Source organism: Crotalus tigris, unplaced genomic scaffold (assembly GCF_016545835.1).
Source record: "Crotalus tigris isolate CLP2741 ecotype Arizona unplaced genomic scaffold, ASM1654583v1 scf7180000018371.15429387391:27106975, whole genome shotgun sequence".
Taxonomy (NCBI): Eukaryota; Metazoa; Chordata; class Lepidosauria; order Squamata; family Viperidae; genus Crotalus; species Crotalus tigris.
Window position 1 is genome coordinate 12,508,983 of NW_024096970.1, and position 144,179 is coordinate 12,653,161.

The 144,179-nt window shown below is 38.2% G+C and overlaps 1 long non-coding RNA gene across 1 annotated transcript; it reads left to right on the plus strand.

Annotated features, from left to right (window-relative positions):
* Positions 1-21,508: 21,508 nt before the first annotated feature.
* LOC120311865 lies at positions 21,509-107,879 on the plus strand. The gene is made up of 3 exons (XR_005557750.1): positions 21,509-21,640; positions 106,437-106,505; positions 107,841-107,879. It is a non-coding gene; the product is annotated as an uncharacterized LOC120311865 (long non-coding RNA).
* The last annotated feature ends 36,300 nt before the right edge of the window (positions 107,880-144,179 follow it).

A 144,179-nucleotide genomic window follows, 5' to 3' on the forward strand; every position in this document is an offset into this window, starting at 1 on the left:
AATATCTGTGTAATGCCCACAAGAATAGTCTTTTCCCCACCCAATAAATAGTACTGGCAGGCCTTCTGTCTCTGAAACTGAAAGTAACATCTGAATGTCATTGGGAGCAGTAGTTGCACCTTAGCCTTCTCCAGTAGAAGAGAAATATCAGTGTATTAAAGTTAGCAGATTCTAGGATCCTTAAACCCTGGAAGAACAAGTACAAAAATCTCTGGGGAGCATTTGCAACCTCCAGGATGCCAAGCTTGTTCAAGATTAAACAAACCTTGGAGAGATCCTCCCTTTTTATGACTCTGTAGTCCCTTTTTAGGGTAAAGTCAGGGCAACTGGATGGAGCTGAGTGTTTACTGACCGGGTTCCCTTCTTGACACCATGTGGAGTTCCCAGCAGATATTTTTCCTTTGTGTCCTAGGAGAGAAACATCTGCCACTACCTAGGATTGAACTCTCAACCTTCTGAGGGGAGGGCGAGTGTCTTCACCACTAAGCTAATATTTTTGAACAACTAAGAGCAGCCTCAACCAGTGTGACTTTTTTTTTCTACAGATTTTTTAAAGTCTTTAGGAAATCATGCTGAATTAGAAAACTAGCCTGCAAAGAAGACAGCAGAGTGAGACAGGATTTACATAATTCCTTTTCTAGAAGACTTAACTTTCTGTGATTGATCATAGGACTGGAAGGTAATGCTTCTTCTCATGCTTCAAAAGAGGGGTAAAAAACATAGAACCAGCTCAGCCGTATAGCTCTTCTCAGTTGCCTTTTCATATCTCTAACATTAAAAGTCACCAGCTTTGCTAACCCAAGTTGTCTGTCATTGCTGCAATCCATCTCTGGGAAATAGCGAGACCTAAATAAGTTTGAAAATGGAGTCCTTCCCTTCCTATTCCACAAGATGAAGGCATGGGGGTATAATGCAAATATGAACTTTGATGATTGCTAAGATCCTCATTTTAATCCTTCCAATACTCATGGCCATGAAGTTTGTACAGCATATAAGAGCAAATGTACAGAGATCCAGATGCTGTGGGGTCTTATTTGCTGATTACACCTATTCGTGCCATGGATACTATATAAATCTCAGCATTTGCATTAGGTCATAGTAACAAATTTAATGCTAGATAGAAACAATGATTGGATGCATACATTATATTAAGCATCATCATAGTTTATAAACCACAGGTGATAATTGGACTACATACTGAGGCAAACCAAACAAACTAGTGTGATATATGAATTCAACGTTAAAAATAACTGGAAAGAAAAAAACTCTTATTCCATATTATAGTCAGAAGTTGCTCTAAAATAATATAATTTATGGTTAGTTTCCTACATCAAACGATAATAGTTTGGGTAAAGTCAGATGAAAATTTCAGTGGGACCCACTCAATCTTCCACAAGGTGCAATTTAATCTTGTACCACACAAATTTAATTACAAACCATTGTCAAAGATGTAATATGAATAAAATATGATTGTCATATCACCCAGAACTCTGGTGGGCTACCATTCCCCTTTATGCATTTTTCCCCAGTGTCTCTCTTAGCAGAAAAACAACTCATGCATCAGAAAATGAAGCTGATATCCTAGAAGGAAAGGATTTTGAAAGAAAAGCCATATTTGCAATGCAATTGAAACAGATGAGATAGGAAGCGATTACGGGTATTTATGAATAGGGTATTCATGAAAGACAGAGATGAAGTAAAGACAAATTCCAGGCATTTCACTGGAGTGGTGACAGGTGGATTTACAGAGTAGGGATATGAATGAAAAGAGAATGGGGGAGGGAAGAAAGTCTCAAATCAAAGATGACTCTTCAGTTTATGGGTTTAGGAACATGTTGAAGTGTTAGCTTCCCAAGGTTAGACAGTCAGGCTCAACTATATTGACATATTTATCTAGCTCCTATTTAAGCTGTAATTTTAGTCATCAGCTGGAAATATTAAATAGATTAACAGTAAATCTGGGCTACTAAATCCAGATGATGCTTCAACAGCAGCAGGGAGTTTCTTGCTGATATCATTTAATGGTCATTCAGAGTTTTGCAGCCCAGATACAGCAGTCTTAGTTAACTGGGTAAGCAATATGCAGTACAGTATTTGATAAACACAATAACCAAGCCGTAGTTTGGGTGGTGAACTGTAGTTGTAGCAGCATAACATCCAGTGGTGGGATTCAAATATGTGAACAACCGGTTCTCTGTGTGGAATGCCGCTTCTGGAAGTCCGTTCTGGGCCTGGGCAATCAAAAATTAGTTACCGGTCCTGCCGATCTGGTGTGAACTGGCTGAATCCCATCACTGATAACATCCTTCTTTTATGTGTAAAGAAGTCCATCTATATAGAAATTCCAAGAAGATCCACAAGTTAATCTCCAATGTTGAGCTTTCCGGGTCATGCTGCAGAATCTTTGAGAGGAAGTAGCAATTTCTTGCTGTACTTTTGACCTAAACCACAAATATTTAGAAACAGGGAGGAGACAAAGAAAAAGAGGCTGAAGCAGAGTATGTAGCAAATTGTGATTAGGTAGAAAAATATTACTTTGAAACACAACTGAAGTTACACCCTATATGATCTCTATATTTTATCTGTTGACAATATAAAGGGGAGCCAGCAGCTTTATCCTACTTAATGAATGTTATCATGAGGTAAAGGTAAATCAGTAACCATTAAGATCAAACATAACTTGTTTCTTTTGAACATACAATGCTCTCATTTATATAAATCTTCACAATCTCCCAGTCTTTTTCAAATGAACACAAGTCAACCCAGAAGGCCAGAGAAGAGGGCTTCTCATTTCTGAAAATTCAATAACACCTTTGAAAACTAAGCCCCATTGAATAGCTGAAAGAATTAGCCCCTGGATCTCCAATTATCTAAGACTGTCCCTTCCAGCTTTGGAAAGTTGCAAAAATAAAATGCATCACATCTTCTTTTGTCCAGAAAAGAGGAAGCTGTTTTGAGCAAAACTTTTTTTGAGCAGAACCTTTGATACATCAGAAAGATCTTTGAATGGAGAAACCCTTAGGTTCTCGTGAAACATTTGTGCACACCTGTAGAGTTTCAACACTACATTCAAATGTTTTTAGATTAGATCTTGTTGGCATTTTATTCGTGTGATAACATTATCATATTAACTTTGCCAAGTTAATTAGATGGGGGATAGAAACACTTTGCTTAGCTTCTTCAATTAGAAATAACTATCTTGGGAAGTTTGTCCAACAGAGGACAATGCAGGGGATGTGGATGGTAAGTGATATTGCTACCACAAGGCCCCTTTGTTCATTTGATCTTGAATCCCATTTACAGAGAAATGTCAATATTTGTTCATGAATTCACCAACTATTGTTTTCTTGCAGCTAATGTGAATACAGCCTTTGAGGTAACAATTCTTGTTTTGATAGTATTTAAATTTTTATTTTACTGTATGCTGTTGACGCACGGCCATGATACATATGTTTTACCACATGTTGACTGTGAATTGGAGTCACAATAAATAAACAGTGAGGTCAGAAAGCTTGAGTAAGAGCAAGTTACCTTGCAAAAACAAAAACTCCTACCTTTTTTTGGACATAATAATATGTTTTGCTGATGAAAAAAAAAAGAAAAATATTACTTTTTTTTGTAATTCAAACCTTCACAAACTGGGAGAAGAATATAACCCACAAAGATACACAGAATAAAATTCTGCTTAGAACTGACTTGATCTCTTTGTTTATGTGTTCTCTGAGAACATATCTTTTTTTAACAGAATATATAAGGGTTTTCTTTAATGGCTTTGAGATGCACAATGACAATGGCAAATTTTATGAGGTGACGTGTGTAACTGCATAAGCTGTACACCATCAGGGAGACAAGACAGAGATGAATTCCTGTATATTTGGATACCTGGAAGCTTACTGCTTCTCTGATTGTAGTTTACTATTTCCCTTTTAAACACAGGGAAATCTCAACTCTCAGGAGCAGAACACTGAATGTGTGGCTGATACAGAAAAGATTAAATAGGTTGGGGGATCTTCTCCCATCTCCTTCTTTACATGATTGGTTTTCTACTACATTATTTGACATAGCTTTTCTTTGTTTTCTGTCATAGCAGGACAGGAATATTAGTTGAAAAATGAAAAGCCTTCTGAATCCTGCTGAAGGCTACCTTGTGGTTTAAGTATTCTTACAAAGACTAATAAGAAACTCGGAGCTTCCGGTATGGGGCGGCAGCGATGGCGGCTACTTCGTAGCCGTCCAGCTGGGAAGGTGTTAGATCCGCGGAGCACAGCGCGCATCAGCTGGCCTGCGGTTCGGAATCCCCTTCCCAGGCAAAGGGAAGGGGTAGAGAACGCAGGAGTAGAGGTAGAACCCCTGAACCCCCTCTGGATTTTTTCCTAGAGGGGGTGGAAGGAGCGTTCCCTCGGAGCTCCTGCTGATCTCCGCCTCCCAGCTGTTTTTGCTTCCTCGGAAGCAAAAGAAACCGCCGCTTCTATCTCCGCGGCTACAGAGTTTCGGTGAGTAACTTTAAAAGCGGTCAGAGCGGTTTAAAGGATTTTCTTTTAAATAGCTTAGTGTTTTATTTTCTTTTTCTAGTTAGTTTTGATTACTCCTCCTTTGTCTTTTTTCTTTGCTGGCACGGAGAGAGAAAATAAGATGGCGTTTTGACAGTGTTCGGCTTTTTTTTTCCTTTGTCTCCTTGTTTTTATTTTTTCTTGGAAAGTATTGGACTTAAATGAATGCTCTTGATTTCTTTGTTTTTGGCTTTGGATTTCTCTTTTGATTTTTTCCTTTTTTTCTTTCTTGGAACTCTAAGGACTACAGTATTTTGGTTTTTTTTTACTTTTATTTCCCTCCTCCTTTTTTTTGGAGAGAAGGGAAGAGAGAACTGTGTTTTTAAAAAAAATGGCTTCAAAGAGACAGCCGCCTTCCATACTACCTAAGGTGGTTTCCTCTCCCACAACTTTAACTGCACAACAACAACAACAACAACCCAAACATGTACCACCGACCCAGCCACCACCTTCTCCTCCTCCACCAGGCCTGCACAAGAGATTAAAAATATAATGGGAGATGCTGTATTCCAAATCAGAGATGAAATGATTGCAGTTGATTTATCACTATGGTTTGGTTTCGGGTTTCAAGATTAATGTTAATAAGACTAAAATCTTACCTAAAAATATGACTATTCGGGAGAAGCAGATTCTGGCTAACCTGACGGGTTTTGAAATTGTTAATAAGGTAAAATATTTGGGGTGTTGTTATCTGTTTCTAATGCAAAATTGTTTAAAAATAACTATGAAAGGTTGTGGGTCAGTGTACAGAAAGACCTGAGAATTTCCCAGCCAGTCTCACAATCCTTGACTATCGCCCCACCACGAGTAATCTTAGACGAGGGAATCGAAAGGGAACTCATCAAATTTGCAGATTACACCAAACTGTCAGGAGTAGCCAACACCTCAGAAGACAAACTCAGGATCCAAAAAAATCTTGACAAACTTGAACAATGGGCCCGATCCAACAAAATGAGTTTCAATGTGGAGAAAAGCAAAGTCTTACACTTAGGCAGGAAAAACCAAAGGAACAAATACAGATTGGGTGAGAAGAAGGGATTTTTTCCTTCGATCTGTGGTCATTCTGTTTCTCTGTTTAGTTAAAGAAATATCTCTGAAGCAATAAGGCAATAGGCATGGGTTATCTAGTTACATTTAAAAATATTTTTAAAAGATTATTCCACCATTCAAAAAGCATCTTGTTTATGAAAACACTGTCATGAGAAAGGATTTCTTCTGACATGGAAATATTTTCAAGCATAGAGGCCCTTTTCCCCCTGGGATAAGCAAGTGGCAGACACAACTACAGCTAACATTTGAAGACTTTATCATTTGGGAGCACCCATGTATTTGCAGCTTGAAGCTCTGACTTCCTAGAGAAAGGGCAGAGGAAAGGATGAGCTAGATTTTTTTCAATTCAGATCTCACTTGAAGGTGCCCCAAATATTGCATAGGAATACTGCAAATGATATTTTCCATGTGCCCCATCTTTGACCCTCTCTATCATTTCTTCTTAATATGGGGTGGGGGCTCCATAAACAGCAGACAAGACTCTCTTATCTTGATTTCTGTTACTGATTAAATGAAAATCTTTTCTTAACAGCTTATGCCAAACAAAATATGGATTAATTCGTGGATTAATATAATTCATTATTTCAATTGATATCCTATTTTCTGTTTGTTGACTGGATTCATATAACATGGTTAACTACCTCTGTTAGTATAATGTATTGTATAGTATACAGAATCATAAAATAAATGGGCTGGCTTTTCACGACAGATCAAGACTCAGAAAAATAATCAAGATTGCAACTGATCAAAATTAGCATAATCTGTGAATGTAGTTTCTAATTTCTAACATAATTGATGAAATGAATCATGTGAACCAAATAAAGAAATCAAGATAGACAACAGCCTCAAAGTAAAATATGAATAGAAATAATATAAAAAGTCCAAGCTCGATCTCTTCCACCCAAATATGAGTGATTGTGGGGAGGCTGGGAAAGAATTAGAAGTTTGAGTAAATATAAACTAACGAGAGATGGAGGACGAATGTGTTGGTTTGTTATAAGAAGTGTTTCAAATGTTTCTCTACACATGCATAGATTATCAGAATCAAATAAGGAAAACTTGAAATCCTAACATGAGAGACAAAATGATATCACAAACATTAGTGAAACTTGGTTGGATGACACACTTGACTGTAACAATTCTAGAAGGCTACAACTTATTCATAAGGAAAAGGAAGGAGATGTTATATTGTATAGAAAGAAAACCCTTTGCTGCACCAAAATTTACTAATTGCAGCATGGAAATCCTGCTGAAACTGTTCAAAGAAAAATAAGGAAAGAAAAATGTTACATTATCAAGGGAATTTATTATAAATTACCTATATTTCAGAAATTTATTTCTATTGCTGTGGAAGGCAGAACCAGTATGAATGGATTGAAACTACAAAGAAGTAGATTTAGCTTGAGTATTAAGAAGAATTTTCTGGTGTTAAGATCTATCAAGCAGTACAAGAAGTTTGCCTTATGAAGACTATTTTTTTAACCAGCACTCTTCAAATCAAAGCTAGATAATCATCTGTCCAAAATGGTTTAGCAGATCCTTCACTGAGAAAAGGGTTGAAATAGGGTCCTCTGTAATCATTTCTAACATGATCTCATTGTGCAATGTTCTTACCATTCTTAATCATTTAACATCTTCTCCCTGAAAAGTTGGAAGCATCGGTAGCCAAATGGAGCTCCCAAATAAGTAAATTCCGTAATGTGTGAAATAGACTTATTCTTACAGTATTATATTTAGTGAATTCAGTCCTACGGTATCTATAATGTATACTCTCACCAATATTTCTATGAGGATTTACTTTCAGAAATAAAGAATTTTTGGAAGTAAAATTCAAACAGTGATATTTGCTTGAATTTTTTTAAAAAAAGAGGTCATTATAGAAACATTAGCACTGACTATATTGCTATGAAATGAACGGAAAAGTCTTATTTAGTTTAAAAAGAAGGACTAGTCCAGTAATGCAATCTTGCACTTAAGCTCTTCCAACAGTGAGAACAGTTAGGTGAAAGCCATTATAGAAAGAATTTCAAAGATCCTTTTTTCTGAGCTTTTCATCAACAATGCATCCCATTGTTTACATTTTAATTAACTTCTGTGTCACTGATTTATAAGAAAGATGGATTAGTCTTATGCTTTCAGATGAATTATTGCAATTTGAACCTATTTGTACCTTCAGTTAAACTCTTCAAAGCCTACGGAAGGTTGTTTATGTACAGGAAATCGAATTAGTAATGCTGTTAGTGTGATTTAATAATGTTTTGGTGGCTCAGTTGCCACAATGAGGAACAGAAATTGGAGAATGTCTGCATTTATATACTGGCTCGGCCAGGGCTTTTCCTGTACTTTTACAACAGATACAACAATCATGCTACCGGTATTAGCTAGCCTGTTAATATCAGAAAATTAAATGGCCACCAAGATCCTTAAAGCATCACAGCCTTTAGAACTGTCTGAAAAGAAGATTCAACTGAACTTCTAATTAACTGAAAATCAGGATGTTTATACCAAAGAATTAATAAACAAGCTAGAGAACAGCCACTGATGCATTAACTAAAATAAATGGGGATAGTCTGTTTACAAAGCTGTCATAAATCTGTTTTTTCCTGTTTCACACTACTCTTTCTTTATTAAAAAATAAATAAAATTAACACCTATTTTCATCCGCGGTTTTCCATAAGATGTGGGGTTTTGTACACTATTTCTCTCTATCAATAAATTTTAAAAAGTGCACAGTCCACAAGATGATACAGAAATATAGAAATAGAGATAAATATAGAAATAAAGTTAGAGACAGAGATAGAACAAATTCAGATGATTCAGTTAAAAATGCAGAATGAAGAAAATTTTCCTTTTTTCACTTTTCTTGATAGTAAATCATTGGTGAATCAATATACAATTACCAGATAATTGGAAAAGAGAAGTTTCAAAATGAATGCTTAAAAGCCGTTGTATTCTTTCTGATACTCATATTTAAAAAATCCTTGTTTTATGTTTCTTATTAAAGGAAGATTCATTAGAGCCTCCCCATTGGGGAATTAAGCCTGATAAGCAATAAACTGAGGTTAATGCTACTCTTCTTTTGGATCAAGTGACAGAAACGTGGGTGATGCCCAGTTATTGTAACAAGATGGTTCTGGTAGCTAGCTCAATCAACTTAGTGCAACATTGGGAAGAAAGAGCAGTGTTTGTTGAAGTGTTGTCCCAACTCACCATGGTCAACTTGCTGTAGGACAACTCACTGTGGGAACTTGCAACAAGACAACTCATCATGGAACAATTCAACTCTGTATTAATTGTTTCATTGATGTGCTTTTATTATTGGTGACCACATTTTCACCAAAATTATTGTAACTCTTGTATTTCTGGATTGAGTTTCTTTATTTTATTGTTATTGGCCACAGTTCCATCAAAATTAATTTAACTTTTGTATTTATTGAATTGTCCCATGGCAAGCTGCCCATGGCAAATTGACCGTGGCGAGTTGTCCCATTCCACATTTCTGCAATTCAGGGAGCTTTGTATTCAGGAAGGAGATTGGTTTATCCATTCTTTAGATATTCATAAAAACAGCTAGTAAACTGAAGTGTTGGAAAAGCCATTCCTGCAAATAATTTGTAAGACATATATAATTTCCTATAGAAGCTGATTTTTTAAACTAAATTGTCTTCATCTTAAATTTTTATGAATACATCTGAAAGTATTTGACTATATAGAGTTACATTTCTTGTCACTGTGCCTGGTTGTGTAGCACACTGCACAATAACAGCTGGGATACCTGTTAAACTATACAGGTAAAGATCCAGGATTTATCAATGCATTAAACACGCATCCCTTATGAGTAGTTCACCAGTATTTTTAGTTTATTGCTTAAGGAGTAAGATTTTAAAATTAAGACCCATTATCAGGGACATACTGATCAGTTTAAATTTGGTTACGAACACTATCAAATCTTAGACCCTCTACTTCCAGTTGATCTGCAAATGGAGATTTAAGAAAGGAAAAGAAAAAATACATGCATATGCCACTTTCCAGAGCAAATTGATTTACATACATCTTGTACAAATCTTTCCCATATATATTATAAATGCAACTTCTCCCAAATATGCCCAATTTTATATATAACATCCTCATATTTAACAGTTATGAATATAAGAAATATTGAAGGATAGACACCCTCGGTCTTGATGAATTACCTGCCTGTTCATGTCACAACAGATTTTGTTTTGATGGATCACACCATTTCACTTGAAAGAAACCCATGATGGATTTCTTTGATATTTCTGCTTAGCATGAAACATCAAAGTAGATCCTTGCCTTCATTATTCATCTTTGTCCACTTATTTGCGGGATTTTGTCTTAAACTATAATCATATAATTTCCTTTTGGTTAGACACATATAGGCTTGTTCTGTTCCATAGCAGACATAACTCCCAGCCCACCCCAGCCCAGCCCACAATGAGTTTAGTGGGAATTACTTTCAAAAAGATTGGTATAAAATTGCAGCTTCTCATAAAGTTCTGTTGTTAGATATCCTGGATTTCTCAGGGAGCAAATGGCTTAAATTTCCAAGCATTTTGTGCTCTAACATAAATAACTGCAGTATTTTGAATTACTGTATTGTTGAAAGTCAGCCTCGTACAACGGATTATTAACCTTAGAAATTTGCTTGGTGACTTTGGGCTAGTTACAACCTATCTCACAGAAGTGCTGTGGGAACTCTGAGCTGCTTCAGGAAAGACTGACTATAAATATAAATAATATAAATATAAGTCAGCAACAGCAGTACTATGATTTCCAAACATATATTATCAGCAGAAAGAATATGATTTGCATTTTTATATACCATATTCCTTAAATGCATATTTGATAAAATAATAATTTCTAACACAGGTAGGCAGCCCTGCAACTAAGTCCATGAAAAATAGTATCAAATTCAGAAGCCCAAAATGCTTTAATTCAAAGATTTACTATTTGCGTCTGGACTGGAGCCCAGAGAATCAATAGGATAATGATCTATGGATTTAATGATTAAGAAAATGAGAATTAAATAAGGGCTGAAGGGATTTATATGCATGTAAGAAACAGGTGGAGCTTCAATTGTATTATCACAGAAACCATCTTGTGATAATATACGGTGAATAGTCTTGGGTGCATATGAAATTCTCACTGTTTTCGACTACGGTAAGTTGATTTGGAAGATCTGCCAGAAAACTCACTTTAGCATAGATGGAAACATTTAAAAGAATCTGCTGATGTCTCTTAATTAAAAAAATTCACAAGTATTTTTCTTTTAAAAACATATATCAGGAATATTTATACAGCAAAGAAAAGCAATAAGAAAAATGTCTTAAATAAGCTTTATTAGCAAATGTATTAGAGAAACTAGATATTTTAGGTGGAATTGAATATTAAAACTGCATGTTAAGAAAAATTGCAGATCAAGAATTCTGACGCTTTTAAAGGAAAGTGTGCTGAATCTGGTGATACAAAAATATAAGGATATAATTATTACCTTTGGCTTCCTCTAAGCAATTCTATAAACATTTACTAAAAATGGCAGTTGCACAAAAGAGCAAGAGAAACTTCTTCAATAAGTTTTTACTCTTGTCCATCGAGTCTCACCATCTCATTCTTTGAAACAACAGTTTGCATTCAGCACAAAAGATATATGATAGTTTTGGTAACCTGAAACCTCCCTTTTTTCACTAAGAAGAATTATTCCTTCATATAGTATCTTTGGCCTTTCTTACTAATCCTCCTAGGAATTCCACACACATTTTGTTTATTATTCTAAAGATTTATTTAAGAATATGCATTGGCAGCCAGTTAAGTAGACCTGAATGCCAGAAAAATGCATATGTAGATATGTAACTTTAAACAGAATATTCACCTTTTCCAGATCTCCCTGGGTATAATAAAGCTTGTAGATGAATATGTCTAAGATTACTATGACTTTCTTCCATAATCAATATCTCATTTAGAAAAACAAATGACATCTTAGGTATCCACGGAGGCTCTATGGTAGGAATGACATCACCATTGAAGCTCCACCCCTTTTATATGCACATGTTGCCAAATATACAAAGGGGGAGGGTGCTTTGATCATGATGCCCTGCCTACCATCTTGCAGATTATGGCATTCCCCCACCAATGGATGCTATGTAATGGTACAAATCTGCACTTGTCCTATTTTGAAATAATAATAATAAGTCAAGATCCTGTGGAATTTTCAGATCCAAACAGACAGATATCTGGCCCATAACACGTCTGACATCATTATTGTGGAAAAGAAAAAAGTCTGGTTCATTGATATTGCAATACCAGGTGATGCATGAATTGAAGAGAAACAGCTACAAAATATCATGATTTTCAAATTGAAGTTGAGCGATTGTGGAGGAAGAAATCAATGGTTGTACCAATAGTAATAGGAGCCTTTGGAGAAGTACCCAAAGGGCTGCCTAGACACATAGAAATTTTGAACTTATTAGACCTGAATATCCTGACTTTGCAAAAAAAAACACCACCCCACTCAGAACTGCCTATATAGTCAGACGCTATCTTAACAGGTCTTAGGTCCTTGGTTAGGACTTGAACATTTTTTACCGGTTCCAGATGGTGAATTAAATTAAAATTAAATTAATAAAAATAATAATGAAAATTGCAAAAGGCAGCTTTATTTGGAACAGCTTACATCTTGCAGCGATATCTGTAACACCATCAAACATCCACCTCTGCCAGGTTCTTGGAAAGGACTTGATAGACAAAAATGTCAGTCTAAACATCTGGTAGACTGTGCGATGAACCATAAACAACAGCAACAACAACAATAATAATATACTGAAAGTCATTACCTAGTCTGAGCCAGCCTACAATACTGTTAGGTAAAGTGAGATACTATGTTGCCGAAGGCAGATGATGCTATAGTACACATTCCCAAAAATCTAACTATAACACTTTTAGCATATGATGGAACTGTCTATTTGTATTTGAAAGTAGCTGATTTCCTGTTGAATTATTTTCATTGTATCTAATTTTTTATGTATTGTCGTATTTTATAGTTATTGACTCCTTGTAGTATATGTGCGGTGTGTATGTATATATATTTAGAGGAATAGGTCATAACTTCAAATTGTGTTGATATTAACATTGTACTTAATATTTGTACAAGTATTGAGCAATGGCAATTGAATTGTTCAGAAATATTGAATACATTCATATAGTGTGCTACACTTTGGTTTGTTTTTCTATGGTTGACTGAATGAACCACAATTAGCTGAGTTAGTACAACACACTAAGTCATAGTTCAAGGTACATAAATCACAAAAGTAGTTTCACATAAGCTGCCATGTCAAAATGAAATAAATCACTTTCTAGCTTTGTAATATGCCAGAACTGATTTGTTTCACTTTTATGTGTATTCAGTTACAAATATTTGGCATCTATTTCTGCTTCACTCTGCAATATTGACAAAAGAGATTTGCATTTATTTTTCTATGCAAATTTCCTCAGATATGTATTTTGTGTACTTGTTTCCCTAATACATATGCTTTAAGTGGAGTTCTAAAATACTTCATCAAATACTGCATCAAAAATTATATACAAAATTATATGTTATATAACATACAATTTTGTATATAATTTTTGATGCAAAAGTATACATTGCAAAATTTGGAAATGTGTATGGTCCAAAGTTTTAACTTGCTGACTTAACAGTCTGGCACTGATGTGATGGTCACCTAACCAATGTACAGCAATCAGATTATTGTAATTACTAAGAAAAGTAGTAGCTCAGTCGTCATACTACTTGTAAACATCCACAGGTGATTCTTTACAGACAAAAAAAAGTTGGTAGGAATAAACATTCAGTCTGGAATTAGTTTTAACTGTGTTCCAATACACCTATTTATCCAAAAAACCTGAAATAGCCCATATGCTTTAAAATGTGCATAAAGCAAATATTCTATTAACCTCCATCAGTAAGATATGTTTGCTCATAAATGCTCTAAGAGTTGGTGCTATCACATTGTTTATTTGGTGAGTTTAAGGAACCCCATTTTTTCATGTTTCCCTTATTTTGAAATGGTTGGATGGGTTACCTACACACAGAGTTGTTTCCTTAAAAGTTTTCTTTTAATTAATAGACTTGTTAATAACCACAATTACCTTGTAGGACACCCAAAACGCTAAGCAGATGACTAAACTTTCACTGAAACAATCCATTTGGTACAGTTTGGCTTAATTTAATCCATATGGGATACAAGAGACAGATGGAAAGAGGCGGAGATACATGACAATTATTTTGCTTAACATCTAGTTTTGGCCCTGGTTTAAATTAAAGGAGTCCCGGGTGTACAAAAAGTAACATTTTTAAAAAATTGAAAGCAAAGAGACTTTTCTTATGTATTGTCATCTGTTCACACGATATTGATTTCAAGGGAGAAAAGCATTAAGTTACCATTCTCAACATCTTTTTTAAGCATTGGGTTGTAGGAACAACATCAATAATAATATGTTGCTATATTTCTGCAGCTAATTTGTTTTACCTATATTACTCCTGTAACATATTTTTTTTATTGAAAATTTTTAAAATTTTTACAAATAGGGAAAAGAAAAAAAAAAGAAAAAACAAAAAACAACCCTACCCAACCACCCCAACCCTCCCACTCCATCCCCCCCCAACCTTCCCAGAGCTGAATATAGGCTTAATTAAAATTTCTAAAAATCTTAAAAAGAAATATATCTAAATACATTACATAAACTTATAAGATAATTAACAATAATATATATGTAAAAAAGAAAAGCATAAATATTAAAAAAGAAAAATGCTTAAAAAGAAAAAGAATAAAAGAGAAAAGAAAGAAGAAAAGATGTATATATATAAAAAAGAAGTAAAATAAGATAAAATAAAAATAAGAAATATAAGAAAAGAGAAGAAAAAAAATACAATCTATAAAATATTGAGATTTATATATAAGTTATTGAAAAACTAAGTAATATTTTTTTATATCCAACTTATGTTGTATAAAATCTATCCATTTTTCCCATACCGCAAAAAACTTCTCTTGCTATTGATCCTTTAAAAAAGCCGAAATCTTTGCCATTTCCGCCAAATAAGAAACTTTAAAAAACCATTCTTGCAAGGTAGGCAAAGATTCCTTCTTCCAGTATTGCCCTACTAACAACCTTGCGGCTGTAATTAAATTTAACATCAGTATAACCTCCTTAACATCACAATCAGTAACGATACCCAACAAAAACAATTGTGGGGTAAATTTTACCCTCCTTCTAAGAATTCTTTGAATATTCCACCATATCTTAATCCAAAAAGCTTTTATATTTTTACACGACCACCAAATATGATAATAAGTAGCATCCAAACAACCACATCTCCAACATTTAGGCTGTAAGTCAGGATACATACGAGACATTTTTTGTAGATCAAGGTGCCATCTATAAAACATTTTGTAAAAATTCTCCCTTAAGTTCTGGGCTTGTGTAAATTTAACATTCCTCACCCAGATGGTTTCCCAGGTATCTAGTAGAACTGGTTCACCAAAATTTTGTGCCCATTTAATCATACATTCTTTAATTAGTTCTGGTTCTGAATCCAGTTCTACTAGCACCCCATAGATTCTCTTAATATGAGTTCGCCTTTGATCTTTTACTTGTTTAAAAAGATTTTCATCTTCTCTAAGCAAACCCATATTACGATCTATCTTCCATCTATCTACTATTTGTCTATACTGAAACCATGAATAATTAATATTTTCATGTGCTAAATCATCCAAAGATTTTAACTGCCAATTTTTACCATCCCATCTGAGTAATTGTGCATAAGAAACACTATCCATCTTAACTCCTCTCCTTATCTCCTCTATCGCATGCCAAGGTATAGCCCATAATGGTATTTTAAAATCACTTTTATAATATTTCCTCCAAACCCGAAGTAAAGAAATCCTTATAATATGAGATTTAAAAACCCGGTCAACTTTTTTATTAAAAATTAAATAGGCATGCCATCCAAAAAGTAAATCCCAACCCTCCAAGTGGAGTATTTCTACATTTGTTAAATTAACCCAGTCACTAAGTAATGTTAAAGCCACAGCATCATAATACAATTTCAAATTCGGTACCTTGAGTCCACCTCTCTCACGAATATCTTGCATAATTTTAAGCTTTACTCTTTGTTTTTTCCCTGCCCAAATAAATTTATTGATACCTTTCTGCCATTCATTTAAATTAACCTCATTCTTTAAGATAGGTATCATTTGAAATAAAAAGAGAAACTTTGACAGGACATTCATTTTAATCAACCTCCTGTAACATATTTTGATTTATTGGAATAGATGCAACAAGAGTTTATGTCACTGAACTCTATTAGTTTCTTGGTATTAATAAATTTTGCTTCAGCAAGGATAATTTCCAGATAAGTTTCTCAGGATGGTGGAAGAGTAAGAGAAAAGATAACAGATCTGCAATAGGAGGGAGAAAGATGGAGAAGGAGACCATTTAAATTTTACAGGGTATCTGCAGGAAAACCACAAATGTGCCATTACTTTTCCTGCCTACAGAAGGCTGAATGCTAATTGGACTTCATTCGAGATAATATTCATTCTTCCATGATCACCAATAAAATACCTGAAGTCACTCCCGTGACATAAACCAGAGAGGGCTCACACATATTTTTTTTCCCTAGTGGGAGAAAAGTAAAATCTGATGCCATTCATTAGCACAGAATTGCATCTGACTGTTGAAACAATGACTTGCCATTAGAGCAGTGTTTCCCAAACTTGACAATTTTAAGGCATGTGGACTTCAACTCCCAGAATTCCACAGCCAGCAACGCTGGCTGTGGAATTCTGGGAGTTGAAGTCCTCATGCCTTAAAATTGTCAGGTTTGGGAAACACTGCATTAGAGTCACCATGTTCCTGTCCTACCAGTGAGCAGGGAATTCGTTCATTAGAAACTTAGCTGGAGGGCAGTCCAGTTCCATAAGCTCCTGTCCCCTAATTGCTTCTGCTGATGGGTACTGTCTTTGCTTTTATTATGGAGGCAAACTACACAGCCCTTCTAATTAGATTGTAAAACGTAATAGCAGCACAGCCATAAAGGAATGCCCATTTACCCTTTGTTAAATGTAGAGCAGTGCTCAGCAAAGATCCAGGTTTGTTTTTTCCAGCCCATTTCCCCTCATCATCAGATCAGATAGTAATGAGACTATTTGTTTGTTTTTTCTTCTTCAATTACTGCAGTGCAAAAGAACATAGCCTTGATGAAGACCAAAATAAATGTCCAAACACAATTCCAGTAGTGGACACATATTTTCCTTTATTCTGTTGTCCTGTCATTTGTTTGGAATACTCAGTAATGCACTAATTAGAGCCCTTGTTCACTGTTTCCATACAAAGAACAAATAAAGGAGGTCTTTAGAAACCGAACTATTATCTCATTCTTGGGGGTGGTCGCTCAAAAAGTGTGGTGTGATGAATATTCCCAAGATGTCATGCATGCTGTACTGAATTTCACAATAAAATATTAAGAAGGGCAGAAGAGGGGATTCAGTCAAGTCAAAAGATCAAGAGCTGGTAAATAAAGAATGCTATGTCTACGGTTCTGACATAAAGCCACACAATAAAGTTTTTCTACTATGTTGGTGCTTGGTGCCTTTTTTACCTGTTTGGCCCAAGGCAGAAGCATCTGCAGAAGGGGGTCAAAAATATAAAGTTGGCAGCCGTGACTGCATGATCAAAGCCCTACTACATTTTTACATGCAACATGAGCATTATTTTGACTTTTTGGGACCCCTCATCTGCAGATGACCTGGCCTGAGATCTCTTAATGACAAAGCACAGTTGAAGTACTGAACTTCAACTGAAGTCTGTGACATATTGTGGATGTTCCAATTAAAAAATAATCTTTACATTATCAAGAAATAGGATGCACAACCTAATTTAAGAATGGCCTAATCTATAGAATAGTGGAGATTTCTAACAAATTTGCCTACATTATGTCCCAAAGGTGCTTGTTTTCCCTTGAAGATGTTTTGCTTCTTATCCAAGAAACTTTTTCAGTTCTTCAGAAGCTTCTTGGATGAGAAGTGAAATGTCTTCAAGGGAAAAAAAAGTCCAGTTGCCTTTTGAAAAAGTATATTTGCGACAACCATGACCTGGATGACTGAGAATCTCCATAGATATTTGCCTACATTATGTTTTCAAATTTATATATTTGTTGCACTTCCGTAACTCATACAATAATTTGCATTCCCTGATCCAAAAAATAATGAAAGAATGTTCTCAATATTTTAATTTTGATAAGATTTTTAGAAGGGATATAAATCACAGCTATTGAAAAATTGAAACTGAGAGGCACAAAATGGGGCAAATGAATGTATAGCTTTAAGAATGCCTTTGCCTCCAAGGATTACTTGTTACACTCAATTTCTTTCTAAAGCTTTTCCAAATTCATGTGTCATTTATGTAACTTGTTGAACAGAAGGTTTTTGGTACAGAGTCTTCTGAACAGGTTAGCATATATAAACTAGGCCTTGGGCAAGTGCTCTATATTTAAGGTATGTGCTGAACCATGTTATTATGTTGTTAAAGATTAAATAATTAGCAGAACATGGTCAAGATCAAAGTGATCTCCTGTGTCAATGGTAATTAGGAAGCAACCCAAAATATGGTACCTAAGGACTCCTGTCCGTAACAGTAACCTGCTCCAGTTGAACTGTGTGGTTTCAGCATGAAATCTTATCCACCAACATTGTGTTTTTAATTCAAAATCCTTGTCTGATGTTAATTTAAGAAACGAAAGCATTTAAGCAGCCTGAGCCACCCAAGGTAGTCACTGGAAAAAAAGAATATAATTCATATCCATGCTAAATGAAAACAGCAAGCGAGACAGCTGGCTTGTGACCTCCAATGCAAAGATTGTTTACCAGGCTGGGAGGCTGGAGGGGACACACCACCCAAAATCATCTTCTCCCTTTTCTTAAAGACCTAATGTCAAAATACTCCCACGAACAGCCTTGCTCCAGTTCAAGTTTTTACCTATCCTTCAGACTCAATCAATCAATCTGTCCAATGATTAGTCAACCAGTCAACCTAATATCCCGTATCTTTTTTTTTTCTTTTATTCTTGTTGAAAAAAAGGACCTCAAAGGCAATAATGTACTTTATGTTGCATTATTCATATGGGTTTCAAAATCTTTTAAGAATGCCTTGGACAACTTGTCCAATAACTTAAACAATTTTCCAAATATATATGAGTCTTTTTTTTCTATGCTCTAATATAGAGAAGGGGGGGGGAACCCTTTGGCCCTTACATTTTTTTAGGGCCAACCAAAATAATGACAAAAAGTGTGCCAAATATTTCATTAGAATTCTCACTGGCAGGATCAGAAAGAGAATCTTCTCTGCTATTGGAACATTCTACACACAGGTCATTATTTTGGTTGGCCCGAAAAAAATGTGAGGGCCACAGGGTCCCCCCTGTCCTCTGTATCACAGCATACAAAAAAGACTCATAGGAAAAGGATTGCTTTAGCAATCACGAGGGACTATGCATTTTTTTGGTCAAGGAACAGAATATAAAATTATACTTATTCTGCTTAAAATCAGTTGTGATCGTTTGTAAAATCATATTAAATGGGATATTAAATAAAGGGGGAGAAGCAAGGACATTTTAATTAGTTTATCCATTCTTGGCAAACTTAGGTTTAGGATAATTATTTATTATTAAGAATAATAACAATACATTTTATTTTGCTGGTTCTTTTGGGGGGGGCAAAGAAGATTTTAGGCTGAATATCCTTTAACAGTAAGAACACATTGAAATACTGGTTAGAAATTGTGGGAGTTGAATCTAGCACATCTACAAGGTACCAGATTGGTAAGAAAATGCATTATCCCTTGTCTTTACTTAACTAGACTGAATGTTTAGTAAATATATTGCTAGCATAGTTGATATATCACAGATAGTAAAAAAAAAAACCTATTTGTAAAAAAGGGAGATGCTGAAGATAGAATACATGCAGTTAGCAAAATCATTTCCTACCCAACTCACATCTGAATAGCACTTCAAAGTGACTTTCAAGCCATTTCTGCTACAATGCCACCAGCATCGCTGTAACCCAAATCTCCTGAACAGATGTTTTTCTGAACTCCGATACTAGTGCTCTGAAGCTGGTGACACCCGGGTACACTCGGAAAAGCAAAACTCCCCCTTGAGTTGATCAGGAGGCTGCTGAAATTGAAGATAGAAAGGCAGAGAGTGTCTTTGTTATCCTGCAACCATTTGCTATTGTTTATCTTTCTCTCTCTGTAATCTAAACTGGCTGATGACAGCAGGTAGACACTAGGAGGGCAAAGGACAAAAACTATATATCAGCATAAGAGAATACAAGGTTCAGCAATAACTCCTGATGATAACTCCTTTTTCATTGATCGTGGATGAGGTAGAAAGGGTTTTCCAACAACCTACACAATCTTGACTCTCAAAGCTGAACAGGCAGCCCATCTCAAATGACCGATAGCTTGAAAACCACAACAGGAAAGGATTGCTTTCTTTGTTGTGAGATTTATCTACTGCTTGAAAACAGGATTCTATAAGACATTAATTGAACCAGTATTCCAATTCAATCTTAACTTTATTACTTTTAACCTCAATTGAAATGTTTAATGTTACTTTATTGAATAAAGTATAATTCATCCCTGGCATAATTCATCCCTGAAGGAATTCTGAAGAGCCATACTGTCACCTGCTTCTAGAATGCCATGAAGATGGGGGCCACAATTTACTAGGAGGAAAACTGTTTCAAAGGAAAGCAGATATTCCAGAGAAGACCGTCACTGGGGTCCATCCTATCATACCATCAGGTAACTGGGGACTCTTAGAAAGTTCTCCCTAGTTCTTCAGATAGAGTGAGCAAAAGCTGTTAGGAAAAGGCAGTCCTTCAGATACCCAGAGTGTTAGGCATGATCAGATCTTAAGAGGTACTCAGAAATCAACAAGTGGAGCTCCTGAAGCAGAAGTGTATCACATCAATATCATGACTGACCATTGAGCACATATATTTCTGTATTTTGGATCAGTTGAAATTTCCATCTTCAAAGACCCTGTACAGCAAGACATATAAACTGATCTACTATCAATAATGTGTCCTGTTCTAGACTATTTGTTCACTAGCGGAAGCTATGCAAAAACTATTCTGCCACTATCTCTACCAGGTGTTCCAGAGTCTGATCCTGATCTAAGAAGACCAACCCCCTCCCATCCAAGTGGTATAATTCTGGAGTCAGACAGACTTCAGATCAACAACCAATCCATCATGCTTGGGTTCAGTCTGAGCCTCTTTGTTCCTGTGCAATTTGACCTTCTCCAAATACTGGATTATGATTTTCACCACATCTCCTAACAGGCTCAGGGTAGAGATCTACAACTGGTAATTAATACTACCTCACCCTAAACTGCAGAAGTAATTATATCAGTGATGTAGGTATGGAATGGGAAGAGGTAAAGGACTGAATCTTGAGGTACCTCATGACAAAGTCCCTATAGGTCTGATCTCTCTCCTCCACCCTTAATTTGGATTCATCCATTGCAGACTGTACTTCCAATTCCCTTCTCTCAGAAAAACAACATGGCTGACATGTTGAGAATTAAGAAGAGATACACCAACAGAAAAATAACTGCACTGTACCACTTTTCTTGTTTAGATAAAGCTGGAATCTGGGCTTTTATTCATATCTAAGCAATTTTGCTTCTTTTTTTACCAGCATTGTTCTAATCACTTCTTCATTTCTGCTTCATTTCCTAGAGATTCCATAGAGATAAGTGGGATTGGTGAGCAGGGAAAGGCCACTTATGTATGATCCTTTTATTAACCTATTTGTTTCCATATTCCAAAGGTCAAAACAAAGTGCCCAACAGAATCTTCTTCCAGATTGCTGGGAAATTCTCCAGGTGCTGTCAAGAAGCCTACTGGATCCCACAAACATCTGAGACAAGCCATCTTACTGACCCCTTCTTACCAACAGAGGTTAGTAGTTACAATTAACCCTCCTTGATGACAGACTGATGGGAAAAAACCCACCCAGAACCAGATTACAACACAATTGCTCCATGGTCTATAGAGATTCTCAATTATCCAGGTCATAGTTGTGCTTTTTCAAGGTGCTTTTTCAAAAGGCAATTGGACTGGGTTTTTTTTTTCTTGAGGAAGAAGAAGATATTTCATTTCTCATCCAAGAAGTTTCATTAGTTCTTGGAAGAGAAGCAAAACTTCTTCTTCTTCAATCAAAAAACAATCCAGTTGCCTTTTGAAAAAGCACCTTTGAGACAACTGCTCCAGGATTAAAGATAGATCTAAAGCACAGCTAGGCATGGAAGTTTATTTATTTATTTATTTATGAGACTTATATACCGCTTTAAGTGCAAACATTCTCTAAGCGTTGTACACCAGTAAGCAATGTATATATATATATATACATTGCCCCCAACAATCTGGGTCCTCATTTTACCTACCTTGGAAGGATGGAAGGCTGAGTCAACCTTGAGCCGGTGAGATTTGAACCACTGACCTGCTGAACACAGTCAGCTAAAGTGGCCTGCAGTACTGCACTCTAACTGCTGCGCCACCTCAGCTTGGACCATGGAACAAGCCTATAGCTGCATGGTGACCATGAACTTCCAGGATACTTATAAGACTCTATCGTCTTGCCACATCACCTTTCCTACCCAAGGGTTGGGACTGATATAGCTGAACAGATCTCCACAAGAGGAATTCTCTACTTTTCATCCAGATAGCTCTCAGGGATACACATCAGATCTATTATTTCATCCACAGTTAAATCATGGATCATTTTAGTTTTATTGCAGCCAGATCTAGTATTCAGTAACCTGTTATGTCCTGTTTCAGAATTCTTAGGAATCCCTGATTAGCTCCTGTGGGAGACAGATGCTAGATCAGATAAAACTTATTTTGATCTATCTTTTCTCTTCATATATCCTTCTAGGCAGCACAACTGTAACCATGGCTGGCTTCTCAATTGAATTTGTCTCAAAGATTAGCAAGTTGTGAAGATCCTTGCTACCTAGCCAGCTATCACCAATTTTCACGCCCATCCTATGCAATCTCCCACCTAACACAGGTGCTGTTTCTCTGAAAGGAGTTAGAATTCCACAGATGATTTTCCTTCTGTGGCTATATTATCACAGGGCATTTACCCTTTGTAACACTATCAACAGGTAATCAAATTCTTTCCTCCCAGCACACATCAATGTTCATCACTAGTGAAGAAATTATAGGATGGGTTCTAAAATGTCAATTTTTTTATTAAACCAATGTTTACAAACTAGTAACTGCATTATTAGGCAGATAAGCTTATTATAGTTAAAATAAATCACTGAGATTTGGGAAAACATATTATACAAGATGTTTTAAAAGGGGGAGGAGGAGGAGGAGGAGAAGAAGAAGAAAGGGTAAAGAATCATTCACAATTTATTTAGGCCTAAATAGCCAATTGACACAAAGGGTCCTTGAAAATCCCATGGTATTCCTTTGTCAAATGAGTTTCTGAGACAATATTAAAACTTGGAGTTCAAGTTTCAAATCTAACATGGAGTATTGAAATATATTGACGAGGCATTATTGTCTGTGAGGCATATTCAGTGAAAGATATATAGTAAATGCACACTATTTTTGCTAGTTTTGTTGTCATTATGTCATGTGGTGGTCATAATCAATGCTGTTGTGACCAAGGAGCATTTCCCAGGCCCTTCATCACAGTGCAGCTTTACATTCACTCAAAAGCTTATCTTAGCACCAGGGAACCTTTCACAAAGAGCCAGCAAGATGTGAAAGGAAAGGAAAGTGAGGTTAAGTGAGATCAGATAGTCTGGTCATTATTAAGAGGCCATGCATTGATAGGGATCTGTATCCAGGCTTTCCAGAGTCTTATTATCCAAAGAATATGTGCAATGGTAAATACTTCCTAAATAGAATAAATCTGAGAGTTGTTTAAAAGGTTAGTTCAGAGATAGGTAACTTTTTAAGCCAGTGGGCCTGACACACAATAGAATACCATATATGGAGGGAAAGTAGAGTAAATCCCAAAAATGAGTTCCCTCAAGCTTCATCCTCTTCAAATCCCTCAAAAAACACAGAAAAAACTGCCTCAGGCTTTTTTTTTTTTACTTTGCCCCTGCCCATGCTGCAGACCAATAGGTTGACCACCATCCACCATTAACCAGGATGCTGCACTTATGTAGATAACTATAATTGCATACCCACCCCCTCCTCTGTGACAAATAAACCTGAAGCATTAGAGCATGATTCATCATCCCTTGCCTAATTACTAAAGTAATAATTAATTAAAATGACTCATCAAGCAGACAATGACTGTCTGTTTTTCACAAACAATTAATAGTTTAGGATTTGTCATTTTGCATGCATGAACTCTTATAAGGTACTTATTATTTCTGTGCACATATCTGCCCTAAAAAAAAAGGCTCATAGCAATTTAATGCAACGAGAATTTAAAAACAAAACAATGATACAGCTAGTGTGCCCAACAGTATCCTCAACTCTGTTCCTAAAACTTTTATGCAGCTTAATATACAGAAATTAAATTATTTTTCTTGCTTCTTTTAGGAAAGTTGTATCTTTGTTGTTCACATTTATGTTTCACTAAAGTCACAGGCAAAAGGCTAAAATGTGTATTTAAATTAGTATTTACTAAGTTATTAAGTTCTACTTAACCTTCCCCAGATTGATGCCTTTCAGATAGATTGGACTACAAGTTTTGAAATTTCCACAAACTTTTAGGAATAAAGTAAAACATAATTAAAGACCAACAGATTAGGGAAAAGAGTAAGAAAGATGACTTTGATGAAGATATATAAGAATCATTGTCAGGTGATAAGGGATAAAACATATTTTAGATCCACAACAGACAACTAATATTTGGAAGAAACTCAGTCAAACACCATTTTAATTCACTATATTGTAAGTAATAAGATGAAGTACAACATAGTTAGACTTGGAAGATTCTGTTAATATAGCCAATAAAAGTACTTTTAGTCTTCCAATGGAGTTGATTTATTGGTGAAGTCTACCTAGTGTAGCTGATATCAAGAAAGCTGACAAGAATCATTATCTTGATTCTTGTTCATTAAAAATGGAAGCTAAACAGTAGAGTCTTTAGTCTCTGGAGAATACCAAGTTGAAGAAGACATGTTTGTATGGTAACATATTTCTTACTGTACATATCTCTAATGATGAATCCTGAGAAGTACATGTTGCTCATGCCATGCTAGCATCTGTCTTTATGTATTTTTGAACCTCTCCACAGACATATCCCTAAAATTGTCAAGAGTCAGTATCAACCTGAAGACTTTGCCCATTATTGTTAGAGCTGATGGAAGATATTAGTTCTATTATTCTGAAGTTTCAGACTGGAAACTGCTGCAATTTTTAGTCTGTAAAGGACCAACAGAATTTGTCCTTCATTATACCTTCCTTTGAGATTTAATTGAAATATGGGAAGTCAGGAAAACTGTACATCACTGGACAAATGACAGTGTAATAAAACAGAAAGCATGTGCATAGACTCCTGGGCCATCTTGTAGCTATGTGCATTCTTGAAAATGTCTTTTTCTCCCTTGAAATGGACATCTTCAAATGAAATGAGAATTAGCAAGAGAAAATGCAGGAAAAATCTTTCTGCAACTTTTTCTTGTCTTCATTTAGTTTGCCTTAGATATTTGTAGAATTAAACCAGCCATGTAAATGTATCATTCAAAATCAGCGGATAGAACTGTCTTATAGCCTTTGCCCTCAGCATTTATACAAATGTACAAAACAAGTTGTGGAAAGGAAGAAAAGTAGAAACAGAAAAGCTCTAGTGTGGGCTGCTACCAGCTTTTAAAGCCAAAACTTTTTCTTCAAAACATCCATAGTGGCAACTTTGTGGTTAGTTTGGAACCACAAGGCTAGTTAGCATCTGGAAAAAGAATCGTATGAGAGTCCAGAGAAAGCATGTAAAATAGCTGAGAGCAGAGGACATCTAAGACAATATGAGCTTGTAATATTATTAGCTTGTTCTGGTTAGGTTAGGAGGCATATATCTATTTCTATCTCTATGTCTATTATCTCTATCAACTCTCTCTCTCTCGCTCTATCATCTCTATTGTCTCTATCATCTCTATCATCTGTTTTAATTGTACATTGCCCAGAACTGCTCTGTGAGATAAGCAGTTTCCAAATTTGATCAATCAATCAATAAATATTTCTATCTCTACAAATGTTATGCCATCCTATACACACACTTCATGACCTTTAGGATTCTAAGCTCTGGTGCTGTTGGGCTTATTTTAAATCAAAAGCCAATGTTCCAGCAGCTGTGCAAGTGAGGAACGCCTAAGAAAATAAATACTAGTTAGGGTGCTATTTAATGCTGTTAACTCCAGAGAGTGGAGGCTGGAGGGCAGAAGCTTTTCACAACTTTTATTTGCAAGACTAACTCCATGTGGTTGTCACGACAGTTGTCTTTGTGGCCAGAGCTGTATTGCTAACAGATGGAGACCTGGCAGCTTTTTCTAATTTATGCAGGCACTTAGGAGGACCTGAGAGAAATGGAGAGAAAATTTGTATTAACCTTAAACAAACCTTTCTGTGCTCTGCTAATATGGGGGCTGTTTTGTAAGGCAAAGCAGATGCACTCTCCCATTTCTATCTTGTCTCACAATGATGTGAAGAAACTACAATAAGAAAAGAGGGCATCTGAGCTCTGAAAGTGACTGTTCCTGAAACATCTCTAGAAGCCATGATTAAAGAGCTGCAATGCAGATGTACAGGTTTTGACTCACGTTCAAAGATTTGCACATGAAAGGACATCCCCAGCTATTTCGGCATCAAGGCTAACCCACTCACTAAACAATCTCCCCCTATCTGATACTGTCAAGACCTCTTTGGATTTCATCTCCCACAATTGCAGCAGTATGCTCACAGTCCCAAACATATCTGAAAGGCATCAGCTTGGCAAAGGATTACATGAAACACACACCAAATGAAGAAGTATATTTAAATATCCCAGAAAAAAAAACAGCAAAGTTAGATAATTCTTTCTTGTCCTCTTCCTTCCTCCTGCCACCCAGAAAGTTTTATATACTGATAATACTTGGCCCAGTGCCTGGTTTCTTTGCAGAATTTGCTGGTCAATCAGAGCGGGGGGGGGGGGGTGGAGAAATCGCTGTGTGACAAAATTGCTATCTAGTTCTATATATAGTACATCAATTTCTTCTTCATCATTCCCCCAACCCCCCCCCCATCTCCAAAGTCATTTTGTATACTCTTCAGGTACACATCTGCTGGGAGAACAGGAAAAGAAGCAAAGCTCTTTGTCACCTCCAGCCGCCCCCACATGATTGTCCTTGGAGTCCTGTAAAGTCATTGTGCTGATAGATCCTGCTATACAAAGCAGCACCTATTGCTGCCCCTGACTGCTAGCAGAATTTGTTGCTAAATTTAGCCCAACACTGAGCAAAGCTCGTTGTATTTGTCCTGATTAGCCTGACTGTGTCTTCTGTAGCTGACTCCAATAATCAAGTAAAAACCACTCATATACAGTAGGAGGGCATCTAAAAGGCCATTTTCAGCCTCTTTCAATTAATGTGCTCTGGAATAATAATGACCTCTTCCAATCCAATTCAGAAATCCGCTATTCTTCCTAATGTGCAATTTACTTTCTTCAAAAGAAGTTCATAGGGCAGCAATCCATTTACTTAATTGGTTTGACTATTATGGCAGGGGGCTTTCATTACAGAGTGGTTTGTTCCTTTATAGTGATACAGTTAATCAAAAGTAAAAGGTTAAATGCCCAAGAGAATGGAGTATCATGTTCCATCACAAAGTAATAGCAAACACTAAATGTTGATGCTTCCTTGCATTTTGCTTCATGGTTTATTGGAGAGACATACCTCTCTGGAGATGAGAAGGCTACTAACCTGAAAAATGACCATTCAGTTTGCAATTTATCAGACCTGTTATTGACATATTTGCAATTCGGTTCTCTGAAGAGAGTAAAGATAGGAAGGTGCTAACTGTAAATTGCTAAACTCTCTAAGGAAAGAGGAACTTGTCAGCACATATTTTGACACATATCTAGACATCTATGTAGGCCAATCTCTGGTGTGACCGAGAAAAAGAACTCAGCTGAAACATGGCTTTACTATCAGTGCAGATATAAGATGATTGGCATCTTCTATCATCAGGAAAAGGTTTAACATTGCCCAAATGATTGTTCCCAAGTGAACCGTACTTCTCTTTTTGTACTCCAATGCTTCACATATTCACTGTTTCTGTTGTAGGGGATGTACTGCGTTTCTTCCCATAAATCCAGCTTTCTGCTCAATGATGGTTGTTCTGCATTGCATAAGAAATAACAAAACAGGCATCTAAAACTGGAGTTAAAGAATTAAAGGAATTGGAGAAAAGCTTGCCAAGTCATTAGTGGATATGGAACACAGAGGAATTAATCATATTTAATTACAAAATTAAAGTGCTCCCATCTAACAATATGCTTGTCTGTACCAAAAATGAAACAATATCAGGTAAAGCATGCCAGTTCTCTTTAAGACCAGAAGAACAGGGGTGTGAATGAGCAATGTATGGATAGAGAAGTAATTACAATGAGAGGATGTGAGACAATGGTTCATTATATTCATTAGACTAATAGTAATTAAGTAGGATAATATGATTCTGAACATAATTAAGTATTACAATTTATCTGGCTTCAAAACTTCAGCATTCTGTTTTAAAGTCCATGTCAATGATGGTTCCCAGCTTAGTTTAAGAATATGGCTTTATTCCTAGAATGACAAATTATCCAACTGCACCAAAAACTATGCAGGAAAAGATGTTTCCTTGGAGAAATCTGTTACCTATGTGGAGAGTTGGTTGATGTTGCAGAGTTTGATCAATTCACCTTGTCTCGTCTTGCCTTGAGTTTCCTTGGCTTGTCTCACTAAGCTGCCCTGAGGAATCTTGTTTAGGCATCCATCCTCCTGAGAGGCTGGTGCTTAGGAGCATTCCAATAAGGTTCTCGTAGCCAGATTTGACATGTGTTAACACACATAATGTTATTTACAACAACATAGTGAGATGTTCTCACATGATGTTACCCTATTCATTATATGATCCTTTCTTGGATGAGATAACTGAAACAGTTACTTCAGAAGCATGAAGAAAATAGAGGTGTAACATATACTTAAATATTTTTTTCAAAAAACAATTAACATTAGTACCAGCTAAGAATTTTTCAGGCAAAAATATATTGTTAAAATTATAATGCTGATCCCAAAGAAGAAAATAACAAAATATTAGTAGACACAAACAACCTAATATGCCTTTTCATCATAGTTCCATAGTAAAGATGTCTCAGCTGATTATGTAATCCATGGACAGTGTCTGAGAGCTACCATCTATTCATTCCAGGAGGTATATTTTATTTAAACACTTTCTTTTGTGGTCTGATATGCATCAATCATCTTTTCTAGTCACTCATCCTTTTGTCAAGAATAAATCTCTGGCTCCAAAGAAAGATCATAATTTTTTTTATGTATCAGTACAGGCTCAATTAGAAAAATACTGGGTAATTGCATGAGCTTCACAAAACCCCATTTCAGACTCTGCAGAGAAAAAAGCACAAGAGAAAAATGCAGGGTTTTTTTTAAATTAAAAAAACTATTTCCTGAGAAAGCTTGATTGATTATACACTATTGAGTTAGTGTCAACTCTTACCAAACCGAAGAGATTTTCTCCATAAAAATCTTTCCCTAACTTGGGAGACTTTTGGCATTTCCAACAGCATACCCATCACCTCTATATCCGAGTACTCCTTGCTGCTGGTTGTCCTCTTCTCCTTCTTTCCACCTTTCTAATGACAGCACAACAGCCTTCTCTAGAGAGTTGGGTCTTTGCATCATGTGTCCAAAGTAGGAATACTCTGATTCTGAACATTTGTCCCTTGAGTGAGGACTCTGAGGTAATTTGTTTGATGAGTCTTTTTTCTTTTCTTTTCTTGACTTTCCATAGCATTCTCAGGAGTCTTCTTCAACACTGATGTCCAAAAGTGTCAATATTCTTCCTATCCTGCCTCTTCAAGTCCACCTTTTAGTGCCTCACAGAGATTACCATGGTTTGTACGATTCTAATCTTTGTAGATACAGAGCCCTGACAGCAGATCTCATGGTTGCTCTACTCTATACTGTAGTACATTTCTTGACTCCTTATTTCTTTACTACAGGTAGTCCTCGACTTACAACAGTTCATTTAGTGATTGTTCAAAGTTACAACAGCACTGAAAAAGTGACTTATGACTATTTTTCGCAGGTATGACCATTTCAGCATTCCCATGGTCATGTGATCAAAATTCAGATACTTGGCAACTGACTTATATTTATCACAATTGCAATGTCCTGGGGTTATTGATCACCTTTTGTAACCTTCTGACAAGCAAAGTCAATGGGGAAAACCAGATTCACTTAACAACTGTGTTACTAACTTAACAACAGCAGTGATTCACTTAACAACTGTGGGGTAAAACTCATTTAACAAATGTCTCATTTAGCAACAGAAATTTTGGGCTCAATCATGGTCATACGTTGAGGATTATCTGTAATAGTTTTGTAGTGTTTTAATGTTGTTTTTGTGCAGGGGGGTTAGTTTGTGTGTGTGTGTCATATACAAAGGTATGTATTTGGATTGGAATCTATTGTGATCGTAAGTCAAGGATTACCTGAATTGATAGTTGATCCTAAAAAGCAGAAGCTATTGACTACTTTGATCTTTCATTGTCAATTCTAAGGCTGGTTGTTCTACCTGTTGCCATTAGTTTGGTTTTCTTTATTTTTAATTTTTTAACTGGGCTCATTGACTTTCATTACTGGACCTTGCAAATCCTGTGCATTTTCAGCTTTCAAGATAGCATAATCAGTATAACAAGTTATTCATAGTTCTTCCTCCAGCTTTAAATCCATGCCCATCTTCTTCCAGTTCAGGTTCCCCTTATATATATCCAGCATATAAATTCAGCAAATAATGGGATCCAGTTTCTTTCACCATGTTCTACCTGAACTGTGGCTTCTTCACCTATATATAGGTTTCATAGGTATTCTCATTTTTATACCACATTAGCTTGATGTAATCAATGCAATTGAAGGCCTTTCTAAAATCAATGAAACACATACTGACTTCTTTTTGTTATTCTTGAGCAAGCTCACAGTCCTGCAAATAGTTTGACCATTAATGCAAGTTGGCCCCATAAATTATGTCAATCCTACCTGGGAATATTTAAGAGTATGCATTAATCAGATTCATGCAATCTAGCAACTTTAGAGTACAACATGTAGCAAAAATCTCCCCAAATCTCCCAGGGTCTTAGAAGTTTTTTTGGTTTTCTAAACAAAAAAGGGCTCTATGCAAATAGTATTCTGGCACCACAACTGCTTGCAGCACAGCTACAATAATCAGCACATTTTGCCGAGTAATTGGCAGCCTGATGGTTATGAGAGCTGACACTGCCAATACTTCATAAAGGCTGAAAGAAACATTTCTCAATTCCACATTGCATAAACAAAGCATGCAGGAAAACCCCAGGAATGCTAATGATCGCCAATACTTAACAATATTTAATTATAGTCTCTCATCAGCTTGGCAGAGACTGTTAAAAAAAATGTTCAGAAAGTTCTTACACACTCAGAGGTGGGGGAAAGGTTTTAAAGGGCTTTATGTACTTATGCAAAGCAACAGCAGCAATGGCATTCACTCCATATCACAGCCAACATCAGAGCATTTCCCCTTTATATGATTTACCAAGAACATTTTTTATAAATACTCAAGTGATTAGCATTTTGTTGCCTTCTCCAAAGAGATTATTCCATAATTCAAGTAGGTTTTAAATGTTTTCAGTCTGATGATCAACCTCAATTACCCTTGATTTTATCCCATTATATAATGAAAATATAGGTCACACTTACAAGTAAGGCTTCTGTATCTTACAAAGCAAGAACAAAAACTGTAAGGCAAAATTCATTGTATGTTTCTTTATAAGTAAATTTAACAAAACTCAGCAGTAGTTCAAAGTGAACATGCTGTCAGGCATGAAAGATGAGGATGAGTGAAATTCTAATTAATTGGAATTTTGGTATTGGAATTAATTTATTACTAGTCATGCCTGTGCACAAGAATTTATTTAATTAGAGGTTAGCACTATCTTGATGTTATATCAGGATCAATAGAATTCAAGAAGGGTTAGATTTAGTCTGTTTGTGATTCTGTAGATTCCCAAGGCTGATACCTCTTTTGACTCCACCTCCAGGCTCTGCTATTCCTCCTATATATGCCTTTGATAGGAGGTGATTTCAATGCATAGTTGCCATGTCCATTTGAATCACTATTTTAGTGATTTTTTTAATGGGCTATGTGGAGCCTTGTGTCCAATTTAGGAGGAGGAGATTGCAAGACAGTGGTTTTCCACAGATTTAAATATCAGGAGACAAGGGGATTAACCATTTGGCTCACAATTGCCGCAGAACCTTTTATAGGTTACTATGTTCACAAATCTTGTTTTCTAATCATGTTCAGAAATTGAACTTAAAGAAGCTAAAATGATTAATAAAAAGCCAGATAAGATTTTGAACTCAAAAAGTTATAAACAAACTAAGGGTCCAGATAAATGTGGAATATTAAAACTTTTAGAATAAAACTTTGGAATTAATTATAAAAATAAACAGGGTCTTATCAGAAATAAATATGTTTTGCTGTTTGGGATATATAACAGAGATAAATAATTTCATGACTTAAAAATCGGAAAGTAGAAGTTACTAAAGATTTTGTTAGAGGGGAAAAATACAAGCCTATAAAATGCAATGCATTTTAACAATGGAAATACTATTCAAGGAGACTTTTAAAGAATGCAGTCTGTAGGAGAAGAGCAGACTGAGCTGGAAGGAGGAGTTAAATGTGTCAGTTTGGAGTTACTGCATGGCCACAAGAGACCCAAGCTCAGCCCCCTGTGAATTCCATTGAGCCTTATTTAGAGTCAATTTAGCATTGGCTATTAGTTAATTAGATACTTGTGTATAGGTAGAAATAATGAACTCTTCTCTATTTTGAAATCAACAAATGTTCCTGGTTATTTGCACCTGACAGAGTCAGAAATCATTACACACAATATCAGCAATATTAATAATGATGTCTGCTTCTATGGAGAGACTATGTCCACAAGATGTTGTTGAAGAAATGACAGATTTAGGACACATTGTATTGTCCAAGACAGAGATGATATTGAAAGTAGTTTTACAACAGACAGGCCAAGAAAAATGACTTGGAAAGAGATGTTTCACTGCATCTACCAAAGAAATTGGCTGATGCTTTAAAATTCAAAAGGGATATACAAATAATAAATCAAGAGAGTGACCTGGATATTGTTTTCCTTATTGGATTTACAAAAAGAAGTTTGTTAAACCCTTGAAGAATTCTGTGTGATGGGACAAAGAAGAAATGAATAGAAATCAAATCTGGCAAAACATATTTAAACAAACTGAAGATTAAGACAATTAGAAATAAAAGGAAGGAATATAATGTTGGTTTATTTAACCAAGATATGATGTTACTTCTGGTAACCCTTTATGGACTCTTTGCTGACATAAGGACTGAAAAGATAATATTTTATGGATTTGTCTATAGATAAGCAATAAGGGTAGATAAGGGTAGAAATCCTGTTGACATTTTGGCCAAACAAATATTAGTCATACTGTTTAAGAGAAAATACTTATAATCTTCTAGGACTGGTATAATCAGGAAGCTATGCAGGAAGGGAATGTACTAGCTCTTGTCTTCTACAGCTGGGTTTTTCCAAGGAATGAGACACAGAAAAAAGCTTTCTTGTTTTAGGATAGTCTACCAAGTATCCTAGACTAAGGGTTTTTAAACTTTTTCAGACCACTAGGGTTTTTTTTTAAGTCCCAGAACTCCTGATTAAGAGGTAAAGCTCTAATGACAGAAAACAAGCTAAAGTGAACTTGGTTTTTTTACATGCTTTAATATTGCCTTAAGTCTCCCACAAAATTCGATCAGGTTTTCATGGATTACTACATTCCAAAGCACATGGATTTTCTGAAAATGTTTCAAAAGTAGCAATCTTGAGAGACTAACAATGCAGTACATGAAAAAAGTATCTAGCAAAGCCCTGATAGCCACTGATAGCCCCTTTTCAAGGCGAGATGGCTGGCAATGTTGAGATTGAAGTCCAAATGCAGGAACCACTAAGAAGAAAACTAGACTGGTCATCCAGATATTTCTTAGTTCCCTTCAACTCCCAACATTAGCCATACTAGCAGGTGCTGCTGATAGACACTCAATACGCAATTCTGCTATACAGAATGAACTTCTCAAATGAGATATTACTCTTCAGTATGGAAAACTGTATGTCAAAGGTACTGGAAGACACCTCTGAGTTATTGGCACTCATATTCTGTGTATTGCCAACTATGTAGAAAAAGAAAAAAGAGAGGTTTGCTCACACCTGTTCTAGTTCAACCAAAAAACTGCTCACACAAATCTAACGTTCCACAAGCTGGAGATACATTTCAAGGTTGTATTAAAGCTGGATAGTGCACGAGACATACAAATTATTAAAGAATGTGCTTTCCCCCCCTCTGTCAGCTCCAATATACTTCTCTTATGAAGCAAAACAGATGCTTGTGCTAAAAGCTTTCCAAATATTTGTGTCTGGCTTATAAATCATACTGTGTGTTGGTGTTCCCCCCACATACACACCAAATTTTTTCAATCTAACATATGACAATATAAAACCTCAGTTCTAGTTAATGTGGTGATGGAAAGAGTACCATCCAAGGTTACTTTGGGGTTAGGAGAGGCCAAGTCCTTTCCCTCAAGTTCACACATTCAGATCAGCAGCTTGCTCAAATCTTAGGAATGAGGGTCATATTTCACTACCAATAATGGGTTAGATTGAATGCTCACTACAGACTTTTGCGGGAGATAGAAGAAAGCCAGGGCTGGTCAGAGCTTGAGGGTACCAACTTGGAGAAACCTAGATTTGTATCTGAGCACTCTCTTGTGACAACATTCCAAAGCAATCATCATTTAAAAAAAACCCCACAGTTTCCTGATCAGATGTAAAAGAGGACCTGTCTCCCCACCAGGAACTGCTGTATAAAAGGCAAATGCCTCCACATCTCTACTTTGAAAATCCTTTCTTCTGCACCAGAAATGAACAATCTGTAGCTCTGGAATCAACAGGTTTCTGGCGTCCTCTTCAACAGGACCCAGCTTCCTTGAGCTTCTCCATTAAATTTGTGGGCAGTGAAGTTGGGTGGCCATGTTCTCTGAAGAGGAAATTCTCCAACAACATTTAGAAAGGTTTTAGAGACAGGAGGAACACTATTGAAAATATCAACTCAAATAATGAGATTTTTTTTCATGATGCCTTTCCCTGGGATTGAACTGAAGTGTGGGAAGTCAAGGCAAGATTGAATAAAGAAATATAGAGCATAACATTCTGTCAAGTTAATTTTCCATTTGAAGAAATGAGACAAGTTCTTCTTCCTCAGAATGAATAATAACAGGAAAAAAAAAAGTATAGAAAATTTTTGCCTACCTCTTGTACAGATCCCTAGTAAAACAATCTCCAATTATATCACGGGCTCCTAATGGTAACTTTTAGTAGAAAAGGTACTTCTTTGTCTTGTTTATACTGCATTATCTCCATTAAGGGAGGATGTCTGCTGCATAAGAATCACAGGTCAAGGATTTACGGGACACTTTTCAAAGTTCAAAAACATTCTGGTGATGTAGCTCATTCTTATATTTTCAACCTATTGAATGGATTTGTTTGGTAGGGCTTTGGATTCTCTTTCAGTTCTCAATAGTGTTGTCTGAATGCTCGGGTTTGTTGGCTAGAACTCAAAGACAATCCAAAGCCATATGGTGTCCAAACTTAGGGTCAATCACGTCCGAGAGACGATGTCTGCTGAATCTTTGTGAGCCTTGAAAAGTGTCTTGCAAATCCCTGTACTGTGTCCAACTTTAGGTCAATCTCATGAGAGTATAGATTTACTGCCTTCAATAACTGGCAGTTCTGGGGAGATCAGGCAGGTATAAAAAGGGAAAGAATGTCTTAGAAGGAATGAAATGGAAATACAACGGCATTTGAAACAGGCAGACAGAGAAAGGAATTTAACTTCAATGTAATCACAGCACATGTGTGGTCCCAATATTTCTGGGATAAATTCTTTTGGGGCTGCATCAGAGCTGTGTCAGGGTGCATTACTTTTCTTCCAGGGAACCCTACCAGCTGCCATCTGTCGTCACCACAATGCTATTAACTTAGCTTTTCTTTTTCTTTTCTTTTTTCTTTTTTTAACAAATCTCAGCCTTATTACATTTCTCCAAAAAAATGAAAGAAAAGAACTATTCATGTCTGGTGCCATAGGTTTTATTGAAGGCAGTCACATTCTTTGTCCTTCTTGGCCCACTGCGATACTAAACATGTTATAAAGTTACCTTTGCATCTTTATATTGCCATAAATTCTTTATTATATAAAGGAGAAGAGAAAGCCTCTACACGCAGGATCCTGTTCAGTGCTGAGGATAATTACAAACTTGTACTGCAGTTTTCCTAGTGTTTACTTTACTTCTTTATCAGCTTTACTGGATCAAAGCCAAAGTGCGAAAAGGAATCTATTTCTGATAGGAATGACACGGCATCATTACATCACTTTAGCATTCTGGTTGCATCCTTTGTGCAGATTTGACTGACCTAGTGCAGAAGAAATAGCCGTGTGAGTTCTCCTACGTCAAGGAGAAGATTTGATTAAATAATCCATAAAATGTTATCATCTTTGTGAATTGAGGTGACTGATTCATCAGCAGCTAAGAATTCATTATTTAATGTCACTATGACTAGTATTTCCAAAGAAAGACGATTACAGAATTTTCTGACTTATTGTCAAACCTTAGATACTATGAGCCTTAATTTGAACAACACAGCACAATTTGCTTCTTGCAACAAAGTGCCTTGGAAGAAACTTGGGTATTAAGATTCTGGATGCTGCCCTGTTGAGGTGAATGGTGTTGTAAGAATATAGCTAGAATTCTCTTTGAAGTTCTCAGAATATCCAGTTTTGGAGGTTCTCTCAAAGCAAATGCTCAGAGAACTTCAGGGGTCACATTCTCATTGGATGAAAGCAGCTGGTGTAACTCTCCAAAGGGACACTTCTGGTAAAGTGAAGACTTAAAACTTATGGTATATGGTCACTTTCTTGCTGAAGGAAAGCAGACATTAGAGCTTTCCAGAGTACACACCAGGGCCAAATCTCCAAACTGGAAGGTCCTTTTCCAGAGCAAGGCCCTATGAGGCAAATACCCCTGAGATCTGGCTATATCACAATAACAAATGTTTTCTCCTTATGCATTTAGGAGGGATGATTCAGATTTAGCTTACGAAAGAGAAAGCCAAAGGGTCTTGATAGTAGTCTTCCAATACCTTAAGAGCTACCACAAGGCAGAGAGTGTAGATTTATTCTCCAGAGTACCTGAAGGTAAGATAAAAACCAATGGGTAGAAATTTTACAAAGAGAGGTCCATACTTGAAATAAGGAGGAATTTCTGATAATACTTAACAATGGAAAAGCTTGCCTCTTGGGAGCTCCATTATTGGAGGTTCTCAAACAAAAGTGCCATGGGCATCAAGTTGGACCGGAAGGCTTTTAATGTCTCTTCCAACCATTTGAGTCTGTAATTTGTTTCGTTTTGAGATTTGATAAGAATGAGAAGTAAACGGTTAGAAGTCATGGACAGATAGGCAGAAAACAAAACAAGAGAAAGTAGAACCTGATTCAGGGCCTGACAGCTGCTTTCTCTGGACAGCATCTGCTTAGCTACTAAGACCAGGAAGGTGGGACTTGCTGAGGTCCCTACTTTAAGATGATGCCTTCTACAGGAATCCCAGGAGTAAATCCTCTCAGGAAATGTTAACTCACCTTCCTGGACTTCCTTAAAGGACTTAAAATGTGACCCTTTATTTGGAGAAGGAGAGTTTGACCTATCCTTGTTTGTGCTGTTGTTGTATATGGTTAGCTATATTTTATGTAACCCAGGTTTTTAACACCGTGTTTTGCCATTTTGTGAGCCATTTAGAAATAATGGAATTGAGCAGCATAGAAGCCTGAATCAGCTCGATTCAGTTAAAATATCTTATTCTCTTCACATAGAAGCAGTCAAGTCTTTAAGAAGTCAAATGAAGGACATGGCTGCTGTAATGCTTTCAGGAGAGATTGCTTGCTTGCATTAACTTTGTGCTTTTAGCATACTAGCTTTTCACTAGCCTGCTGTGCAATATTACTTGCAGTAGTAATATTATAATTATTTATATACTGTTAAAGGTGAATAATAATTCTATCCTGCAGGTACCAAGGTACATGCCCGAAGTTGGGAAAGGCATTTCCAGCTGAATCATTGTTTTCCCTGCCTCCTCTTTTTTCTCTTGTAAATTCTTACATAAAGATTGGGGGGGGGAGGGTGAGGAGAAAGGAAGATTACCTTATCAATTGGAGGAATCTATTTTTAAAGCCTACTCCATGGATGCATATCTTTTCTTCTTCAGGTTGTTTCTTGTCACACCAAGCACCTGACTATGCAGGTTTAAAGCTTATTTCAAATGAGGAAGATCAAAAAGAAATATCCTTGTGATGCTGCCAGCAGGTGCAGGAGCATTTTAAAAAGGAAATAAAGTTTAAAAAGAAACCCCTTCTCTTAGGATAAGTAACACCCACATCCCAATCTCAAAAGAATTCTTCATTGCATCCTTTACATTTTAACCTTGTGCCCCTCCCCCATTTCACTGATGGGGATAATCCAAACAGGGCAAATCAAAAAGAAAACCACAACAGTGAAAACCTTGTTAGTTTTTGATACTTGAGTTTTTGGCACTTTTTTCTGATTGAGGAGGCATTTTATCTTTGCCTTAAAAAAGTAGCCAGCTCTTGATGTAGATCAAAAATCTTTGCTGTGCTGATAAAGGTTTCCTTCTCCCAAATAATTTTTACTCCCACTTAGCAAGGAGAAAAAGATGATTATTTGATAGTAGGGGTATAATGGATACTTGTATTCTATTTCATTTTCAGAACTTCTGCAGTCCACAATATAAATCCAAAATCACCCTTGTTTGAATTTCATCATGCATTTTCCCATCTGTTTTTTATTTTTATTTTTTTCGTTGTCAAGACTTTCCATCTGCTTTTCTGCTATCCTTTTGAATGCAGTGCCTTGCAAGACTGTATGGCTTTCCCAGGTCAACGTTTCCTGCAAATTTTATAGTGCATAAGAAACAATAAATATTCATACTTTATACATCTTATCCTTGTTAATTAATTCCATAGCACATGCTGCTTCTAAATTGATATTGTCCAGAAAGTCCACATGGCAGCATTTTACAGCTTTTGAAAGCCAGGTGGATTGTATGAATCCTGACATTAGCACTAATGTATTTTGCATCTACGTGCAGTCCTTGAGAAAGATATATTCTAGAGAAAGGGGATTAAAAGGCTGCATTCCTATAGTCTAGAGACTGCTTTTTTATTGGAATTTACAAGAAGCTTAACAGTTGTGTTTGTATGACAAACCTCAACCATTTAACAATCTTTGTGATTTCTGGGTGGCAAGAGGCACAGTCAAGTGAAAATATTGCCCATGAATTTAACACTGAGTGATATGAGTTTTCATTTACTGAACCATTAACAGCCAGACGCTTTCTGGACCATATGGCTGGTACTAAGCAAGGAAGATGTCTCTCTGAAGACAAGAAAATCTTTACCTCCTTAACTAGTAAAGAAGGTGTTTCAGAATAATGGAAGGGACATTGGAGGTCTTCTAATCCAATCCCCTGCTCAAGCAGTAAACTCTATACCCTTCCAGACAAATGGTTTCTTTACCATTCTGCACATTTTAAAAAAGTGTATGGAATCCTTCCATGGGAAATGTGAATGCTAAATAATTGTTTCATGACTCCTCTGGGTTGAAATTTTCAAAGGGAAGGAGAAGAGGACCCCTTCTGAAGATCAGCTTGTTTTTGATGATTCCAGAACCATCATTCCCATGCAGGCAGTACTCAGTTAACATGCACACATGAAGACAGTCTACATTAGTTGCTCTGGGGTGATGCCAGGACTGACAGTAATTAAGAAGTGTTAATGTTCTATTATATTCTAGTGATATGTTTTTGAAGACCAGGCAAAGGTGAAAAGGGACAAATATATCACTTGTCTTGCCATACTATCTATCAATCAATCCTGTGTTATTAAGAAAATCAGCCTGATTAAAAATATTCATTGAAGAAACTGTGTGTCTGCAGTTTTTAAACTTGCATTCTAAAGCCCAGAATGAGTTGTCTGGAATTCATTATCTAAATTACTTGATGAAGTGCTTACTGATGATCTTTGCTTTTTTAGAGATATTGGTATATCACTAAAAGTTCACAATCCTGAAGGACTACAGTTAGTGAATAGAATAATTGCATATAGGGTTGGCTTGTTGACATCTGTATTTCTCAGGTTAAACTAGAGTTTTGAGCCCCTTCAAGCTGCTCATTCTGTCAGCAAAGAAGAACTTATTCTTGCCTATTTTTTCTTCTGACATACAAGCTTCTTTCAAGCAATTGTTAAGACAACAGATCAATGCCGTTTCAAGAGAATGAGAGACTTGCAGCAAAATGAAAATGCTGACAAATTAAATGACATGACCAGACATACAAATTAAAATGAGCTAACTATCCATATAGGGGGCATGGTGGTCTAACAATTAAGATTCTGGGCTGTCATCTGGAAGGCTGGCACTTTGAGACCCAATACTACATGATGGGGTGAGCTCTTATTTTTGCCCCAACTCCTGCCAACCTAGCAGCTCAAAAGCATGCAGATGTAAGTAGATAAATAGGTGCCACTTCGAAGGGAAGATAACATCATTCTGTGTACCTGGTCATATATGCACATGACCCCAGAAGTGTCTTTGGACAATGCTAATTCCCTCGGCTAGGAAACAGAGATGAGTACTGCCTCTTAGAGTCAGACAAGATTGTACAGGGGGAACATTTACCCTTTTAAAAAAATATATCCATGTGAATTTCCTCTAAATTTCTGCAAGCAAATATGTCCATGACAGTCAGTTTGGTCTAGTGGTTATACACAACAGGCTAGAAATCAGGAAACAGTGAGTTCTAGTCCTGCCTTAGGCACAAAGCCGGCTGAATGTTTTCCTTACAGTCCTAGGAAGAAGGCAATGGCAAAGCACTTATGAAAATGCTGCCAAAAAAACAGCAGGGACTTGTGTAGGCTGTTACCAAGAGTTAAGGTTAAGTCAAAGGCACGTTGTACATGCAATAATGGTGTATATGAGTAGCTCTGAGGTAATGCTTGAAATTAGTGTTAAAGGCCTATTATATTCTAGTGATGTGTCTTTGGATACCAGTCAATGGTGACAAGGGTAAAATTTATCTGGCTTTCCTCACTTCTAAAAAACTAGGTATCTCTGTATAAAATTAAACTAGAATATGGTTTGAAAGAAGGATTAGGCAAGGCACAAAAGCAAGAAAATTTGAATTTGGGCTCTATGAGCCAACAGTAGAAGAAATTTATTTATTCTGAGTAGAACTTAACATTGGCAGCTCTGAAATGAAAATCTTTAATGAGGCTTCAGACAACTTTCAGGAACCTGTTACCTGAGATTTTTTTTTCCTGATTTAAAGGTCAAATGAGTTTTTAAAACCCTAACGATTTATTTTTGCAGCCTCCCCCACAGATGGAAGATATTTACAGATCCTAACAGTTTCTCAGATTACATCAATATTCTTGCTCAGGAGAGAAAAAAATAGCATAACTGAACAGTAATTGAAGCGGTTTTGTGTTTGAACGTGTATTTATTTTGCAAAAAGATGGTTCCAGGATGATATTGTTAATTTAAAGGATATCAGGTAACAAGGGAATTTTCATAGCACCTTTGAACTGTACCCTATTCCTTTCTGACCATGAAGACTTTATCAATTATGTGTACAGTAAGCTATCCAAAACTGCTACCTTTAATTTCCTGTCAAAAGTTCTTCAAATTGTGCTCTCCGATCCTATAGATGATACCAGATTAAGGAAGGATTAAGAATTAATTAATTAAGAATTTTCTTAACATCAGGGAAACATTTTTCCGTAATTTTTTGCTACAATCCAATAGTAATGTAGCATTAACCAATCCAAACAAGAGAATCTTTAGATATACATGATCTAGCTACAATGATCAACGCAGCATACTCTAAATTGCAAATGAGACTTTGACTTTTAATAAACATTCAGCTCAACCTTTAGTTCTCATTTCTAGATTAGGAATAGGATTTAAAAGTGGTCCATCTATTTTAATTTATGTAATTAATTGCAATTACAATTTATCTCCAGTCACTGAAAATCTGTCTATCTACAAAGCCTAATTTATCATATATATCAAATATTGTTTCACAAATTGTTTTGATATAATTTTAAATACTGGTATCAGAACAAGAACTAGAAATAACACAGCTGTATCAAAGCACATCTAAATCCCACAGTGTAATCCAATGGCATTTGAGTTATATAACAAAATTTTTAAATATAAAATTCTTGACTATTTAATGTCATGAATAAATCAGAAATGTTATGATCAAAATAAAGAGAATTGTGCTTCAGATCCAGAAGTGTTACTTCTTTGCCATAAAAGTAACAAATACCTTAAAGAGACTAACAGATTTATTGTTGCATAAACATCCTTCTATTTTAGTTCATGAATGTCTGCATCACAAGAAATCTCTTAATTCTTTCAAGTTTTCCAAAGCTCTTTGTTGGGAATGTTACCAAGATTCTATTACTTTTGAACGTTTCTTGCATAAGATTACTCTCTAATTATGCTAAGTCCAATCCAAATCATGCTTGCCCACCAAATTCTGCTACACAGAGCTCACACTAGGGTGAGTAGAAGTTCTCACTCCATTCTTTGTCATCTCTAGACAAGGGCTTGCTCCATCATAACTTGGTCCCTTCCAGATGTGCTAAACCTCAGTTCTCAGCATTCCTGTGCTGGCTGGGAACACTGAGAATTACTCCAACATGTCAAGAGATCCAGTAGTCATAGATTTCTTAGTTCTGTGGCCTGCCTGTATATAAGGAAGCTCCTTCAACCCTCTTTTTTTTTTCTTCCAGTCACCTTTTTCTAAGCACCCTCTCCAGCATTCACACCCTGTCTGGGTCTTTTTTTTTCTCTTCTCCCACAACATATATACCTAAAACAAATATACGCAAAACCTGAAAAGAGTTCTGAACTGAATATGTAGGAAGGAGACTGGTATTTATATGCATGCCACACCATCTCAAATATCATGAACGAAATAGGGATCTTGGAAAGCATACACCTAGCACCAAGAAAGCCCCCAAATAGTAGGTCTGTAACCTACGGTTCAGTTTGGACCTAGTGTTTAAAGCCGCACGTGGGAGGCTAAGATGGCATAAGAAAACCAAGTCCAGATGTTTACAGCAAATGAAAATGAGATGCTGAATTTGGATAGCAAACCAGCAAAAAAAGAGTAGCAACAGCTGATGTGAAAAGTCAACAGATGATTTTTCTAACCTGTTTTCTTTATTAAATCTATCATGCTTAATCAGAAATTGCCAATAAAGGCAATCATATCAGGTTCCTTCTTTTTCAAATTAGATGGAGATTTAACACAGTAAGCAGAAATTGAAGAGAAACAAATCTTTTTGTTACTGTAATGGCAGTTAAAGAACAACTTTATGAATACTGCTATTATGATAAAGGCACGACATTAATCAAAGAAAGAAAGCTGTTGTATAATTACCAAGTAGCACAATACAAGCACTATTGTGATGCTTAACTCACCATATGGAAATATGGCAAGCCATATTGATTAGCATTTCTCTCTCCATCTCAAGATTTTCACTTCCTTCATTGATCTATTTAAAGAATCCAGGAATTAAACTTAGGATGGTCTGGATAGAAAACATATACCTCTGTCTGGAAATGTTAATGCTTCTCAGGGAATCTGTGTCCTGAAGGTTAAGCTAAATGAGAGGAAGTATTTCATTATTTGACTTAAATATTACCTAATATATATTTTATGTTGAGGCTGATTTATATTTTAATCATTTTTATATTTGAATCATTTTATTATTTTATTTATTCACATTATTTTAAGAGAATGTATGCATTATTAAAAAAAAACTTTCTCTGACAGGAATATCCTTGAAGACTTTCAATACATAAATTATAACTACCTCTTGATAAAGGTGGAAATAGCGTTCCACATTTTCAGATTTATTCTTGGGCATTTATTTTAACTTTGCTCATTGATTGGAATAGGTATTTTCAGAATTTGCCTTCTCTGGTATTCCAGCTGAAAAATGTTATTTGAGTCTGTAAAAATCTTTGGAAATACTGCAATTTCTATTGGCTCAGGGATGAATATCTGTACAATGACACTAAGTACTAATATAAAATATAAATATACTGGGCCTAAGACAGAACCTTGTGGTACCCCCATGCTTAGTTCACTCCATATAGATATAGTACCATTCAGGACTACTCACTGAATACTGTTTGTTAGCCAGTTACAAATCCATCTAGTGGTGATGCTGTCTATCCCACATTTTTCTAGCTTACTAAGAAGTAGGTTGTGGTCTACTTCATCAAATACCTTGTTGAAGTCTAAATATACTATGTCCACAGCATTTTACCCGTCTACTAATTTAGCCACTTTGTCAAAGAATGAAATAAGATTGGTTTGGCATGATCTGTTTTTAACAAACTCATGCTGCCTACTAGTTATAATTTTGTTTCTAGATGTACACAGATCTGTTTTGTGATTATTTTTTCCAATATCTTCCCAGGTATTGATGTTTAGCTGATTGTCTGTAGTTTCCTGTGTCTGTTGTCGTTAGTTTTTGTTTTGGGTTTTGTTATGTCCCGAGCCTTTGCAAACGGCTCGGGCGTTTGCAGGCAGTCCCGGGCAGGTGCAAAGCTGCCCGGGACCAGACAGGCTGTCGCCAGCGCCGTGCGCATGCGCGGGTGCTGGCGCGGGAAAAGTAACCCATTTACCCGGGAGTTGCCTATATAAGAGGCTGCGAGGCGTTTGGGCGAGGCTGAAGCCATCTTCCTGTAAGCTGAACGCTGAATAAAAGAAACTGAGAACTCCAGCTGCTTCTCGTGTCTGTTTCCCGCCAAGGACGCAACACTGGCGACGAGGATGGGATGCCTTGCACTACCTGGAAAGGAAGAAGTGTAAGCTTACCCGAGGAGTCCTGAGCGGCGGAAGAGGACCGGCGTCGACTCGGCAGCTACCCGCCAATCCGGTGCGCATTCGGGGGTAGGCTGGCTGATAGACCCGTCTCCTGAAGATCCGAAGATGGCGAAAATCGGAAGGCTTTCGGAATTCGACGTCTCACATCCAGAGCGGTGGGAGTCCTACGTATCCAGAATGGAGAACTACTTCAAGGCAAATCAAGTGAGGGAAGATAGCTTGAAGGCGGCCACCCTGCTTTGCGGTTGCGGCCAAGACGCCTTCGAAATCGCAGAAAATCTTGTAGCACCTGTTCCAGTAGAGTCTGTAAGCTACGCAGACCTGAAGAAGCTGCTGAAAGAGCACTTCCACCCCCAGGTGTCCGTTATCTCATGGCGCCACACCTTCGAGCAGAGAGATCAACGGTCCGGTGAAACAGCCAAGGAATACATCGCCGCGCTACGGAAGGCCGCCAAGCCCTGCGAGTTCAAGGACCTCGAGGAACGACTGAGGGACCGATTCGTGTGCGGGCTAAGGCATCGAGAGCTACAACAGAGACTTTTTGCCAAGGAAGAATTATCCTTCCAAGACGCCTTAAGGGAAGTCACCGCAGAAGAAGCAGCAGGCAGCGCCATCAAAAACATGCGGCCGATCAGAAACAGTGCAGAGGGTGCGTCCGTGCACCAGGAAGACGTCCGACGAAACTCCGAGGAGGATCCGGACGAGGAAGTCGACCGTCTACACCACGCGAAGGAAGAGAACCAGAAGGGAAGCTCTTCGGCTCTGCTCAAGTGCATCGGCTGTGGAGGTCGCCACAGGAGAACCGACTGCAAGTTCCGCTCCGCTACCTGCCGGGCATGCGGCAAACAAGGGCACATTGCAGCTGTGTGTCTGAGCCGACGAACGGCACAACCCCAAGAAGAACGCCTGAAAGGTACCAGATTCCCCAGCCAGAATAGGGTAGGTTTTTGCGCTTCGCGAAGAAGCATCTGTAGAACAGGCACACACAAGACCATGAAGAAAAAGCTGTCACTCAACGTGAAGCTACAAGGGGTTCCATTATCTATGGAACTAGACACAGGGTCTGCCCTGTCCATCATTTCATTGCATACATTTAGGAAGATTTGTTCCAGTAGTGGGTCTAAGGCCAAGTTAAGGCCTTCTGATATTGTATTAACAGATTTTCAGAACGCAAGAGTGTGTGTTAAGGGGGAGGCCACCCTTGGCTTAACTTGGGAAACTATCAATATTGTGCTGAGGGAGGTGTGAGGCAAACTGCCACTTGAAAAGCCCTCCTTAGATCTGATTAATTTTGACTACAACTATAAGGCCTCCAAATTTTCCTTTGAAAAGGTGCAGCCACAATTAAGAGTACACTTCTTGAAATGAATTATCCTTTCCTCTTTCCATTCAAGTTGAGACCTGGCCATGAGATGGAAACAATATTGAATACTCTGATTTATTTTCTTCATTCATTCCTGGACAGGAAGTGCTTGCCTAAATTAGTCCTTCTGCACCTTTCTCTGACCTTTATTACTATTGACTATGGTAACAATATGGACTGCCTGCGCAAATTGCAGGCATCAATCTTCAATTATTCTTTTTCTTCCTGATTGCTTTCAGTTGTGTATGAAAAAAGTTTCACCCAATAAGGTTTATTTCTCTCATTTCTGCTTTTTAACACCAATGTGAAACCACTAATAGAAGTTATGAAAAAGTTGAGATTGAGATTTTATTACTATGCTGATAATACTCAGATATACATTGCCATCCTGGACCTGGCTGTAGAATCTTGATCTAGTGCCTGGAGAGACAGAGTGGAAGGAGCAGGCAATTTTTCCACTCAACCTACCTTGTGGAGGTGTTGTTGTGGAGAAAAGTTTGTAACTCTTTGCTGCCATTTAGTGGTGAGAAAATATCAACATCAGTACTGTGGATGAGAATCTGGTGGTAGATCACAAGGGTGATAAAGGAGGAACTGAACAACGACAGAGTAGATATAGCTAAAGTCTAGAGCAAGTTAGCAGGAACAAGAAGGATGTCCTGACAGCTTTGCAGGGGATTTCAGTGCAAGAGCTTTGCAAATACAAGCTATTTTGGTGATGGGTATATCAGCTGCTCCGTGGTGGAAGGAAGGAAGGAAGGAGGGAGGGAGGGAGGGAGAAAGAGAGAGAGAGAGAAAGAGAAAGAAAGAAAGAAAGAAAGAAAGAAAGAAAGAAAGAAAGAAAGAAAGAAAGAAAGAAAGAAAATGTTCAGTGGAGTGGCTGATAGAGCACAAGAAGGACACAGATGAAAGGCCTTGTGCACTGCAACCTTGTCCTTTAGGACAACCCATCAATTGCTATCATAGACTACCTCAATATGTTTATACTGACCAACCTCATTGTGCTAGTGTGGTAAAGGTAGGCAAAGGATTAGGTTGTTTTTTTAAAAACAGTCACCCAAGTCAAGAATGGCCAGAGACCACTTGGGTGTATTTTTTCAGTGCCCCAGCTATTTTGAAAGTCATCAAAGGTGTGGGAAAAGTCTTGAAGAATGGTTTCTTTGAAAAGTGATGTCTCAACTGGAATTCCATATGTTTCCTCCTGGCCTGTTTCCACCAGTTCCATCTTCATACTAGAAACCTTGCCTAAACAAGAGCCACATCCAGCTGGTAAAGTGCCATTCTGCCTCTCAGATTCTACTTACTAAGTATTGAGAAAATGAAATTAAGCCGCTTAAAAGACTGGCTCATAATGTACAGCTTTAACGTTGAGTAACACTAACTGCATACTAATAAAAGGCTTGCACACCCTTAAGATGATTATCATTGTTTTTTAAAATGTATGTCTTGTTCCCCTCAGCTAAATATTTCTGATGACTGCTTTGGGAGCCAACTTCCCAAAGAAAATCCTTGGTGATCTTAGGTTAGACCAGTGTTTCCCAAACTTGACAATTTTAAGGCATGTGGACTTCAACTCCCAGAATGCTGGCTGTGGAATTCTGGGAATTGAAGTCCTCATGCCTTAAAATTGTCAAGTTTGGGAAACACTGGGTTAGACCATACCTAGCATTTAGCAAGAAAGAGTTTTCTAGAGAAAAGAACTCTACGTGTCTGCCCAGTCCTGATAACCATGTAAGGATTGTTAATATGGATGAAACCTGATATTAAAATGACAAATGTCTAAGAAATGACAAAGGGCATACTCATATAGCTCAGTGATGATAACTTCTTTAGATAATTTAAGAGATAATACATGTTGCACTTATATAGATAAAACAGTTGCTATTTGTAATGATCTTGAGGAAGAGGGGAAGAGATGCTAGGAAACAATCAGATAAGGGAGGGAGGAGCCTCCAGTGGCTTAACAGTCAGAGGAAGAAATTTAGAAAGAACTCACCCCGTTAAAAGTAGTGGCAAAATATTTGTACCTCCAGACTCGCAGGATTCTGTTAATGTAGCCTTACAATAAAATAGAATTAGCTCATCTAGTCATGTTTCCTGTTTAGTTTACCTGGAAGTGTTGACACAATGCAACCAAGCCCCAATTGTTTTAGTGGAAGAGATTGGATTGCATTTTTTTCGTAGAAAGAAGGGATTGCTATTGAATCTCACCTTAACACTCCTATGTGAACCTGAGCCTAGTTCAGTCTTTATGTTTTCCATGGCTTCAACCCACAGACTGTATAAAAGCAATTTTATTAGCTATTAGCTATTTCTCATACCCAGGTTGCTGGTATGAGAAATAGCTAATGGTAGGTTTGTCTTTGCTGGGTTCTACTTACAGGCCCATCTTTGAAGTGACTGGTTTTATTTCTCCTCCCATCTATCTCATCCTGTTCATTCAAAAAGTAGTTTCCAAAACCTTGTTTTTGACTTGAATAGCTCTCCATCAAATTGGGAAAGGAGATTAAGGTTCCAATATTGTTCATCACAATAGAGAACATTAAATTCCAACTTGGGCAAAGAATTAAGAAAAACTGTACCTCTCTAATTTGGTGCCTTACAATTATGTTACTATACAATTCTCATAATTCCTAGCTAGCAGAATCATTGGGCACTGGAAAGCTGGAAACCTGAAAAAACTGTGCAAGTAAAGAGACAAAATCATAAAGAAAGGAAGAGGGAAATAGCTCATACTTACAATAATCTGGAAGGTGGTGTCAACTGGCAAGGAGAAGTGCAATATACAGCTTGATTTAAAATAGCCTGAGCTGAGATAAATATTGTGTGTATTCAGGAGACATTATACAAATGATGACAAAGCAGCAAAATATGGTCACCCCCTGTTGACACTTCCTTCATGACCCTTTTCTCAAACACAAACTTTCCTAAGCCCATGGACTAATGTTTGGGGCCAAGAAACAATGTAGGGCTAAGGGAATGCTGTCAGTTGCAGCAGTGATGCCCAAGCCACCTCCAAAGCACTTTTGTCCATGTCAGATCCAGTCCTGCACAGTTGTGCAAAACAGAATGAAAGAATTACGTCCCCTGATTTGGAAAAAAAAATTCCATTCATTAAGCCTAAATGGCAGGTGGCCACACCACAGTGCTGGCCAATATTCAGCTTGTAATCCACTGAAATAATAATATCAATTTCTTTTATACCAAGCTGACTATTCTTTACCCTATACAGTATGCATTTTGTTGTCCCAAGTGAAAAACAGTGCATTGATCTAGATTAAATTTTATTTTGTTATTCTTAAACTGCTTTTCTAACCTACCACAATCATTTAGACTCTTTTTCCTGTCTTCTAAAATTAGTATGCCATCCAATTTATATAGTCTGCCCAAACTTATAATTTTAAACAGGATGAACAGCAGTATAAAACAGAGAGAGAAGAAAGAAAGAAAGAAAGAAAGAAAGAAAGAAAGAAAGAAAGAAAGAAAGAAAGAAAGAAAGAAAGAAGGAAGGAAGGAAGGAAGGAAGGAAGGAAGGAAGGAAGGAAGGAAGGAAGGAAGGAAGGAAGGAAGGAAAGAAAGAAAGAAAAGAGGGAGGGAGGGAAATCAGATTTAGTCTGATTTATTCATCCAAATGAAATAAATTGATCTAGTGCTTTATTACACTAGTTTTAAAGAATCTATATGTTACCAAAAACACTGCAAAAAGAATATTGCCAAACACTCTAACAGAAAATTGTGGCTGATAAGATGAAAACAGTAAGGATACTCAAGCTGGAGGTTGACAGTAGTCATTGAAATTTCTTTCAGTATGTTCATAAACCAGTCTCCCTATCCTGACAGAGAGGGGGAAACAGAGAATGAGAGAAAGAGAAAATAGGAACAAATAAACAACTGAAAAATGGGCCAACTCTTGAACATATTTCTGCAAAAGCAAATTTTCACCAATGGATAGTAAGCAACTTATCCATCATTGCAAATAAAAATGCAGTATATTAAAATTATTTTTTAACATTTTGAATGTGATATTATGTAAACTTAAGCTCCAATTAACTCCACTGAATCCAAGTTCTGCATCTAAAGCATTTTAGGAGACTAGATACTGTAGTTAAAGACATAAACACAGCAATGACATAAATAGGGGCTATTTTAATATGTCATGTATGGCAACTATAGACTCTCTTTGGGAAAAAACAATGACACAGAAATATAAATGAATAAACAAAATAAAAAGCCATAGGACAAGAAAGCATCAAAGTGTATTTTGAGAGGGGGGAACCTTTGCAGATGCCACTAAATATATATTTTTATCTCATTTGTATGTGTATATTAATTTTATTGAGATTATCATAATATAAAATACAAGTAGGGAAGTGTTCAAAGTACAAAGAAAGGGAATGGAAAAGTGTGGGATAATGGGGAAAAAAGAAAAGAAAGTATTGACTTCCATCTTTTTTCAGCACAGTAAATACAAAATTGAATTACAGCCTCAACTTTACATTCTTAGTAAATATTAGCCATTTCTATAATGTTTTCATGCTTCTGTTGCTCTGGGGAGAAGCCTTAGTCGATTCTGCTGTAATATAAATATCCAATTTTGATTAATCAAATACATGTCACCAAAGCTTCCCAAGGTAATCTGCTTACAGAATAAAGGACTGTCCAATGGGTGTTTAGAGAAGATCAGATGTCTCAGCTTACATTAAAGTGCCAGGCAAGGGGGGGGGGGGGAACCATGAAGAATTCAAAGGGAAGGGCCATGTGGCTTATGTGTAAAGCAACCCAGTCTGGAAAGAATCTGAAGGGGTGTGGTGGCCAAATGGAGGGGGGCAGGAAAATTCTATCTCCAGCATTTTTAAAATTTTGCTCCAAGGCAAATTGTTTGTGAAAACGTCCCTTTTGATTTCATTATCCAAATAATTCCAGCTTGAATTGGAACTCAGCTATTAATCTGATAATGACATGGCTGAGACGAAGGTATTCTTTCCCGATTGATCTCAAGTGACTTACAAAGCTTTACTCTACCTCTCTGTCTGCATTCCATTTGAGCCGGGAGTTTTGTCAGCATTTCACACATTCACTCGCACACAGCCCCCCTGAAATGTAAGTATTAAGATGATTACAATGTACCTGGAAATATCCTTTAATTTTAATTTTCTTCTATTTTATTTTTAGCTTCAAAGCTTTTTCAGGAATGAACACCTGCTTTTCGCAGCTTTAAAAGAAATTGTCAAGTACCAAAGATTCTTTGTTGCCCAAGTCCATTGGAAAAGGACATTAGGGGAACGTACAAATCATGTTTTCACTCCTGATCAAAGTAAAAAGATACAGTATCTGTACATTTGGGTCTGACTTTGTCACCCTTGCAATATTGAGATTATCCTAAGAAAAACATTCCTTTGATCAAACTCAGATCACTAGCATCATATAGTCCCTTTCTCCAGGGATTTAAATTTCCCCACCTACCAAACATACATATCTGAAGATAGTGAATAGATAGGACAGGGCTTTTTCAGTCATGGTGCCCCTTCTATATTGTGTGTCTTCTTGTCTTCCTCTATGTCAGTGGTTTTCAACCATGCCAACTTTATGAACTCCCAGAATGCCCCAGCCAACATGGCTGACTAGGGAATTCTGGGAACTGAATTTCCACATATCTTAAAGTTGCCAACGTTGGGAAACACTGCTCTATGTAGATGTTTTTATCTTTATTACTCTTATTGATATAACATTTTGGTTATTATTCACCACATAGGGCAAGAAGAAAGGTTATAAAATATTTATGTTACTATCCTGTAATCACTAATTTATTTTTGAGCAGCTATGCATAGTGTTCCACTTTTAAATACATAAAATAAAGCATTCCTTATTTAGCTTTTCAGCCAAGCTACATACCCAGCATATTTGTGCAACTAACTACTGTTGGACTGTTCCACTTCATTTAACTTTTGTTAAATTTCACTGCTTCCCATTTAGATTTGAAATAAAAAAAATATCCTTATTAAAATGGCGGATTGTATAAGACGTTCAATGATATTGAAGACCATTCAACTTTTTACCCAGTCATTTTTATCAATGATCTACCATTTGAATTATAAGTTACTATTAAAAATAGTTTAAAAAATTAAAAGAATGAAATGATTCATGTTAGAAAATAAAGCCAATATTCAGGTTCAGACCTTCTGAAAATTGTTAACAAAATAAAATTATTCTGCTTGTCAAATAAAGAATAAGAGATGAGTTGAGCCACAACTCTTTTTTTTAAAGCCTAAGTCTTCTTGAGCAATGAGTTGTTATTGATTGGCAGAGCAATGTATTTGTCTATTTACTCCATGGTTTGACACACAGGTCCTGCAATTGATAGTCACTCTATAAATTTAAAGAGAGAAAAGAATATTATTCTACTAGAGGAAAAGCATCAGGCTAAATGTTATTTTGTATGCATTAAGTAGACTTATATAAGACATCCCAAATTAGCAAAAGGAAGCATATTGGATGCAGTGATGATACATTATCTTATAATTTGGTATGCCAGCAGAATACAGGATGAAATTCTAATAGATTCAGTAGAACAGTTTTTCTTACCCTGGTACCACTTGGATGGATTCAATTCTCAAGTCCTTAGCCAGCATGGTTTATTAGTCTTAGGGGATAACAAAGAAATGAAAACCCCATAATTCAGCATTTTTTTTCAGTATTTAATGTTGATATCACCCATAGATTTAATGAGGCCACCCAGAGCAATAGTTTTCCATCACATCATTATGTTAATCATATTCTAGAATATTGTCATCCTTTCAGTAGCTCCACATTCATCCTGAAGTGTTCTCCCCAAATAATCTCAGGTCACAACAAAATTAATTTTAATTTCTCTGACTTCCATTATTGATCAGAATTAGCAACTCTGATCATTGCTCCAAAATGGATTAGGGTTTTTTGGGTTTTGAGTTGTTTGATAATTTCTCATAGTTTATTAATCATTAGGATAAAGCTGTAATTTAACTGACTATAACTATAAACATCTTTGAATTCTCTTAGCAAATAAATGGCCTAGGATTGAAATGTCATAAATTATAATCCCACGAGAATCAGTATTTTCAAAGAAGTTCTGTATTCTCATTTTAAGCTCACACTTTGCTGCAATAGGAGAAATCATGAGAAACTAAATGAATTGAAGAAAAATGGGGAAAAAAATATGAAAGAGACCAGGTAAAAGAACAATTTTGACAATAAAAAGGACAGCTGGCCCCAGGAAGTAAAATGAATACTATAAGGGGATATACATTTCTCTGGATATTAGAAAAAGTCTCTCTGGTGAATATGGATGGCAGTGAAGGATGGACCAACAAGGAAAATTGATCAATGAACCAAGGATAAGTTTTTGCTTTTATTATTTAGTTTCCTTCACCCCCTTCTCTTTCCCCATGTTCAGCAGCAGATGCATCAGGCCACTCTGCGTATCTCAGTCTCAGAACCAGGACATGGAGAGGACCCCACGGGACCATCATGCATCTTTCATCTGCCTGGTGGTGTCATACATAAATCATGACTCTCCTACACATCCACTATTTCACGTTACACAATCTCTGTCTCCAACACACTTATTTTTGAAATCATTTGCCCTCAGAGGGTTTAAGAACCAATAATTCCCTCCTTTACAATGTACTGTTAAATGTCTTAGATGAATAAATTCACCAGTTAGAAAATAACTAATTACCTCTATATATGCTTGATCCCAATGTCCATGAGTGTATAAGTATATTTATACATTAACATACATGGACACAATACTGCTTGTCTGAGGATGTTTAATATTCAAAATACATACAGGTGCAGAAGAGTGAAATATATTGTGACTAAAATATGTAAATAATTATCATATATCTATTTTAGGATTGGACTTTTATCAACCTGTCCTATAACTAGACAGCAATAGTACGTCATACACAAGTGATCTGTACCTTATCAACAATGTTCAGGGGAATTATATCTAACATCTAACACTCCAGATAAGTAACTCACAAGGGTGAAATATATGGAATAAATAAGCAACAAGTGAGCTAAAAAAATTGAAATAGATTTACATATTCTCATAGAACTGTAATTATATGAAATGAGAAAATCTGATATTAGAAGTAGTGTATATTGAGGTATCATACAATAGACCAATTGACCAAGGAGTAAATGTGGAAAAATATGTTTTTCACTGCCCTGTTTGGAAGCATAAAACAATTCTTTCAAGATGACTCCAGAAGGCAAAACATTCCACTGTATAGTTCAAGTAAAACTTTTCCAAAATGCCACAAAAAATCCTTTTTGTATTATGTTTTACTTTCATACTATATTATGGAAATATACTATGCTAGGTATATTTCCATAGTATAGTATAAAAATCTCATTGTATTAAAGTATATTTTCAATCCGACAATATAAAAAAGAAATAGCATTTGTTAGTCTGGAAAAATGCTACCAAACTCCTTGTGATTTCTGATTACCATAAACTAATATGGTTCTCTCCTACAATATTATAATTTTTTCTTATTTTGCGGTCACAGACCAAAATACAAGTGCAACAAAAGAAAACACAAGAAAAATATAATCACAAACAATTAACACCACCGAAGCCTTGGCTAAGGGGAATTACAACGTTCTCCTCTAATAGTTAACAGCTCTTAAAAGAAATTTAGAAACCTGAGAAGTAATAAAGGACGAGCCATCCCCTAGACAATATAAAACAATATTATAACATGAAGATTTGCAGACTTCACTATATTTATTTATTTATTTGCTATCCTAATATTTTCTTTCCAAGGAGTTAGCCTCAGAAAAGGCATCTCTTGATCTTTTAGGCAAGGGAAAAAGCAGTTGTAATGCCAATTTGACAATCATAGACTTGTTTGTACCTGGGAGAGGATGCAGGATTTGCAGATCCTTCTTAAGCAGAAAGATAGTTTTGAATCTTAAAATAAAGGACAAGAAAGTTTAACTGAAAGGAACAGTAAGGAGCATTAAATTTCAAATGGATTTAAATCAGGATTATATAGACAGTTTAGCGTAACACATACGCTAAAGATCGGGCAAAATTAGCACAACAATTACATTTATTGTGCTGAAGATACTATAAAAGCAAACCACATGGAAGAGTTGCCCAAATAAGCAAAATAAAACAGAATGAGACTTAGCAACACAAATGTAAGTCACCAGAGTTGAAATGGGGGTTGGTGGGTTTAGGTTTAGGTTTGGGTTTGGGTTTGGGTTTGGTCTTGTCCACAGGGAGGAGATGGGAACATTTGGATATGAAAACAGTTCTTCCTTTTTGAGTATTGTTTTCTAATTAGCTTCCACTCATCTCTTTGAAGCATCATAATTGTTATATCATCCACAAATATAAAGATTCCTTCTCAAAGCATAATTTGCTTGTGATCCTCTTGTCATCTCCCAAGAAAAAGTATTTTACAACCAGCCAGAAGCAATTAAATGACACACTGAAACTCCTTCCCTCCCCCCCCCCCTCTTAGATTTTGCACATAAAGGCTCTTGGGGAAGAAGACAATAGTTTCAATCTAGATTGGACTTTCAGTGTAGGTGTGTAATTTGTATGTGTGTGTCTTTGTGTTTGCATGCCTATATGTGTGTATGTACGTCTACAAGTCATTCAGTTGGCTTCATGCCTAAGGCTAGACTAGAATTTATTTTCTGCCTAAAATAAGGAAAGGTCAAGAGCAAATCTTTATTTATATTCCTTGGCTGTCAAACACACACACACACACACACACACACACACAGACACACACACACACTTTATATATCTGAGTAACCCAGTCAAAAATATGACATGAACTGAAGTTCAGTAACAAATTGCTTAATGAAAAGTGATTGATGTCATTTGACATACATTCAAGAATTCACGAAGAATTCATAAATGAAACTCTTGATTTTACGACAAAAATGTATTACTCATAAAAAATCCAGCTTCCAGTAAGGAAACTGGAAGTCAGTCAAAACAGCACCAGTTTTTAAAAAGAGATAAGGAGAGACTACAGTCTCCAACCAAATTTATGTACAATCCAAAGACAGAAATGTAGTCTTACTGCGTTGGGAAGGGTTCTCTAGGATGATGCAGCCAGCCCCTTTTTCAGCATAGGAAATAAAATTAAAATAAACCGGACAGTAGGCTTTCTAGCCTCTGCTAGAATGTATCTGGTAAAAAGGAAGATTGGTTCCAATATCAAATTGCTCTTTACTGTTAAGATATTTTTTTTCTATCATTAAATTGGAATTTACTTTTCTGTGATCTGTTTTGCTGAATCACTGGAGAACAGGTCATGTCTCAAAGGTGCTTTTTCAAAAGGCAACTAGACTGGTTTTTTTCTTGAGGAAGAATTAAAAACAAAGAATTGAAAAAGCACTTTTGGGACAACTATGAATCTCCACAGACAATCAGGTTGTGACATTCTTTTGTGTGATATTCTTATAAGCATTTGAAAAATGCTATTCCTACAGGCTTGTTAATCCTCCAAGGTAGACCAGACTTGGAAACCTGGTTCATAGACTAATATGAATTTTATTATAAATACTGTTATTTGTTATAATAAGTACTAAGTATTATAAGTTCTGTTACTATAACAGAATCTTACAACTCTGAATATGTTTCCTCCAATCCTCCCTTTATGTTTGTGGGATCTAGGAAGGGTCTTGTTTGAGATGCTTTCTTGGGTTACAGATCTTGCCTGGAATCAAATTTCTTTTATCTGTCCATTGTCTTGGTTGTTGTCTTTCCTCTTGTTCCACATTGTTATTCCTTTTGCCCATTACTGTACAAATTCTCAGTTCCTCCTCTTCCATTTTCATCTTCCAAAACTAAACATTCCCAGTCCTTCTTTATAGGAGGCAAGTATGATGAGTGGTATAGAAATTTGATAAATAAAGTAAAATGTCCTAATTCACTCATTATCTTCATTGACATACTCTGAATCTGTTCCTGTTCTTCAACTGTGAATCCAGTACTTGGGGTGGGATCTGACCAAAGCAGAAGAAAGTGGAATGATTATTTCTTGTCAATTTAAAAATTAGATTTTTGTTTATGCAGCTAAAAATTTATCTACCTTTTTTGCAGCCACATCACTGCATTGACTCATGCTGTTTGTAATCATCTGCTGTTCCAACCTCTTTATCGCAAGTACTTTTATCAAGCCAGGAGTCCTCCATCCTGCACCTGTGCATTTAATTGTGAAATAAAGAACATATTACACCTTTGGAACAAAGTAAATTAACCTATCATTAGTCAGAATAGTATTAACATCATTTCACATCAAAAAAAAAATACCCCCTCCCTCTCACCTTCTTTATCCCCTTCCTCTTGGAATTAAAGAAACTAATCACATCACCTAAAAACTTTCATTTCCTTGCTTTTTCTGTTTGAATAACATCTGAATCTTATCAGAACACATGTCAAGTGTTTGAGTTAGGATTGGAGAAAAAATATTTGTCTACTCTTCAATGTGAAATGAGGTTCTCTATGATTTTCTCCTGTGTGAATGGGAATCCCACATGGTACAGTTAAATTTTGGTTTGACCTCTTGACTCCTCTCAAGCCTGTTAAAGAACTGCTAAATGCTTCTTTTATTTAGTTAAACTCTCAGAAGCCCCGAAAAATATTGTAATCACTGGTGATGGGAGCTGCTGTTACACTTACTGTTGCAATCTTTCTACCATTTGATAAGAAGAAGATGAAATATTTTTCTTCTTGCTAGCTTACATATTGGCTTACTGGCTTATATGCTTTGTGGGTCACAATCAGGATCTTATAGAACCATGACAAGTATTTATTCAAGGAAATCCATACAATTTGTGGCTTATATGAATGCAAACTCCAAGCTTCATTTGAGATGTATAGATTTATTTAATTTTATTATTGTAACCATAGATCATGAAAGGCAATGAATTCTCAAAAAAACTTGGGCATTCCCTGAGCAAGCAATTCCAAAAGTAACTTAGTTATGGCAATCTTCTCTGAAAGCAAGGTTAGCTATCACTCTAGCTTCTCTTCTGTAATACGAAGCCCTGGGGAAGAAGTGACTCTGTTTTGGGATATTGTTTCTGCTCTGCTAAAAAAAGACGGTATGGCAGATTTGCACAAATTTTTGAATTTGTAAGAGGCTATACTTCTATATATGAGAATAAGACTACAGCCCAAATTCATTCTTGGAAATAAAGATGATACTGGAGAATTTAATGACTTGCTTGAAGCAAACCAGTTTTCATTTTGTGTAATAAAATCATGTGGGGCAGGAAGTGCCATGGTTACTAAGGGGAATGTCCAACATAGTTCTGGATGTCTGTGGTATCCTGACATGTATTATTAAAACTAATTTTCCATGCATACATGTTTGCTACTACATCTTATTTTTTTCTTTACAATCAGGAAAAAAAGTATATTTTTGTGTGATAAGGCACTGTATGGATCCAACTCAGTGGTATCTCAGCCAGAGTCTGATGAATTCATCTTCTCTAAAAACACTTATTCATTTCTTTATTTCAATATTAGTCCATTTTTTATTTAAGGTAATTCCAATATGTTCCTTTGCACATCCTGAAAGCTTTTCTCATGTGGAATCAAAATCTTCTTCCTCTATTATCGCTTTGATGTATGTATCTGGTGTTTTGTTTTGTTTTTCATTAAAAATTGTAACAATTGACTGAAGATGAGTTAGAAAATATAATAATAATAATAATAATAGTAGTAGTAAAGTTGGAAGGGACCTTGGAGGTCATCTAGTCCAACCCCCTGCTCGGGCAGGAAACCCTACACCATTTCGGACAAATGGCTGTCCAGTCTCTGCTTAAAAACTTCCAGTGTTGGAGCATTTACTGCTTCTGGAGGCAAGCTGTTCCACTGATTACTTGTTCTCACTGTCAGGAAGTTTCTCCTTAGTTCTAGTGCTTCTCTCCTTGATAGTTTCCACCCGTGCTCTTGTCCTGCCTTCAGGTGCTTTGCAGAATAGCTTGACTCCCTTTCTTTGTGGCAACTGATATTGGAACACTGTTATCATGTCACTTCTCTTCATTAAACTAGGCATACCCAAGTCCAGTAAACGTTCCTTTTATGTTTTAGCCTCCAGTCTCCTAATTATATTTGTTGCTCTTCTCCTGTATTCTTTCTAGAGTCTCAAAATCTTTTTTACATCATGTTAACCAAAACTGGATGCAGTATTCAAGTGTGGCCTTAACAAGGCATGGAAAGATACTTCACTGATCTTGGATTCTATCCCTACTGTTAATGCAGCTAGCACTGTGTTGGTTTTGGCAAGTGCAGCACACTGCTGGCTCATATTAACTGATTGTCTATAGACTCGAGGTCCCTTCACGTAATAATATGAGCATGGTGCCACCTATGCTGTACTTGTGCATTTGGTTTTTCTTGCCTAAATGTAGAACCTTGCTTTTTTCACCATTGAATTTCATTTTTGTAGTTAGTGCCCAGTGTTCAAGTCTGTCCAGATCCTTCTGTATCTGAAGCCTGTCTTCTGGAGTGTTGGCTATTCCTGCCAGCTTGGTGTCATCTGCAAATTTGATGAGTTCCCCATCTATCCCTTCATCCAAATCGTTGATGAAGATTTTGAAGAGTACTGGGCACCCCACTACACACTTCCCTCGATATAGATGCAGTTCCATTGAGAACCACTCGCTGAGTACGGCCGGTCAGCCAGCTACGGATCCATCTGGTGGTGGTTCTGTCTACCCCACATTTGTCTATCTTGTCAAGTAGTAGGTTGTGATCTACTTTATCAAATGCCTTACTGAAGTCCAAGTAAATTATGTCCACAGCAGTCCTCTGATCCACTAATTTTGTCACTTGGTCAAAGAGTGCAATAAGATTTGTCTGGCATGATCTATTTTTGACAAACCCATGTTTTAGTAATGACTTTGTTTGCCTCTAGGTGTTCGTTGATTCGTTGTTTGATTATCTTTTCCAGGATCTTCCCAGGTATTGAGGTCAGGCTGATAGGTCTGTAATTTCCTGGATCCATTTTTTTTCTTTTTTGGAGGATGGGAACTACATCAGCTCTTTCCAGTCCTCTGGTAGTTCCCCTGTGTTCCAGGATCTTTGAAAAATATGTCTGAGGTGCTCCGATATAACTCTGCCAGTTCCTTGAGAACTCTGGGGTGTAATCCGTCTGGTCCTGGCGATTTGAACTCATCGAGGCTGGACAGGTGCTCACTAACGATTTTCTTGCCTATCTTAACTTGTGTTTCTGTTTTGTTTTTTGTGGCACTATTTTTGATAGGTTGGTCTGTTTTTTCCCTTTGTGTAAAGACAGATGCAAAAAATGAGTTAAATAGTTCTGCTTTCTCCCTGTTGCTTGTCACCTTCTTGCCACTTCCACCCACTAATGGACCAATCATTTCCTTCACTTTTTTCTTGTTTTTTGATTTTTGATTTCACTTGAAATAAATTTAACTGAATATTAGAAATTCCACAGAAAATTATGATTACAATTATGCTATATTTGTCTTGGGGCGGCTTTCATTGTTGCTTTTCCATTGCAATACCTACAGGACAAAGATAGACCTGTGAGATTCCTAAGTATATATATTTAACCAACAGATGGCTTTAGCATACATTGCATATACAGAATAAATGTCATCTGAAACCCAGAATGCATTCTCTTTGCATGACAAGGCTCCCACGGATCGTTCTGCTAAAAGCAGCAGAGAACATAATACTGCATAAATATTTTATGATTACCATTGAAATGGTAAAATCAATGCAGATGTTCTTCTCATGTAATAAAATGTAATCCTCAATTATGCTTCATTGGATTCTGCTTGGTTTTAACTCATATTGTCAAAACATGGGCCATTGTGTCTCATAGGTAAAATTCTTACAGCAGGAAGCACTCGAATCCATTTTCATGAAAATTATTGCATAAATAACAACAGTCACTACAAAGGATCAGAATTATGATCAGCATTGCCCAGAGCAGGTCAGCCTGGACATTGAGAAAATCTAGTATAAGCACAAGTTTTGGCATTATCTGCTTCTTGGTTTTACTTGTTATCCTATTATTATGATTTGTGGCATAGTCAGCCAGATGTTCAGATTGTATTTGGCATTTTTGTCTGCCTATCAAGTCCTTCCCAGAGACCTGCAATACGCAGATGTGAATGTTTAATGGTGTTACAGATATTGTTACAAGATGTAAGCTGTTCCAAGTAAAGCTGCCTTTTGCAATTGACTGATGATGAATTTGTCAATGCCAATAGTTTTTAAGTGGTGCTCCAATTGTTTTGGGATTGCACCCAAGGTGCCTATTACTATTGGTACCAGCTCTGCCTGCCTTTGCCACATTTGTTTTATTTCTATTTGTAGGTCTTTGTATTTTGTCAAATATCCTCTTCTTGTTGGACCATTATTTTTTTGTTTTCAGATATTAATCTTTTACATTTAATTAACATTTGTTATAGAGACTTCCATGAAAGAAATGGTGAACTGAAGATGACTCCTATAGTATGAAGAGCTAGCAAATAGAGTGATTCTTTGTAATTCCTCTCTGGACAAGGACTTTAGATTGCCCACAAGTGCTCCAGACAGTTTGCTTCTTTTGAGAAGCCACAGGTTAATAGTGCCTGGCAGGTTTAGAAGGAATAGCCATCTTGCTCAAACCAAGGTCAACACCTTTAAAACAATAATAGGTTTTCATGCTTCCATTTCTAATCACTTTGAAAATTGCTTATTAACTGTTTTTCAGCTGTTGGGAACCTTTAGATTGACAAGTCTGAAAACACTGAATGAGTTTCTGTCAATCATTAGTGAAAGAAATTTTAAATACAAGTAGAAGGATCAAAAAAGGAATAAATAGTTCTGTGATTCTGGAAAATTACAGATGGATTTGAAATAAAATTTTTGAATTAATTATAAGAACGCTTTCCTGTAGGAAAATGTTTTTGTTTTGATTTCTTAAAAAGCATCATAGGATGGGATTTTGAAGATTGGACACTAGAGGGAACTAGAAGGAATTAAAGATTAATACAAAAGGGAACAAAATATATTAATATTGGACATATTGAAGGATACTTTTGACTGAGAAGTTAATTTTAAGAGTGTTTGCTTCTATAGATAGTGTTTAGAAAAAAATATGGAATAGGAATGCATTTTACTAGACAATACTGAGACTGATCTGAAATTGGTTTTAAAAATGACAGGCTACAAGCATGAAATGGAAAAATATCCTACACTGGACACACACACACACACACAAAATCTCAGGCTAATGTCTTAATAATTAAGAAGGATTTTTAAAGTAATCTGTATAATTTTCCTCTATTGGATTTACAAAAGAGGCATGTTAAAGCTTTGTAGAATTTTGTGACAAGGAGCAAAGAAAAAATAAAAGTTCTATGACATTATTTGAGGAATTAAAGATATTTTAAAGATTGTTAAAATAGTGTTAGTTTATTTGATCAAGGTTAAAATCAATATATTGTTATCTCTGGTAACCCTTAATGGACTTTTGTTGATCAGGACTAAAATGACAAGGTTTTGTTTATGGATAAGAGATAGTATATGGAAAAAAGAGATCATTTGTTGTATTTTAAGAGAAGATAACAAATTATTAAAACTGTTTATATTTGTTGGGGTAAAAAGGAAGATCATTTCTTTATATTATTTTCTTTTTCTTTACTATATTCTTATTTCTTTCTTTGCCAGTTTTTCTATTTTCTTTTTTCTAATCCTTCCATTTTTTTATTTTGTTTCTATTAGTCTCTTATCACTGTATGTGTAACTTTTAATAAAAAATTAAAAATAAATTTAATTTTAAAAATCATGTTATAGTACTTTTGAAGGCACCGAACAGCAAAATGCAAAAGGGAGATAAACAGGCTATTGCTCAGCTCTTGTCCATGATTGTTCACTGTACAGTCTATAGCAGTGTTTCTCAGCCTTGACAATTTTAAGGCATGTGGACTTCAACTCCCAGAATTCCACAGCCAGCATTGCTGGTTGTGGAATTCTGGGAGTTGAAGTCCACATGCCTTAAAATTGTCAAGGTTGAGAAACACTGGTCTATATCATCTAAAGTTAGTACCATTAAAATGCCTAAAAATACACAGGACTGCCTAAAATTACAAGGGGGAAAGAAAGAATGGTCCCAGAGCTGCTATTTTTCTAATAGCAGCTCCCCATCAAGCAGCATTTAACACAACTTTGAATATGAAGGAAGTCCTAAGGCAATGTCTAGACAGTTTGTTGGGTGAGTCTCAAGTTCCAGTATTATCTAGGAGAGGAAAAAGGTTTTTCTTGGCCATTCTTTCTCACCATTTACCATTTTATGATGTTAAACACTCACTAACTGGAACTGCCTACTATGCCTCCGTACACAGAAATCAGTGGCCCAACACTAAAAGAACCCTCCTCAATCTAGGTCAGTGTTTCTCAACCTTGACAATTTTAAGGCATGTGGACTTCAACTCCCAGAATTCCACAGCCAGCATTGCTGGCTGTGGAATTCTGGGAGTTGAAGTCCACATGCCTTAAAATTGTCAAGGTTGAGAAACACTGATCTACGTAGAGTAAGATGAAGAGAAGCCCATATTTCTAAGTGTATGTGGAACACATTTGCTAAAAAAGAGGGAAGGGGGGAGACAAGAATCCTTGACACTTTCCCAAATGAATCATTCCCTCACCACCACCACTCCCAGAAAGGATGAATGCAGCTGGGACTTCATTCTTGCTAATGGTTGCCTTGCCATGGATCTGCTGAGAGCTGACAGACTCTGATCTACTCTGAAGATATCTGTTATTGTGGCTGAAATGAGATGAGATGAGAATTTATTTCCAGACCACTTCTCCCTGACCTGGCAAATGACAGACACCACTTTGTATAACCTGTCAGACTGAAAATAACTATAGGTAGTCCTGGATTTTCAACAGTTCATTTAGTGACCGTTCAAAGTTACAACAGCACTGAAAAAAGTGACTTATGACTGTTTTTCACACTTACGACTGTTGCAGCATCCCCATGGGTCAGGTGATCAAAATTCAGACACTAGGCAACTGACTCATGTTTATGACCATTGCTGTGTCCCAAGGTCATGTGATCATCTTTTTAGGCCTTCAAGTTCAATTGGGACGCCAGATTCACTTAACAACTGTATCACTAATTTAACAACTGAAGTGATTCACTTAACAACCATGGCAAGAAAGGTCGTAAAATGGGACAAAAGTCCCTTAACAAATGTCTCACTTAACAACAGAAATTTTGGGCTCAATTGTGGTTGTAAATCAAGGACTATCTGTATTTCTGTCTATATACAAAGCCTCTAATCCTGTCCTTGCTAAAAAAAAAAAATTGTTCACCCTTAACAAAGTCAGGGTGAAATTGAGTGGAAGCAACCAAGAGCCAGGTCTACGTAATTGACAAAGGCAGACCTAATAGGGAAATTGCAGTAAGTAATTGGATGATAAGTGCCTAGTCCTACCAATGTTTCTTCTCTTGCTAACAAGAAGAATGGTTACTTCCAACTGGATATGTGTTTCTTAACAAGAAAATGGTTCTCTACACAACTGAGCTGAACCAATTTTCCCTATACAGGTAGTCTTCTACTTACAATCACAACTGAGTGCAAAATTTCTGTTGCTAATTAAGACAGTTCTTAAATGAATTTTGCTCCATTTTATGACTTTTCTTGCCACAGTTGTTAAGTGAATCACTGCAGTTAAGTTACTAAGACAGTTGTTAAGTGAATCTGGCTTCCCCATTGACTTTGCCTGACAAAAGGTCACAAAAGGGGATCACATGAATTTTGATCACAAGATCATGGGGATGGTATAACGGTCATAAGTGTGAGCAATGGTCATAAGTCCCTTTTTTCAGTAATGTTGTAAGTTTGGTCACTAAATGAACTATTGTAAGTCTGGATTGTATCTGTATTGTCCCAAGATCCTAACAGCAAATCAAAATCCAAAAGATCTTCTTTTATACTGTTCTCTGCTCCTCTTCCTTTGTAAACTAGAACCCATGATTGTTTTTTTCAATAAAGTGTGATCTTCTCAGAGTGGCTCTCCATATTTCACATCCATAAAAAAATCTGTTTGTGTCTTTTTGTGACCATACTGATTATCTTTCAACTTGAGGGGAATAGGAAAAGAGGGAGGTGCATTTAAATCTCATGCACTCTTTTGACAGCACTTGATTGTTCTAACCCCTGATTTTTTTTTTCCTGGAAAGCCAAATAATTAAACTAGAGAGACTATATAGTCACAAGCCATGGTGATGTAACACTTCAGATGTAGATGATCAAAATAGGGGTAGTGTTATGTCCCGAGCCTTGCAAACGGCTCGGGCGTTTGCAGGCAGTCCCGGGCAGGTGCAAAGCTGCCCGGGACCAGACAGGCTGTCGCCAGCGCCGTGCGCATGCGCGGGTGCTGGCGCGGGAAAAGTAACCCATTACCCGGGAGTTGCCTATATAAGAGGCTGTGAGGCGTTTGGGCTGAGCTGAAGCCATCTTCCTGTAAGCTGAACGCTGAATAAAAGAACTTGAGAACTCCAGCTGCTTCTCGTGTCTGTTTTCCCGCCAAGGACGCAACACTGGCGACGAGGGTGGGATGCCTTGCACTACCTGGAAAGGAAAAAGTGTAAGCTTACCCAAGGAGTCCTGAGCGGCGGAAGAGGAAAGGTGTTGACTCAGCAGCTGCCCGCCAATCCAGTGCGCATTCGGGGGTAGGCTGGCTGATAGACCCGTCTCCTGAAGATCCGAAGATGGCGAAAATCGGAAGGCTTGCGGAATTCGACGTCTCACATCCAGAGCGGTGGGAGTCATACGTATCCAGAATGGAGAACTACTTCAAGGCAAACCAAGTGAGGGAAGATAGCTTGAAGGCTGCCACCCTGCTTTGCGCTTGCGGCCAAGACGCCTTCGAAATCGCAGAAAACCTTGCAGCACCTGTTCCAGTAGAGTCTGTAAGCTAAGCAGACCTGAAGAAGCTGCTGAAGGACCACTTCCACCCCAAGGTGTCCGTTATCTCATGGCGCCACACCTTCGAGCAGAGGGATCAACGGTCCGGGGAGTCAGCCAAGGAGTACATCGCCGCGTTACGGAAGGCCGCCAAGCCCTGCGAGGTCAAGGACCTCGAGGAACGACTGAGGGACCGATTCGTGTGCGGGTTGAGGCATCGAGAGCTACAACAGAGACTTTTCGCTAAGGAAGAATTATCCTTCCAAGACGCTTTAAGGGAAGCCAACGCGGAAGAAGCAGCAGGCGGCGCCGTCAAGAACATGCGGCCGATCAGAAGCAGTGCAGAGGGTGCGTCCGTGCACCAAGAAGACGTCCGACGAAACTCCGAGGAGGATCCGGACGAAGAAGTCGACCGTCTACACCCCGCGAAGGGAGAAAATCAGAAGGAACGCTCTTCAGCTCCGCTCAAGTGCATCGGCTGTGGAGGTCGCCACAGGAGAACCGACTGCAAGTTCCGCTCCGCTACCTGCCGGGCATGCGGCAAACAAGGGCACATTGCAGCTGTGTGTCTGGGCAGACGAAAGGCACAACCTCAAGAAGAACGCCTGAAGGGTACCAGAGTCCCCAGCCAGAATAGGGTAGGTTTTTGCGCTTCGCGTAGAAACATTTGTAGGACAGGCACACACAAGCACATGAAGAAAAAGCTGTCACTCAACGTGAAGCTACAAGGGGTTCCATTATCTATGGAACTAGACACAGGGTCTGCCCTTTCCATCATTTCATTGCATACATTTAGGAAGATTTGTTCCAGTAGTGGGACTAAGGCCAAGTTAAGGCCTTCTGATATTGTATTAAATGATTTTCAGAACTCAAGAGTGTGTGTTAAGGGGGAGGCCACCCTTAACGTGCAATACAAGAGTTTTGAAGGTCCACTAGACTTGTTAGTAGTAGGGGGTGAAAGAACGAGTCTCATAGGACTCGATTGGTTTGAGGCCCGGGGGATACACGTCACAGGACTCAACAGCTTACAAACACTCGACCTACAGGAAGTCTGCAAGGAATTTGCAGATGTTTTCAGCCCCAGCTGGGCACATTCAAAGGACCACCTGTGTCCTTAAAGCTAGACCCCACTGTCACTCCCATTAGGATTAAAGCAAGAAGGGTCCCTTTTGCTTTAAAAAGTAAGATTGACACTGAATTAGACAAACTAATCCAACAAGGAATCCTAGAACCTGTTGATTCCGGCCCATGGGAGACCCCCATTGTCACGCCTCTAAAGGCAAATGGGGACATTCGCATTTGTGCTGATTACAAATGCACACTCAATAAGGCATTGCAGCAACATGCCTCTCCTGTTCCTGTGGTCAGTCACATCCTGGCCTCTCTCAAGGGGGGGCGTGTTTTTGCAAAGCTTGACCTAGCTCAAGCATATCAACAGCTGCCTGTTGATAATGATGCTGCCATAGCTCAGACTATTGTGACCCACAGGGGAGCCTTTAAGGTAAAAATGCTGCAGTTTGGAGTGAATGTCGCTCCTGGGATTTTCCAAAGCGTAATGGAAAACACACTACGAGGTATACCAGGGGTCTGCCCCTACTTTGACGATGTCTTGATTGCAGGAGACTCCACACACATTCTAGCTGAAAGGCTTAGGGCTGTCCTGTTGAGATTCAGGAAATCAGGCCTTAAGCTCAGAAAAGACAAATGCAAGATTGGGGTGCCTTCTACTGAATTTCTGGGATTCAAAATTGATGCTGCTGGGATTCATCCTGCTGAATCCAAACTAACTGCTATTTTAGAAGCACCCAGGCCAAAGTCTAAGGCCGAACTTCAGGCCTTCTTAGGCCTCCTGAATTTCTACAATTCTTTTCTTCCACATAAAGATAGTGTAGCTGAGCCTCTTCACAGGCTACTAGACAAACAAGCTGTGTGGCTGTGGTCACAAGCACATGAGGCTTGCTTTAAAGAAGTCAAGGCCTTGCTCACTGCTAACAGTGTTCTTGCACATTTCAACGAGTCTCTTCCTGTGTGCATCGCTTGTGATGCATCCCCCGACGGGGTTGGAGCTGTCCTGAGTCACCTCAGGTCTGATGGAACTCAGGTTCCTATTGCATACTACTCCAGAACACTGTCTTCTGCCGAGCGCAACTACGCTCAGATAGACAGGGAGGCTCTGGCTGTTGTTGCTGGACTTAAAAAATTCCACGAGTTTCTATATGGCAGGCATTTCACGGTCTTCACTGACCATAAGCCTCTGCTGGGACTGTTTACCACACGTAAGCAGACTCCCCACATCATTTCCCCTAGAATGCTTAGGTGGTCTATTTTCTTGTCTGCATATGATTTTTCAGTACTCCACAAGCCTGGGAAAGAAATGGGCCATGCTGATGGCCGCAGTAGATTGCCTCTGCCAGTAGTAGAAGCTGACCCCGCGCCAGCTGTCAACATTCTATCAATCCAAGCCTTGCCCGAGCTCCCTCTTAGTGCCAGGGATGTTACCGCTGAAACAGGTACAGATCACACACTTTCACGTGTCCGCTCCTGGGTCCTGTCCGGGTGGCCTGAGCACTTCCCTAGTCCTGAGTTTCAGAGTTTCTGGTCCAAAAGGAACGAATTGTCCCTTTCTCAGGGTTGTTTGCTTTGGGGAAACAGAGTTGTCATTCCCACCTCAATGAGGGCTAGGGTCTTAGAATCCCTCCACGAGGGTCATCCTGGCATTGTTCGTATGAAGGCTCTTGCACGCAGCCACTTGTAGGGCCTGCTTTAGATAAAGATTATTGAGGCTAGTCAACGCATGCCACATGTGCCAACGATCTCGCCGGGAGATGCCCCAAGCTCCATGTTCATAACTGGTAGGAAACACAGTCCCCTGGTCTAGTGTGCACATTGACTACGCTGGCCCTTTCTCAGTGGCCAGTCTTCTTGTCCTTTGTTGACAGCCATTCAAAATGGCTTGAGGTTGTTCTGTCTCGTCCACCCCACTGCAAAGACTATTCAGGTACTGAGGGGGATTTTTGCTGCACACGGGCTGCCAGATGTCATTGTGTCCGACAACGGCCCTCAATTCACCTCCTCCGAATTCCAAGCTTTCTTACAGGCAAACCTGATTCGTCATGCCACGTCTGCGCCTTTTCACCCGTCCACCAACGGTATGGCTGAACGCATGGTGCGCATCGCAAAGGACGCCTTGAAGAGACTCACCTACGGGGACTGGCATCACAGGTTGGCTGACTTTCTCCTTTCTTATCGCACCACACCGTCCACTTCTACAGGGAGAAGTCCAGCTGAACTTCGTTTGGGGCGCCAACTTACTACGAGACTTGACCGGTTGCATCCGGACAGACTGCCTTCATCTACCTCACATCCTAGGGCACCTAGACAACTACTTGTGGGTGCCCCGGTTTGGGCTCGCAATTACGGGCCTGGTCATACATGGGTCCCCGCTTCTGTGTCCAGGATCACAGGTCCTCTCTCCTGCGAGGTTGCCCTGGACAACGGTCGTGTCCTGCGTCGGCACATCGACCAACTCCGCTCTAGGCGGGACTTTTCTGCTGAAACTCCTGGGTCTTTTCCAGGGGGGGAGGGGGACCCTTTGGAGCAAAGGGAAGGGCAAGAGCTACTGCCCATCGCCACTGAGGGAGCCACAAACGGCTCGTCCCAAGGTGCTGCAATTGCTCCGAAAAGGAAGTCTTGGAGCTTACCCACACAACAGGCACTCACGCCTACTCCAGCCAGGGAGTTACCCCGGGGGCATACTCACTTTCCACACACAGCACACAGCACTCCAGCAACGGAGGATACCCGGGGGCATCCCAACAAATCATTCCCCGCAAGAGAGCTGGCACACAATACCCAAGGTTGGCCTGACCTTACCCCAAATCCTACAGGGGGTCAAACATACACAGAGCTAGTCGAGGAACCAAGTCCCGACTACAACATCCCTAGCACAAATCAGGGGACACCTGAGTTTTGGGAGAGTACAGAAACCCACACGAGCCCAAACACAGAATGGGGTTCAGGGAATGGACAGCCTCCTGACAGGTCTTGGACTGACCTAGGAGGTTCTACAGAGACGCCCAGCAGTGGCTATCACTTCAAGGGGCCTGAGGGTCTACAGCTAGGTAGGACAACCAGGTCACAAAGCAACAGAAGCCCTGGCCTGACGAGCCCGGTGGGCAAGCAAGCAGGCCAGGCATCGGGGCACAGTCCTTGGAAGACACCAGGGCACAATAGAGAGAACAGGCTCACGCCTCCCTCCAGTCAGGGGACTTATGCCAGTAACCCAGAGCTAAGAAGGTCACAGAGAGCAAAGAAATCTCCTAAGTACCTAGAAGATTACATAACATTGTTGGCAAGACAAAAGCCAGTAAACAGTGGGAACACTGGGGAGCAAATTGTCGTGTAAAATAAATGTTGTATGTTGATAGTAGTTTTAGCCCGGGGGAAAGGGGTGTTATGTCCCGAGCCTTGCAAACGGCTCGGGCGTTTGCAGGCAGTCCCGGGCAGGTGCAAAGCTGCCCGGGACCAGACAGGCTGTCGCCAGCGCCGTGCGCATGCGCGGGTGCTGGCGCGGGAAAAGTAACCCATTTACCCGGGAGTTGCCTATATAAGAGGCTGTGAGGCGTTTGGGCTGAGCTGAAGCCATCTTCCTGTAAGCTGAACGCTGAATAAAAGAACCTGAGAACTCCAGCTGCTTCTCGTGTCTGTTTTCCCGCCAAGGACGCAACAGGTAGCAAGTCACAACCACATCTTTTCTCATTTGTCCATTTCAGATGGAAGAGCAGTGTTTTGCAGCATCAATAGCTATATTCTTTAAAACTTAAAGCCAGATTGTCCAAAAATTGAACATGGGGAAAATGGAGTAGGATAACATATGTAACTATTTCAATGTTGAGGTTAGAGAAAGATCAGTAGCATACGGTCACCAGCTTTAAGATCAAGGTTAGGAATCCTGATGGCTATAGATTAACTCTGGTACCCAAGACACCCAGCTCTCCATCAGTTATTTAATAATGCAAGGAAGAGGTGGAATCATGCATATTTATATCACTATTACACCTAACATGGAGCTGCACAGTGTGGATTCTGAAGCTGGCAGTGCTCCTCCAAAATAACATGGGTTACTTTCAACCCTTACAGTTATTCCCCTGCATCAGGGGATCAGAATTCTCCAGTTAGACCTTATTAGGTGAAAGGATCTGCTATATTGTCAACACACTGCGTCTCTTTTTGCTGATGAACAGAGTGGGGTGTGGAATCAAAATCAGTATAAAGAACATAGGGTATCAATTTATTCATTGGCTCATGTACTGTGATTCTTATTATGACTGTATATGCCATTGGTAACAATAATATAAACATGCCCTTTACTACTGGCACATAAGTATGTAGGAAGCAGAATCAATTTTTCAATTTTGGCATTTTAAAAGTTTTCATTACATTCTTCCATGGAACATTCCATTCTTTTTCTTTTATTTTTGACGATTAAGTTCTGCTTTTATGTTTTCTCTGATGATTAATGGTCTTATCATGCAGTCATTTTTATCTCTTGAAAACACAATTTCTTTCAGGATGAAATGTTAAAAACTGGATGCTACCAGGAACCTGTTGTTTTGCTGCCTGTTCTTTGATAAAAACTAATCAGATTCTACCCATATTTGTTGATTCTTTGAATAGAGATCTGAACTGTAGTGACATTGTGTTGCTCCTTCTAAGAAAACCCATACTTTTTCTGGGTTGGTTGATTGGCTGATTGTTTTTTTATGGCACATTTGCTAAATTCTTAAATGGTTTTGTTTACTGTTTAGTTGCAACTTACTGGAGCTCCCTAAGCCTTACTATAGAATGTCAGATGCCATATCATGATGCCCTCCTTGTGCATTCTATTGAATGTGTGGAGAGCTTCAAACTAGGTATCTTTTATTTTAAAAGGCTAAAGTTGACCAACATATTGTCTTATTTAATGGAATTTAACCACAAAGTATCTACCACAGCTGGAACTCAAACACTATCTTGGCAGGAATTGTCAGGCCATCCCAAAGAAATGGTTCATATGTTCATCAGGAAATTCCTTCTTATTTCAAATGTAGATGAATCTTTGAACAGTTTCCACTTATTGGTTCCATCCTATCTTCAGGAGTCACGTTGAACAAATTCACATCCTCTTTCCTGTAGTACGGTGGTTCTCAACCTGTGGGTCGGGACCCCATTTGGGGTCGAACGACCATTTCACGGGAGTCGCCAAATAACGCAGTCTGCCATTTTTTCCCCCTTTTCCTTAGCTGTGCTACTCCCTTTTATTCTATTGGGTTTTGAAAGCTAATAGAATAGACTCTCTTGAATAGAGTCTAATTCTATTGGCTTTCAAAAGCCAACAGTAATTGTCCAGGCTGTCTCTGCCCTACTGAGCCCACCAAAAGTCCCATTCTGCAAACGGTGCTGCACCAGTTGAGTAGTCCTCGACTTACGACCAGTTGGGGGTCGCGGCATTAAAAAGGTTGAGAACCACTGCTGTAGTGGCTCATTAAGTATTGAAAAACTACTATCAAAGCCCCCTCTTAGCCTAATTTTCTTGAGGCTAAGCACACCCATGTTTTATGGTTTAATGCTGTCACAGAAAACAGCTAATTTTCTGTAGGTGGTAACTGGCAAGGAGTGGCTGTTAGAATAAAATCCTTTGGATAAGTCATAGGAATCAGCTCCTAGCTGTAATGCTGTCCATTATGTATTTAAAATGTAATCTTACTGGTGAGCAATGACTGTTGCAGATAGTCTTGTTTATTTTACTTATTTATTAAATGTTTATGCTGCAAATCTCTATAAGATGACTTTGGGCAGATAGTCTTCCTAAACAAAATCACTGAAACTCTCTGGGACACTGTATTTTCTCCTTGTTTAAGAACAATAGAATCAACCAAATTTTCAGCAGAAGCTGAAAGCTGGCTTTAGATATCAATGCCTAAGCAAAAGAAAGACAAATTGACACATTGTTCAGTTTTCCTGATAGCTATGACTTCTGGGACTTGTAGTAAAAAAATCAGTCTGGAAAAAGCTACTTTAAAGAACAGGAGCAGTGAAATTGATTGATTGATTGATGATTGATTGAATGAATCAGCTTTCATATGCCACTTACTTGAGCAAATCTAATTAATAGTAATTTTTAAAAAGCTGCAGAGATTGTTCTCTAGAAATATTCTATAACAGGATTCATTTTGCTCTGTTTATGAAGGAAGCCATTAACGACATCTTGATAGCCAAAGTGTAATTGTTGTTGGGGAAAAAAAGGCTTCTTGAAATTATAAAAACCTTGTAAGTCATAAAAAAAATTGATCATGTGAATGGATTCAATTTTCTGTTATAGTCTGTGTCTGTAGTTCTGTCTTGAAGAAAGTATGTGTGTATATATGTATATGTGTGTGTGTTGTGTATTTCTCTTGAGCACCTGGGGAAAAATATGTTCAAGAACAAAGAGGATGTTAAACTGCTTATTAAAAACAAAGGTATAATTCAATGGTCCTACATTTCCTCCAATGCATTATAGATGGTTTTACAAGACCATGTTATGAAGAGGATTTTATGAATCTGTAATTTGAACAAGATAGTTAGGTACTGAAAAATCTATGAGTCATCCCTTGTGTTTTTGCATGGGAGTTAGCAAATCAGTTGTTAATATTCATCCTAGACATAAAATGTGTCAATGCTATATAATATTTTCTCATTTTTGCATCTAATAATGGCATTTGTGTTTAATAAAATTACATTTTATAATCAATTGTAGCTGCCCTTCATCTACAGATAATTCCCACTGAATGTAGCTTCAAACTAAAATCACTCTAAATCTAATTCAAAAATTTTCCTTAAGCATTTTTTTCATAAACATCTTTACTTTTCAAGGTTTTATCAGTGCTTCCTATAAAAAAAGAGATAAAGAAATCAGCCCTTTATTTTATAATTCCTGATTAGATATAATGGCAATCTGGAATGTTGCGACACACATAAAACAAATGAGACTTCAATCCCATAGTTATGGGCTCCAGCTTGTCATTTTTGACAACTCTTTCCCCCCACACACACACAAAACCACCCTGACGACAATGAAATCTATTGGTTATAATTTCTGATTGACTGAGAAGGTCAAATCAATCAATCAATATTACTCTTTTGAACAATAACTGGTAATTCAATAGCCTCTTCAGTTCATGATCAGGAAACTCACAATCAGGAAAACAATTTTTTTTCAGGAAAAATATTTAGAAAAAAAATCTAATTTAAAATGGGAGGTTAGCTATATGAATATGAAAATAAATGAAAAGAGCAAAAATTAGGAAGTAGAGCAAAAGGCCAGCTAAGAGCTGATTGAGACTAAATATTTTAAAACAGGCAATTAAAAACAGGCCTTAATTCAGAGGGTCTCTGTATGGTGCCAATAAGAGCGAATAGCTCACCGACACTTCCCATGGTACTCATCTCGACTCTTCTAACAAAAAAAAACCACCTTTCTGCTTTTTAAAAAAATAAAATTGAGAAGCTGACTTATTGCACAGCTAAGCTTGCTATGTTATCTGGACTTCTCTAATAATGTCTCTGAATTTTCATGGGCATCATTAATATTCTTTTCACGGGCATCATAATATAAGCAACTACAGATTCTTTCTTTGCAAGTGTGCCCATTTCTCCAGGACAACAACGAGAAGTGCAAGTTGTTCCATGTTGTCATCATAGTCAATCCCTCCATAGCAGCTATTTTTTGAGAAGGCCCATGGCACGCATGCAAAGTTCAAAGTATATCTACCTCACTAAAAGGTTTTGGGAGCTTAGCTTAATGTCTAATGTTCTTTTTTAAAATATATATATATATGGATCAATGTGATTTCATTTCCTTGACTACAGGCAAGTATTTTCCTATAGCTTACACAGCAGGGGTCTTCAAACATGGCTCTTTTATGATTTGTAGACATCAACTCCCAGAATTCCTTAGCCAGCATGCCTGGCTGAGGAATTCTGGGAGTTGAAGTCCACAAGTCATAAAAAGGCCAAGTTTGAAGAGCTCTGTTATACAGCATCCCTTAGTATTTACTCTAATCCTTCTTAAATATCTTAGAGCAATTATATTTTATCCTAATTGTTTTTATATTTTATCAGCTACTCTATGACCTATAGTCCTTTACCGTTTATATTGAAAGCCTACATTGCATTATAAAACAAAGTTGTCCACCCTGATCTTCTTTAAGTTAAATAGGCCCAGATGATGCAACATATTCTTTCCCAATGTGACATCCTCCAAGCACACAAGGAACTACAATTCCCATTATTCACAAAAGGGAATTGCAAAAATTGAATTTTTTTGTAATTTTGTAAATCTTGAGTCAGCATATTATTGGTTGCTGTTTATCTTGATTATGAAATGATGTCATATAAAAGCTCATATTTCTGATAATGAGAGCATCCAAGAATTGCAATGGAATAGTTAAAAATATAAAATATTACAAACATGCAAAATAACTCTTATATTTCAAACTTCCCTCAAAAATAAAAAATAGAAGGCCTCCTTCAGATGATTAAAGATACAAGGCAAGCTTCATTAATATGATGGAATGTTCTGCTAAAAATGCTATTGTATGTTACAAAAACTAGTGAAAGGGTAAAACTAAATATGTTTCTTCTTGTCTTCACTTTCCTGTTTATCATCATTAAAGACGGCTTAGTGTCAGTGGTATGCGAAGCAAAAACATTTTGAAATACAGTGCAGAACTAACCATCATGAACGTGACAAAATTCTTACAAGACAAATATTTCTAATTTTCTGAAATCAGCCAAATTTGGGGTGGAAACAGATGTCAAGAATTCACAAAGCTGTTGTTTCAGTCTTATCATATGGCAGCTGGTTACAAGGAAAATCGTTATGCTTTAAAACACAATATGCACAGTGGTGGGATTCAGCCAGTTCGCACCAGTTTGGCAGAACCGGTAGCTAATTTTTTGTTGCCCAGGCCCAGAACAGACTTCTGGAAGTGGCATCCACATAGAGAACCAGTGGTTCACATATTTGAATCCCATCACTGAATATGCACCATGGTTTAAGGACAAAGTTTATTTAAGAAACAAAAGACATGGTACAAGCACATTGATTTGTATTAGCTGGGCAATGGAACTAAAAGGGAATAAAGAGTTATCAATCTTTAGCCTTTATCTGGAGACTAAAGATTACAAGAAACTAGCAATATATGACATGTAAACTATTGAGGAAAGTAAGTTTCTCATGGAGGGGGCAAATAATTACTTTTTTTCACTTGAAACATCTCCCCAATAGTGTTTGGAGATTTGTTGGGTTTGTTGGATTCATTGCTGACTTTGTTGGTTGTTGTTTTTGGTTCCCAAAAAATTCTAGTTGCATACTTACCTTTGCAAGGTAACAAGATGAAGTCTCTCCAAGAGCAATTTAGAGCAGAGAAATGCGGAAAGTGAAATCAGTGGGAAAAATGGATGATAGAGAAGTAAAGGTGCCACTGTGTCCAAAAGTAATAATAATGAAAAATCTATTTAGAAGAACTTAAGATCTGTTATGTTGGCTAACCTCTAACCAGGATTTCTACTCAATCCTTGGGAAGTTGTTCAAATAGCTAGAAACATTTTCACTTCAGACATTTTTGAATGAGCACTTTATCTAAATCCATTTTGATCTGGTTACATACTGTATGGTCATAAAATAAGACCTCCTTTTATTCTCTTTTATGGATGATCTATGTCAAGACTGGACATTAGAGTACATCCTTATTAACTTAATTTGATCTTTCTGTAATTTCTGGTATTTTTTAATTCCTGGTTGGAAGTACCATTCAATTATTTTATTTATGAAACAAATTTATATGGCTGCCCAAAATCACACATGATGGCCCTGAGTGGTTTACAACATTAAAATTTCACAATGGAAGAACCCCATACATCCTGGGGTGTGGCAACCCCACAATCACAACAGCCACTTGATCAGCTCCATATGAACTTGGAGTCTCCAGGCTTGCTGATGGAGCCATGTCTTCAGAGCATTCTGAAAAAGTATAAAGGTGGAGACAATCTTATTTCCAGGAGAATAGTATTCCAAAGAGAGGAAGCCACCACAAAGAAGGCCCTTTTCATTGGTCCCACTAGGTGTACTTCCCTAATAGATGGAACCCACAACGTATCTTGCATTCCCACTCCAGTGGGTTATGTGGATGTTACTGAGGAGAAGCAGTCCTTCAAATTACCTAATCCCAAGTTATGTGGGGCTTTAAAGGTGATAACCAGCAGCCTGAATTGCACACAGAAGCAAACCAGTAACCAATGCAACTCCTACAAAAAAAGTGACACATACACAAATCTTGACTATGTTTGTTGTGTCCTGAGCCTGCAGATGCAGGCTCGGGACGTTGCAAGGGTCCCAGGGCTTGCAAAAGCTGCCCGGGACCAGACTGAGTGGCGCCGGCTTTGTGCACGTGTGCAAGGCGCGAAAAGGGCCTTATTATGTAACCATGTTGTCCGGGGATCTGGGCATATAAAAGGAGGCCTGCATGCCTCTGTTCGTTGTTGGAGTTTTGGCTGAAGTACAATAAAGAGTGTTGTTCTACAAAGATGTGTCCTATTCCTTCACCTTTGTTTCAAGGACTTAACACTGGTGACGAGGGTGGGATGCTTCAACTGGTAAACAACAGGAAGCTATAAGACTCACCCAAAAGAAGTCCTGCAGAGGGAAAATGGCGTTATCAGCAGCAGCCATCCTGCCAGTACAGCGGCACTGGAGGGTGAGTTTGGCTGAAAGACCCTTTCCCTGAAGAAGCGAGTGGTGAAGCACCAGACACTATGGCGAAGATTGGCCGCTTGTCCGAATTCGACATCTCCCACCCGGAAAAATGGGAGTCATACGCTGCGAGGATGGAGAATTACTTCAGAGTCAACCAAATTTGTGAAGAGGGGCTTAAGTCTGCCACATTGTTGTGTGTGTGCGGTCAAGATACTTTTGAGATTGCTGAAAACCTAGTGGTCCCTGCCTCTCTGGAAGGTGTAATGGACACAGATTTGAAAAAGTTTCTAAAAGAGCACTTCCGGCCCAAGTTGTCCGTCATTGCATGGAGACACACGTTTGAACAAAGGGATCAGAAGGCAGGAGAATGGTGTATGGTGTATGGTGCGCACCACCAAGGATGCCCTCAAGAGACTGACTTACAGTGACTGGCATCACAGGTTAGCAGACTTTCTTCTTGCACATCGCACCACACCTTGCACATCCACTGGGAAGAGCCCTGCTGAACTCCGCTGGGGTCGCCAGCTCATTACTAAGCTGGACAGGCTGCATCCTGTCTGGGTGACATCTCAGGTGCCACATCCACTGGCTCCAAGGTGCCTTCACATGGGCGATCCGATTTGGACTCAGAACTATGGGCCTGGTCATACCTGGGTGCCAGCTGTGGTCTGCAAGGTCTCTGTACCTCTTTCCTATGAAGTGTCCTTGGACGATGGCTGCATTCTTAGGCAGCACATACATCAGCTGCGTGTGCAGCTGAACTTACATCCTTCCACTCCTGGTTCTGCGCGGGGGGGGAGGAAGGTCATATAGTGCATTTTGAGGATCAATGTCAGCAGCCATTACAGGCAGCTGAGGAGAACATTGATCCCCCATCCCTAGATTCCGCAAGTGCTCCAAACAGGAATTCATGGGGCAGAGAATTATTCCACACACCCAGACGCACTCCAGCCAGGGAGTCACCCCGGGGGTATCCACATATTCCAAACAGAACCAGTAACACTCCAGACAGGGAGACTGACTGGGGGTATCCACATAACTCATATAATGTGCAAGAACTGGCAACACAGCAAGGGAGCAAGTTCAATTCTGCAATTGTTCCCAGAAGGAGGTCCTCTGTAAGGGGGGCAAGCAGAGAGGCTGCTCCTGATTCCGGAACCTCAGGCACCACATCGGGGTCCACGGAATACAGGGGGCATGTAGCCACTCTGGATTATCCCCCCAAGAACCATGGGGGCGAGGGACAGTGTTCCCAAGAAGGGTCCATTGTGGATCCGGGGACTACCACCCCTCCAAGAGATGTGGGGTTGAATGTAGAGAGCTCAGCCAATCAACAGAGGGGCAGATCAATCAGGTATGTGGGCCAGCAAAGCCCTGACTTATTGAGCCTGGCAGGCGAGCAGGTAGGTCAGGCAACAACACCAGAGTCTCCTGAAGTAAGTGGCCATCCATGTCGTGGCTCACCAAACATAGTGGGTCCTGGACTGGACCCAGGGAACTCTCCCGGTCTGAGGAGGTCACAAAGGACCAAGGGCCCCCCTAAATATCTTTCAGACTTTATAAAACTGCTGTCCAGTTATAAGGGGTACTACCCTTAAGAATACTGTTAATGTAATTGGTTTGGTTATGATTAAGTGTTTGGTAATAAGGAATTCCTTCCATGCTTGGTTGTCAGGGTGTTCCAAGCTAGGGGGGAGGGGTGTTGTGTCCTGAGCCTGCAGATGCAGGCTCGGGACGTTGCAAGGGTCCCAGGGCTTGCAAAAGCTGCCCAGGACCAGACTGAGTGGCGCCAGCTTTGTGCACGTGCGCAAGGCGCAAAAAAGGGCCTTATTATGTAACCATGTTGTCTGGGGATCTGGGCATATAAAAGGAGGCCTGCATGCCTCTGTTCGTTGTTGGAGTTTTGGCTGAAGTACAATAAAGAGTGTTGTTCTACAGAGATGTGTCCTATTCCTTGACCTTCATTTCAAGGACTTAACAATGTTGGCCACTGCATTTTGAACCAACTGAAACTTCCAGAAACTCTTCAAAGACAGTGCCAATTTTAGGACAGTTTCAGATTCTAAGGGACTTATGTTCCCCCTTTTCACTCTGCAACTGTCTTCAGGTTCAGTACAAAGGCGAGATAGAAAGAGCAAATAGTAGCTGCATTTCTATTAAAATACCACATGGGTAAACAAAGCAAGCTATTGCTGAAGAAAATATAATTATAAAATGTGGATAAATTGTGTTTTTATTCACTGGCTTCTTGACAAAACTCCATTGAAATAATGCCAGTGTTTCTAATCTTTGCCTTGGGTAAATTTTATGGTGTTTGATGAGGTTTCCCAATTTAACATAAATACTGAACACGCGTGATAATATTATAATATCATAGAAAGGAGGCAGCTTTTATGAGATTGTGGGGGTAGATTTTCAGTTATAATGGAGATTTCCTCCCACAAAGAGGGCTTTTTTTTCCAGATACAGTAGACAGCCACTCCCTCCATTGGGATATTAAAAGGAACAATTCTTGAACAGAGGGAGACTCTTGCTGTGCAGGGAAAGAATGATAATCAAGTGCCTTTGAAATAATCGGAGATAAAATGCTAATTAGGCCAGAATAACAGAAAGGAAGAGTGTGAACATTTGTAAAGAAGTCGGTGTGAATTAGAAACATGGTAACACTTCACAAAGTGGGGAAAGGCTTTGAATTATTTAAAGTTAGGAAAAGCAAGAAAGGTTATGATACAACCTCTTCAATAGCTTTCAAACCAAACTATTTTTTAGCAGTGTGATTGCACTGATTTGTCACTCTCTTCTTCTAGGAGTTTTCTAAAAACCCAGTTTAGCCAATAATCCTGAAACTCCCAGGTAATTCTTTCATCCTAACCAAGATGAACTCTGCTTAGATTTTGAAATCCTGTTCTGGTGTGCTAGATGCTGCTACTACATCAGGTCCCCAAAGCATATTATATAAGCTGGCAATTCACATGTTGCAGAAGTTCCAATATTGGTTTTTACCTTTGCAGCTAATACAAATGATTATGAATGCTTAAACCTGTCATAGTAGAGATCCATTTTCCCATTATGCACCTTACTGTATAACAGTGAGTTCCTTTTAAAAGTTGTGTAAACCAAGGCCATTTTAAAAACAAGGAACCATAAGAAGACAAAGCTGGGATCTTGGCTATCAGTAGTTAGCAAAGGAAAGATAGACTAGTAGGCACACAAAGTGAAAACCTTTCCCATAATATAATGATTATAGGATCCAAGCTGGGTCAGTAACCGGGACCAGAGGTTTTGTCTTCCAAGCTGATCTGCAAATTAGCCCAGGATATATATACCAGATAAGTTATGAATGAGGACTACCATATCCATTTGGGAAAAATAATAATACAGACTACTAAATGGCAGCTGAACTAATAATAATAATAATAAAGTTGGAAGGGACCTCGGAGGTCATCGAGTCCAACCCCCTGCTCACGCAGGAAACCCTACACCATTTTGGACAAATGGCTATCCAATCTCTTCTTAAAAACTTCCAATGTTGGAGCATTCACTGCTTCTGGAGGCAGGTTGTTCCACTTCTAACTGTCAAGAAGTTTCTCCTTAGTTCTAAGTTGCTTCTCTCCTTGATCATCCATTGCTTCTCGTCCTGCCTTCAGGCGCCTTGGAGAATAGCTTGATTCCCTCCTCTTTGTGGCAGCCCCTGAGATATTGGAACGCTGCTATCATGTCGCCCCTCGTCCTTCTCTTTGTTAAAGTAGACATACCCAATTCCAGCAATCATTCCTTATATGTTTTAGCCTCCAGTCCCCTAATCATCTTTGTTGCTCTTCTCTGTACTCTTTCTAGAGTCTCAGCATCTTTTTTACATCGTGGTGACCAAAACTGGATACAGTATTCCAAGTGTGGCCTTACCAAGACATAGTAAAATGGTATTAATACTTCACGTGATCTTGATTCTATCCCTCTGTTAATGCAGCCCAGCACTGAGTTGGCTTTTTTGGCAGCTGCAGCACACTGCTGGCTCATATTTAAGTGATTGTCTACTAGGACTCTGAGATCCCTCTCACAGTTACTATTATTGAGCAAGATGCCCCCTATACTATACCTGTATATTTGGTTTTTCTTGTCTAAATGTAGAACCTTACTTTTTTCACCATTGAATTTCATTTTGTTAGATAGCACCCAGTGTTCAAGTCTGTCCAGGTCCTCCTGTATCTTAAGCTTGTCTTCTGGAGTGTTGGCTATTCCTGCCAGCTTGATGTCATCTGCAAATTTGATGAGTTCCCCATCTATCCCTTTGTCCAAATCATTGATGAAGATGTTGAAGAGCACTGGGCCTAGAACAGAGCCCTGGGGCACCCCACTACACACTTCCCTCCATGTAGATGCAGTTCCATTGAGGACCACATGCTGAGTACGGCCGGTCAGCCAGTTATGAATCCATCTGGTGGTGATGCTGTCTAACCCACATTTTTCAATCTTATCGTGTAGTAGGTTGTGATCTACTTTATCAAATGCCTTACTGAAGTCCAAATAAATTATATCCACAGCATTCCTCTGATCCACTAATTTTGTCACTTGGTCAAAGAATGCAATAAGATTTGTCTGACATGATCTACTGTAAGAGCTGCCCGTATGTCTTTGTTACTGTCTAGTTGGTTGTCTAGATTTTGTTTCCATGTAATGGTCATCTAGTAGCTCTCTCAAAATAGACTTCATGAGGTTAATCAAGCAGCCTTAACAGACAATTAGATTGTGGGAATACTGTAGAAAGATCATCATAACAACAGTTCATGAAGTTTACTTCTAGAGAGGTATATACAGGAATATAACCTCAATAATCCAATTACTCTCTTAAGTGAATTGGAGAAACAAGAAGAAAAGGAAGAAGGATGTTGGCAATAAGGTATCCTCTAATAAGCACTTTCTTGTCCTAGAAAAAAACTAATTTACTAAAATATGTATATGTTTCTTTTTTGGCTATGAAAGTCCATTAAAAGCCCATACCTTGTGAACAAATGGTTTGAGTTGTTTGTTGTGTTCCACTTGTCTGCCAAAATATGAGGAATGTTTTGCAATGTCTACAACAGTCTATGATTAGGCTGATATGCAGGTTGACGCATATGAGAAAAATTCTGCCTCTTAAAGAATTTCTTAAAACTTGTCTAGATTGGATGGAGAATGTCACTGTATCCTGAATAATTGTAAATAGTCACTAAATATGCAATCCATTTTAATTCCTGCCATTTTATAAAGAAAGAAATTTTCTGGCTGAAATCAAGAAGAAAAATTATATTCCTGGAATGCAATCCATCAGGAATGTCATAGACACTCGTGTGAACATCCAATTACTAATTACAGTAATTAACAATTTGGCCGAGAGTATCTCAAAAGCCACCCAGAGTCCCTTTGTGAAGTGAGGTGAGCAGCATATAAATTAATTAAATAAATAAAATTAAAATATCACAATTTATATAATTTTACGTTCTGTATTGAAAAAACAAATAACTTCTAGTGAGTTTCATGATATTGGAGCAAGTTGATAATACTACTGTCTTCCATTGAAAAGGGCCTAACATATTGGACCTTGTTACTAATTCAGCAAAGCAAATTCTGTTCCTTTATTCTAAATCAGATCTGCTGTCTCTCTAGTTCAAACCCCGTGTTCATAACCCTAACCCTAACCCTAACCCTAACCCGAAAATAAGCCCTACCCAAAAATAAGCCCTAGCATTGTGGTTGCCTGGGGGCGTGGGGGGGCATGACCAGCTTGACATCACTCACATGGGAGGTGAGGGAGTTTGCATGGTACAAACGGGGTAGAAGATACTGTTACCGCATCAAAGCCATTTAATCTGAGGTGACCAGTGAATGTGGTTTCAGCTTTTACACTGTCCCTTGACTAGAAAGGGTCTAATTCAGGGATCGCTCCCCTTTTCCTTCAGCATGGCCCAAGTTTCTCGTGCTTCTTTCCAATTCTGCCTCAAAGCCTCAGCGATTCAGTTCTCTCCCTGTCTTCCCAGCATGCAAGACTAACCCCACCCTGTTCTTTTGACTACCACTTCCCCATTTACCTATTTCCACCAATGAGAGGCAGGCTTTCTTTCTCATCACTTGTTCTTTTCTGGGAGTGTTTTCTTGCAAACATGGCTTTGAGGCAGCAGTTGGGTGAGTTTCAGTTGCCAGGCATGGCATCTCAATGCAGTGGGTTGGCTGTGCTACAAAAGTTTTGCTCATTTACTTTCTCAGCAGCAGAACACGTCCCATTCTGAAAGGAGAGGGGAGCACCATCCATTGGTTTTGGCTTATTGGAGGGCTCCTCTTCAGCCTGGTGTATGCTGGGTGCTGAAGTTCTGTCCAAGTGAGGTTTAGCAGGCCAAGCCACATAGCCCATGACTCCCAGGAGGAGCCGGGCTTGCTCCATGGCAGTGGTGATGGCAGCAGCAGCCTGCCAAATCTGTGCCATCCTCTACACTCACTAGTAGTCTGATCTTGGACTAAATGGCTTTGGGGCAGTAACAATATCTTCTACCTTGTTTGTACCATGCAAAACTCCGTAGTTCCTGTGCTTGGCCCACCTTCCCACCTGGTCCTCCAGGGGAGTCTTTCACCTGCTGCCCCACCTGGGATGGCTCCCCCTCCTCCCCCCTGCACCTCTGCCTCCACCTGTAAAATAAGACACACACCCTAATGGGTCTTTTGGATTAAAAATAAATATAAGACCCGGGCTTATTTTCGAGAAAACACAGTACTAGGTAATTGCCCATACATCATTTTCCCATGGGCCATTGTCAGTTGTCAGTAGAAGAGCAGGATGCTGCTATTAATAGCACAAAAACAAATAATCTTGGCCCAAATAAGACATCTTATCAGCTAATCAGCTAAATGATGAACAGATCATGATTTCCTGCTCTTAATGAACATAGTAAACTAATGTTTGCTCAGAATTTCTGAGAAGAAGGAAGATTAAGGAAAAGATTAAGGAAGACTAAGAAAAGAGGGGGCCAAGGTGTATAAAGATATGCATATGGGTATATATGCTTATGACATTCAGAAATACATGCATGATGTTCTCAGGATGGAAACATTTGACTAATGATTTGAATGCTCTAATTTTCAATACATTTTTGAGAATTTCAACACCATTTCATACCCTCATATTCAAACTGATCAAAAAATTTACAAAAAAAAATCAAAAGCCCAGTTTTAAGTACAAAAATTCAGCCCACTATCATCACAATAAAACTGCTTTGTGCCACTGATGGTAATAATCTTCTGAATAAGCAGTCAAAAGGGGGGGGGGGCAAAAATTGTGCTTCCAATATTGTGTGCTTGTGTTAACGTTTTGCTTCATTAATAATTTGGAGCTGAGTAGGATCCATGTTCTCCTTACCACTGTGAATTATCATATCACATTGAAAAAACTGAAATTGTTTATATGGGTTTTCTTTTCCCCATGGAATCTACTTTCCCAGAGCTAAAATATCAGACTTTCCTCTGTACTAAGTCACATCCACTTCGTAAAATATATTGCAATCAACATTAGCTTATTTCTGAGGAGCACATGCTGCTAAACCCTCCAAGAAGAATTACAAGCTCAGTCCTGCACAAGCTGAAACCTTGATGCGCAGTGATCCTGGGGAAGCGACAGTTTGCAGCAGTTTCAGTATCCTGTCTTTTCTTATTCCTGGAACCCAAAACGCTCTTTAGCATTCTTGCTTGGGAGTGTTTAAGATTTTTGCTTTCAGACAGAGCTAAATAGCACAATCTCCTGCCTGCGTCAAGGGGATATAAAAGACTTCACAGAAATAACATGTTTTTCCATGTCCTACCTTTTTTGTCAGATGTCTTGCCAAACTCCACTGTGGGCTTGTTTATACTACCCAAGGATACCAAGGTCATTCCTGGAGATCTGAGGTCCTGGATTAACAGTTTTGAGCTTTTATTTCCTACCATGAGCTATAAGTTTCCAGCTTTGATAAGTAGTCAAATGATACACAAATAGTGACCAACTGCAGAACAGGTTAAAAAGAAAGTATAGGATAGGGTGGATCCAAACCAACAATGAGACAAGTTAGTCATAACTTCCTTCATTCCTTTTGATTTCATTGAGACTAAAGCCTGACTACTTTCATTTGGATCTAAGTCAGTGTTTCAGGATTATTATTAATTTTGTGCAATTTATTGTCATTAAAGATATAGCAGTTTGAATATCCTTTGATTTTTGTGACTAGACTGCTGTGTCTACTTTTATTCTATAATGTATTTCAATATTATGCTTAATGTAGCAAAGTTGTGTACAGTAGAATATGCATACACAAGTGATTTCTGGTGTAGATGAATAATCTTTGGTCATGTATGAATAAATTAGTAATTGTAACTTTATTTTAAAATTTTAGATTATTAGATTCCATTGTATAATTTTATCTTTATAAAAATTCTGTTTAGTTTCAGAATTTGCTTATAATTATTGTTTTGGTTCATTTTTTTCTTATCTAACATTAAGTATTATTGTAAGTAAGTATCATTGCCTTAATAGAATAGTAAGGAAATAGTAAATAAGTATCATTAACTTAATATAGTAGCAGAACTACTCTATTTTATTTATACTTCAATACGTTATAACTGCATGCTAGTTTGTGTCAAGTTTTGTTTCAAACGAATCACTGAATGAAGTAAAAATTATCAAGTACTATGACACTTATTTCAATAAGACCAGCCTGCATCTGAATTTGATTGATAGTATTTAATTCAAAAGGGTGGTTTTGATTTGACCAAGAATAGACATTATAGTACACTTCAGATGTTTTGGATTACAATTCTGATCATCCCACCACTGATCATGGGTTTGACTGTGTCCTATTGGATATCAGTCTTAGCATCTGCAGTGTCATTTTGAGAAGACCCACTGTAGCTCAGCCTGAAGCTTGATGCCCCCCCCCCCGATTATCAAAAGGATCCTAACCTTCATCAACTGTGTGATCTTCATATACATTGGTGCAAACTAGACTAAATCAAATCCCTTTTATTTCAAATGTATATTTGGTAGCACAATGGTTAGAATGCAATAGGCTGACTCTGCCTACTGCCAGGGGTTCAATCCTCACCAGCTCAAGGTTGACTTAGTCTGCAGTCTTCCATCCTTCCAAGGTCAGTAAAATGAAGACCCAGACTGGGGGGCAATATGCTGACTCTGTAAAACCACTTAGAGAGGGCTGTAAAGCACTGTGAAGCAATATACAAGTCTAAGTTGTACTGCTATTGCTACATGTTAGTTTGGTATGGTCTGTGTATATTTGTGCGATCCCCACATATGTAGATTGATCATTTAAAACCTGTGAATATCTTGGTTATTTCTAACTTAATGCTATTGTATGTTATTGTGCCTATGCTCAAAATGATCTGTTGCAAATAAAACGTATCCTGAATCTACACTGCATTTTCCACCAGAATATATTTCCATAGTAATGTTTCTTTTTTAAAAAAAATTCTAAGATGAAACTTTGCAGTGTGTGTTTTAGTTCTTTTTCAGCTTATCAAAAAACACTGGGCCAAAATAAATGTCTTTAATGTAATCACTGAGATGCTTTTCATGATGATAGAACATTTCTGCCAATGCAAAGGATCAAATGAAATTGTTGGGTGGAGGACCAAACCAGGATGTTCTCAAAGTAAATATCAATATTGCTTTTTGCTCATCATCTCCTTTGACGGGTCTTTGTGAGACTGTGAATAGTCTTGATTGTGCTGAGACTGAAGTCATGCTTAATTAGCATAAAAAGAATGTATCCTACATTTTGGGGCTTTTTTAGAGAGAGTATTTAAGTCTCCCCCCCAGAAACTGTTATTGTGAAACACATTGCCAGCATTGATGCACAGAGATTGCTCATTTATTTTCATCTGTGTTTACTCTATAAAGAATTTTAAAAATTAATTATGGATTATTATTATCCTTTCTGCTGACATTTTAAACATGTACAGCAGAAAAATTTTAAAAGAATCCCTGTAAGAAAGCAATAGTTAACTGGCACTAGGAACATAATTTGGGAAAAATCTGTGACTGCAATGCCCAAACTGCTGCCACAAAGCAATCATTTAGGATCAGGTTTCTCAAATCTGGCAAGTTTAAGATGTGTGGACTTCAACCCCCAGAATTCCTCAGCCAGCTGGCTAAAGGATTCTGGGAGCTAAAATACACAAATCTTAAAGTTGCCAAGTTTGAGAAACAATGATTTGGAGTGAATAAAAAAAATGTTGATGCAGAAAACAGACATAACTATTTCAACTGATGTTGAAACGTATTTGGCCCAGACATTTTGGTAGAAAAAGCCATCCTAACAATGCCCGTAGTTTCTTATTGGCACAGGCCTGAGATTCTTTCTCCTTTCTTCCAACATACAGTAGATTCTTTCTTCTAACTATTTGCTCCCTCAAGTATGGTGCTGAGGAAATATTGTTTCTTGTAATATAAAAATCAAGCTCTTTCAAATTAATTTAATAAAAATTTCAATTTTTTTCGTAGTATTTGATTTAGACTGATGTGTATCTAGAGAGAGCTCTGGGTAGAAAGACAAATTATGAATTTAAATAATTCATAAATAAATTATAATATGTATGTTCACTGCCTTGAGTTATTTATAAAAATAAGGCTGGAATAAAAATCTAATAAATAATAAATACATAGTTCCTCTGAATATAGTGCCACTTCATTTCTGGAACAGCTTTGGCACATTCATCCCAAGCAAAAACAGTGAACCCATAGATTTTAACACAGATTAGCAAGTGAACTACGGCATTCTGTCAAAAGCAGACATCTAGCCAGGTTTGCAGATTCCACCATACTCTAAGATACGGAAAACATCTAGTATTATTTCCCTCTGCAAACTATAGAAGAAGTGACTCAGGCTTACCACCATGCTCCAGACACAGCAGGCCACATATCAAACCCTAGAAATTATGCCAAGATCACAAAGAATAAGTATGATAACAATAATAAATAACTCTACCATTATAATAGGCCATACAAAAAATATTTCAGATATTTCTGATTGATTAAAATATCCTGCTGTTTATACAGAGCTTCCTAATGACTCAAAATGCAGTGATGTCAGCAAAATGCCAGACATTTTTCCATCCAAAACAGAGACAACAGCCATATGTTCAGAAAATAGTTTTCTCCTTAGTGCATGTTTATAAAGAGAATGAATAGACACAGCCCTAAATGAGAAACTTGTAGTGTTATTCAAAGATAGCAGAAGTATGTTTGACTAGAAGGGAGGGAAAGCATTGTTTGGGTAAGTTCATAATATTTTGGTTGCACGTCAGAAAGAAGCAAGGAAGGGAGAGAAAAATAAACATTTCTTTATTTCTCAGTCTTGTATTGCAGAAGAGAACTTAAGCAATAAAAACATATTCCTGATGTGTTTGGGATAGATGAAAACAGTTTGCTTTCCATTTGTGTGCATTCAATAGTTTATGCAAGATCCAACATTTCAAAACATCGCTAGATAGGATGGAACCAAGACAACTTCACAGATCTCTTCAAGCTGGCAGCCTCAGGATGGACCATAATTCCCAGAATTCTCCATGCTAGCTGGGAATCCTGGGAACTGAACTCTAACGCACTCAGGAGATTTCAAATAGGAAACTATGTGATTCATCATGAACAACCTTTGAACTGGGTATTTACAGGCATAAGGGCCAGAAACTCTCTTTTTTAAATGAGGAGGGGGGAGATAAACCTCCAGGATCTGAAACTGATCTTTTGGGGGCATTGGGTGGGGAGAAGGTTCTCAAAATAATTTATTATTATAAACACCATGTTTAGTGTGTGTCTCCAGAAAATGGCGATTTGCCACAAAGGGTAACAATATAGTCTTCTGAGGGAAATATAAAAATACTAATAAAACAAGGCAGGAAGTGTTATTGGTATATGTTGCCAATATAGTTTACATGTGTACATGAGATATCTGCAAAACCGTATCACACCTACACAAACACAGATGCACATATATGAAAGTTCCCTTTTTTGACTGCCTTTCTGGTCTAGCAAATACTCAAGGCAGTTTACAGAATTTAAAAATGAAAGCTAAAACTCAGATTAAAATTAACAATGAAATATAAATTAAAAGAATTTAACAAGATAGATTTTGATAGATTTTCTAAACCCTGAGGGTAAATACAAATCCTGAGAAAACCCTGTGAGTAAGATAGGAGAGCCTTGTCCCACATGCCAGAAAGATGGGATTTTATAAATAAATAATCCCCAAATCAATATTATCATTGGTTCCAGAACAGAACAGAACAGAACAGAACAGAATAGAGCTGGAAACGACCTTGGAGGTCTTCTAGTTCAACCCCCTGATTAAGCAGGAGAACCTATACCATTTCAGACAAGTGACTGTTTAGTCTCTTTTTAAAAACTTCCAGTGATGGAGTGCCCACAATTTCTGAAGACAAGCTGTTCCACTGGTTAATTGTCTTCACTCTTAGGAAGTTTCTCCTTAAATCCAGGTCGCTTCTCTCTTTGGTCAGTTTTCAACCATTGTTTCTTGTCTTGCCCTCTGGTACTTTGGAGAATAATTTGATCTCCTCTTCTTTGTGGCAGCCCCTCAAATACTGGAATATTGCTATCATGTCAGCCCTGTTTCTTCTTTAGAGTAGCCAAACCCAAGTCCTGCAGCTGTTCTTCATATGTTTAGTCTCCAGGCCTTTGATCATTTTAGTTGCTCTTCTCTGAACTTTTTCCAAAGTCTCAACATCTTTTTTTGTAGTATGGTGACCAAAATTGGTTGTAGTATTCCAGGTGTGGTCTTACTAGGGTTTTATAAAGCGGTATTAATACTTCACGTGATCTTGATTCTATGCCTCTGTTTATACAACCCAGGATTGTATTAGCTTTTTTGGCTGCTGCTGCACACTGCTGGCTCATAGTCAAGTGATCACCCATTAGGACTCCAAGGTCCTCTCACAGTTACTTCTTTTTGAGCCAGGTCTCACCTAATCTGTACTTATACCTTTGATTTTTCCTGCCTAAATGTAAAACTTTGCTTTTCTCCACATTAAAATTCATTTTGTTGGATAGGGACCATTGTTCAAGTTTGTCAAGATCTTTTTGGATCCTGAGCTTGTCTTCTGGGGTGTTGGCTATTTCTGCTATGTCATACAGCTATATTCAGTTCAGAGCCTACAGTGGCTATTGCTAATAACCTGTCTTCCCTATCAAAGAAAATCAAGCAACATAGGATGCTATGGAACTGGAATAATTAACCTGTGTTGTTACGGAGATTCTCAGGTATCCAGGTCATGGTTGTCCCAAAGGTGCTTTTTCAAAAGGCAACAGGGTTTTGTAATTTCCTTTAAGATGTGTCACTTCTCATCCAAGAAGTTTCTTCAGTTCTGACTGAAGAACCAAAGAAGCTTCTTGGATGAGAAGTGAAATGTTTTCAAGGAAAAAACAAGGTGCAGTTGCCTTTTGAAAAAGCATCTTTGGGATAACCATGACCTGGATACCTGAGAATCTCCGTAAACAGCACAGGTTAATTATAAATATGGACTTTCTGCCACCTGGGTTTTCTACTTTCCCATTATCTGTGTGCTCTGGAACTCTAAACTGGATTGGACTGAGGAGAAAAAAATAGAAGCTCATAGTCCTTTAGTTCTATTCAGTCCCTTAGTTTGTGTACACACGTAGCATCTCCTATGATCAGTAATTGTAGATATTACTATGATTAACTCGGCTTCTAGCGGTATCTATGTAGATTTCACAGACATCAGTAGTATCCACCTGGGCATGGACTTTGGATAAGCAATGCTCTTGTTTCCTCCGCCTTTTAGCATTTATATAGAGATAAGGATTTCATTTACTAAACTATTTCTTTCTGCTTCTCTGAAACAAGTACATCTGATTCCTCTTAGGCAAAATTCACTTGCTGCCTGTGCCTTCACCTACACACCTGCAAACACACCTCATCTATTTTCTTTTCCGTAGCAAATTTGCTTCCAATTAACATACTAATTTCATGTTTAACCTGAGGTAATTTATCTCCCAGCTCCCTCACTAGTTATTTTCATCAGTGCAAGACAAGGATGGAGGCACTGCAGATGCTCATTTAACTGCTTTTCGTTGTTAATTATTTTTCATTTCAGACCAAAAGGAATATTTTGTCTGGACAGCCAATGTCACTTTTTGTGAGATGGGCAGCTATACAAATTTGATTGTGAAGTAAATAAATAAATATTTACTTTTATAGTCAGTTTACTTCAGTGGAACGCTGAAGGTTCTTCAATAATCTGCTATAACATGGATGTGGAGTTTACATTTCAGGGATCCAAAATTAGAGAATTTAGCATGTAGTAAGCATGTTTTCTTCAGTTCTGTCCATATGGTGCACTTAATGCAGTGGTTCTCAACCTTTCTAATGCCGCGACCCCATAATACAGTTCCCCATGTTGTGGTGACCCCCAACCACTTATACATCACCAGGTGCCAGGGGCGTGGCCAAAGAAAAGGGGGAAAAATGGCGGACAGCCTTGTTTGGCGACCCCCGTGAAATGGTCGTTCGACCCCAAATGGGGTCCCGACCCACAGGTTGAGAACCCCTGACTTAATGGGTAAGTGTATAACATGGACAAGAATATTGAGTCCACTAGCCCCACAAAATAACACTAAAGAGATTAGAATAAACTCAAAACAGTCCCATATATCTGCAAGCTATATCCAGAGAATTATCTAATTCTTTTCCTGTCTATAGCCGAAATAACATCCTAGAGAGCCCAACAATCTCCTGGACCATTTCAGAGGCCATCTCTGTGGTTGTCTCTATGGCCATTTCAGTTGACTTCAGTTCAGTTCTCAGGCTAAATGGGAGACAAAAAGGAAAATGAAATGGGCAGAAAGCAGGTATGCTCACAACTTGCTCACTGCAAAGCAGATCTCTGTTACCCCAAGATTTTACAGGCCATATTTTAAAAAAAGTGGGAAGTGGGGAATGAAAGCTCCTTAACTCACTTGCTGGGAGGATTAAAAATGCCCAAGAGTTTATTGACATAGTTATCCCTAAACACAGAGGTGGGTTAATTGGCTGAGGAGGAAACTGCACTAGATCAACATAGTTTTTATGCTGAATAATAATCTTGGATACTTAAATATTTCCCAGTTTAATAATCTGAAATGTAATTTAATTAGAAACTTCAAAATTCATTCTGGGCATTGAGCAACATTTTCTGTTATCTCTAAAGACAAGGCCGTGGATGTGAGTTTAGAAGGATTTGATGGCACACAAATGAAATATATATTTTTTTCATTTTAAGTCTTCTCTTAACATACTTCCAGAAATGTACTGTGAGTTTTTGCCAAAATTGTGTTTTCTACGGGCATCAGAATTTCAGCTTCCAGAGTTCTCAGCCAGAATGCCCTTTGTGCTCCTAACACCTCTGTAGTTATATCACATCTTCAAACTGAGGAAGCCATCTGTCTCTGTCTGTGACAGATTCACACAACACAGAGTTCATATGTCATTAAATAAGACAATGAGAAAAACTTCCTTGTCCTGTAACAGTTTTCCCTTGGCTACTGTCTTCCAATAATTCCAAATTCATCTTGAGAACCCTCATCTGGAAAATGATGCGCCAAGTAAAGTAATACAGGTCTAAATCTTTCTGATTTTCAGCATGTGACATCTGAAGAATCTTTAATATTTCTCAATTCTCAGGACATGACCCAAAACTTTCCCTTCCATCAGTCTCTGGGTGTATGCACATGTGTGTCCACGTATGTTTCTTTTTTGTTTTTCATAAATTCCATTTCTTTACCCCCACCCAAAAAAAAAAAAATACCAGACCTTTGGAAAGCCAAACATTCAAGACAGAGATAGAAGCCAAATGGGGTATATTATTGCAATGGCTGTAAATATGATGTGGAAAGCAGAGCATGAAAGACAGTGATTAAATGGTAAAGAATACCAATTTTATTTCAGTCCTCTGCCAAATGCTTCTTGTGTGATCTTGGACAAGTCACTCAGGGACATACTTTAGAAAGAAAAAAAAATGGTATAAACAAAGATCAGGTCCACAATCTCTCCATTTCTCTCTTTCCTCCTAATTAAGAAACGGCAGGTCAGGCCCTCCTGTGTTCCTCCATGAAATATAGAGCTGTTGCATTTTGAAATTGAAGCACACTATCAGGGAAAATCAGGCAGTGTAACTATGGTTGGATTGCACTTTTTTAGTTTGCATGAAAAAGCCAAATGGTGTAGTGGTAAGGCATCAGAGTAGAAACTAGAGACTGTGAGTTCTAGTCCCACCATAAGCACAAAGCCAGCTGGATACTTTTGAGCCAGTCACTCGCTCTCAGCCCAGGAAGCAGGCAATGGCAAACCACTTCCAAAATCTTGCCTAAAAGGCTGACTCAAAGGCACAAAAAATTGAACGAGTCTTATATTTATATGTCCTTTCCCAGTTCACTTGCTGAATATAGACCCCATCCTTTGCAAACATCAAAAGATTTTGTGAAAGTGATGAGCCTCATAAAGTATAGGAAAAGGAACAAGAAACAAATATCACATTCCTGTCTAGGGCAATAGTTCATGCCTATCCTCCATAGAGACCGAGCCACTCAGTCATGTTCCTTTACCAATCATTGCCATTGTTTCCAAAAATAATAAATAAGTGAAAGCATTGGCTTTTGTTTGTGTTTGTATCTGGTTTTGGCCAAGCCCCAGTTATTTTTCACTGGGAATTTGCCAAAGGAAATAGGGGGGAATAAACAGAAAAGTGCCATCTGTTCTGAATTCACTGGTCTGGAAAACAATCCTCTTACTGAATGGAGAGCCTTTATCAATTTCTCTCTGAATATCTTTATGGAAGTCAAGAAAAGTCAAGATGGTGGCTGCAATCATGGGGTCAAAATTCTGTCAGATTTAAACCTTGTCTCCTTCTGTAAAAATCAATAAATCAATCAATAAACAAACAAACAGACAAAAATCAACCTTCAGTCCCATCACAGCTTCCATGCTATTATCTCAATTTGTGTTCTGGGAAGAAAGGTGGAGAGGAGAAAGCTGTGGGAAAGCAATACATGAGAAATGCTGTTGATTATTAAATTTATAAATGGATTTCTTTCAGGATTTGTAAGCTGGGCTATCACTGGCTTTTAAGACCTCATTTTTTAATAATAATAATAATAATAATAATAATAATAATAATAATAATAATAATAATAATAATAATAAAAGTTGGAAGGGACCTTGGAGGTCATCAAGTCCAACCCCCTGCTCAGGCAGGTAACCCTATACCATTTCGAATAAAAGGCTATCCAATTAATAAGCATCTAGAAAGTCAGACTATGACATCTTCTGAACCAAGGCAGTGCATAAACCAAGAGTGATTCCTTTAAATTTCTTCTTTATTCTATGGTAACTTGAGGCAAGCTACCCTTCTCCCAGCCCTTAAAATGCAACACAAGTTGCAGAGTAGGGTGGATCATGTTCACCAGATCAACCTCTGGAGAATAATCACTAATATTTAAATGTCTTGATGTGACAGAAGATGAGAAAAACCAAAGCCACAGAGGTATGTTAGCCTGGGAAAAAGAACATTAAAAAGAAATATGAGAGCGGTTTTTGAATATGAAAAGGTTTGTATGCAGAAGATGGAAGAAAGTGGTGTCCCCAAAGGCCAATGGGTGGGAATTTCAGAGAAGTTGATTTTAGTTAAACATTACAAGAAACTTCTTAAAATAGACTGAAACAAAAGAGGTGACTTCTATACTGGAAATATTTAAGCAAAAGCTGGGTGGCTATATGTGAAGGATGCAGTTGACTGGTCCAGATTGCCTCCAACATCCTTTTCAGATGTGTAATTCAATAATTCCTGCCTACTCTTTTTTTGGATCAGTCACTCAATCTGTTATAAATTTAATTCTTTCTTTTTTCCCTTAGACAGAATTCAATAGATATGAAACCGTTTTTCTTGTGACTTCTTAATGCGTTTTAGCACTTCATTAACCTCTGCCTATTAGAACTCTTTCTGGGTGACAGACTAACCTCAAGTCTTGCTCTGAGGTTTACATACTTCCTCAGCTCCTGGCTTCTTGAATGTGGCCAGCCACAAGCCTTATTTTTGCTCTTGCTTGTGCTAATGGAATATTATAGTTTTGTTGAATTCTTCTAACACACTGAGAAGTTCATCTCAGCTCTCAATACACCAAGCTGATACAGGTTGATCACTTCAGTACCTACTCTTGGAGCCAAGCTTCACTTGAAATTCTCCAAAACTGGGACAACTTTTAGTCTCTTGACAATGAGTGAACATGTGCCAAGCTAACAAGCGTGGAAGTAAATATTAACTGCTTTTAAGAATAGGAGGGTTGGCAAGGCTTTAACATTTGTTCTGCACCAGCCTCTTTCTCTGAGGCTTGCCTCTCCATTTGGCATTGTATTTCTTGTGCAGCCCTTGCTAATTAAATGCCAGCAAGCCACAAAGCCTAATACAACTAATTCCTGCCATAGATGACTGGATTTATCTTAGGATACCCAAGCTTGCCAATTCTTGTTGATGTCAACATTCCTGGCACTACTGACCAAAGAAGCAAATTATCCATCCTCCAAGAGTCTTCTTGTCCAGAAGACTCTAGGCTTTCCCAAAGTCTTCTTGACTAGTCTACCACACACACACACACACACACACACACACACACACACACACACAGAGAGAGAGAGAGAGAGAGAGAGAGAGAGAGAGAGAGAGGAGCAGTGGTGGGATTCAGCCAGTTCGCACCACTTCAGTAGCTAATTTTTTTGTTGCCCAAGCCCAGAATGGACTTCCAGAAGCGGGAATCCATACAGAGAACCAGGTGTTCACATATTTGAATCCCACCACTGCAGAGGAGCCTTCAGACCTCTGTTGTTACCTGTTATCTTGCCTTATTGGATTGATAGCCTCAGTCCTGCTTGTTACTGAACTGCATTGCTATAACACCTTTCTTACCCCAATTTTGATTCAATTAGCTCTTAGAATCAGTCTCTATCTGTTCAGTGATATATGTTCATCCCATTCTCTATGCTCTAAAGTGAATGTTCAAGATCTCCTGCAGACATGTTTACCCACTTTGGGAGGGGTCCTAATTTTCCAAACAGGTCCCACGCCATGCTTGAAAGCAGTTGTGGTATAAGTACTGCACTAAAACTGTTTCCTTTGCAGCATAAATCCCAGGGTTTGCCTATTGGGAAACTGCTGTATCCAGCAGGATGAAAGTTTATTTTTAGCACTGATTGTCTAGAATTATGGGCTGCACTGCAGCTTTTCACTCAGAAGCACTGGTGGGGAGAAAAACTGACGATGCAGTTGTAATTGAGACTTCGTTAATGGAATTCTCTTCCAGCAATGTGAATGGCAATCATTGCTTTCAGATTTCTGTTTCTTACCACCCTTATGTGTGGCTTGTGTAACAAGTTTAACAGTAATTTCAACACTTTCCTCTCTGAATAAAATGCTGGAATTGATCAACAATGCCCCTTCTTAATGAAAGGCTGAGCAAAAAAGCAACATTAATCAGAAAAATGTTGAACATTCTAAAATCAATTGATTCAGTCCCCAATGCAAAGGATTTTCTATCATGTTTTGTAATAGACTCCAAAAATACCCTATCTCCATTAGAAGAAACATAATCCCAGGTTCTTAATTAATTGAATTCCATACTGGGTGGTGTAATGAAAGAAAGGAACTGACATATAGAACTTAATCATAGGTATAACCAGAGATCTGTGCTGCTGTAAAGCTCCTGTCCTAGTAGCTGAGCACATGGTTTGGGTGCAGAGATTCTCAGGTTTGATTACATATAACTTGTATTAAATAGGTCTCAAGTGGCAAGACCAAGAAAGATCCCTCTTTAAAAGTCCCAGTTTCTAAAGATATTATAGGCAGTGTCGCCCTTTTAGTTCTAAACATGGTGAAGATTGTGAGAGCTGTGTGGTCTGATGAGGTCTCTAACACTGACATGAGCAACCAGCCAACAATAGAGCGAACCAGAGATGGGATGCAAAATTCCATAAAACTACTAGATGGAAGCAGAGGTTTTATTGCCTCTTTGCTTCCATCTAGTGATCAATCAGAGTCCTGCAACTCAATCCCAATGGTCCTATCCAGTAAGATGGTCCAACTTTTGCAAGCACTCTGTGCACCTCAGAGCATCTTGGGGGATGGCAAGGCTGCTATTACTTTGGACTTTATCCATTTCCTCAATGTGGACTTAACTTTGCTCTCTCTTGCTTCATTTGTATTCTGGTTGTGTACTGGGACCCTCTACTTCAGTTCTCTGAAGATGGTCATAAGGCTGATCAGCCCAGTGGGCATTCTTGGAACAGAACTTTCAAATGTGGCATGACTGGGACAGTCTCTCAACAATAAACGAATGGATGATATGCTAACATTTGCAGACAGTGAGCTAAATGTAAAGAATTTTAAGAATACGACACTACTCATGCCAGTTTTGCTCTTTCTATAAGACATTGTAGTTTACTATGCCATTCACCTTCTGCTGCCTCTGCTGATTGACTGTTGTTGGTCTATTATATTTCTATCCTGCCTTTATGTTGTACAATTTGCCAAATACCTATGAACTTCACAGAATCCAGTGACCAGAAGCAGGAAAGTATATCATTTTACATGGACAGATCAGTGATTGTTCTTCACTTCATGCAAAGCTTGGAACCGTAGAAACACAAACTGAAAAAGTAAAAGTTTACATGTTTAGAGTTTTCATATTTAAGTTGGGGTATAACATTTACAACAATTCTGACTTAGCTCTTTAAGCATTTTTAGAGGCTGTTTTGTTAACCTTCCTTCATTCTACACACCTGCCATAAAGAAGTGTAGACTACTATTAGAATTTCTTGATTAGAATTTAAGAACTTACTCAATAAAAACTTAGATCAATGTCATCTAAGGGGTTTACCATCATTGCTATTTTCATCCAGTTCCAGCAAAAAGGGAGTGGGTACAGGTGTTTAAATACTTGTTCATTGAAACTTGTGGGCATGTTTGATAATCAAATCACAAAATAGCTCAAACTGAATTTATTTGTCCCCGAATCTCAAACTGCAAATTAGATATCAATCACACTAAAAAAACTGACTTTCCCATTTGAACTTAATCAGGACTGATTGGCCTGGGAATATGTTCTCCTAGAGCAGGGTTGTCAAACTGCCAGCCCACCAGCCAGATGCATCACGTGCAGGCCACACGCACCCCAGCTCTGTGAAGGCAAAAAAAGTTGCGATGCGTCACCTTACGTCACATGACACGATTGAGTTTGACAGTCGTGTCCTAGAGCCTGGCCCTCATGTTTTCTTTGCAGATGAAAGGCAGGGACATGTACAGGAGAGAAATGGTGGTTAAAAAGTCAAGATGGCAACCACAACTGTGCAAATAAAATCTGTCCCCAAGTTCACATGCATCATGGTGCTTCATGTCATTTATTCCTTAATAGCATGTATTGCTGCAGCACATTGTACAGCAAAAAGTGACTTATAGGGTTGCACACATGAGCTAGAGCACTGTTGGTTTGAAATGTATCAATCTTTGCTGAGGAAAGAGTAATACAGGTTGTCCTTCAACTTACAATCTTTTGTTTAGTGACCATTCAAAGTTAAAACGGCACTGGAAAAAGTGATTTATGACCATTTTTCACACAATCGTTTGCAGCATCCCCATAGACCCATGATCAAAATTCGGACGCTTGGCAACTATCTCCTATTTATGATGGTTACAGTGTCCCGGGATTATGTGATCACCTTTTGTGACCTGACAAGCAAAGTCAAAGGGGAAGCCAGATTCACTTAACAACCATGTTATTAACAAGTGCAGTGATTCACTTAACTGTGGAAAGAAAGGTTGCAAAATGGGGCAAAACTCACTTAACTGTCTCACTTAGCAACAGAAATTTTGGGCTCAATTGTGTTCATAAGTCAAGGACCACCTGTACTTGTAAAGATGCCTTCAGCATTGGCTAAAGCATGTCTCAGTATTCTAGGGCAAGTTTGTCCATGTAAGGTTTAGCTTCATTGCTGATATTTTTATTTTGAGGAGCCCAAGGTGATTGGGCTAATAAAAAGGCAACAATCCAATCCCAAATGCTACTAGGCCATGGGCCAGTGTGGGCAACCGTATCCCACATGCCTTGAGGCTCCTTTGTGAGATGTTCAGATATTTGATGGAATTGCTTCCTGCCATTTTGAATAGAATAGGTGCATCACCTGGGAGATACAACATCCCCACACACATACACGCACACACAAACACCAACCAATTTTCTCTTTTTCATTCTCCCCTCATATGATGTGATCCTACCGTTTAGCAAGCTCTGTCCCAACAAAAGTTTGGTCTCTCCTGCCATTTGCAGTGCCAATGGTAAGCAGAGTGGAGAACACTATAAGAATATTTTAATTATTATTCATTTCCTGTACTTATTTTTAAATCCTTTGGCCCAGCTCATGAGAAAGAAAGCCAGCACCTTGATGGCCAAGGTATCTTCAGGACTTCTTTCCTGTTGTTTCCATAGCAATGAAAAGCAGATTTCACAAGAGACAAATGCCACTTGCTTGTAAAATGTCAACCTTTTTCCCTTCAAAAAAAGGGGGGTGGGGAGAAGTGAGAAATCACCTGGGGCACAATCATGAAAATGCATAAGTTTCTTCTCAGAAAGGATTTTTTTTTTTAGCTTTGCTTCCTGAAAAGAAGCAACCAACTCATCCTAGCAGAGGAGATTCAAGACTTTTCTTACTCCAGTGGCATGTTTTATTTTACATGTAATAACTGGGTCCCCGTGAAAGCAGTTTAACACTAATACAGATACCTGGGAAAATGTATCTGATTTCGTCATATGAACAAATTCAGAATAATACATGGCTGAATTTGCACATCATGCTACAGCACAATTTTAGCCAAGTTTATTAAATAAACCATGGAATTTAAAAATTGCAATTGTTGGCTTCATAACACACATTAAATCGGGACCAAACACACCACGTCATGATTTAGCACAATTTGCAGACTTAACAGTTGGGTGATAATTGACATAGCCTAAATTGTGGTCTTTCTTGACACAAATCAGATGGCTACTCATTTAATGAATACAACAACTTATGATTGCAATCCTGGGCTCAATTACAGCGGTAAATTGGGGACTCCTTGTACTGCTTTGGTTGCTCCAAAGCTTAACCCTGAGCTATGTGAGAGTTTTATTTTTGCACAGGACTTGTGTTCCTTTCATGAAATACTTCAGTAGTAGAAAGCAGAATGGAGTGGAGCATTTTCTAGAATTATTCTTGGAATGCAAGCTTACAAGGAGAATGTAATTTCTATGGTAATTCTAAATAGTAGTAGTAGTAGTAGTAGTAGTAGTAGTAGTAGTATAGTAGTAGTAGTAGTAATTATAAAGTTGGAAGGGACCTTGGAGGTCATCTAGTCCCCCTACTCAGGCAGGAAACCCTGTACCATTTCAGACAAATGGTTATCCAGTCTCTTCTTTAAAACTTCCAATGTTGGAGCATTCACCGCTTCTGGAGGCAGGTTGTTCCACTGGTTAATTGTTCTAACTGTCAGGAAGTTTTTCCCTAGTTCTAGGTTGCTTCTCTCCTTGATCAGTTTCCATTTGTTGCTTCTTGTCCTGCCTTCAGGTCCTTTGGAGAATAGCTTGACTTCCTCTTCTTTGTAGCAGTCCCTGAGATATTGGAACACTGCTGTTATGTCACCCCTAATCCTTCTATAAATAATGCAGCCTAACCCAATATACACCTATCTAGGACCACTGAACATGGTGGGGCTGACTTCTGCATAAACACAACAAAGACATAGAAAAAAATTTTTTTTTAATTCTATCTTCTTCAATATTATCAGTGCTAAAGTAACTGCAGTGCTCCAGAGGTTCAAACAAGGGTCTTTTCCATGAAAATCTGGAGTTGGCAAGGAATAAGCTTGGCACCTTGTTTGCATTTTGAACCTGGGGTGGCAGATCATTATATTTAAAAGGAGCAAATTATATTTGGAGGGTTTAAAGGTGCACTGGGAACATTTTACAGTATGCTTATGTCTTCTATTGCCTAGCAGCTACATATCACTAGGAGACTAGAAACTTTACTTTGTATTTCACAGTAAGAAATTGTTTAATTATGGCGTATTGAATACTTCATAATTAGCCAGATTCACACAACTAAGCATAAACCATGGTTTACAAGCCACGGTGGCTGAATCACACTAAATTTCAAACAAAATATAATTGAGTATGATATGTGAATTCTAGCATAGTAGTTTCTTTTAAAGAAATCTTTGATGCCTATGATCCACTAGGAAGCTTAGCTAGAAGGCTCTGTCAGAAACTTATTCTACAAGAGTTTTGCAGTGTCTGCTGGGGAGATATGTTTCAAAAAAGCAAGATGGTGCTTGTGGCTATGTGATCAAAATCCCACTCTTTTTGTATGAGTTTTGTATATGGATTTATGTGCCCAACTCACCTCTGGAAAGCTCAGCAAATGACAGAGCAAAAGCTAAAGATACCTTTCATCCACTTCCAACTCCAGATATATTCATAAGGAATGGATACCAAAAATATGACAGCTCTTCTGCCTTCGGGGATCTAGGGATTAATGTCACAAGTCATGGGGTGACTTTTGTTTGCCCACACATTTTATTTAGCACTATTTATATAACAGCACCAAGGAATCTCTTAAAGTTCTCTTTAAAAGCTGGGAAGCATTGGGAAGCATTAGTAGCATCTCACGTTGTTATCAGACAACTGGGGCAAACCCTGTATCTTGGACAATTTTTTTTAAACCAAATCTTCTCCCTCTGACAACAGAGAATAAGAGCCAATTGTACTATATTGTAATTTTTTTCAAGGAGAAGATACAAAATGTTTGGAAGAGAAAGGTATAGGAAGACATAAACAAGGGGTTTGCAAACTGATGAAACTCATGGATTCTTTAATAAGGAGATATGTTTAGAGCAGGGGTGTCAAACTGCCGACCCACGGGCTGGATGCATCATAGCGAGACCACGTCCACCCTATTGCCGGCAATGGCAAAAAAAGTCACAATACGTCGTGACACGTCACATAACATTGCGAGTTTGACACCCCTGGTTTAGAGAGAGGACTGCTTTATTTTATTCACATATTTGTTTGTCCCAAAAAAACCCCAAAGTGACTCTTTGTCTAGGACAGGGCTTTTCAACCTTTTCACCCATTGTACCACTTTTAGGATATGGCAACATCCGAGTACCACCAGTCGCCTGGCAAGGTGTCAAAAACTTGACGACCTAAAAAAAAAGGAAAAAAGTGATAAAGTACAGGTAGTCCTCGACTTACAACAGTTTGCTTAGTGACTGTTCGAAGTTACAATGGCACTGAAAAAAGTGCCCCCCAAGCCACAGCCAAGCAAGACACCTGCCTGCCCACCCAGCAGCGCTCTTCTTCCTATTCGAGGTTTTCATTGTTGTGAGCATTTCTGTTGAGGATTGGCAGGGGTGGGGGGTGGGTGTTTGGTTTTTATTCCCCCCCCCCCGTCTGCTGGGTGGTTGCAGCAGGTTTTGGTCATTTCACATGACCCTGGGACGCTGTGACCGTCATAAATATGAATCAGTTGCCAAGCATCTGAATGTAAATCACAAGACCCTGGAGATGCTGCAACATTCCAGCTGATCGGCGCTTCTTCTGGGCTCAGCGGAAGTGCCAGGATCAGCGCCGAGCTCCAGCTGGAGCCTTGCGCTGATCCTGGCGCTTCCGCTGAGCCCTGACAGCCCTGCAGCTCCAGCCATCTCTCGCTCAGGCTTGTGCGGTGTTGCCACTGGTTCAGCCCATTCCCCTCCCCTGCTACTTTTCTAGGGTGGTCACGTACCACCTGCCAGGTGCCAATGTACCACAGGCGGTACCCGTACCACTGGTTGAAAAGCCCTGGTCTAGGATGTCCCTTTGGCCTAGTAGTCCCATTAATGGAGCTCCCATAAAGACAAGGATGCTCTTTCTTGTCTCAAATACAAAAACCTGGTAAGAAGAGAATTCCTGTTTGGCTGTTGAATTAAAGTGAAAGTTTACCTAGATATCTGGGTTCTATTGGCATATGGCAAATTTCCCCAAGTCTTACGACCTCCAAAAATTTGGATTTCAACTGTCTGTTGTTAAGGGATTGTGAAAGTCAGGGTCCAATTCCTCTGGAAAACATGATCTTGGAGAGGCTAATAAATTACTACTATTCCAGTTTTCTTGACTGGAACCTGCTGTTAAATATAATTTATTAATTCCTTGGTTAGTCTCTTGATGCTAGCTATCTGTGGGTAGGATATCTTTTACTTATTAAAATGAATTATTGGTTAAATTGTTATATGTGAGTATCTCATTGATGTTATTGATTCCAGGTATTTTTCATTTTACTGTACAGTGGTTTTCCATCCATTTTATTTTTTGATATATACTCTGGCTGCAAAGAGGTTTTAGTGGTTGAAATATTCATAGCGGTTTTTTTAACATTATTATACTTAAATTATCTCTTCTGTGAATTTTTTCAAGTCGAATGCATTGGTGGGAATTTTAATAGATAAATACTGACTATATTATGAACATAAATAGCAAAGCAGATTAGATTCATCTCACTCAATTAAAATTCCGCACCCTTCCCTAAGGACCAGCCCAAACAAGTCTTACAATGCTTTTGAAAGAAGCTCAGATTCTGAGTAAGCCTGCAGTGGAAAAGTGTTCCATGACATTCTAGAAAATTGGATGCATCTACTAAAATAGCTCTCATTCTCCCCATGTTGACTGAACCTGACCCACAAAGCATTTGCAATAGGATCATACCTGGATTATAGTCTTTGTAGATCCTGGCCACTCTTAATAATCATATTAACCACAAGCCCATACGTAATATAATACACTTAAAGATTTTAAATTTGGAAGAGATTAAAATATTTTTATATGGCCTTGAGAGTTTTGTTGACTATGTATAATGTGTGTATTATGCCTATCATGAGTATCTACAAGGAGGGGCAAGTGATGAAACAATCAACAAGCCATTATGAGTTTAAAACTTTTGTCCTTGCATCAGACATTAGGCCCAAGTATAGATAATCCTCGACTTATGATCACAGCTGAGCCCAAAATTTCTGTGGTTAAGTGAAACATTTGTTAGGTAACCTTTGCCCCATTTATGACCGTTCTTGCCACAGTTGTTGTGTGAATCATTGCAGTTGATAAATTAGTAACCCAGTTGTTAAGTGAATCTGGCTTCCCCATTGACTTTGCTTGTCAGAAGTTCGCAAAAGGGATCACATAACCTTGAGAGAGAGCAACGGTTGCCAAGCATCTGAATTTTGATCACATGGTCATGGGGATGCTGCAAAGGTTCTAACAGTGAAAAATGGACATAAGTCACATTTTTCAGTGCTATTGTAACTTTGAACAGTCACCAAACAAACACACAAGGGCAGAATTTCCATCATGACATCACTGCACAAATGTCATTATTTTGCTGTAATCACAGTTTGCTGTTGGTGCCATGATCCCCATTGGATAACCCAGCTTGGACAGGGACTTATGCCAATTCTCAACCCTATTTTTGTGGCCCCTAGAATTTTCTCCAATTAAAAGTCATAACTTCGTTTCCTGCCATTTTTTGGAAAAATAAAGAAAATAGTTAGAAAATGTTTAACATAAAGTTAATTTTTTAAAAAAACACCTGTCTCTACCCAAATCCAGAAAAATGTTGAAAATTCTCCTTACCCCAGCCCCCAGGATTTCCCCCCCCCCCCCATACCTCTAAAAAGCTATTTTGCAGTTTGGCATATATTGTATTACTGTCTCACTGACTGCAGAACAAGCTCCACTGAAAGGTTAAATCAATTTCCATTTGTGGTTTAGAATGTGGTTTTCAGAGATCCTATTGGAATAGTTGGACCAAGCTCTGTAAAGTTGCATGATTTATCACCAGCTTCTTATACTGTGTCCAGATTAGAGAATCAGTTCAGAAGTAAGAACAGCCCTTCTCACTTTGGCAGTCTGTAGATGTAGTTGAACTAAACACCCGGAATTCCCTGCCAGCATGGCAGCTGTGAGTGGTCTTCAAAGCATCAATGTGTTTCTGATTGCAGATCCCCTTTTCAGATAAACATGTTTTGCAATCATTTGTTTCAATGTTATGAATGTTTGAGTATAACCTTTTAGCAAAATTGTGTTTTCACCTTGATATGACTTTTTTGTAGTTGTTGTTTCAAGAAAGTTCAAAGGAAAGTAGAGACACTGATCTTGCTCCATGGGGATTGTGTGTAAGCTAACCATGTGAATTTGCATTTATTAAAGATATCAACAATATCTTCAACACAGTCATTCCAGCATAACTGAGAACAATTGAAAAAGAGAAATTACAAGGTATGCTACCCTATTTTGACAGTAATTATAGTTAGAACAGCTGCACAAACCACTGAAAGAAAATGAGTCAGGTTCATAATTTGCCAACATGACTTGAAAAATCTGTACTATGCCTGTGACAATTTTCAGCTCTCTTGAAAGTGGGTGAGAGAAAGTTTGAGCTTAACAGAAAGCAGAAAAAGAAGTATCAAGAGCTACCCATTTTGGTGTTTGGAACCTCTGGGCTTCTGCTGGCATTTGCACTACAGATTCCAGATTTTCCTAATCTCCCATGGAATTCTGTACATCCTTTTTAGAGATATTTGAAGAATCATTCTCCTGATACCCAGTCTATTTACATATAGAGTATGCAGCAATCATTTTCAAAGCTGCAGTCACTATTTTCTAGCATGTGTTTCTGACAGTAAAGGCATTACAAAAAAAAGCTCCAATATAATGATTGATGCAATCAATGCATGTAGCCTTAGAACTGTCCCACACTTGATATGAATTAATCCAGAATTGTCAAATTAACAGATATGAAAGATCTGTTGAATTTTATATACCAATCTAGCAGTGTGTGCTGTTTCCTTCTCACCTACCTGCTTCTGATTCCCATATACACAACCATATATATAAAACTAAAGACAAGAGTGATTCTTCATACATTGAATGAAATGTAGTCTAGTACATGAAGGCTCAGGTCATAACATTATTATTGATCCTTAGGGTACTTGAAGACTCTTTTACCATAAAAAAGTCCTAATAAAACTTTGTTCTATTTTTGTTAATTAAATTAGTATTAGCATACATAATATATTATATCAATGATAAGTAATAAATACCATTTAGTTTCTAAAAGTCTGGTGGTATGTAGTCTTGGAGTAGACATGTCTTTTATATGTAAACAGAAAACATATCTACTCCAAGCTTTTCCAGCCTTGTAGTTTCTGGATGTACGGGACTATTACAAATTCTAACGATATCTTCTTTTAAGGAATGGAAATTCTGACTCTAGAAAACATTCCATAGGTACCTTTTGGGTGGGCATTGGATTTCACAACCAGTTGATTTGTATTTGATACATATTACCTTCCATGCAACATTACAATCCTAACACTTTTCTAGCATAAATGGTAATTTTTCTATGCATTGTTCCATCAACCCAGCAATGTTTTCTTCTAGGAAACTCCATTTCATTCCTTTTTCATGTTTCATGTTCCTGACTTTGCTCATTCCTCGTAAGAAACTTTAGGGAGATTTGTTCCTTTGATTTCTATCCCTTCAAAATTGTTCTATTTCTGTTGCTTAGGATTTCCTGGAGTATTCTAATGTTTTCCTTTTGTTTCTCAACAGCTCTACTCTGACCACAATCCTGTCTGCAGTCAGAAGGAGCTTGGTGAGCAATGCTATTTTTTAACCCATATATATGAAAAATGTGATCTAATAATGCTAGCAACTCTACTAAAATTCATAGCACAGTTTGTAGCTGGCTTGTGAAATAAAGTATACTCTCATATGAGTCATGTATAGATATGGGGCATAGAAGAACAAGGAATATACTACAGTATATGCAGTTCCCTTAATTAAAGTATAACTCAGCCTTCGTACTCTCCTCTATCATATATTTAGTCTGACAAAAGGGCACAACACTGAGGAAAGCAACCGTGTTTATTGAAGCATTTATTGGGCACCTATTTTACAAGAAGGAGGACCCTGAACCATGAAAAACAAAGGTTTTTTTAATAGAAGTTGAAGGCTATAAGGTGAAAAATCAGTTGGCTTGTTTGGGAAAGCTAAGCATATCCTTACTAGTGTATCTGGACCTATTTTTAGACTAGATGGCCCCTTCAGGAGCATAGCAAAATCCATTGTTAAAGGAGATTGAATGGTGAGGTCATCAGCTGAGGGATGATGGAAAGTTAGGGTTTCTGGGTTGCAATATGCTTGTAAAACATGCCCTTGGGCTGCACTGTGAGCTGGTGAGAAGGCTTCTATTTTTTGGATTAGATGGGTTTACAGGGGGTCAACTTGGGACTGATACAATTAAGCAAAGACATGAACTGAGTTTAACTCTGATCATATCTAAAGACAGAGAGGAAAAGGGTGCAACTTCCATTTTGTCTGCTAGGTTTATTTTCTCCACTATGTTCCTTTCCATCAACCTCAAAATCCTGCAGCTTGCCTGTATTTATAACTCTGCTAGGGAGCCGCATACAAAACCTATTCATGTATATTTATTTTAAAATGTTTAAGGCTGCCTTCCTGTACAATGAGTTTGGTGGTGTACAATAAGAATAAAAATGCCTTGCTCTGTATGCAATCTTAGTCCAAATTTTTCATTGTGCTATAAATTGTATTTAATAGTTCAAGGAAAAAGGATTGGCAAATATCTTGCTGAACATATCCATTCTGTTTTCTTTTATTAACAGTGTGATGCAGCATTAACACTAAAAGAAAAAAGGGTGAGAAATTAAATAACTTTTTTAAAAGCCAAGGCATTTTGACTGAATTGCTCAAACACACTCTTTCATGCCATTTAATTAATAAAACATTAATTTAAATGTTGACAAATATCAGTAATTCTTGTTTAAATGAATTTATTCTTCTACCAATGTATAAAACTTGACAGACTGCAAATTTAAGCAGAATACACATGTCCTAGATGCTCAGTTAACACTCTAAAATCCCATTAACCTATAGATTTTGCACACAAACCTAAATATTGTACATACACACAACCAGCTTTGAATATACTATATATAAACTTGATTCTTCAACAGGCCCATATTTTGTTTATATGGGATTTATTTCTTATCTCTATAAAGCAACATCTATTTCAAGTTAATAAAACTTCTATTTCTAGCTACCTACTGAATGCAGGACTGAATTCCTTGGAGGCCAAGATTTACTGCTGTGTTTGATGTCCAAGTGAGCTGCACCACTTCTGGAGAGCTTGACTTCTGCACCTCTCTACTAACTCATTAAAGCATCTGTATCTTTATCAGGCTTGCTTGGAAGTAGCAGAGAGGTGCTCAGTTCATGTTCCCCAAAGTTATTGGGGGGGGGGAATCCTGAATTACTTCTGAATTGTACAAAATCCTAATGGATATTCCACACAACCTGGGGAAAAAATGATAGTATTCTCAAAATTGGACCCAGTTGGTGTGGCCATATGCTGCCAGAACCACCACTAAATAAACTTGACTTTGATAGTGATTGATTGAATTAATTATGTTGTGGAGAAAGAACCACAGTAGCCCCATCATATCAAATACAATGAATCTTGTGCTTGCATAGACTGTTCAATACAACAAAGAGCTAGTGTCACCTTAGCTTTCCTGTTAATTTTAAAGTAAAAGTATCCTGTGAATACAGATTGGCTTTCTCAGTGTTTGAATGGGAAATCTCTATACTAAATGTCCCTAACCCTAAATATGCTTATTCAAAAGAAAGACTTTTCAATTTCCAGTGGGCTATTACCTCGCTTGATGTTAAGCACTGCATCTTAAATTATCTTTATTACATAAATTGATTAAGCAACAGTAAATAAAATCTCCCCACTGATACAAAAAAATCCAATACAAAAATACTTGCTTAAGTAAATTGCCTGAAATTCTCTCCATCTCAGAAAATCTTCAGTAGCATTGAGAAACCAGATTAAATTGACACTGAACCAAAACTTGTGACCAACTATGAAACATAACCAATTGAGGAAAAAATAGGCTGTGTGCAATAAGATCCTTCTCTATTAATCTGTCGTCCTTTGACAGAGTTAGATTTATTTGCCAGGATCAGGTGAGGAAGAAAGCAGAGCAACATGACCAAGTTGCAACAGCAGGAGAAGATGGAGAGAAGAAGCCATTAACTTAAATTTTTCTTCATACAACACTGACTTGGAGCCTGCATGAGCAAAAGGTGACAGCAGACTAATCTGTTCTTTCCTTTCCAGAAACCATGAAAACTTTATTCCCTCAACAAAGCATTGGCCCAAATTTCCCATACACTTGGAATGCTTTAATGTTACTGTATTTGAGATGGAGACAATTTCCACTTAAGAATGTCAGTAGCCAAAAATCGATATTTATATACTAGTCTTTAATGTGAGTTTTTTCTGTTGATGTGATGGAATGTTGTCTGGATTCCCAGAAGAGAGGGAGTGCAAGAGACAACCCAGTTTAGATAGTTTGTGTGAGAGAATGAGGATGAAGACAGCTCCTTCCTAACAGATCCCAGAATATATGTTTTATGGTGCAAGTAGTTGGACAAGATTTGTACCTACAGATGAGGAACAATATAGAAATCTGCTTAGAAGAATTGCGACAACTTTTTTGGTTCCTGGTCTGATGATTAATAAACTATAATTTTATTAATTATTAATTATATTAAATTTCTTTTTATAAACACAGCATAGTATTTTTTAAGTAATCTTACTTATAGACATATAAAATTAAGCTACCCGGGATCAGAAGTGCCTGCATGGGAGGGAGAGGGAGAAGAAATGGGAAAGGAAGAAAAGGCAGAATGATCAATAAATTCTAGACCAGTGTTTTTCAAGCTGACTGGAGGATTCTGGGAGTTGAGGTCCCCACATCTTAAAGTTGCCTAGTTTGAAAAACTCTGGTCTGAATAATCTATAAAGTCTATAACTAAAATAGAATCAGAAATAGGTCCAGATTGCCAAGAATAGACAATTGGTAACTCCCTTATTACACTTCTTTTATCTTGAAAATGGATTAACCTTCTGTTGAGTCCGTGGCGGGAAACAGACACAGAGTTCTCAGTTTCTTTTATTCAGCGTTCAGCTTACAGGAAGATGGCTTCAGCCTCGCCCAAACGCCTCGCAGCCTCTTATATAGGCAACTCCCGGGTAAATGGGTTACTTTTCCCGCGCCAGCACCCGTGCATGCGCACGGCGCTGGCGACAGCCTGTCTGGTCCCGGGCAGCTTTGCACCTGCCCGGGACTGCCTGCAAACGCCCGAGCCATTTGCAAGGCTCGGGACATAACACCCCTTTCCCCCGGGCTAAAACTACTCCCAACATACAACATTTATTTTATACGACAATTTGCTCCCCAGTGCTCCCACTGTTTACTGGCTTTTGCCTTGCCAGCAATGTTATGTAATCTTCTAGGTACTTAGGAGATTTCTTTGCTCTCTGTGACCTTCTTAGCTCTGGGTTACTGGCATAAGTCCCCTGACTGGATGGAGGCATGAGCCTGTTCTCTCTACTGTGCCCTGGTGTCTTCCAAGGACTGTGCCCCGATGCCTGGCCTGCTTGCTTGCCCACCGGGCTCGTCAGGCCAGGGCTTCTGTTACTTTGTGACCTGGTTGACCTACCTCGCTGTAGACCCTCAGGCCCCTTGAAGTGATAGCCGCTGCTGGGCGTCTCTGTAGAACCTCCTAGGTCAGTCCAAGACCTGTCAGGAGGCGGTCCATTCCCTGAACCCCATTCTGTGTTCGGGCTCGTGTGGGTTTCTGTACTTTCCCAAAACTCAGGTGTTCCCTGATTTGTGCTAGGGTTGGTGTAGTCGGGACTTGGTTCCTCGACTAACTCTGTGTATGTTTGACCCCATGTAGGATTTGGGGTAAGGTCAGGCCAACCTTGGGAATTGTGTGCCAGTTCTCTTGCGGGGACTGATTTGTTGGGATGCCCCCGGGTATCCTCCGTTGCTGGAGTGCTGTGTGATGTGTGTGGAAAGTGAGTATTCCCCCGGGGTGACTCCCTAGCTGGAGTAGGCGTGAGTGCCTGTTGTGTGGGTAAGCTCCATGACTTTCTTTTCGGAGCAATTGCGGAACCCTGGGATGGGCCGTTTGTGGCTCCCTCAGTGGAGATGGGCAGTAGCTCTTGCTCCAAAGGGTCCCCCTCCACCCCTGGAAAAGACCCAGGAGTCTCATCTGAAAAGTCCCGCCTAGGGCGGAGTTGGTCGATGTGCCGACGCAGGACACGACCGTTGTCCAGGGCAACCTCGTAGGAGAGAGGACCTGTGACCCTGGAAATAGAAGCGGGGACCCAGGTATGACCAGGCCCGTAATTGCGATCCCAAACCGGGGCACCCACAAGTAGTTGTCTAGGTGCCCTAGGATGTGAGGTAGATGAAGGCAGTCTGTCCGGATGCAACTGGTCAAGTTTAGTAGTAAGTTGACGCCCCCAACGAAGTTCAGCTGGCTTCGCCCTGTAGAGTGGATGTGTGGTGCGAATAGAAAGGAGAAAGTCATCCACCTGTGATGCCAGTCCCCCGTAGGTGATTCCCTCCTCAGGCGATCCTTTGCGATGCCACAATGCGTTCAGCCCATACCGTTGGTGGAGCGGGTGAAAAGCGCAGACGTGGCATGACGCATCAGTTTGCCTGTAAAAAGCTTGATTCCGGAGAGGTGAATGAGGGCCTTGTCGGACACAATGACATCTGGCAGCCCGTGTGCCGCAAAAATCCCCCTCAGTACCTGAATAGTCTTTGCAGTGGTGGTGGAAGAGACAGGTACAACCTCAAGCCATTTTGAATGGCTGTCAACAAGGACCAAGAAGAACTGGCCCTGAAAGGGCCCAGCGTAGTCAATGTGCACCCTAGACCATGGGGACTGCGTTTCCTCCCATTTATGCACGGGAGCTTGGGGCATCTCTGGGCGAGATCGTTGACACAGGTGGCATGCATGCACCTTAGCCTCAATATCCTTATCTAAAGCAGGCCACCACAAGTGGCTGCGCGCAAGAGCCTTCATACGAACAATGCCAGGATGACCCTCGTGGAGGGATTCTAAGACCCTAGTCCTCATTGAGGTGGGAATGACAACTCTGTTTCCCCAAAGCAGACAACCCTGAGAAAGGGACATTTCGTTCCTTTTGGACCAGAAACTCTGAAACTCAGGACTAGGGCAGTGCTCAGGCCACCCGGACAGGACCCAGGAGCGGACACGTGAAAGTGTGTGATCTGTACCTGTTTCAGCGGTAACATCCCTGTCACTAAGAGGGAGCTCGGGCAAGGCTTGGATTGATAGAATGTTGACATCTGCGGCGGGGTCAGCTCTACTACTGGCAGAGGCAACCTACTGGGCCATCAGCATGGCCCATTTCTTCCCAGGCATTGTGGATTATGAAAATCATATGCAGACAAAAAAATAGACCACCTAAGCATTCTAGGGGAAATGATTTGGGGAGTCTGCTTACGTGTGGTAAACAGTCCCAGCAGAAGCTTATGGTCAGTGAAGACCGTGAAGTGCCTGCCATATAGAAAGTCATGGAATTTTTTATTCCAGCAACAACAGCCAGAGCCTCCCTGTCTATCTGAGCGTAGTTGCGCTCAGCAGAAGACAATGTTCTGGAGTAATATGCAACAGGAACCTGAGTTCCATCAGACCTGAGGTGGCTCAGTACAGCTCCTACCCCATAAGGGGATGCATCACAAGCGATGCACACAGGAAGAGACTCGTTGAAATGTGCAAGAACACTGTTAGAAGTGAGCAAGGCCTTGACTTCTTTAAAGCAAGCCTCATGTGCTGGTGACCACAGCCACACAGCTTGTTTGTCTAGTAGCCTGTGAAGAGGCTCAGCTACACTAGCTTTATGTGGAAGAAAAGAATTGTAGAAATTCAGGAGGCCTAAGAAGGCCTGAAGTTCGGCCTTAGACTTTTGCCTGGGTGCTTCTAAAATAGCAGTTAGTTTGGATTCAGCAGGATGAATCCCAGCAGCATCAATTTTGAATCCCAGGTCGAACTCCTTTCTCGATCGGCTTACCTGTCTCTCATTCGGCTCTATTTGCACCCCAATCTGGCATTTGTCTTTTCTGAGCTTGAGGCCTGATTTCCTGAATCTTAACAGGACAGCCCGAAGCCTTTCAGCTAGAATGTGTGTGGAGTCTCCTGCAATCAAGACATCGTCAAAATAGGGGCAGACCCCTGGTATACCTCGTAGTGTGTTTTCCATTACGCTTTGGAAAATCCCAGTAGCGACATTCACTCCAAACTGTAGCCTTTTTACCTTAAAGGCTCCCCTGTGGGTCACAATGGTCTGAGCTATAGCAGCATCATCATCAACAGGCAGCTGTTGATATGCTTGAGCTAGGTCCAGCTTTGCAAAAACACGCCCCCCCTTGAGAGAGGCCAGGCTGTGACTGACCACAGGAACAGGATAGGCATGTTGTGCAATGCCTTATTTGAGTGTGCATTTGTAATCAGCTCACAAATGCGAAATGTCCCCATTTTGCCTTTAGAGCGTGACAATGGGGTTCTTCCCACGGGCTCTGAAGCAACAGGTTCTAGGATTCCCTGTTGGATTAGTTTGTCCTAGTTCAGTGTCAATCTTAACTTTTTAAAGCAAAAGGGACCCTTCTTGGCTTTAATCCTAATGGTGTTGACAGGGGGTCTAGCTTTAAGGACACAGGTGGTCCTTTGAATGTGCCCAGCTGGGGGCTGAAAACGTCTGCAACTTCTGTGCAGACTTCCTGTAGGTCGAGTGTTTGTAAGCTATTGAGTCCTGTGACGTGTATCCCCAGGGCCTCAAACCAATCGAGTCCTCTGAGACTCGTTCGTTCACCCCCTACTACTAATAAGTCTAGTGGACCTTCAAAACTCTTGTATTGCACGTTAAGGGTGGCCTCCCCCTTAACACACACTCTTGATTTCTGAAAATCTGTTAATACAATATCAGAAGGCCTTAACTTGGCCTTAGTCCCACTACTGGAACAAATCTTCCTAAATGTATGCAATGAAATGATGGAAAGGGGCAGACCCCTGTGTCTAGTTCCATAGATAATGGAACCCCTTGTAGCTTCACGTTGAGTGACAGCTTTTTCTTCATGGGCTTGTGTGTGCCTGTCCTACAAATGTTTCTACGCGAAGCGAAAAAACCTACCCTATTCTGGCTGGGGACTCTGGTACCCTTCAGGCGTTCTTCTTGAGGTTGTGCCTTTCGTCGGCCCAGACACACAGCTGCAATGTGCCCTTTTTTGCCGCATGCCCGGCAGGTAGCGGAGCGGAACTTGCAGTCGGTTCTCCTGTGGCGACCTCCACAGCCGATGCACTTGAGCGGAGCCGAAGAGCTTCCCTTCTGGTTTTCTTCCTTCGCGGGGTGTAGACGGTCGACTTCCTCGTCTGGATCCTCCTCGGAGTTTCGTTGGACGTCTTCCTGGTGCACGGACGCACCCTCTGCACTGCTTCTGATCGGCCGCATGTTCTTGACGGCGCCGCCTGCTGCTTCTTCCGCGGTGGCTTCCCTTAAAGCGTCTTGGAAGGATAATTCTTCCTTAGCGAGAAGTCTCTGTTGTAGCTCTCGATGCCTCAACCCGCACACGAATCGGTCCCTCAGTCGTTCCTCGAGGTCCTTGAACTCGCAGGGCTTGGCGGCCTTCCGTAACGCGGCGATGTATTCCTTGGCTGACTCACCGGACCGTTGATCCCTCTGTTCGAAGGTGTGGCGCCATGAGATAACGGACACCTTGGTGTGGAAGTGCTCCTTCAGCAGCTTCTTCAGGTCTGCGTAGCTTACAGACTCTACTGGATCAGGTGCTGCAAGGTTTTCTGCGATTTCGAAGGCGTCTTGGCCGCAAACGCAAAGCAGGGTGGCAGCCTTCAAGCTATCTTCCCTCACTTGGTTGGCCTTGAAGTAGTTCTCCATTCTGGATACGTAGGACTCCCACCGCTCTGGATGTGAGACGTCGAATTCCGAAAGCCTTCCGATTTTCGCCATCTTCGGATCTTCAGGAGACGGGTCTATCAGCCAGCCTACCCCCGAATGCGCACCGGATTGGCGGGCAGCTGCCGAGTCGACGCCGTTCCTCTTCCGCCGCTCAGGACTCCTTGGGTAAGTTTACACTTCTTCCTTTCCAGGTAGTGCAAGGCATCCCACCCTCGTCGCCAGTGTTGAGTCCTTGGCGGGAAAACAGACACGAGAAGCAGCTGGAGTTCTCAGTTTCTTTTATTCAGCGTTCAGCTTACAGGAAGATGGCTTCAGCCTCGCCCAAACGCCTCGCAGCCTCTTATATAGGCAACTCCCGGGTAAATGGGTTACTTTTCCCGCGCCAGCACCCGCGCATGCGCACGGCGCTGGCGACAGCCTGTCTGGTCCCGGGCAGCTTTGCACCTGCCCGGGACTGCCTGCAAACGCCCGAGCCGTTTGCAAGGCTCGGGACATAACACCTTCCCTTAATAAGCTTGGCAATTTAGGCATATATTGCCAGAGTAGAGATGAAAGATGGGTAGATGGATGGCCCCAACTCTGTTGTTCTTTAGAAGAACCATGACAACCTTATTTTTACACAGGCCTTGTGCGCAAGAGAGTCACATTTTCATGTTTTCTTGTGATTTCTTTTACTGAATTGGGCCACCCAGAGTCAGAGAGTCAAGTGGCATACAAATTTACTAAATTCTTTATTAAAATTATTTCTTGGCATGTTCTCTTTTCCCAGAGGAAAATGAAGTTCCAGATCTAGGCTGGAAAAAAGTCCAACTTGGAGAAAAGGGGAGGGGAGGCATTTACAAGAGAGCATTTTACCAGCTTGGTCCTAACAAACTACAATCACTGCCCTCCTCTCCCTAGTACTTAGTCAGCAAACAGTTTCAGAAATATGCATTGGCAGAGTTAAAATGTCATTCCATCCTAAGAAAACGATAAATTGCGAAGTATAACAGAGGGGGCAGGGAGAAAGCTCTGCACAGAGATCTGAACTAAATTTCACCCAGTCAAGAAGATATTGTTGTATATTCAAAAGCTCAGTCTTTCTTCTGACAGGAGACCAGCATAAGGAACAAAGGCATGCTACTGAAAAAAGGGAAAGAAAGAAAAGCATTAGCATTGTAAAATATTTCTAGGGGAAGGGGGGAAAAACAGTGTTGCTCCCTAAGGGAAAACTTGTTTTATTTTTAGCTCTGTGTTAAAGAAAGTGCTACCACAGTCACCTAACACATTGATAACTTCCCTGGTTGCTAACATTAGTGCTATGACAGAATATATCAATTATATGCAAAAGTACTCGTGCTTTGTTTAAGAGAGAAAAAGTATATTCTCAACTCATAAGAATTCACAAAACAGCTAAGAGGCTGAACAGTGAACCACAGAGCTACTGATCTAAATCTTTTTACTGCACTCGGTCTCCATTTACTAGTGAGAATTATAAGGAGTGCGTTTTAGAATGTGCAGAAAAATGCACAAAATCTGGAAAACAAAAGCAGAATGCCAAGAATGGAATTGATAACAAGGAAAATATAGTTGGCAGTATGGCCTAAGAAACAGGAAAAAAAAAAGCCGGGGAACAATTTGTTTCTGCCAGTCCAGTATTTTCTTCATTGCTAACAAAACGGTGCCTATATACTGTACATGGATGTCAACAGAAAAGGCATACAGAAATCAAACTGACTATCTTGTTGGTATAAGAAAGTGGAAGAGCTCAGGTATAATAGCAAAGACATGCCAAGGAGATGACTATGGAAAAGATCACATACTGTTCATGTACAAATTTCAAGGCAAGCTAAAATGAAAGAATAATATTCTTCCATAATAATGGAAGATAATATTTCCATGATAATGGAATATTATCATATATCTACTACTTTCATTAGTAGAACATTAGGAATCATTTTAAATGCCTAAACCTCATTAATAGGGAACTAGAAGAGCTGTGCAATAAAATCAAAGAAATTACAAGAGATGAATGGTGAAGAAAGTCTTTCAAAGACCAAGAAACAGAAGAAAGCTAACTGAATGTCAGGACAGACAATGGAAATTGTCAAGAAGATACAAGAAACCAAAGCCGAGAAAAGCAAAGACCTCAAGAAATATTATAAGAACGAATCTCATTATTTTTCACCTTAGAAGATATTCTCTATTTACAAGAATCTCTACTACTAAAGGATGAAGTTAGATCAGCACTTCAGTAATTACCAAATTGAAAAACCACAGGAATTAATAAACTATCTGCAGAAACTTGACAAGCAACAGAAAAATAATCAGTCACAATTCTAATCAAACTATACCAGCAAATTTGTGGGGAAAAGTGATCAAAAATGGGAAGAGATCAATTGACATACCAATATCAAAGAAAAGAAGCTTAACAGACTATTGCACAATATCTTTAATTCACATGATAGCAAAATAATGCTTGAGGTCATCCAATGCAAATTAAAACCCTATAGGTAAAAGAAGAGGTCAGGTGTTCAATCTGGTTTTTAAAAAGGCTGAGGAATAATAGATATTATTGATAATGCACAGTGAATAATTAATAAATCCAAAGAAAGTATGTACTTCATTAACTATGAAAAGGCCTTTGAATGTATGAACCATATTAAGTTGTGGATTGTTGATAGGAAAATGAAAATCCCAGAGTATCTCCTAGTCATCATGTGAAATCTATACACAAGTAGGTACCACAACCTAGACAAATGGATAAAAAGGCTAAAATCAGCATAGAAACATGTCAACAAAGAAATGAGACAACCCTGCATACTTTGTCATTATTTATTTAACCTATATGATAAATACATATTGAAGGAGGCTGGATTGGAGGAAGATGAGTATGGTTTCTCCAGCACACCTGAGGGCAAGACAAAAAAAGTAATGGATGGAAGCTTAACAAAAAGAGACCCAACCTAGAACTAAGAAGACATTTTACACTTAATCAGTGGAACGGCCTGCCTGCAAAAGTTGTGGGTGCTCCATCACTGGAAGCTTTTAAGAAGAGACTGGACAGCCATTTGTCTGGAATGTTATAGGGTCTCCTGCTAGAGTAGAGGTTGAACTAGAAGACCTCCAAGGTCCCTTCCAACTCTGGTATTCTGCATGTCAATAATCTATGCCAGTGGTGGCGAACCTATGGCATAGGTGCCAGAGGTGGCACTCAGAGCCCTCTCTGTGGGCACGCGTGCCATCGCCCCAGTCCTAGGCCTTCAGCTGGGTTTTATAAAACCTTTTCACTTTAGGCCTCCGCTGCCGTGTCTCCCCCCCCAAAAAAGGTTCAATCAATCAGTCAATTTCAACTTCTTGTGGGAAAAAAAAGATCTTGCAAAGTTGGAATTGATTGATTGAACTTTTTAGTCCCACCCAGTCTGCCGTTACCACCACAGCCACGTCCACCCAATGGGCCATGCCCACCCAATTGGCCACACCCACCCAATGGGCCACATCCACCCGGCACTCGACGATGCATAAGTGGGTTTTGGGTTGCAGTTTGGGCACTCGGTCTCTAAAAGGTTCGCCATCACTGATCTATGCTATGCTGGTCATACCATTTGGATAACTGATTTGCAAGATCTAATAATAAAAATCAAGAGATGCAGTAAAATAAATGGGATTGCAATGAAATATAAAGACAAGCAAACTAATCATTTCAGATTCAGCAAATAGCCCTAGAACTGAAAATGAAAGTACTGAAATGGCTACATGCATCCCTTCACTACATATTGCTGAGCACCAGGACCTGGATAGCTCCTAAAGCTAACACTGTATTTGGATGTGTAAAGTTCAATGGCCTGGATTAGAGTTCCTGGTAGAAGGTTTGAACCCCATAGAAAATATCTGGTCATGTATGTTTGATCAATCCTAATAAGGATTAAACTGCGCATATCCTGCATTCCTTAGAAAAGACCCTGATGTAGAGAAAGATTGAAGGCAAAAAAAGAAAGGGACAGCATAGAATGAGATGAGTAGTGTCATCGATGCAGTGGGAGACAGTGGAGGACAGCGGTCACTGGCATACTGTGGGGCCCATGGGGTCACAGGGGGTTAGCATAATGTGATGACTGAACAACAAAATACTGCATTTCAAATGAAAGCTTTAGCCTGATATGCATTATGGAAACCTCACTGAGAGACAACCAGATATTTAATTTGACTAAGAAGACATACAAAAGTGCCTTCTAGACTATGATAATGACTAGACTAAAAATAGTTTGTCAAAAAAAAGGGAGAACTGTTTCTTTTTATAATAAGCACAATGCATAAGTGAATAGCCTTTTGTTTCAGTCAAGGCCATCTTTAATATTATGCATGATGTCACAATCTGCAGGTCCAAAGTAGATGGAGCCCTCTGTGAAAAGTGGGTGGAGCCAATGAAGAAAGTGGACAAAGCCACATTAATCTCTATCCCATTTTTCTTTGTATGTCACTGAGGCACAGGAAACAGTTACACATTAAGGAATACTTTATTTTTCACTCTTATCCTTTCCTTTCCCTTATCTCCTCCAGAAGATGAACTTTGGAAATGATTTCTTTTCCCACACCTGCCATTTAGTTACACTTTTTGATCACTATGCTAATTTCTTTCCAGTCTTCTCCAGTAAAATCACACTTTGCTAATAATTAAAACTTCAAATCACCTTTTCTAGCAATAAAAGTTTGCTTGTTCTATTTTTTTCTTACATTTCATTTTCTGTTTCCCATTTTCTGCTTTCCAATTTTCCACAGATTTTTTTTCCTTGACAAACAACGTCTGTAACCTGGATTAGGATGATATGTCTACATCTCCAAAGATCAGAATCACGCAATCCATGAATTCCAGATGACATGGAAATGAAATTTAGACTTTAAAGAAACAAAATAGTATAAATGCCCATGAATTTTGGTATTCATAGTAGGCAATGGATTGAAGGAGGTGTTTTGCAGAGAATGTTTAGGCTGGCATGTCTGCAAGATTAATGTAATTTAGACAATGCAATGCAGGTAACACATTATCTTCATAGGATTGTTACATATATGTAACAATATGTCTATGGAGATTCTCAGTCATCCAGATCATGGTTGTCACAAAGGTGCTTTTTCAAAAGGCAACTGGACCTTGTTTTTCCTTAAAGATGTTTTGCTTCTCATTCAGGAAGCTCCTTCAGTTCTGACTGAATGGCGGAGGATGGAAGGATTTATATTCATCTGGTTGTTAGCTGTCTTTTGTTAGCACTTTTTCTGAAAGAGTGCTAACAATCAGATGACTGCAAAGAATATAATCCTTCCATCTTCCATCTTCAGTCAAAACTGAAGAAGCTTCTTGGATAAGAAGCGAAACATCTTCAAGGGAAAACAAAGTCCCGTTGCCTTTTGAAAAAGCACCTTTGGGATATGTAACAATAGCATTATAAAATAGCTCGGTATTGTCTCTATTAGAGCCTCATGATGCTAATCACAGTGACACCCAAATAACAAAATACACATTGTGATGGTATGGTGCAGTATTCTTTTATACATGTGTCACCACAACACTTACGAGTATGCAAAAGTTTTTTCTCATTTCTCCACTCTCTTGCCTTCTTCCTGTGGATACCTATGGTCAGGGCCTCTGCTGAAAGCAGAGATCAAAAAAAGACAACCTGGCAGCTGGAACGGTATTATCAACTCCCTCTCTACATTCATACATACACACACACACACACACACAAACCCAAACTGTTTTAGTTTGCAGATTGGCTTAGGGAGTAAAAACTTTGAAATTTTGAATTTAAAGGTAAGGTAGACAAATTTCTTCCTCATTACTGAGCCTTCTAATTCAGGGTAAACAAACCAACAGAGATATGACATAAAGCAGTTATTACCACTCCTGATGGTCAATAAAGTTGTGTCTGTCACATACATTTCCTCAAAGAACTGGACGTAAGACTTGGCTGAAATTCCCTCAGGGGCTTCACATTGTGGGAGGGGCACGGGGGGCAGGGGGGGCATTATCAGTGCAGGAACAATAGGTAGTGTGCAGGCTTTCTCCAGAGCTTGGACTGAGAGAGAAGGAGATCAACAATCTTATGCTCCTTTGCTCATTTTCAAAATCCTCAAAATCCTTCTTACCTTTAAAAAAAAAATCTGCTCAGTGGAAAATCAGGATAGCAAGTTCAGAAATATTTTTTTTCTTTTCTTGTTCGCCTCACTAAGACTAGGTTATCTAAACAAGCCAATGCAATATATGTATACACAGCAGTAAATTCTTAAAAGAAAACAACTTTCTGCCTCAGCCAAGGCTTATGCAAATAAAACATTTTTTGTTTGCTCACAGTTATATATATAGTGCTGATTCAGTGTGAAAGGGGAAAAAAACCCAAGAAGTTCTTTAAAAAGCCAAGCATTTTTACATCATATATGGGCTCCAGAAGAAGTTTACAAAACAGCCGAAGTCATGTCTGCCTTTGTATTATTACCTGAACCTGTCAAAGACATGACTTGGCATTTTCTAGGTCTGAGGCGCACACACTTTGACAAATGAATAAGGTCAATATAGCGGAAGGCCTTCATCCAAGCTTAACAAGAAAAGCATCTGAACAGACAATCTAAGCTGTAACCCTTGATATAAATAGCTTCTGCTGTTTTGTTCCTCTTTCTGGAGACTTCTGTTTAACTTCTATCTCTCCTCTTTTGGAGTCATGGATCCACTTCACTTCCACCTGTATGTGGAAGAGATAAACTGTTGCAACTAACTGTTGCAAACAAATGAGTAAATTCTAAGGAGAAATGTGTCTCCCAGGTAAAGCTAGAGTTCCTGTGCATATTAAATCATACCTTGAACAGTGATTTTTTTGAACTAAATGGGGAAATTATCACAGAAGGCTATGAGAAACATTCTTGAATAATCATGCTCATGTTCTTCAGAGTGTGCTATCCTCCAACCTCATCAATTATGGTAATAACCCACTCTGATAATGAGTGAAAGTATAATCAGTCACTGCTTAAAATAGATATAGGTTATCATTGATTTAGCACAATTCCTTGCAGAACGTTGTTAAACTGCTTGGCAACAAATGAGTGGAGACTAATCAGATGTTTCAACCAAAAACATGCAACTTATCTTCACCTGATGCTGACCAATTCTTGATCTTCCTTGCTCTTTTCTCAGCTCTGTTATTACAAGTTCTCTCATTATAGCTTCTCTTTTATTCTTATCCATCTCCTTTATCCAAGTTGCATTCTTGTATTTCTTTGGGCTGTGTCATGGTCGTGCCCAGAACTTTGTCAGGTGTGACTGGTTCATTGCAGTCTCTCCATTAATGGATTGATAGAAACATCTCTGATTCAATTAAATTGGAGGTTCTGCTATGCTGTGCAATTCAAGCTTTGTAACTGCTGATCTCCTTAGCTGTAGCTGTTATTTGCTGATTTATTATTTCCAGCGCTTCTTTAATTTTCCTTGTTTCTTGTATGTCACAAACTCTCTTGTTTGTGATCAGGCATTCTTTGGTCTTCTTGTTCTTCAGCTTCTTTTCTTCCACCTGTTCTAGATTGCTTGCACCTAATCTCAGCTTGCTGATCTTATTTTCCAACTTAATATTGGTGGTGCATTGTTTTTTCTTGTTTGTTGACATTGCAGCCAAGGTATTCAGTTATAACTGCAGTCATGCTGTGCATCAGTTGTTTATGTCTTTCGTGATCTGGTGCTTGTATTTGATATTGGTATTGGTACTTTCTATGCTAGCTATTTCTTTGGAACAATCTTACTCTGTTGTTTATGAGGTTTTCTAGATGCTCAGTTATATTTCATTTCAATCCTTTTTTTAGTTAGAGGATTCTGTTCTTTCTGAGGAGAAGATACAGGAGAGGGTGCCTGGCTTGGGAATGAAAAATATTCAAGAGGTAGACTGATTTCCTCTATTGCTGACTCCTCCTGCTTTGCATAGTTCTTCCAATTCTGCTTCTGTGAATTATATCTGTTTTGAATTATAAATCAAAGTCGATCTGCCATCCTCTGTTTTGTTATTTCTGATTCTGGAAGTTGTTCTTTCCAGAATTGTGCATTCTTTTCAGATATCCTCTTTTTGCTGGACTTGATTTGTAATAGCAGAATATTATATCTTCCTTTGCAGTCTTTGTATATTTGTGAGGAGTAAACAACTTTTCTTCCAGTAGTCTTGCAGCTGCTAGCCCTGGTTGCTCAACTCAACAGTCCTGAATTCTGTAACCCATTTGTCACCAGATGTCCAGGAATTCCAACATAAAACATCTAGGGTAGTCCTTGCTGACCTGAGCAACAACCCTGGGTTTCTGTAAATTATGTCTCACCATATTGTTAATGAAGAGACACTCTTTTCCTGGCTCCTCTAATGTGACCTGTCCAGGATGATTGAGCCTCTGCCATAGATCTCATCCTCCTCAGAGCATGTAAGCCCCATAACTACATCAAGGTAAGGCCTCATTGGGGGGACTATTATTATTAAATTATATGCATCCAACTCCCTCTAGCAGTTGGCCAATCTAAAGAAAGCTTGGATTGGATAAGTACTAAGTTTTGCAAGCCAAAATTATATTCTTTTTGAAATAAGGAGTTGATTATATTTGTATCATTCTTATATGAAACGTGCTACATATAAAGTTAATATTATATATGTAATTGCTCTATTCTTCTATGTATCATTTTTCCTTACTAAAATGTTTTATTCCTTGCAGATTTTTGCAAGATTTTTCTTCCACCAAAGCCACCATAGAATTCATATTGGATAGAAATTCACCATGCTATTTAAATGGTGATGCAGAGGATAGTGAGTAGTAAGAACCAGTGCTTTTTTTCTATAAAAAAAAAAAGGTGCCGGAACTCACACACATCATACAACCCTACAAGGTTGTATGCCTACCCTACAAGGTTCCATCCAAAAAAGGTGCTGGAACTCTGTTCTGGGTGTTCTATGAAAAAAAAAAGCCCTGGTAAGAACTGTTACGGGATTATCCACTACCTCTATTTACCTCATTGAAAACATATCTTTACAGCTGCCTTTTTCAAAAACTAAAGTCACATTCTATTTTGTAACACAAATCCACTTTGAAAGAAGAAAGAGGTAAGAATGAAATATTGTTTAATCTGAATTTATGGCACTAATAATTATAAATTGCAAGCAGATATACATTAGAGATTCTAATGCTATTTGTTTTAGACAGGCTTGAAAAGATACCACCTGGAAAGAGCACTTTTGTTGTAGAAAATGCAAAAAGTGATGTGCCTATTTTAATTATTAATTTGCATACTCCAATTCTAACCCAAGCCCCTTTTCCTCCTTCATTAATTTACAGATGATCTATAAATTAAGACTGCATGTGACACAAAATATTGTAGAATAGCATAACCACGGATATGAAATGTTATTGCTATGATTAAGATTTATAATTATAAATTGAATTGTTCTTCTATTAAGGGCTAATCTGTAACTAAATTTACTTATTTAGTCTTGTAGTGTCATTATATAAGATATTTACTTTCTTCCCCACTGCTTAAATTGAGAGAGGACACTTCAGTCCATTTTTGTATCCTGCAAGGTGATTGAAGAAAAGAGAATCAAGATTATTTAAGAGGTCACTCAAGACATAGTTATGACTGCAGTTTTTAAATAAAACCACAGTTGTTTGTTTTCCCAAGCTAAAATTAGTTAGAGCTATCAGTAAAATGGCCTTGTATACCTGCAAGAAGATGTGTTGGGCTGCCCACACTACCCACATGGAGCCAGATTGTAAGTTCAACTAGCAATTTGGAATAATTTCAACATTTGCCCTCATTCCCTTCTCAAGAGATCACTTGAGTAATCAAATCTACTTAGAGGGGGGTTCATAGCAGCCCATCACAAGTTCAGCTTAAGTCATATATCACATTAAAATTTTAACTAGTGTAATCCACACATATTTACAATATGCATTTTACTCAGTTGGGGCAGCAAAGCAGGAAGAAACTTAATATCTCTTCTTATCCATAGTTAAGCATAAACAATAATGATCAATATATGCACTATACTTGGTTAGCTAATGTATTCATTTGACACATTCTATTATTCAATTAGCAATAATGCTCCAATAAGACTTTTCAAACACAGTGCCTTCAGATGAATTAGACTTATCTTGACCAATATTATACCCAGCATGGCAGTATAGTGGAGGCTGAAGTTTTAAATCAAGCATGTGCAACCTGCAGCCCACAAACCACGTCTGACCCTAGATGGTTAGTAAGATGGCTCCACAGGATTGTAAACTTTTAACATTGCATGATTTATATATGTTAAGTATATTATATGTTTTATAGGCAGATAAATCTTCACTCAATGTGGTCCAGGCAAGCCAAAAGGTTGGACAACTATGCTTTAAACCACCTGATAGGAAATGTTGCTATATAGTCCCTAGAACCTTAGTCCTGGATCTAATTTGAGAGTGATCAGTCTTTTGGTGGCCAAAAGCATTCAACTGCATTCAACATTTTCTGCAAAGGTGAAAGCCACAATGGGCAGAACAACAATGAAAAGTGGGACTGATTGGGTTGCAGGCATGGCCACATTTTTCTGAGTTTTTCTTTGGGTTTTGGAGATGTTTTCTTTGATTTTTAAATATTAAAACTTTCCCTAGTTCTGGATCAATGAACGTAAAGAGTGCTGTGACATCATACAAAACTATAATTTCATCTTCTATTTTCATGTCTTTGATTCTCTGAACACAATATAGTAGGAATTAATAAACTATTTGCTCCCCTGTTTGAGATGTCCAGGCTTTTTTGTAAGTTCTTTGGCTATGTTATATGTTGGGGTTCCTGGTCACTATACAATTAAACAAGGAAGCATTGTGGGATTGTTTATTTTTGGAAGATCATGGAAGCATGGGAGGATGGGTCTACTGTTTTTCATCTGTCACTATTCTTTTGTGATTTATTGGTTAAGTCATAGAAAGTTCTCTCAATCAAATTGTTCAGTTTCTATGTTGGTTTGATGTTTTGGGGGGATGTAGCTTTCTTTGTCTTACAGTAATTCTTGGCTTTTTGTATGTATTGTATACCATCTATAATAACTGCTTTTTGCAGGATGGTGATAGTTTGGTCTCTCTATAGGTTTTTGAAGGTTCTTTGCTCTAAGCTGGTTCTGATTCTCTATTCTTCTGGTCTCTAGTATGATTGTCTACCTTATGTTTTCTTGGGTTTCCATAGCAACTCCTATGGTTTTAAATTCCCTAGTGTTTTTTGGATTCGGCTTAGTCTAGGATGCTCAGTTTCCCAGATGGAACTATGGTTGAGTCTGTTCATGTATTGTGATAATGATGGTAATCAGTCATAATTCTTTACAATCTTAGAAGCATCTTTTAAAAATCATTTGACTTGCTACAGAAGTTTAAATAAAACAATTAAAAAGCTAAGAAAGAAACAGAAAAACCAGAACACATCCTTTCCAGCAGTCAACACCTATATAAACAAGGGCAAATACCAGCAGCCAACACTAGATAATCAAGCAGAAAACAATACCCCAATCAAGAAACTAACAAGCAGAAAACTACCATCACTTCACCACAATTGATAAGGCAAGCTGTTGCATATAAACAGGGCAAACTCCACATCCATTACCATAGATTATGTTATCTATTCAGGTAATGAAACCTTTGCAAGCAAACTCTATATTTATTATAATTCTATATGATCAACACACCTAGGAAGCCTTCGACAGTATAAAAATATCATTCTATTACTTTTGAGTGTCACTGTTTCACTTGCAATACATCCAAAATTCAGTTACTATTATACATACATATGGACTAAAATTAAACCTGTGATACCTGGAAAGCAGTTCGGAGGGGGGATTTTGACTCAGAATAAGAGGCTGCGTAATCCTGAGCTGAAAGGGTAAGGAATGAAAATGTTCAAGGTAGTTATACCCTAGAATCTCTCAGGATATATCTATTAGGGTAGAGAGTGATAGTTTTAGTTTGGCAAGATTCTGTCCATTAGGCGGAGGCACATAAAAAACTTGATTGGATTTTGCTGTGTTGTCTTTGGATTTGGGGCTGACAAAGCCCTTTCAAATGCTGTTTCAGTGGAATGGTGCCTGTAATGTCACTTTCTCAGTTGAAATCAGTTTATATTATTTTTAATCAAGAATTTAAAAACACTCATTAAAATACTAGCAAAGGGGTTGGTTATTATTATTATTCTGCAATTTTCAGTAACATTCAAAAACAATTAATTTATTCTTTGCATTTTTAAAAAAGTAGGGTTTTTTTGCCAGCAACTTGCCTATGCCTTTTTTGCACATACTTTAAAAGGCAACTTTGGCATATAATTCACTTGCACGCTCTAATGTGTACTTATTGAAGACAGGTGAACATTTTTATATATAACATCATAAGGATGCCTTTCCAAATCATAAAACATGGGCATAACAAATCTGGAATATCTATCAGAATGTATTTGAAAGTACAAAAACAAAACTTTTTTTCATATACTACAGAGGAATTACAAATCAGAACATTGTCATAAATATGTTCATATTGCTATGAAATTGATTGGGAGATTGTGTCAACTCTACAAATGAGCATGGCTGAAGCCATTTTTTCCTACTCATTTTCCGTTGCCACGTAGAATGGAGGAAGGGGATTGCCCAGGTGCTTTGCTAGTCAAAATAATCTTTTGCCCCGTGGGAACCAAGGTCAGTGGCTGCTCCCGAGACTGCAGGCTGGGCGTTGTGAAAAAAGCCCCCGAGAAGATGCATTGGGGAATGTAGTTGCTTGCATAGTTTTAGGGGTGGGATTTTTTAACTTTGTATTGGGGAATTATTATGTGTGTCTCCAGACTTGGTTTCACTTTTGACGTGCTGATATTTTGTAACTAATAAACATGTTCTTTGAGGAATTTGCAACCCTCGGAGTTTTGCTTTGTCTCTGTCTGTCGGAACCACGACAGATTGTCCTTTTTGATGTACTGTATTACTTAGAAAGATTAAAACAGTTCAGTATTACTATTAATAGTAAGGGCCAGTTATTTACTGTACCCTGGATAAAGAAGCAACTTTTATTAAAATAATTTCTTTGCTATCACATTCGTAACAAATGACTCACCTCAAAATATAAGCAGTTCAGTCTCCTGAAAAAAATTTTTTACTCTCTCACTTGCACCAGATCTTGACACATAAGTTAAGAAATATCACCCCAAGTAATAATGTAATAAATGCCCTTTTTGTACATGTATATATACTTTTCCTGTATAAAAATAAAAAACTGAAGACTAAATACCTAAGAATTTAACAAGAATACTGAATGCTGTGGTGTTGCATTTTGGTTAAAGTGTTGGACTTGGGCCAGAAGATCCAAACTCAAATTCTTGTGTGATCATAGATCTTCTTTGGCCCAATTGTTTTATTTCAACACAATGTCCAACACATCTCAAAGTGTTATTATGAGATTGCTTGATTCCTTGAGTTCTTAGAGACAATAAATAGAAAGAAAAAATAAACATTCATCTTTGTGTTTTGGAACTGAAATCTATTGTATAAAATCCATTCTCTCATACTTAGCAATAGTACTTAGACCTATATACCACTTGATAGTGCTTTACAGCACTCTCCAAGCACTTTACAATGTCAACACATTGTCTCCAACAATCTGGGTCCTCATTTTACTAACCTTGGAAGGATAGAAGGCTGAGCCAACCTCAAGTCCATTAGGATTGAATCCCAGACTGTGAGCAGAGTTAGCCTGTAATATTGCATTCTAACCACTGTGCCGCCAGGGCTCTTAATAATATATTATGTATATAATACACATTATTAAAAAACATACATATTTTTCCTATCTGTCAAAGGTAGAGCTTGTTGTGCATTTTTGATTCTCATTAGTATTTGTGATCTGGTACCTTGTAAACTTAGTAGCCAAAGTATATTATAATAGCCAAAATTTTGTACAAATAGCAAGCATTGTAAATATACCTTTATGTAAATAACCTACAATATTTCAGAAGGAAAAAGACCAAAGCTGTGGAGCTCCAATAATGAAAAATACTCTGATTTGTTTTAATTGCATTGCATTTTTCTCCATTTCACTTTGTTGGTTTAAGTCACCCCAACCAATTATCCTTTCCAAGTCTCAATATAATGTATGCAATAATGTAAATTTATTACATTGTCAAAAGCTAAATCTCTCCCTTTGCTATTGTTTAATGACATGTTGTGTAACCATTTTAATAGAGTAATTCTTTTTGCTCCAATGCTATCAGTGCTTCAAAATAGACCTGTGGTTCATTCACTTCACACTGTTTCAAAGAAGTTTGGTTTCACCCGAAAAACTCAAATTATGCTAACTTAGCTAATTCCCTTTTTGCTTAACATTATTTGCTTGGATATCTATTGCCAGTTGAAGAAGGCCTTTAAATAAACTAATGAGTAAAATGTAGGGTGTGGTCTTTGTAAGAGCATTGTTTTCATCTCCTAGCCTTATCTAAAACAGAATCTTTGGTAGGAGCCATCTTACATTGATCTTTGACACTGAAGCCTTCTGTATCTTAGTTTCTATTTCCTTTAAACTAAAAATAGAATATTAAGAAATGGATTTGACAGAAGGACTGATGCTGGACCGCATGCCTGCTAGAAGAATTGACAGAAGATCATCTCAGAATCAACAACAGCCATGCCAAGGAGAATATTTGTATGTTTGCATATATACAGATACCACATACACGGAGAAAGAGAGAGATAGAGACAGAGAGACAGAAACCATATAAGGATATGAGATATTTTTTTGCTTCAAGTCAATGGTTGTTCTACATGCTCTTACCAAAAGCTGAAGCTTTAATCTTTGAGGTGGTCTCTTGAGTCTAGAAGTTTCAGGCCCTTAAACAAGCTCTTCTGTGTTAACCTATATATTTGTTTCTTTAAGTGGCCACTTGATCTAAAAAATTCCCCTACATCTGAAGTAGGTGTGGAACTATTTATAAATCAAGGCTGGTTCTGAAGTTTTCATAAGGTGGTTTATATTGCATATTTGAAATCTGGAGATGTTTCAGGAATGCATCGTAAAACCACCTTCCATAAACTGTCTCTCAGGAAACAGTCACGATAACAGGGACTGTCAAATCTCACTTTAAACAAGTTACCTCTTACTCCTGATCTCCTAAATTTCTGGAATAGTTTTCTATCCAAGAGCAAAGTCCATGCAATGTTTTGAAGTCTTATCAGCTGCATGTTCAGAAGCATTAACCTTATGTTCACATCCCCAGTGATCTGCTTGCAAATGATGCTGTTTTGCTGTATCAAATGATATAGTACCTGGTACATTGTAAGAGTGCCGTCTGTGGGTGCTTTTTCTCCTACTTTTATCACTTGTGTTTTAAAAACAGCTTATAAAAAGTTCTATCATCTCTTCAACATACTTTCCAAACATGATTTGCCTAAGACAAAACCTGTTGCAATCTTACTCTTGCATTATTGCTTCTTGTAATTTACTTCAGTTGGAAAAAAATCATTTTCCTGAATGAATGGCTTGTTTCTCAGATAATCCACTTTAAAAATGAAAAGTCTGCCATACACTTCTTGAAAATGGAAATACAGATAGGTACGTCTTTTTAGTTGTTTAAGTCTTTAAATTCCAACTCATCTCTAACTGAATACAACAAAATGTAACTTGTATACTCAGGCCCGCAGTAGACTAAGATGGAAAATATATTCTCACAGGGTCTGACTCCTTGTATAAGAGCTGCTGACTTAAGAGTTATGCAGCACCAAGGAATATGTCAAGCCGGGGACACTTGCCCAAAGTGAATGAGGGTATTTCCTTGCTAGTTCTTTCCTTCCTGCACATTTGGCTTCATAGTTACTGCAACCAGGCCATATAGCCAAGAAATTCAGAAAGGTGGCAACTAAGCTATTGACTGTTGCATGAACCAAGTTCACATATCTATACTGAAAGATAGCAGATGCTGTTATACCTATCTTTAAAGGCCTCAATGGTTTTCAGCCTGACTGACTTAAATTTTAAAACATTAAAATAGTGTCTCCTGTGTGCTACATCTCTATCTTTCGACAAATAATTAAAACTTAAGTGCTGTAGAAAAGATATGGCTCATTCACTGTTGCCTAAAACCCTAAATGGGGGTAGTCTACTCGGGAAAAGTTTTTTAGTTTTATTGTTCTATCCATCCATCTATGCTTGTAGACAAGTAGTACCTTAATAGGCTTGTGTGATCTTCACAGCTCAAAGTACCTTTTCTCAGTTTAGACTGGTAGATTAGTTGTGACTGTACCAAGATGGAGAAGGTTCCTACAAATCAACAGCTTTATAACTCAATCAATACAGAATGAAAAAGAATAATTGGTTGGAGCAAATTACCAATAGACTGTTGTGCCATTTCTGTCCTAATGACATATTTCCATATAAACTTATATAAACAAAGTATATAATTTGTTTTGATGTCCCTGCATACTATTATGTCTTTCAGCTGCTATTCATATATATTCCAATGAAAGCAAACAACTGAGATGCATAAAAGTCTATAGATATTGCATCACTGAAAGAAAACTGGAAAATAGGTTCAGAGGAGGCTATAAAATACATTCAAAGGAGGCTATAAAATGTCTTACGAAATTACGCAGTGTTTCAAAACTGATAAAGCAGTTTCCTTTTGATGAGTTAAGCTGAAATTCTTGAAGGTATCCCAAGAACTACATGAGGCATCATACTTCTTCCTTTTTGATCAGGGAGAAGATCTTATTTTGTAAATCCAGAATTAGAAAACTGCAGCTGGTGCCATGACAGTCCCCAAGTTCAATTACGTCCGTCAGGAGAAATCAAAGACCAGTACAGACCAGAAAGTGAAATTAAATACAGGCCAGGGAATTAAATATAGTGGTCCCCTAGATTACTGACAGCATGAAATGTATTTATAGATTCATTGTGAATTATCCATACCTATACACAGGGCTTTTTTTCCTCATAGAACGCCCAGAATGGAGTTCCGGCACCTTTTTTGGATGGAACCTTGTAGGGTAGGCAAGGCGCGTTGTATGACATGTGTGAGTTCCGGCACCTTTTTTTTTTTTTTAACAAAAAAAGCACTGTCTATACACGTAATGACTGTGGGTGGTTGGATAAATTTGTACCAGCCCTCAAAGGCACATATAAGTCCCTTTTTAGGACTTGTAGGGGAAGGAAAATTCTCCTTGTAAAAACCAAAAAATAATAATAATCAGGAGATTATTTGCTATGTTTTGTGAAACAACATTTCTTGATCCAGAGGAGAATACAGAGGAAAAATATCAGACATTTAATTAACTGGAAATATAATATGGTTTCATCAGTTTATCATTAGCAATTTCCTCTGTCTAACCAAATCTACAGAAGGTAAACAGAAATGTCTCATGAATTTGTGAGAGCAACTGACTAAGCACTGTAACTGTACATTTGTGACACAACATATGGTATTTGTTTTGCAACATTCATACTGAGCAGTAACCTCAGCTCTCTGAACAGCTTACAATAAAAAAATCAAAATGATAAAAACCTCTATATTAGCAACAGCATAAACCAAGGTGAAAATTATGGATCAATAGATGCACTTCAGATGGATCTGGAAACAAATTTATTTAATTGTTTGCTTGTTTGTTTAATTTTTATGCCATTCATCTCCCCTCTAAGGTGATTAATATTTAACATAAAAATAAATCAAAACTATTCAAGAAATAAATGGATCAGTCCAGAGAACTGATTGTAGTAATCATAGTACATAATAAATAGTTAGCCATATGAAAATACTTCACAAGATATTCCATTGTTAACAGTATGGTCAACTAAATGTCCCACTGTGTTCAGTTTTGCTTTCTCCTGATCTATTTCAATCAATCCTGAATCCTATCCAACCCATTTTTAGTTAATATGGAAATTAAAGGAAAACATATGAAAATTCACTTTTATATTTTCATATTCTTCAAAATATACACATTTTGTAATTATTTGGGGGGTAGGGAACTCTTTCAAAAACAATTTAGAGACATACACAATCTGAACGAGAATTGGTTTGGTCCTCATGTTAATGTAGAAAGTTCTATTTGGTCAATTTGTTTAAAATATGCAGTTCAAATGAAATTCTGTCCATTTTGATGCTAGAAAATTGGATCCCTGGCTCTATTAATATTTTCCACTGTTCAGAAATTCACATCAGGAATGAGAAATTCATGACTTCATTTATTTATTCATTATTGTTGTTGTTATTGTTCATTTATGCAGCTTTCAGTATGGATCTCCAATCTCAAAAAAATTGTCCACTCCTGCTTTACAGAATAACATGATAAGGAAAGATAGGAATTCCTTTCTCCAAGGAATTTACAATCAATATTTCAGCAGTGGAGGAGATAAAGGAACAAGGGAGGGAGTGGCGAGGGTCATAAACAACAGAACTAGAGGATGAAATGAGAGAAAATATGGCTTCAAATCCTTGGTCAATGTTTCGGTTGGAGAGAAAGAGGACTAAGGAGCTAATCCAAATGGATACAGAAGAGATCAGGCAGGGTGCTAAGTGTTAGAACAATAGCTTAAGTGAGACTTAATGTAGAAGGATGTTCATGGCTAGACCCACGTCATGCAACTTACTTTTAATATGTCATCCAAAACAAACATCATGTCTTACAGATTCACCCTTATGGAATCCAGGATTTAAAGATGAAACTAAAACTAGTTATTGCCTTGCACTTTGGATTGCTTCATATCTGGTAAACAGCAACTGAAGCTTTCCAAATTATAGAAGTCCAAATAATTGCCCACTAATATCAGCTCCTTCGGTGTTGTAAGACAGAGGGGCAGAGCAGCCTACCTCATTTCGTGAGAATCCCCAACTTTGGAAACTCCAAAGAATCAAGTAATGTCCTCCTAGCCTTACTTTGTTTTCCTTTCGGTTTGATTTGGGGGGGGAACAATTTTTCTGATGCTAAAGCCATGGTAATGGAGGAAATTAATTTACATTAGCTGTAATGATTAGCATACATTGGAAGGTAGTGAGGTGGGAATGTCTGATGCCCAGGAAAATATTGGACCTTGTGATCCCAAAGTTTTATGTGGGAGCTAAATGATGGCATGCAGGTTTGAATTTGTCCCTAATCAGACAGCCCCCCCTCCCTCTTTTTCCCTTGCAGAAAGGAATTCAATCACTCCTATGGTCCCTGGTGAAATGATACCAGCATGGCTCATATCATGCTAACCAATAATGTGGTTTCAATTTTGACTTAGCAAGATGCATGGTGGGTATGCAGTTTATAAGCCATAGTTTATATAGCTTAGTTTGAAATGTGAATGAAGCCACTATGGCTTGTTCAACAAGTTCTATTTAAATAAACCAGTTTTATGTGATAAACTCAGCCAGTGTGGATTTTTGGAGACAAAAAAAAAGGAATGTCTGTATATGCTCTGAAAGAATCTATCTTAATTCAATAAAATATATTGTTTATATTAATTTGGAAGTGTTGTATTAATTACTAAAACAGAATATATGAAACACGTGGATCTCCCTCGTAGATCATAGATTTCAACTTAATAAGAGGGGATATATTTATTCTTGAGTAATTCTGCCCTGCCATCTTGCCTTAAAAGTTCTCAGATCTTTGATAATATATCACTGAAGCTGCAAGAATAAATTGGAGAAAGATTTCTGAACTGTAAACAAAGAGATTAAAATCTCTAATCTGAAGGAAAACATAAGCATTTTTTATCCAAGACACAAATCCATTTCTTTTGTCTGCCTTATTTTTCCTTTTCCTTTTCTGACATGCCTAACCAACTATTCTCTGTTTAGAAGAGGTGGGGTGGGGGATAATTTTTTTCTTTAGTTCCTGCATCCTGCATTTAAATTACAGTGATAAATTTTGTTGTAGCATTCACAAACATCTGAATGCATAGTAGTTTCACACTAAAAAGAGATGGGGACCTACATTTGAAGCTAAAGCAAGTTACTATCTTTAGATGAATCCAATCATTTCTAGCATAATTTTCAGCAAATTCTCCAACAATCAGATACAGTATATCTTAGAATATAAATAACATGATGGAAGCATATTTCAGTGAAAAGGATAGGCAGTCTGCAACATTTGTTCATTCTAAATCAGTGGTTCTCAACCTGTGGGTCGGGACCCCATTTGGGGTCGAATGACCATTTCACGGAGGTCGCCAAACCACGCTGTCCGCCATTTTTTTTCCTTTTCCCTAGCTGTCCTACTCCCTCTTATTGGTGGCCACACCCACTTGGGGGTCACCACAACATGGGGAAATGTATTATGGGGTCACGGCATTAGAAAGGTTGAGAACCACTGTTCTAAATGCCTGTTTTGAGTGTCACAATAGGGCAAACTAGTGAATGCCCTTTTTGACCAGAAGGTGATGCCAGAGAGCAAGTTGGAAGGGTTATAGCCAATGGTGGATTAGGTCTCCTAAATACTACAGGTAGTCTTTGACTTATGATTGTAATTTGTAATGGAGCCTGCCCAAATGGTCACAATTTATGATGGCCATAAAGCAATGTTTTTACAACCTTTTTTGTGATGGTTGTTAAATGAAATTCATGGTTGTTAAGCAAACCTATGGGCCAGTATTGTCAAAAATGCTGGGGTTTTTTTTGGCAAAACTATTGTAAAATGCTGTTACGAGACTGCAGGATGCTGCAAAAGGCCATAAATATTGGCCACTGCTGAGTGCCTGAAATGTGGTCATGTGACCATGGACGGGAGGCAACACTGGCACTTCGAGTCATAAGTATCCTCCATATAGGCCCAGCATAACTTGAAATAGTCTCTAAGCAACCAATCATAAGTCAAGGACTACCTGTACTGTATCTACATACCTACCCAAACACAGGCCTACGTAACTAAAACAAATGGCTTTCCTAATACGGAAGCTGAAAAGAGTTCTGAGTTTAGCTGCCTTTTCCAATAAGAGCAATGATGGGATATGGAGTCTATCATGGGAGAAATACCATGCAATCATTATGCAAAGATCTAACTGTCTGGAGAAGCTCTAATATTGGTAAGATAGAAGGAAAGGAAAGAAGATTACCAACCCCAAGATGGATTCAGTTCCAGTGGTGATGAGTACACCATGGAAAACCTGGGGACAGGTTGTCATATAGAAGATCTATCTGTGATTGTTAAGAGTTGACTTGATGGCACATAATCAAGCAAAAGCAATAGCACTTAGATTTATATACCACTTCATAGCACTTTACAGCAATCTCTAAGGGGTTTACAGAGTCAGCATATTGCCCCCAACAATCTGAGTCCTCATTTTACCAACCTCAAAAGAATGGAAGCCTGAGTCAACCCTGAGGTGATGAGGATTGAATTCCTGGCAGTGAGCAATACTGCAATACTGCATTCTAACCACTGTGCCAGCACAACTACAATCAAATATAGGACAGACAGCAGAAACCTTTAAGGCCAGAACCAAGGTTAACCACACAACCACTGATTTGGAAAAGTGGGATTCAAACTGTGCTCATCGCATATATAGAGGGCAAGATTCTTGAAGAGAAATTCTTATATGTAGGGCTTTCTAATATTTGGCTATAAAACTGCTTCTCTAATGTTCTTGATTATACTTGGGCAATATCAAACAGATTTAATTTCTGTATACCATACCTGGGTAACAAACGTTAATTCTTCTGTTTTAATGGAGGGAGCCTGGTCATTTATAACTTGAGTGAAAATTTAGTTAATAATCCATTTGTTTATTTCATTGGATGTCTATGATATTCTCAGGAGTCTTCTCCACATTTGTGGTCTACACAGAGCAATATATGATGCATTTATCAGATGCTTTGGGGGGAGTTATCTAAAGTGGCATGGAATCTCTCAGTGCCCCCCCCCCATGTTCTGTTTCATTGCTACCCAATAGCAACCTTACAGCAGAGTAATTTGTACAAATCCAGAACAACCATATTGGACAATGAACTATGTTCTTAACTGCGAATTTTTCATTTTTATTTTTTATTTTTGCTCGCCTCCCAGAGTTCTATCTCAGAAATGGACAATCATATCAGTTTATTAAATAAATAAATAGTCAGTATTGGTGTTTATGCATCATTAGAATCAAGGGAGAGGAAAAAGAGAATCACCATACAATAGCACTAATAGCAATAATAATTTTATTTTCTTAGGCCAGTGATGGCAAACCTTTTAGAGACTGAGTGCCCAAACTGCAACCCAAAACCCACTTATGCATCATTCGATGCTGGGTGGGTGTGGCCCATTGGGTGGGCGTGGCTCATTGGGTGGGTGTGGCTGCAGTGATAAAGGGCAGACTGGGTGGGACTAAAAAGTTCAATCAATCAATTCCAACTTTGCAAGATCTTTCAATCAATCAATTCCAACTTTGCAAGAGAAGTTGAAATTGACTGATTGCCATAGGTTCGCCACCACTGTCTTAGGTCAATGATAGCTTGTTACACACATTTTAAAAACTCTTTTAACTATATTTTGTTATAATTTATCCATATAACATAAATATAACATTGTTGTTATTATTTCTGCACCCTTTCTTCACCCTAGAGTTTGGGCCACACTCAAAATGGGTGGTCTGGAGACATTCTGCTTTTTGCTGGGCATCTCTAGAATTTCAACCTAATCCAGTAAGTAGTTCGGATAGAGGGGGTGAATTAATGGATCAGGAGAGGTTAGTTTAGCCCCTCTGGAAGGGGGAACCCTTCAGGATTAATTCAGTGGCCAATCAATTGGGTTTTGTAGTACACAACAAAGCACTTCCTCCATGACCCACTTAACTGTGTGGTGTAAGTAGACCAGGTTGTTCTTAATGTTTTCCTCTGAGGAATTTATAGCATGCATTGGGGAAAAGGAGTTATTTTGTACCCAAGTTAGAAATTACATCCAATGTTGCTTTTTGTCTTAAAATATGTCAAATAAATAGGCCTAAACATTTAAAAATATTTTTCTGAGGAGCAAGAAAAAAGAATCCCATTTTTTTTCTTGCCTTCCATTCTCTGTTAAATTCTGACAGCAATCTAACAATAAATAATAAAAGAGCCCACTTAAAAATGATTTACAAGCGTAAGCTCACACTGCTGGGCTTTGGACTTCTTTAAGAAAGGTGTGAGCCCAAATGGAAGAGCCTTGAAATATAAGAGTTGCCATGGCAATTATCTATGTTTAGAGAGCAGAGGAGAGTAAAGTTATGTGTAAATAATCACACCAAGAACCTATTAAACAAGCTTTTTCTTTCTTTTTTCTTTTCTTTTCTTTCTTTCTTTCTTTCTTTCTTTCTTTCTTTTCTTTTTCTTTTCTTTTCTTTTTTCTTTTTGCAGATATGAACTAAAGTGTATCCTGGTTTCCCTTCCTCTCTACAGCATTTTCCTGAGAGCTGATAGGTACTCTTCTCAAAGAACCTATATTCCAGATGGGCAACAGAAATTCAGAACTTGGTAGGGAACTGAGGACTGAGGAAGGTCAAGCATTCTAGGCATAGCATGTATTACCAAGCTACCAAAACAGTGTTTCGCAACCTTAGACTTCAATGCCCAGAATTTCCCATTCAACTTGGTGGCTGGAGAATTCTGGGAGCTGAAGTCCACACATCTTAAAGTGGTTAAGGTTGAGAAACGCCACTGTCAAAGTTTCTAAACTACAATGTCCAATATATTTTGCTATCATCAAGTGGCAGTTCAACAATATTTGGGGGAAGGGCATTTTCCCCATGTTAGAATTCCTCACCTCAGTTTCTGTAAAATTAAGATCTGTCCCTACCTTGCTTTATTAATAAATTCCCTGAGGGGTTTTTTTTTTCAAATGTTATTAAAATTCCAAAAAAATAGTATAAAATACAAAAAACAAGAAAAGGAGTTAGAGAAACAGGGGCATTTGCTTTTTTCTATCCCTTTCTCCTTTTTCTATAACTGCTTTTCTTTGCTTTTTTGTATTTTATAAATTCCCTGTATTTTAAAGTAAACTGAAAGTTTACTATTTGCCCCCAGTTTTGAAGAGTTTTCATATTAAATGGCTTGGTTTCTGGCATCATACAACTTTAATATTGGTTTCTTTCTCTAGTATAAATTATTTCCTACATTTGTTTTATGTTAACTGTTTTAACATTTTACATTTACATTTTATATTGATACAACCTGTAGTGATATAATAAATCATATTTCTATTCCTGCTATAGTAGTACAGAAGCACACATTAAAAGTGGGGCCATTTTTCATATTTATTGCATCTATTTATGAGCACATGTTTGATTTGCATTAGATGAATTGGGGTGAGCCTTCACTAATGTTTTAGCAGGGGTAGATTTTGCATTGAAATCTTGAAGGTTAGAATTGCTTTAATGTCTTAATGTCATGAGGGGCAATGGTGTTAAAAGGAATGAAGGAATTCATAAAAGATTGATATCATGGCTTCAGCAATAAAACAACAATGAGTTCAGTAATACAAAAAGGAACTAGTTTATGGCACAAAGCAGATGAAGAGGACAACCAAGTTCCAGATCTCAAGATCAAGGCTCAGTGTAATTATTGTAGCCTGAACATCTAAAACCTAGAACCTGAGGATGGTTGCTGAGCACCTCATCTGACATATAATTCATATTTTATCACCAGGAAAGCTTCTGAGAACCATCACAGTGCTCCCTTCATGACAGATTATCCCTTCAAATATTTATACACCTTTGACAGGACATGGAGATTGCCTGAATCTCTGAGTTTTGAAGATATTCATTTAAAATTCCAATAGAAAAAAACATGTACCTCATGGATGGGCTGTGGAGATTTTGCTTGCATACATTTCATGACCTAGCTAGGTAACATCATCAGTTCAAGTGTATGTGGCATTTGCTGCTCTTTATATAGTACTTTATATAGTACTTACTCTGACACTTTTGGTGGAAATGTAGTTTCTTCATTGGCGGCTCCTTGATTATTTATCATTTTAAATTCATTTTAAATCATCCACTCAGATTTGATTATAAGATGGTCTTATATATTAACATTTATAGTTATGTTTTAAATAAATAAATTTAAATTCTCCCAGGCTCCACAATTCCTACCACTACAATAATCTAAGTATTTTAATTATTCATGAATTTAATATATGGAACTGCTCAATCTGGAAGAGAAAAGCATTCAGGACGGCTCAAACAACCAGCCGTAGGTTTAGATTTTGATCACAATGTCACATTTTCAATAATAAAAATCCTGAGTTGGATGAAACCTTTTGATCAACCTACAATAATCATCACATACAATCTGACCAGGACTTATACATGAAGGAAAGCTATCTTTAGCCATAGAGATGAAGAAATGGACCCAAATTAGTAGTAGTGAGCTAGAACTTTCTTTCAGGACCAAGCATTTGGAAAATAAACTTATTACAATCCACTACCTATTCTAGGAGAAATTGATATATAATGTAATATAACCTTTGATCTCTTTTCAATACCTGGAGAACTGTGACACATGAAAAAGGTGGTAATATTACCACTGAGCATTGTTTTGAAATGTTAAAAGTAGATATTCACAGATAGTCACAAGGTCATGACCTATCCAAGTCTTTCTAAGAATGACTGGTTGAATCCTGTCTTGTTCAGTCTTCAATGCCTCTTAAGTTCCCAAGAGAAAAATATGTAGGATGCAATGTATGCAAGGACAATTTATGAGAGTAGAATAGATTAACAAGTCTGAATGAAAGATAGGTTAAGAGGCAATGGGCTCAGAATAGGTTTCAGATGCCACAAATTGCTCTTCAATTTTTCTTGGAGAATTCTGAGCAATGTGGTAGACAAAGCATTTTAATTTTTGCCACAGCATTAACAGGAAAGCACCTGTTAATTTAATTTAATTTTAATTTAATCTCCTTAAATTTAATATAAAATATTAGGTAAAACTCAAAGAAATAAACAGCTACTTATGTCCCCACAGTAATAAACCTCAACTAGATTGCTAATAGTTTTCATTTGGAGCTGATACAATAAATATATTAAAAATTAAAAATATATTCACTTTAAGGATGGTTGTTGCTATTTTTATTACCATCACACCTTCCCCATTCCTTGCTTAGTGTGTGCCAACTTCTTCTGCCTCAACCTTCTAGTCTTTTTCCAGAGTGCTATAATTACTGTACTTTAACAGACTGTGGCTGAGAAGGTGATATGCTAAAACCTTTTCTACAGTGTATGATTTACTTTTTTGTAACCCTCACATGTATCTATATAAGGTTCATGAACACTTCTGAATAGAAATGCACTATAACAGATTGTGGAATCCAATGCTAAAGAACAAAAGCCTTACATTTCTTGCTCTTATGGTGCAATTCACCCTTACCAATCAGGGATCATCTTGAGTCTTCAGATTCAGAAGCTGAACTGGGGAACTTGACCAATAGTGTCTCACTTCAGTCGTCGCCACAAGAATGATTTGAAGAGATCACATCTGAAGAACCACAACTGTGAGCTAAGTCATCTAATCCAGAACCTGAGCTGGTCAAACTATGAATGGCAGAGCAAAGAAAGTCAAACCATCTACTCAAAAGAAAGAAGTGTGATTCAGCAAGTAGTTAAGTTAGCAGAAAGAGTTATAGTTAAAGAAGCCTGCACAATGACTGGCTTTTTATGGTTATCAATGTTCTACTACATGCTAACAACCATTTATTCTATCCACCCATCTGCTTGGGATTCCCTGGAGGACTTGAATCCTAACTACTTATGAATTATATTTGAACTAGTGTTCTGTCTCTCTGGACTATCTGAAAAATAAGCTTTCGTGTTTTCATTCCCTAAATAGAAAGTTTGTATGCTGCAATATGTTTCTGGTTCTAGAGTTAAGGATTTAGGACTGCAATAAATACCTTGAGTTGTAACAGAAGCTGGGTCTGCATGTATAATTGGCATCAGGCAGATTTATGAACTTCAACTCCCAAAACCCTCAGCAATAGCAAGGGTGGTAATACTGCATTTGGAGTACACCCAGATTGGGGTAACTGGGTAAATAAGTGAACCTACTACGTAACCAACCATTGGCTAGTTTTCTTCCCATTCTACAGCCATCTGACACTTTTGATTCCATACATATGCCCTTCGTAGACATTATCTTACTGTTGACCTTATCATCAGGAAGTAACAGAATTACACAGCTGCTAAAATTAAAGAAGCAGCCATGACTGCATAATTCCTCAAGATGGCAGATCACCCTTATCTGTGGGAAGAAGCATTATATTGAATCTATGGAAGCAACATGGCCAAGGAGTAACACAGCACCTTTGAGGCTGTTTTGTCAGGACACATGGCAAAAAAGTACCGTTCCTTATACATCTGGTGCCTAGCTTTGTGAATTTCAGGAGCACCTTCTCACAGGTGCCAAAGATCTGTTTTCCACCAAAAAAATATTCTACAGACAGTCACACTTCCTGGACTGCTGATACAAAAGTTTGTAGAAGTCATGTTTCATTATTTTAAGGGCATATATTGAACTATGATCACATCAGCCTAGCATTTTGTATCCACAATGGCTTACTGGATGTCTATAGGAAATCTATAAGTAAGGCATGGAAATGTATTTTTTTCTGTGTATAACTACATTTCATATATTTTCACACCAGCTAACAAACCAACAAGCCAAACCATGCACCAAACCAATCTATATTGTTCACCTCGTCTTCAGCAGCCTGCATTCTCTCAAAGAACTTCTAAGTGTCAATATTTTTATCCAATAATCAGGCAATTTTCCTCAACATATACGCTAATTCTTATCAATTGAACAATTAAAAGAAATTATATAAAGTAGTTGTGTATGTAGTGTTTCTGGAAATTTCACAATTCAATATTAGATTGCCAAAGGCACTGTACTAATATTTTGCCTTTCTCGTTGCTTTTTTCTTTTTACTCTGGCATATAATAGTGGAAAAGAGCCAATTACCTAAGTGTTAATTTTTCAGTAATGCTTACATTAAGTGTCTGTCTACTCACACTGTAATTATATCTATTATGCCAACAAATACCTACATACATGTCTTTGCGGACCAGGTGTACCTAATGTGTAGTTGCTTTATCTCTCA